The sequence below is a fragment of the Misgurnus anguillicaudatus genome, chromosome 6, assembly GCF_027580225.2.
Source record: "Misgurnus anguillicaudatus chromosome 6, ASM2758022v2, whole genome shotgun sequence".
NCBI lineage: Eukaryota > Metazoa > Chordata > Actinopteri > Cypriniformes > Cobitidae > Misgurnus > Misgurnus anguillicaudatus.
This window is the reverse complement of record NC_073342.2, coordinates 12,436,479-12,560,359: the sequence shown is the minus strand read 5'-3', so window position 1 is coordinate 12,560,359 and position 123,881 is coordinate 12,436,479. Positions and strand designations below refer to the sequence as shown.

General features: G+C 39.2%; 2 protein-coding genes, 3 long non-coding RNA genes and 1 other non-coding gene across 6 annotated transcripts; all 6 read right to left on the bottom strand.

The window, feature by feature from the left end:
- Window positions 1-17,595: 17,595 nt before the first annotated feature.
- On the bottom strand, window positions 17,596-61,576 carry LOC129434076 (uncharacterized). Its single transcript, XM_073868296.1, has 47 exons — window positions 61,447-61,576; window positions 61,288-61,350; window positions 60,574-60,609; window positions 60,174-60,435; window positions 56,267-56,381; window positions 55,882-55,969; window positions 55,670-55,752; window positions 55,375-55,585; window positions 55,162-55,287; window positions 54,942-55,059; window positions 54,726-54,864; window positions 54,528-54,644; window positions 53,237-53,306; window positions 53,009-53,143; window positions 52,732-52,899; window positions 52,529-52,623; window positions 52,311-52,440; window positions 51,970-52,219; window positions 50,143-50,183; window positions 49,908-50,011; window positions 49,584-49,735; window positions 49,283-49,421; window positions 46,837-46,947; window positions 46,503-46,682; window positions 46,181-46,420; window positions 45,891-46,047; window positions 45,423-45,554; window positions 34,040-45,310; window positions 28,524-34,007; window positions 27,651-27,808; window positions 27,368-27,542; window positions 25,393-25,628; window positions 24,541-24,724; window positions 24,024-24,198; window positions 23,737-23,921; window positions 23,096-23,165; window positions 22,683-22,801; window positions 22,555-22,586; window positions 22,175-22,322; window positions 21,616-21,708; window positions 21,422-21,462; window positions 21,179-21,298; window positions 20,877-20,975; window positions 20,668-20,787; window positions 18,502-18,541; window positions 18,167-18,284; window positions 17,596-18,051 (listed from the first exon to the last, which is right to left on the bottom strand). Exons 1-47 carry the CDS (start codon window positions 61,508-61,510, stop codon window positions 17,886-17,888), a joined length of 22,560 nt encoding a protein of 7,519 aa, XP_073724397.1. The 5' UTR covers window positions 61,511-61,576; the 3' UTR covers window positions 17,596-17,885.
- Window positions 61,577-65,637: 4,061 nt separating this feature from the next.
- On the bottom strand, window positions 65,638-68,067 carry LOC129434092 (uncharacterized). Its single transcript, XR_012370014.1, has 3 exons — window positions 67,935-68,067; window positions 67,688-67,803; window positions 65,638-66,097 (listed from the first exon to the last, which is right to left on the bottom strand). It is a non-coding gene; the product is annotated as an uncharacterized lncRNA (long non-coding RNA).
- A 1,775-nt stretch (window positions 68,068-69,842) lies between these two features.
- Window positions 69,843-72,515, bottom strand: LOC141364300 (intestinal mucin-like protein). Its single transcript, XM_073868527.1, has 4 exons — window positions 72,489-72,515; window positions 72,117-72,261; window positions 70,063-70,155; window positions 69,843-69,945 (listed from the first exon to the last, which is right to left on the bottom strand). Exons 2-4 carry the CDS (start codon window positions 72,184-72,186, stop codon window positions 69,875-69,877), a joined length of 234 nt encoding a protein of 77 aa, XP_073724628.1. The 5' UTR covers window positions 72,187-72,261; window positions 72,489-72,515; the 3' UTR covers window positions 69,843-69,874.
- Window positions 72,516-72,628: 113 nt separating this feature from the next.
- LOC141364303 (uncharacterized) lies at window positions 72,629-73,219 on the bottom strand. The gene is made up of 3 exons (XR_012370013.1): window positions 73,038-73,219; window positions 72,871-72,940; window positions 72,629-72,753 (listed from the first exon to the last, which is right to left on the bottom strand). It is a non-coding gene; the product is annotated as an uncharacterized lncRNA (long non-coding RNA).
- Window positions 73,220-79,403: 6,184 nt separating this feature from the next.
- LOC129423559 (uncharacterized) lies at window positions 79,404-81,908 on the bottom strand. Its single transcript, XR_012370010.1, has 5 exons — window positions 81,740-81,908; window positions 81,076-81,193; window positions 80,641-80,839; window positions 80,460-80,568; window positions 79,404-80,273 (listed from the first exon to the last, which is right to left on the bottom strand). It is a non-coding gene; the product is annotated as an uncharacterized protein (transcript).
- A 29,063-nt stretch (window positions 81,909-110,971) lies between these two features.
- LOC129433489 (uncharacterized) lies at window positions 110,972-112,810 on the bottom strand. Its single transcript, XR_012370012.1, has 3 exons — window positions 112,503-112,810; window positions 112,242-112,362; window positions 110,972-112,161 (listed from the first exon to the last, which is right to left on the bottom strand). It is a non-coding gene; the product is annotated as an uncharacterized lncRNA (long non-coding RNA).
- Window positions 112,811-123,881: the final 11,071 nt, after the last annotated feature.

The following is a 123,881-nucleotide window of genomic DNA, read 5'->3' as shown; positions in this document are numbered from 1 at the left end:
CAATATGTACAGCTAACAAGCCAAAGAACCCAGAAATACATTTTTATAAACTGTCGTGCCGTAAAACCAAGCCTTTAAGGAGAAAAAAGTGGATCGCCGACTACGTTTCCCCCTAGTGGACGCAGTTCTACTAATATGAGTACTATGAAAAGTTGCATGTTTCCACATTTCTGTCTGTAAACGCTAATTTTTTTTAGCTCGACAGCTTATAAAAACTTATTTCTGGGTTCTTTGGCTTGTTAGCTGTACATATTGTCACACAGCAGCTTTAAGGCATTATTCAGTTTTTTGTTATAAGCCAGAAATGATAAGGAGGCGGCCGCTCTCAATACAAAGTCAAAGGAGACGGTTGGGTTGTCCACCCCCCCCCCCGGTGGGCGTGGTTTTCAGGTTATGACGCGCTGCGCTCTGTCTCTATGCTATGCTGCCCCCCCCAAATAAAATGTATGACATAAAACATTCCAAAATTATTTTTTTAATTAAACAAAACATATTACATTTATTAATAGTAAGTAGTAGTGGTTAGTAGCCTTATGTTATAAAACTGGTGCCCCCTCTGGCACCATCTCACGCCCCCCCAGTTTGAGAACCACTGGGTTAAATTACAACCCAGTGGGTTGGGTTCGTTCCTCTTTGATGGGTTGAATATAACCCAGCATTTTATTAGAGTGTAAGTGTTATTTTTAGTTTCTCAGCATAAAAGTTTAATGTTCATTTGTTGGAGATTTAGAAGTGTGTCAATGCCGGTACTGAGATCAGTCTCTTTGTACTTGCTCATCCTATTTTGAGGATTATAAAAATCACACGTTTGACCGATCTGTATCAAACAATATTAAAGAAACTAGCTGAGTTTAATTAACAGATTCTGGGGGTTTATTAAATGTGTATATTAATTAAATTGAAATTAAGATGTACAAGTGGATGTAAGAAATACAATCAGTAACAGCAACTTATCTTTAAAGGTTTACAATGTTGCATGATATGAGTTTGCGAAATAAAATAATACAATTGGTTTCCTCAGTTGAGTTCATTGTAGTTCTTTCTGGATAAGACAGCAAACATCTGTGGCGAGCGTTTGATTGGTTAAACATGTTCCTTTCAATTTTCTGTGTAAATAAGCATTTTAAAATATGATATTTGATGTGTCATTTTCTTTTTAATATAGTAAAGTAAACTGATACAAATGGCATGTGTGTTTATAAAACATGTTCTTTAAACAACAGACTACACCTTCTGGACAGGTACGCCTTAATATAATGGTACACCTTAATATTAATTTATACAATGTTAGTATATGTAATTAGTGGGTGTGCAAACTGAACAAACATAAATTCATTATTTAATTGGTCTTTTAAATTATATTTAATTATATTGTTATGCTAACAAACCTTTAAATAATATGCACTTAAATTAGGGTCATGTTTGACTCTTTGATTTGACATTTATTCATTTTGCCTATGTTTTTTATCCAAACAAGCTTACAGGGCATTCGTGGTGTACATTTTATTGCTTTGTGTGTTCCTTGGCAATAGTGCATACCAGTTCAGTGACGAGAAGACTAGAAATTTGTCTTCATAAAATATATAAAACATTCATCATATGTCCTAAAATGGAGTTATGGTGGTCTTGATCAAAACTAAAAAAAAAACATCTGTCACAATGTGTTAAATGTGAGGAATAAGGGAGGACTCAAAAGCTGAGATTGCAGTTAGTGAACACTTTATTGTAGCTGACCATAGTATAAAATAACGGCATCAACCAAGGGCATTAAGGAACAGAAAATCTCCAGACGACTGGTAAATGGGAAACCAAATAGTCCTCTGTGCAGTGCAGAACGGAAAAGGCAGCGAGCTTCACTGGGGAGCCGGTAAAAGCTAGTAGATGCAGGCAACAGGCAGAGGCACCACACAGGTAACAGCAATGTACCACTCACGTCAGAGTTCTTTGGATGTATATGATAAAGGGTGCAGAGTAATTCCAATAGTTAATAATGATAGCTAAACTCTCAAACGGCACGAGACAAGACAAGACAAGACAAGACAAGACAAGACAAGACACAATTCTTGAGTATACGGCACAGCTCGGTATACGTGTCTGCAAGGTCTAACAATCTGACAATACGACAGGGCAAGATAGATAAAGACTAAGTTAATGAGAGAAGATGAGGGACAGGTGGAGAGAGGAGAGAATGAGAGCGTGCCGGTGTGTGTATGTGTGAGTGTGTAAGTAGAGAGAGAGAGAGAGAGAGAGAGAGAGAGAGAGAGACAAGATCATGACATCAAACACAGACTGATTCCAATTCTTTAATTTGCACTAAATAGTTTCACAAATAAATTGTTATTATAACTTCTAAGTACTGTTTTACTGTAGGCAAGTTCTATTTCCAGGATTCCCAAATATGCTGTTGTTATTGTAATGACATCTAATGCTAGTGACATTTTCCAGATTTAGAGGTAGTTGAAAACGTATTTAAAGACCGCCTACTCTCTGCCTATTGGTCTAATTTGATGTACCAGGCACAATATTTTTTCATCGGACCTGACTTGTAGCGTGAACCTACTGTGTTCGGCACATCTTCAGGATTTAATTGATAAAACTAAAGCGACTGCTCTCCGCATCTTTTAATTTTTGTCTCATTTTGCGAGCATGTGACAGTTTCGGTAACACTTTACTTGAAAAGGTGTTCATAAGACTGATATGGCACCTTCATAATCATGACATGACATGTGAGATTTTATGCACGTTTATGACAACTGTCATTAAATGTCATTCACTCAATTATGTAATTTTTAAGGTAAAGATGACATTGTTTAAGATATCTTTGCTATGACAATTTGACATAAACCAATACATTATATCTTGTCAGGACAATTTGACATTACCAAGACAACATAACTTTAAATCTGTCATAAACATGACATAACAGATTAATTAAGAAACTACCTAGCTTTATTTTTGGGGCCCAATTAACTGGGGCCCCAAAACTCCACTAGCATTTCTCGTCCAATTCCCCTGAGGTCTGACCTGTCGCATTTTCGGGTCCCCTGCGACCTTTGACCCTTGTAATGTGGAGCATCCCATTTGCCGCATAAAAATATAAGATGTACGTGTCTTTTGTTCTTTGTCCTCAACTCCGCCTCCACTCGGTTCCACTCAATTTGCCCCAAAAGACACAAACAGCTTATATTTTGAGTGGTACTCAGACACGCCGTAACTCAGGGTGAGTTAGTAGACTAACTCAGCTGGGCTGTTTAAGGTAGCGTTAGTGTTCGGGGCCCCGAAACACCACTTGTACTTGTCATGGTGCATCTGACTCCGCCTCGGATGTTTCGCGGCACCTGGCCTTCATTAAGTGCTTGATTGGCCCCAACAACACGAACAACCTATAATTTTAGGTGGCGGTCGTGATGCTTCCCGAGCCTATTTCTACTTAAAAACAATGCAGCAAAAGAGTTTCACAGGCACATGTTAATATAGAGGTCTATGAGATATGAGAAATAAAACAAAATACTTTTTTGCACCTCCCGGCCCCTCCGTATGTCGTTGGGTCATATAAGGTGGGTACATCTTGTTATTCTTTGGGTCAAAGGTAACAAAGCCTACAAAATCACAGCCGTAGGGCCAGGGGCACTGACAGATTGCCCCTCAAAATTAGACAGTCTCGTCCTGTGGCCCCGAGATCACCTCCTAAGTTCTGCCGGCCCTGGCTTTTGTTTTGGCTCTTAATTGGCTCTATATTGGCCCCATATTTTTAGGTGGGCCTGAAAGGTTGTTTGGCCCATGTCAGGGCCCAGAGTTCCGTGGCTGTTGGTGCTTCTTGTGTCGGGGAAATCCACTTGTAACTTATTAGGTGGCCAACAGAAATCCCTATATTCTAGTTATTAAAGGTGGCAGGGCCCCAAAATTTGGCACAGCGTAATGGTAAGCAGAGCATGTGAGCGAAGCTGAGCGGTGTGATGCTCCGCTAAATATTCCGCTGTTGTGCAAAAGAGCATTCAAAATAAGACACATTACAAACGCACACCTACGAGTGTGCACAATGTTCGTAGAACTTCACAAAATATACATTGGACTATCAGCATATGAAAGGCTCACACAATATAAAATTTACTTAAAGAATGTTTAGCCTATTTACAGGCATTAATGAAAGAAAAACACTTTCTAAAATTAAAATACACCATAGGCTGCGAGGAACTTCATAGCTGTTGTGCAACAGAATATTCAAAATAACACACATTAATACAAACGCACACCTACGAGTGTGAATGTGCGTAGAACTTCAGAAAATATACATTGTACCATCAGCAAAGGCACACACAATATAACATCTCTAATGATCCATTCGGTTTTAAATCTTGGATCCAATACAGCCGCTAACACAAGGTGCTTGTCAGCATAGAATCTTGTAAAATGAGAAGATATGTTATTTGACAGTGTCTCTGCAAACGCACGAATGGGCAGGGACAGGGTTTCTGGCAGACTGGACGAAAGCTGTTTAATTTCCATAACAGCTGGAAGAATTATGCCCAGGTTTCCGAGCTCTTTTTGCATAGCATTAGTAAGTTCTGCCAGAGGTGATAGCACCTCAGTCAGGGCTTGGAGTTGAAGCACGTCATTCATAGTCAGCTTAATGTTCTCAGACATGGTCATCTTATTCTGAAAGTGTGGGTCTCTTTCAAACATTTTCATTACGGATTCAATCATGCGCAGCTGACTGCTCCACCTGGTGATACATGTCGGAGTGGGACGCACACCTAGTTTATCCGCCTCCTCGGTGTTTAGCGTGCTTTTCCTCACACATTTTACAAGTTTTGCCGTTCGTGTTATAAGATTGTCCACATCAGCATGGCTGTTTATCGCATCCTTTAGGGTGAGTTGCAGTAAATGGATAGGGCATCGCATATGGAGATTGCTTTCAGTGACATGTGGTGGTCATGTTCTCCATGATCTGTGAAAAATCTGTGTGTTGACCTTCATGCTTGTCCCCTTCCTCAGGGTCCTCTTCATCGCCCTCCTCCTCTTCTACTGCACTTCCATCAAACCCTGGGAGGTTGAAAGCCTTAATCATGTTACTGGCACTGTCAGTCACCACCCTGACAACGCGTCTTTGTACACCCCAGTGTTGTAAAACACTTTCATATTTATGAAAGATATGCTCTGCTGTGTGGTGTCCTTTAAGATGCTCACAGGACAGCAACACAGTGTGACCATTGAATAGTTCATCAACGAAACTTGCCACGACACCCAGAAAGCTGTATCCTCTTCTGTTTGTCCATATGTCTAAAGTTATTGTGAAGCCATCTCCTAACTGCAACAGCTCACGAAGTCTGCCATCCATCTCAATAAGAGCATTTGGCATCAGAGTATCACGTACTGTATTGTAGCATGGGGTGGTGTACCCGGGCTGGGCAACGCTAACAAAATGACGCATACCTTCTCGTTCACCTTTTGTGAGAGGTTCATAATCCATGTATATCATCTTAAAAAAATGTATCATCTAATTCTTTCTTCCATGTAGTTGACACTGAGAATTGAGGACGCTGGGGAGCAAAAAAGTTTTTTATCTCCCTTGTGGCAGTTTTCTCTGTAAAGAGCAAATTACATTGCATTATTATTTTTTGTGCTGCATCTAAATTATATGTATGGTTCGGGTAAGATTTTTATTTTAAAGTGGTGTAATAAATTCTGTAGTGTTTTGTTCTGTATTTACGTACACTACCGGCCAAAAGATTTGGGACACTTGACTAAAATTATAACTGTGATCTTAAAAATGATTTAATCTGAAGTTGTATGGTTAAATGCTTGAAATTACTTTTGTAGGCAAAAAATACCTGTGCCAAACAGATTAATTTCTGTTATTAGAAAGCAAAAATTTTAGTTTAAAATATAATTTTTGAAATAAATGACTTACACTGAATATGGAAGAAAAAGCAGACAAAAAGAGCCCAGATTAAATATGAACTCCTTCTATACTCTTTAAAATTCATCCTAAACTGAAAATTTGAGAAGCTTCTTGAAAAAAATGACATGCTTACGGTTGTGCAATTTCGGGTGACTGCACTCTCCAGATAATAAAATATAAGAGTTTTGATTTATTTTGGATGCTTTTAGTCACCAACATGATTCTCACAGTTAAATTTGTGTTATGCCATAGTTTGGACAAGTTTATTATTATTCTGTAATATGGAAAAAATATAAATAAAGAACGAGTGAGTGTCCGAAAACTTATGGCCGGTAGTTGTGTGTTGGCTATTAGACCTAGTTTAACTGATACGGAGCTCCGGATATAATTCAAATTAACAATTTGTTTCCACGACATCCACATGTTTTACTAATTAACAATTAGTAATTTATTTATTTTAAGTAATAATAAATGTAAGAAGTAATTACGAAATATTATAATAATTCGTTCCACGTTTTAGTAAAACTATAAGGAACGAACTGTTGAATCGTGGAAACGAATTCTTAATTGATGGCCATACTTTAGACTAAAATGAATTGTTAATCTGTGTGTGTCGATAATGTAAAGATAACTTCTAAATTTGTGGCCATGATTTTGCATTATCATGATCGGATTCGGGGCTCCATTCAACATGAGAGTCTTACCTTACTTATGTATTAATTTATTATCGAATGGTGTGTGTAACTAACTAGCTCACCTTTTGATGCACTACCATGTTTGCGTAGCACATCCTCATGCTTTCTGGCTATGTGCCGCTTCAGATTCCAGTTTGAATCTTTGCTAACCCTCACCGTCTCTCCACACTCCCTTTCAATTTCTTCTCCCTGATCATTCTTAACTTTTATTTTAACTTTACATTTATATATTAGTATGGCGACTTCATTAAAACAATATTTGAACTCCATTACTTATTGCTAGCCGTTTTTGCAGATTCTCGAACTAGCAAATTACCAAAGGGCATTCTGGGATGAGCGAGCGGTGCTGAGCGTATTGAGCGAGCGGAGCGGAATTTTCGGAAATGCGCTCTGATGAAAATATTACCACACCGCTAAACTCTCCGCTCGCGCTCCGCTCACATGCTCTGATAGTAAAGGCCAGAGTTCTGCGGTTTTAGGCCCTTCCTGAGCCTGTTTTGTAGCAGGACAAATTTTTTAGAGGGGTCATAGCATGAAAATCTGACTTTTTCCATGTTTAAGTGCTATAATTGGGTCCACAGCACTTCTATTAACCTAGAAATTTTGAAAAATAACAACCCAGTAACTTTGTTTGGGTCAGGGATATTAGTGGGTTCATGGAAAAAAGTTCATCCATATAATCTGCCATTGGACACATACCATGGGCAAAGGAATCATACGCCTTTTGTGTATGTCCCAACCCTATTAAGTAACAGGTGAACATATACGGTCGTTTCTCTGCAACTTTTGGCTATTATTTGTGCAGATCACGCCTCCTAACCCCTCAGACACCCCCCCACCTCCCCCTGTACATGGACCCATTATTTGGCCATTGTTTGTATGGAAATCAGCACATGAACCGCCCTCCCCCCCCCCCCCCCATTGCAATGGACCCATTATTTGTCCATTTGCCCATAACTTGTCCTGATTTTGTTTCTGAGGAAATCCCTAAGGTTAACAGGTCCGTATATGAAGCTTCAAAAGGTGTGAAAGTCTCGCGACCGTGGCGATGACATGTTTGTAGGCTCATGAGGTGACACTGTGCGATCCGCGCAGATTCTACATCATTCGGGGTTGCAGGGACGCGCATACACAAACCCGGTAGAGAAAACCCCATTGGTTTAATGTAAAAGTGTATGCATTGTCACGCGGCCCCCGAACATCACGCTGTCCCAATACGCCCAGTGTCACATCCCACCTGTGACCCAGCTAGGGATACCGAAGGACGTGGCTGAGAACCTGACTTCCAAACCCTAACCCTAGAATTTCATTCCGGGCCCACGCGATGCGCCGTCGTCGCGTAGATTCCGGATATGTCATATGGGCACTCTCCGGCAGTCGGCCCGTCGATTTCGGCGAGCTTAAGGCTTTTTGTGCAGGCACAGACGATCACATTTTTCAACGATTTGCAGCGGGTTCGCATACAGGGTCGAAACTCTGCATGCAGGTTACCGGAGGTCCGCTAGACGGACCCCAAAGCACAGGCCGCTGTGACGTTCCTGAAAGAAAAGATTTTAAAAGGAGCGAAAACTGAGGCGTGAGGCCTATGTGGATTAGAATAGGAGAATTTGATATTTTCAGACAGCAGCCAAATAATTCAGTTCACTCCACGACACCAGGCTTTGGATATGTCGTTGGGGGTCCTCATTGAGCTAGGGCCCCGAATTTGGGGCACCCAGGCCTTTCCAGGGCCCTTTGGTGACAAAGTGATATTGCTCATTTTTTCTTTTGTCACCAGGGACCATTTCAGATGACGCTGATTCACAGGTAAAATTTCTGTTAGAAGGACTTTTGAGTTTGGATGTGTTTTTTTGAAAAGGCTATATTCAGGGCTCTATTTCTCGGCCGAGGGAGGATGTACAAATTTGAATGACAAGCCCAAGGTCTAGATGTAGTCCAACCAGTACTTTGGGGAGGGCCGGGGTGTTTTCCATACAACTAATAGGAAAATGGACAAATAACAGGTCCGCGTACCTGGAGGGGTTGTGGGTGATTTCCATGCAACTAATGGGTTAATGGACAAAAAATGGGTCTGTGTACTTTTGGGGGGCCCCGAGGGTGTTTCCACACAACTAATGGGTAAATGGACAAATAACAGGTCCGTATACCTGGGGGGGGTCGGGGTGATTCCCATACAACTAATGGGATAATGGACAAATAATGGGTCCGTGTATTTTGGGGGGGCGGGGGTGTGGCCGGACCTATGACACGCATAATTGGCAATTGGACAAATAACGGGTCCGTGGACAGGGGGTACAGTCGCCCACTTGAGTCAAGGTGGTGTATCACACAAAAAACTCTAAATCTTTGATGCCCATTTGCTCGGCCCATAGCATCAGCTCTGACGCAGCGTTGAAGTTCCATTAAAAGGGAACATCTCAGGTTACGTATGTAACCCTTGTTTCCTTGTTTGCCATACTTCTGGCGTGCCTGTACATCTGCTTCGGCATATGCCAGATAAAGTGGGCGTTCCTTGCTGACGTATTTATGCTCTCTGGCTTCCGTCTATGACGTCACGCCCAACCATTGGTCGAATTTGATATACATACTCAGATGCTGTCACGCTGTAGGCGTTCCCCATAGCGTCAGCTCTGACACAGCGTCTCATTCCCTTCTCAGGGAAGTTGAGACGCTTTCAGTGATATCACAACCCAGTAGAGTGACCATGGACAACTTCAACATTGATTGATAATATTTTTATCAATAATATTGATGTTTATAGTGGTCTGCTATTATGTGATATTAGCGATCACTTACCAGTTTTCATTGTCTGTGGCCTAAAAACTGGTAAAAATAGAGATGTTGATAAAGTTGAATATACTCAAATTCGGACGGAGAAGGAATTTTATGCTCATTTAGGAAAGATTTGAATAACCAAGATTGTAGTAAAGTTTTTGTAGAGGATGAGGTATTTCTGAATATATTTGTAACCCTTTATAATAAAAATTGTCCCTTAAAAATGAGTAAAGTGAATAAGTTGGGAAAAAAACATTGATAAGAAGCAGATTACAGAACGCCTGCAAAATGAAAAACAAACTATACTGAGATTTTATTAAATACAAGTCTAGTAATCATGAAATCAAATATAAAAGATACAAGAATAAGTTAACAAGTATAATGTGACAGGTCAAAAAAAAGATTATTATAAAAACAAATGATATGAATATAAGGCTACTATTAAAGAAACTTGGAAACTTGTTTTTATCAATGTTGGACCAAATATTGCGATAGACTTGAAAAATCAAATCATGTGGCTTGGTGTAATAGTAAGACAGGAGGTAGTAAAATCTTACAGTCAATGTTTCTTAATGAATTCACCGAAACTGATATCTTAGATATTGTGAGAAAGTGCCAAACTAAAACTTCTTGTGATGATGATGGAATAGATATGAACATTGTAAAAAAACCTGTAGATTGGATACTTCAACCTCTTACTTATATTTTCAATCTTTCCTTTAGTTCAGGTGTTTTTCCTCAAAAGACGAAGACTGAGAAGATAATAACTCATTTAACTGATGAAATTCTAGCTGCAATGAACAAAAAACCTATCTTGTAAATATATTCTTGGACTTACAGAAATCGTTTGATATTGTTCACCATAACCTATTGTTGCTAAGCTACAACACTATGTATTAAGGGGTCAGATATATAAATGGCTTGAAAGTTACAGTAATAGAATCCAATATGTTCAATTTAAAAAACATAACTCGGACTGTAAAACTACTTTGTGCGGAATTCCCTAGGGTTCTGTAGTCAGGTGGTTGTCCGAAGTTGTGTGATCGTTACAGCAAAATATAAGAATTTGTATTGACCCAAGACCACTAAACAAAGCACTTAAGCATCAACACTTCCCTTTGCCCACCATAGATGATGTTCTTCCAGATCTATCTAAAGCGAGAGTTTTCACAGTGTGTGATGTGAAGAATGGATTCTGGCATGTCAGGTTTTCAGAAGAGTCAAGTTACCTCACTACCTTTTCAACTGCATTTGGCAGGTACAGATGGATTCGAATGCCCATGGGGATCAGCCCGGCTCCAGAAGTGTTCCAACACAGGTTGACCCAGGGGTTGGAGGGGCTACCAGGAATTCGGAAAATAGCAGATGACATTCTCGTCTGTGGTGAAGGTGACAATGATGAGGCAGCTGTAAAACCCAGGCAGCTACTGGAACGTTGCAAAAAAAGAAACATCAAACTAAACTTCAACAAACTCAAACTGAGACAAAAAGAGGTGCCATACATCGGACACAGACTGACATCAGAAGGTCTAAAGATTGACCCAGAGAAGGTGAGAGCCATAGTGGAGATGCCCGGCCATCCGATTTAAAGGGGCTACAGAGAGTATTACGCATGGTGAACTATTTGTCTAAATTTTGTGTACACTTATCAGATAGCTGCGAGTCTGCGACACATTAAGACAACTGACACACAGAGATGTGGTGTGGGAGTGGACTGGTGTACAGGAAGAAGCATTCAATAAATTGAAACAAATGATTGCCTCTGCACCTGTTTTAAAGTACTATAATCCAGAAGAAGTCCTGGTCCTTCAATGTGAATCCTCTGAGACAGGCCTAGGTACAGCACTTCTACAGGTGTAACCCCTTTCTTCTGGTTCTTTAACTGTCCGACCACTCCGGAAAGGACCACACAGAGACATAGGCTGAGCTCACTTATCTCATTTACTGGAATACTGGAATATATGAAATAACACCGCACAGGAGTGAATTACAACTCATCCGGTCACATAACATCCTCCTCAACAGCTTACAATGACTCAGGACCTCAGTTTAACAATCGATAAATCAACTTCTTTCAATAATTGAGCTCTGTCTCTTTTTTCCTTTATCTCTTTGAATATAAACAGCATAACAGTACACAAACATTAGTACATCATACCTGGAATATATGAAATAACACCGCACAGGAGTGAATTACAACTCATCCGGTCACATAACTGCCAAAAATAAATATACAATGAATAAAATATACAGAAAATAAGCAATGAGAAAATACAGAGACTGAAACACAAGAAATGCCATGTGCTCCTAAAGCACTCAACAGTGAATTCAGTATAAAACTTTACATTTCCATCAACTTCATCTCTTTTGGCTTATCTACAATATGAAATACCCTTTTAGAGAACAATATTGAACCTTAGCAGAAATAAAATCATCTCTAACAACATTTTACTTGCATTTGACCGGAGAGAGATTTTAAACCTACCATCCTCCTCAACAGCTTACAATGACTGAGGGGAAAATGGCCGACACAATTCACAATTTACTTTAGTCTCCTGCAGGTGTCGCTATATCCCATCAGGTGCACTTAACACATTGTGTTCAATTAACATTTTAGAATGAATATACAAGATGAATAGACATTTTGGCACAATTCATCATAAACTAATTTTCCCCGTTACACAGGCAGGAGAACCAGTTTCTTTTTGCAGCAGAGCGCTAACAGCCACTGAAAAGGGGTTTGCGCAAATAGAAAAGGAATGCCTGGCAATCCTGTTTGGGATGGAAAAATTCCACCAGTACACCTATGGCAGGAACGTAGAAGTCCATTCTGATCACAAACCCCTTGAAACCATCACAAGAAAGCCACTTCTGGATGCGCCTAAGCGTTTGCAGAGAATTCTTTTGAGGCTCCAGCGTTATGATATTAGTGTTGTCTATGTTCCAGGTCGACTAATGCACTTAGCGGACACCCTCAGCAGAGCATACTTATCGGAGTGTGCGACAGAAGGCTCTGAAGAGACAGAAATAGAGACAATTAACATGCTACAGTACCTGGCCATATCAGAACAAAGTCTACAAAGGATACATGCAGAAACGGCTATGGATGGAACATTTCAGATGTTACAGCAAGTGATAGTCCAGGGATGGCCAGACGAGAAAACTCAGCTGAAAGAAGAGGTGAGACAGTTTTTTTCTGTAAAAGAGGAACTGAGTGTGCAACATGGTGTGATTTTTAGAGGAGAAAGAGCAGTGATACCAGCAAATCTGAGAATAGAAATCATGGAGAAAATACATGCATCACACTTAGACATTGAAAGTTGTTTACGCAGAGCAAGGGACTGTGTATACTGGCCTGGGATGAGTGCAGCCATCAAAGCATACATTGGAAAATGTGCGGTTTGTAGAGCGGTAGATGCACAACAGCAGAAAGAGACTATGTGCCCACACGATATTCCAATGAGACCATGGGCAAAAGTGGGTACATATTTGTTTTCATTTAACAACAGAGCTTACCTCATTACTGTTGACTATTTTTCCAATTTCTGGGGAGTGGTACACAAGTTGAAAGCCCATTTTGCACGTCACAGGATCCCAGAAATCTCGGATAACGGGCCACAGTACAGCTCACAAGAATTCAGACAATTCAGCATGGCATGGAAATTCAGGCAGATAACATCATCCCCTGCATATCCACAGAGCAATGGCAAAGCTGAGTCTGCAGTAAAGACAGTCAAACTAATGATGGACAAAGCAAGGAGAGCAAAGACTGATCCATATCTCGCTATTCTAGAACACCAGAACACACCATCTCAGGGATTCAGTGCCAGTCCTGCACAACGACTCATGAGCCGAAGAACCAGAACACCACTTCCAACACATGACAACCTCCTGCAGCCAGCTGTTGTTCACACAGAACAGGTATTAAAAGACAACCAACGCAAGCAGGCTTACTATTACAACAGAGAAGCAAAAGGTCTTAAAATACATCTGCTATTGCAAAGAAAACAAAGATCTAATGTTATCAAGCAGTTAAATTATTGTAGATATACCTAAATAATATTAGTGAAATACAGTTAAAGATGTGTAAGAACTGGACATTAAAGTACTAGTTGGAGACAGTGTCAGGTCTGTTATTTTGAGGATTATAAAAACACATTTTGAAGGTTAAACTACTGAATCTATCTCTGACATCATGAATCGGTCTATGAATCTCATCAATGGTGACGATCAACAAAAGAAAGCTTCATGCTGCAATGCATGCTGGGTATCATCGTAGTACTAAACTAATTTATAACTCCCAGCATGCATTTGACAACTCCCAGTTGATCATTTTATTTGAATTTGTTTGATGATTGTCACCATTGTTGAGATTTGTAGGATGAGTAATGATATCTGAATGTGTCAGCATTTTTTCTGTTTGTCTTGTCACAGTGGAATTACAAACCAGAACAATTATAATGATCAAAAATGGATCAACACAATCATATAAAGCTGTTTAATTTTATATAATCTTGACATCTTTACAAAAAGCAATCAGTTTCAACTTACCTTTGAAACACATCTTTCTTTTCCCAAGCACATGCGTTTCTACATAAACACTTACAAACACACAAAAAAGAAAGATTTAACTTAGTGAATGTCAAGAGTCAAGGACCCAACTAAATCAAACACTGATCACAATAATGATGGTTTGTTGAAATTTTTATATTTTTTCAATATTAATGGAGGGTGCAAACCTGATATTGATTCAATGCAGTTAACATTGACAAATCAACTGTTTTTAACATTGTTTCAATGGTTTGCATATGCTATCTGGGCCAGCATGATTATTTTAACGAAATGCCCAATTCTTTTCATTAAGTAATTTATTTAAACCTTTAGAGAGCCATGGCTTATTATTTGAGTAGATTTTAAATATTTTAGTTTCAATAACTGTTTCTTCACAAAATTGAATATAAGAGGTAATACAGTCAGCTTGTTCGTGAGGGTCTCTGCATAAATAAAAAAAGACATCCCAGTTTGTAGTACAAATACTCTTTTAATGTGTCTTCTTTGTCCTTACTTATAGTTTTGACCAAAACCCACGGGTCCCGTTGGGACATCATTTGAAACTGTGAAACGCTCTCATTCGGCACCCACTTTTCATTTGGAAATGAAGGTGACTACTCAAGACGTCATCAACACAACCAAACAAAGCATGAAATTTGATCAGATTTAAAGACTTTACTGCGTGCTTGGATGATAAACATTACATACACAAGTGATGAAGATCTTCAGTTATGTGTGGACAATTGTTACCACAGATTTACCTCCAAAGACAAGCTGGAAGAGGATAATATTCCTGATGTAAGGGGCATGTAAGTCATTTATTCTGATTTATATTTGCTATCATGTAATATGCTTATGCCATTCAGCCTACATATGCAACCTCAGCAGACTGCAGGCTTCGAATTGAGAAACGTTGCCATGGTTTACAAACGAGGACGTGTGTAACTTACTTGCATGGCGAGTAGTGTTAATTCTCTACATGCCGTGCAGTTTAGACAGTAATTGTTACATTTACTATCATGTATCCTTTATGGCAACTTTCAGTAAGGCTGCACTACAGGATATTTTACGTGTGTCTTGTAATATGATTCCATACGTTGCTTTATTGTTAACAACTTAAGTGACGCCATTGTTTATGCATGAGGAGACGCAAATACTCACGCACATGGATGTGTTTTTAAACAGTATACTGTACGTGCTTACAGAAACACACACATTAAAACATTGTTAAAAACAGAAACTAGACAATCAGTCAATGGACATCTGAAAACAGTAATCTGAAAACAGCTTTTCATATAACTACTCTTACAAAAAATAACCATGGTTTTATTGTGGTAAAGGTGTAGTAACCATGTTTTTTTGGTGTATTGATAACTATCAGCAAAACCAGGGGTGGCGAACGTCGGTCCTGGAGAGCCACAGTCCTGAAGAGTTTAGCTCCAGCTCTAATCAAACACACCTGAACAGGTAATCAGGGTCTAAAGAGTTACTAGAAACATTCAGGCAGGTGAGGTTCAATCAAGGTTGGAGCTAAAAACTGCAGGGCTGCGGCTCTGCAGGATCAGCATTCGGCACCCATGTAACCATGTTTTTTTTGGTTTTAACTGTAATAAAACCATGGTTAATTTTGTTCATCTGAGATGTTCTGAATTTAGTTCTGAATTTAGTCTATGTTCAATATAGTTTATCTGAATTTAGTGCTATCAGTGATATTTACAGTTATCAGTTATGTATATGTCACGGAGTGACTTTGAAAGGGCGGAACCGAAAGTGGTGGAGATTGGTTCTGCCCGGACCGAAAATCTCCAAACACCAGTCACTTCCTTCTCCTCCATGGCAACACAAATCTGGGCTTTATGAGCAACAGGTGTGGAGATGAGTGTGGTGACTTATGATTGGGCGACTTAATGAAGAGGAGACATACAAATAGATCCTCACAAACACAGGAAAGGGCGGCTGACTTGAAGCGAGCTTATTTCCGCCAAAGGTGGATGAACTCGACTGCCTTCTAAAGAGTCGGAAGGATCCGGCGTACGCACAGAAGCGAGCGGAAAGAGGACGGGCCGAAGAAGACGAACAGAAGCAGTTTATTCTAGCCGATCTGGTGAGAGGAATCGATGGTCTGGGCGAGTACACCACTGAGAAGGCGGAAGATTTTATTTGACTGGGTGAAGAAGGATTTAGGGGCACAAGTGATTGGGCTGAGTATAAACCATTTAAATGATGATCCGTGAAACAACACATGTAAATAAATGATATATCCTGAGTGATTGAAACAGGAATACTCACCGGAGGTGTCACCGAAGAAGAATTTCCAGCGATTGATAACCAACGGCAGGAGGATTACCCGGCAGCTGAAAGGAAAAGGAGACAAAGGGAGAGTGTTACCACCGCTTGTGAGTACCTTTGAGCACTTGTGTAAACAACATCACCGGAGAATAAATCATTCAGCGAGTTTGTGAGTTCTAGCATAGTATGTGAGCGGCCCCACTGTGGAAAGGAGTTGTGGGTGAGCCGAGAGCAACGAGTAAAGGAAGACGCAAGGGTGCCGCGACGGCGACATTCTTGACCCTTCACTGCATCAGTGCCCAGTGAATCCCAGGACGAATCCCTAGCCAGCCGTGGTTGTGACCTTAATTCACCTGGAGTGTGTGGAGTGCAGTGGGTCTTTGTCCCTGCCATGAGTGTGTACACTTGAAAATGTGCAGTGTTGTGCTGTGTCTGTGTCGTCAGTAACTACCCCTAGGCCGGTCCGCTCCCACCTGTGACATATGTAAGCTTATGTGTTACTTCTTCTGTGGACAATTTATGCCAACAGCTGTGCATACCTTTCTTACAGGTCTTCACCCCCTCAGCTGTTACAGTACTACACTGCACACAGCACAAAACCATGAAGTTTAAAGACACATTCACACTTTATGGACATTAAATTTATATGGCAACATGAAGTTTACGTAACAGCTCATAGCAGAGCTCTGTTGTGTATCAGTTTCGTAGCACTGCTTGAATAAAGACCTTGGAAATTAGACAAAATGTACATTTGATACTTATTATTTATATAATATATTATTTTACACTATTTTGTTATTAAACTACAAGCAAAACATTTTCTGTTTAAGTCTCCTGAAATTAATTATAGCACAACACTTCATGTTAAGGCATTAGGGATTTGGGTCTTTGACCCACCCTTGCATATTGCCTTTACACAACAAAAAGTCTTACAAAGGTTAAATCAATATATTGTTTAATGTGAATGAGTGGGTAAAATGGTTTTTACATCTCTACAAGATTCAGTACTTTTTTGTTTGTGAACAAATGTTTAGTATGTGTTCCTTGGTCTTATTTCAGCTACTTTGTTTACTAACCACGCAAAAACATAATTTACTTAAAAATACAAACATGTACATACATGTTACTCACATATTATTTTAGCAGAGTTTGTGATGAATACAGTGCTATGTATTAGCCATTAATATGTTTAAAGTAACTGACAAAAAACTGAATGTAAGAGCATGTCAAAACCTCTGGATTGGTCCCAAAATGGTCGGACTCCAGGAGTTAATCAAGTGACCGTCCTAAAATAGAAATAATGCACAATCATCTCTGCATTTAGATACACTGTTACCGAAAATGACTGAGCTGCATTGAGAAGAATGAGGAAGAAGCCAGTAGTCAATTGCTGCTAACTTTATTGTGTTTAACATTCACCTTCATTAAAATGAATTACATAATTTCATTAAACGTTACAGAAGAATCAAAAGTGTAGAAAGAAAAAAATAAGTAAATTCAGTAAGATATGTTAAAAGAGTAAAAGAGTACAGTTTACGCTATACTTAGAAAATATTTTAACCATTATCTTTACATTTGCAAATCATTTTTTAGAATTGTAACAGAGTCATGTTTAAATCTGAAATAATCAAAACAAGGTCTGATAGATAGCGAAATAATCTGTTATCCGGTCTTCATTCCCCACACTTGGTTGAAGTGCATTCACAGCTGTCAATGTGGATGTATTTGTACAAGATCTCTTTGTTATTGGGACACTTCAGCTTCACTTCTTTCATGCTAGTTTTCGTCTCCCGGCAACAAGAACAGACATGCATTATTGAGTGTTGCTCCATTGAATACCTGTGCCCAAAAAACAAGTGTAAATAAGTGATGTTTATAAGTGACTCCCAGTTTTGGTTGGCTTGCGACCTGAAGTGTACACCTTATTAAAAGATAACAAATCATGCTCTCTTACATTGACTTGGTACCACATTGGCCACTGCAGGACGTAATTTCTATAGGATCGATGGATATGCAGTTGTTTGCGCTCACTTTCTCTGTGGTGCTTACAACTGCACAGTTTTTACGATCACCTGAATAAGATAAGCAAGAGATAAGCATTGGCCCTTCTGACATTGCCTAGATTAAATTATATTTGACGATTTATCTGATATCTTATTTGGAGCAATGACATTTGTGCATTATAAAATGTCCAAACACATCTTGTCCATTAAGTAGTTCATAGTCTGCTATAAACTTGACATGATTATTATTTTTTGCCCTTTTTTTTGGTCAGAGAAAATATCTTACAGATTTTGCAGCATCCATTTGCATCCATTCTCTCAGTCCCCTGTATGAAAACAAATCCTTATAACATCAGAGCCATACAACATTTCTCATGCATTAGTGGTACACAGTTGTACATCACACAAAATATACAAAAATATCATGTTTGGCCTACATCCCTGCAAACATGCCACTGCGGGGTCCATGCTGGCTTTTTGTGGGCACAGTGTCCTACTGAAAAATCAAGCTATGACCAGCATTAGCTGGTGAGCTGGTTTTAGCTGGTCTTCTAGCTTGGTTTTAGGTGGTTTTGCTAGTGTAGGAAGCTGGTTTTGCTGGTGTAGCAAGCTGGTTTAGCTGTGTTTTGGTCACTTTTTAAGCTGGTCTAGCTGGACTTAGCTGGTCATGCTGGAAGACCAGCTGACCCACCAGCATGGCCAGCTTTGTCAGGGTGGGAGGACCAGCGTAAACCAGCTAGTGCCACCTTAAACCAGCTACTTAACATTTATTTCTTTGTTTAATATCATTTGAGTTTGTCATTAGACTCTTGTAAAGCTTCTAGGAAGCTTTTTTACCCGCTGTCATCACTCCATAAAGCAATAAAGCGCTCTTCCAGCTTACTTGCGAGTGACGTGCTTACGTTTGGGAGGAGTAAAGCGCTGATGTATGTGGTTTCATCAACCAGATGCATTTACACTTCTCTAGTTTCTTCTGAAATGCATCCCAGATCACCTCCTGGAGTGGTTTGAGCGATCGGATTTAAATCCGTCTCGAAAACGTTTCAGAGGGCATTTACACCTGGTCTTTTTACGATCAGATAGCAGAGAAAACGCATGAAGTGACCAGGTGTAAAAAGCCCCCTAGATATGGGACAGAAAATATATTTATAATATAATTTTATATAGTTCATAAATGTTACAAAAAGAGTACAGTTTACTTCTAAAAAAATAAGAATAATTGCAAATGTGACATTTTGTATTTTTTTGGTATTTCCCTTACTGTTAGACTGCCTATCCAGTAACCATTGGTGGCCACTAAATTGCCACTAGGACATGGGTGTCTAATCCTGCTACTGGAGGACCGGTGTCTCTGCAGAGTTTTGCTCCAACCCTAAAGGGGGTCACGCACCGCATGCGCAGCTCTGCTTAGCACCGCACTGAGTCACATGTGAGACAACTCTGAGGTTTTGTACACCGGAAGTGCACATTAAATAACGCAAGCCTAGTCAGATAGCGTCTACTTCGAAATGCAAAATATACGTTAGCAGCCAATGTTAATCGTTAATGATTTAGGACAAATACGATGTTATTTAATGTTAAACTATGTGAGTGGCGCTCTGTGGCTTTGACCGGTTTGCGAATACTCATAAAAACAATGTGTTCCATTTTTTTAGAAAGGTGTGGCGCTGAGCTGCACATCTGATGTGCAACCCCCTTAATCAAACACACCTGATCAAGCTAATCAAGGTCTTCCTAGGCAGACTAGATACTTTAAGGCAGGTACAGTATATTGAGGGAAGTTTCAGTTAAACTCTGCAGCACATCAGCCCTCCAGGACAGAGTTTGAACATCCCTGATGAAAGACAATGCTCTTTTCAGCCCAGTCCTCCTGATTCTGAAGTTGAGAGTGAGATAAAGGTGTGGTTGCGGAATTCAAGGCCGAGCGGGCAAAGGAAAGGAGCACTACCACTGTCTAGGGACCTCGGGGAAGAGTGACCTCTGTTAAAAATATGTTTTGGTGTTCTATCTAAAGTATTCATTGGCAAAGCTCAAAGCAATAATTTGTTATTTTTTGTTAATTTGTATTATTTTATATTTGTATAGACGGTTTCATTGGACGCACGTGATGCACATCTGGATCCGAACTTTACTTCCGGTTTCGTTTTTTTAATGGTCTGACTAGTTGCTAAACTGATCTCTTGAACAAATGCCTCGTCGAAAATAACAAATGTTTTGGTTTCCTAGGTAATCTATGTGTTTTTTTGCTTGTTATATAAATAAACTAAGTTTAAACTAAGAGCTGCCTGTGCAGGGCCAGGGCTAAGGGGCCAACATTTTGCCCATGAGCAAAATCTCAGGGGCCCTGCGCTGTCAGCCTGCTGGGGGCCCTAAGACAAGCCCTTAGTGGGCCAATAATGGGCCATCATAGGCTTGCTTGCAGGGATGCTAATGCTACAGATAGCGTACTTACCGGCACACAATCAACTGGATTAAAGGCCGGGCAATTCATTATTGACTTTTCAATCAAATACACTCCATCAACCTCACGGCAAACCACCCCTTCGCATGCAGAACTGTGTATTTCTCCAACCTAATAAAAGACAGATAGGGCAGATAAGTACTAAAAAACAAAGGACATTTTTTTGGATTGGTGAAATATAAGTTTGAAGAAAGACGCACCTTGAGAATTTGTGAAATGTTGTTTGCGTTTTTATACAAACATCCTGCTGGCTTACATTTTGCACAACACTCTCCTTCAACCTTTACCTCTTCAAAGCCCTTTGGAGTGCAAAGACAAATTCAAAGGTTCAATAGACCACTGTCAACTTGATTCTTGTAAATCCATTGAAATATCACGAATCTGTAACTCTTACATACTACTCAAACCTTTAATATTGATTAATCCTTCACTATTAGTATGTATCTAAAAGTATGGTTAGACTTTTTTAATCTCATACAACCTGATCAAAATGGGAAATTACCTCTCCACAGGGTTTACATTTTATTGGAGAACATTGCATAATATGTAGGTTAGTCTTTGGGTTCTTTTCCATTCCACATGTGCAATGATTGCATGAATCTGTGGGGATTTTAACACCAGGCTAGAGAAAAGGACAGAATAAGTAAAGTGAACCCATCACTGCAAAATTAGAAATGCTTGATTTGTGTGTTAGTATGCCAGTTGTGCATTTTGTGGTGTTGTGATGTAATGTTCTTGTACTCACCTTGTACTCATTGTCATTGTAAACACAGACATTTTTGGGCACTGATCAGAAAAAATAGAAATTAGTGATTGTTTACATATAGACAGAAAATTCTCTTACAAAAATATTCAACACTGTTAAGGTGCTTTGTGTACAATTGCTTAGACCTTAAAAAATGTGTATTAAATGTTCTAGTAAATGAATATGAAACTTACCACAGGCTGGACAGCAGCCATCCTCAGATTTAGTGCTTGCCAACTCGTATCCAATGTCACATTTCTTCATAAGACACAGCTCCATATTGCATTCTGAATTGAAAAAAGTGAACAAGCTTTTTAAAAATGATTGTTGACTGTTATGGTGCATTTTATAAAAGGTTATGACTATTTAGAGGTTGCATACTCATAATGTACTGTATGATCTGAAATAATTGCTTATGATATAGGTTGAGCATTTTAGTCTGGATGTTTGCGTTTTCATTTTCCCTGTACAGCTTAAAATTTAGCAATAAAGGCCAAAGTATGGGCCATTTTTTTTTTGCATACTGCAAGGGTCTATGTAGAATGTGTGTGACTCAATTATTGTCTTCCGTACATAGTTTACGCAAGAGTATGTAGTATGGCCTCATGAGGAACTGCAAATTGTCGCAATCCTATAGGAGCTATCTGACATATCTGAGAGTGTCTTTTGGTGCATTTGCTGAAGGTTTCTACAAAAGGGAGGCCGGGCAATTTGGGATACCACTGTATTTGTTGTCTTGTATGTATAACTCACCACATGTTGGACAGCAGTTTGTTATAGTTGTTTTGTATTGTTCGCCACAGGGCTTTATTTTTGGACACTTAACAGGTTCTTGCACAACACCAAACCTCTCCCTGGAACACCTATATGTTGTACAGTTGATGGTCCATGAATCCCCAGGCTACAGGATATGAGAGTTAGTTATTGTAATGTTAATGTGTAAAGTTATTTTTATGAATGATTATAAGCCTGTATAAATGATTATGTACTTTAAAAAAATATTGAAAACACTTTAGACATTTATTTCATGTAATTGTTATACTCTATTGTACTGAGACTGACGAATTAATCCTATTTTGTGCTACAACTCGAGAGTTAAGCTTACAATCTCAGGAATGTCATGTAAATCATACCTGTCTAGATAATCCATCGGGGCCAATGCAATCTACAAGCATGGATTTAAAACACATCAACAAAAAATATTACAACAAGATGCATTAATCTTACAAACAGGGTGAGTAAATACAGTAACATTTCTTACCGCAGTTAGCTGTACATTCATCTGACGTTGAACTAAGTAGATATGTGTTATCTGGACAGAAACAGCCTTCCATATACTTTGGATCTTGGCATTCATTGTGCACAAACATTTCGTTGTATCTAGTTTTAGGTAATAAAAAGAATTATGTTTAAAATGTGTTCAATACAGTACATTAAGGGGCATTACAGGACTACAGTGTAACCATGTATTTAAACTCTCTGAATGGTACAAAAGATGTCACTGGAAAGGTAACTTTTATACAGGTACTAATATGTACCATTTTGGTAGCTCTATGTACTTCTAATGTGTACACCAATGTGTACCTTTAAGGTACCAAAGTGTACTGTTTGAACTTTTAGGTACCTTCTTGAACCTTTATTTTTGAGAATGTAGGATTTATTTTTTAAGATTACCTTGTACTGCAGGTTTTTTCCACCTTTGGTCCACATGCCTTGTAGACTTTGTGATCGCCACACTTGTAGTCTATTATAGAAATCAACAGAAATTAAGAATTTTAATGGCCTCCTAACAAATAAAATGCAACCATGAGTGTGTTTATATAAACAAGTGTATGTTTGTTTTTAAATTAAAATGTTTGACACGATTGGCACAGTTGTATGTTTTTAGTTGGTACATTTTTGTGCTGTTAAAGCATCGCTGTATTAGGCAATGGATTTCCAGTTACCAGCATATTTTGCATGGGACTAGACTGGAAGAGTAAATATTATGTTATAATATTAGTACATTTTTAAGTTTAATTAACTTGGATTTCAAATAATTTAACTGCATTGACTAGCAATGAGTTGCTGTAATGTATGAAAGTAAAGTTAACATAACTAAAGCAAAACATAACTAAAGCATAACTAAAGTTTCTTTACTTAATGAGTGTTTTGTGGTGATGGACTGACCATTCTTTGATTTTTTTTTTTGTACAGTTAATATGCTAATATGCATGGTTTTGAATTAAGATTATTCATAAAAAAATTTTTTTTTGAATGGACATAGTGTTTATCTACAAACAAAGTAACGCATTTGGGTCTTCTTGTTTTCTTACCACAGAGTCCTTTAGGTTCAGTTGAGTTTCTCCAGTCAATACAGATAGATGCCTCACCACACGTTCGTGCATAAGCCTCCAGACTGGTACAGGCCATTGATTCACTTTTCTTGTTGCATATGTCATATTTACATGCATCATAGTAGCTTTGATAGGGCACCACTGCATGGCAACTCTTGAACAAACTGTATTAAATACAAAACAGTGGAAATGAATATATGTGAAGTATATTGTGGTTAGGTTTTAAAAATTTAAAATGAGTGATTGTGTGGTTGTCTGTGGCTTACTCGCTTTTGATGAGTTCACAGTTTTGTGCATTGCAGCTGGAGCCTTTAGATGGTGGTTGTGGAGATGTTTGACATTCTGGGCTGTCTGCCCACAGTTGTGCCATATTCCCACATGATTCGTCCGTTTGTCCATCAGGACGTCTGCAGTCATTTTTAGGGTTGTTGTCACAGACCCCTTGAATTAGCAATATCATTGAAAATTGAATATTAACCTTAAACACGTCAGACCCACCAGCGAGTCCAAAACTGCATCATCAATGTTTTTTAAATATATAAGTTGTGAAACAGAAATAAGACAATCAATTTACTCCAAAGTATGTGAGTAGATGACTTTTTTAAATTCAGGCATTCCCAATTCTGCAAAAATGTTAATTACATTGCAGAGCATAATAATATTGTGGCACAGGCAACATGGAATGAAACCCTGTCGTAGTCTCATGCACAGATAAATCGTTAAAAAATAACATTTTTGTCCCCTAATAATGATTGTGACATGAGAAATCTAATATATACTCACCACACTGTCCTTCTGTATTACCACTGAATTCAGAGAATGGAAGTTTGACCTCAAAACCATGATGATTAACTAAAATTTCTGCTTTAATTTCAGGGATGCTCAAAGTCACAGCCATTCCAGACGTGGTGATGGAGAAGTCTTCATTACTGTATGTTGGGATCTTCACATCATTATTGACATAGACCTGTGGGTAATAAGGTCTTTATGAGTAATAATAAATATATATATTTTATATTGAAATGTTCTTTTGAACTCACATCACTACATGGCATATGGATGTGTGTTTTGTGTACCCAGGATACACTGCAGGATTTTTGCAGTCCTATAAAATTATTACCTTATCACACTGTGCAACATGGGTCATTTACACTTGGGTACGACAAGCATGTAGGCTATATGATGATGACACCTATTGAATCGAAGGCTTTAGCGGCTGCAACACGTTATCAGTATGTGCTAGTGGTAAACAAATACCGGTACACAGGTTGTAGCAGCAAACACACTGTGCGTTGATCATGCTTAATTTCTGACACTGTCAGAAATCTTTGGTCACAAGACCGTATAAATGGCTGTCTTTGAACCTCTCTCACTGTGCGACATAGGACCACAGATTAAGAGCCACGATCACAGAAATCGCCACGAATGTTTTACGATGGTAATCTTTCATCTGGTACAGCAAAAAATAGTGCAGTATATCCCTTAAGTGTGTAAATATCACATCGTCACAAAGTTTTTTGAGTAAAATGTGTAGATAATGACCAAATTTTCTTTACTAGGTGAACTATTCCTTTTAGTAACTTTGCTTAACAAGTATGTTTGAACCGACTTGTCTGTATTAGTCCTGGAACTTACCTGAATATCCTCGCTGTAGCTTGTCATCTTGATATTATAGGATTTGTAGTTCACAATCACATACTCGGGGCAAGCGAAATTTTTTGCAGTGTTACAGTAATAGTTTTTAACGTGGACATTGATGTCATATTTAGGAACAATTTCTTTGACCAACACGTAGGAACAGTTTCCTTGGAAAGCATAATATGTTCCGTCAAATGTTTTGTAATGAGGGTCACCCCAGCCACTGCATTTACCTGTTGTTTCAGAAAAACAAGTTAAATAAAATATATTGCTAAAGACAGTGGTTACTATTTCGTCCCCTTGTAATTATAAGGTTCTAACTGACATTTTTGTCAAAATTGAGTTATTCACATATTCTTATTCTGTGACAACTTATTTACATTATGTGGTGATTTTTTTAAGTTGTGTACATTTTGGGATGTTTTATTAAAAAAACAAAAAACTCTAACTTGGCTTTATAAGGTTCTATCTGCATGAGCTAATCAGCACTTTGAATGCACAGAAGAGGACCAATCAAGATCAACTCTATGGGGTGGTTTTTCAGACAGGGATTAGATTAAGTCAGAACTAGACCTTAGTTTCACTGGGAAATATAACTAGTTTTAACAAACATGTCTTACTAAAAACATTACTTGTGTGCATTTTGATAGCTCTTACATTTATTTTAGTCTAGGACTAGTTTAATCCCTGTCTGAGAAACCGCCACTATATGTCGTGTCGCCGGCTTTTTCCTTGACAACAGGAAAAATCACAGACACACAATATCCGTGAGGATTATGGCACGCAACGCAAAGTTTTTAAGAAACCTTAAGATCGACACCCCAAGTTGGTTTTAGCTGGTCTTCCAGCTTGGTTTTAGATGGTATTGCCTGTGTAGCAAGCTGTTCTAGCTGTGTTTTGGTCACTTTTTAAGCTGGTCTAGCTGGACTTAGCTGGTCATGCTGGAAGCCATGCTTGACCAGCTTTGCTGGTTGGACCAGCTTAGACCAGCTACTGCCACCTTAAACCAGCTTAAACCAGCTACCAGTTTATGCTGGTCTTTACTGGATTTTTCAGTAGGGGCAGTCTTTTTTTAGGTCTTGCTGTGGAGATTGTTTTTTATAGTTAGACACCACACTAGCCAGTAGTGCTAGCTTCACAGTTCCTGATATTAAGAGGCAAGCATTAAGATAAAAAAATACAGAAAAAACGAACTAACCTATCCTACCCAAAATAGTGCTGTTACAGTAAGTTATGATAAACATGTGAAAGATCATTAAAGCAGTTACCTCAGGATTACAATTATTTTATAATGATTGTAGCCTGTAGCTGCTCAATGGTATAACATGCTAAAAATGTTTTGTCCATTTTTGTAATGAACCTTGCATATCCAGGAGGGGGGAAAGTAATGCTAGAAACAACAGTAGGAGAACGAGAAAGAGAGCACCAGGCAAACAAAATATGAAAAAAAACATAATCAGAGAATAGGAGAAAAACTGAGGCAGAAGAGGGTAGCAATGTTGTAAAGGAGCCATATAAAATCAGACTTTTAGAGATAAAAGTGCTAAAAATATAAAATGTCATAGAAAGGATTAAAATGTTGCTTTCTAACACATGTTGAAAAATTGTTACAACATTACTTTTATATTTAATGTTTAAATAATGTTTTGGCAGATAGAACCTTATAATTCTAAGGGAAAATGGTTATTTTAGAATTAGAAGGTTCTATCTACATTTGACTCCTTCCCAAAATCCACATTTAGAAATTTGAGAGGATTTTGATATTGTATTTTTAAAATATATTTAGGGTCCCTGTTATTTTCATGTTTGAAAGAAACCTCTTTCCCATATAAGTTTTCTTATACGTAATGCAAAATCTTTGAAGCTCAATATCTCAAAACTGTTCAGAACGCAGATGGAACCTTATAATTCCAAGGGGACGATTTGTATGGTAAGAAGCGTTATCATTTCTATATAAAAAAGGTAAACTTACATTGGCATTCATATTTAGAGCAGCAGCCATTGTTGTAATAGACTTTCTCAGGTGTAAGTCCATTAGCACACGTAGGTACAACGGCATCATTTGTGTCACACTGCACAGGGGTGGAGGTCACCGTCCCTTCTGTGCACGTTTTCGTTATACATTCTTCAGTCCACGATTCTCCATTCTGTTACAAACAATTCAAATAATATTGTTTGCCCCATTTTAAATTAACTTGATTTTTAATACACCAATGGAAATTGTACATAACATATTCTGATTTTTTTTAGATTACCTTTCGGTTGACATCATTACAATCATTTGGAACTGTTGAAACAGGAACTGTAGTGGTTTTATAACACGGGTTCTTCGTTACTTCAACAAAACAACTTGAGTTGCAGTAAGCAGTGTAACACCAGTCTGCTTTATCAGTTTGGTTGTATATCATAGACCCTGGTTATATATGATAGATAGCACAGAGTTAAAATTAACATACTGACTACCATTATTAATGGTAAAACATTAGTAAGGCATTTTTGATTCTGATTTGGCATAGCGTTTACACTATCTCACATCACGTAAAAAGTAAATAAGTCGATGTTCAAGTGGAGAAGGCAGAAAGGAATAAAACCTTGTATGCCAGCTTCCTATGTTCTGCCGCTGCTTAATTAGATGCAGTAGTCCTGAACCTTAGCTACACATTGTCATATTGTAAGACAACATTAAGTGTTTACATTTATGTGGCACTGCGGAGATAGAGCGTTGTATGACATCAAAGTACCGTGAGGGTGACTCGAAAGCATATTGCTTTCATGCTATTTTTAAAAACACACAGAGATTGTGTTGAAATGGATCATAAAACTCACGATTCGTATTACATTACGGTTTTTGAGGAATGGATCGGATCAATTTTCGAATCAGCAAAAAGGGGTTGGGAAAATATGATAGGAACAAATAAAGAAATTACAAGTATATATATATATATATACAAAAACAAAGTTGCACATTAAGTGAAATGTTGCTGCAGTTGGACGTGAACGCTGTGACACACAGTTTGGACAGTCAGTCACTCAAATCGGATATGCACAAAAATCTGATTTAAACTGACAGTATGACAACACTCATAGAAAAAGCACATAAAAAGAGAAATTTATATGAATGTGTTTACCTGGAAGGAATATTTCATTTGCGAATGTGCAGTAACAACTTGTTGTAATTTGTTCTTGGGGTAAAGTGGTATGAGATATTTGTTCAGTTGATTTTGTGAACACTGTAAACTTTGTTGATGTTTCTGTCACTGTAGTAGATAATGGATTTGATGTTGTAGCAGTAATGGTGGAAGTAGCAGTTTCTTTTGTTAATTGTGTAGTTGGTTGTGTTGTTCCTGTTGATGGTCCTGTAGATGTGGACACACCAGTGGTTTGTGTAGCTGTTGATGAATGTGTTGTTGGTTGTGTTGTTTCCTCTGTTAATGGTTGTGTTGTTGATTGTGCTGTTCCTGTTGATGGTCCTGCAGTTGTGGACACACCAGTGCTTTGTGTAGCTGTTGTTGGTTGTGTTGTTGATGGTCCTGTAGTTGTGGACACACTAGTAGTATGAGTAGCTGTTGATACTTTTGTTGTTTCCTCTTTTAATGGTTGTGTTGTTGATTGTGCTGTTCCTGTTGATGGTCCTGCAGTTGTGGACACACCAGTGGTTTGTGTAGCTGTTTTTGGTTGTGTTGTTGGTGGTCCTGTAGTTGTGGACACACCAGTGGTATGAGTAGCTGTTGATACTTTTGTTGTTTCCTCTTTTATTGGTTGTGTTGTTGATTGTGCTGTTCCTGTTGATGGTCCTGCAGTTGTGGACACACCAGTGCTTTGTGTAGCTGTTGTTGGTTGTGTTGTTGATGGTCCTGCAGTTGTGGACACACCAGTAGCATGAGTAGCTGTTGATACTTGTGTTGTTTCCCCTTTTATTGGTTGTGTTGTTGATTGTGCTGTTCCTGTTGATGGTCCTGCAGTTGTGGACACACCAGTGCTTTGTGTAGCTGTTGTTGGTTGTGTTGTTGATGGTCCTGTAGTTGTGGAAACACCAGTGGCATGAGTAGCTGTTGATACTTGTGTTGTTTCCCCTTTTATTGGTTGTGTTGTTGATTGTGCTGTTCCTGTTGATGGTCCTGCAGTTGTGGACACACCAGTGCTTTGTGTAGCTGTTGTTGGTTGTGTTGTTGATGGTCCTGTAGTTGTGGAAACACCAGTGGCATGAGTAGCTGTTGATGCTTGTGTTGTTTCCCCTTTTATTGGTTGTGTTGTTGATTGTGCTGTTCCTGTTGATGGTCCTGCAGTTGTGGACACACCAGTGGTTTGTGTAGCTGTTGTTGGTTGTGTTGTTGATGGTCCTGCAGTTGTGGACACACCAGTGGCATGAGTAGCTGTTGATGCTTGTGTTGTTTCCCCTTTTATTGGTTGTGTTGTTGATTGTGCTGTTCCTGTTGATGTTCCTGCAGTTGTGGACACACCAGTGCTTTGTGTAGCTGTTGTTGGTTGTGTTGTTGATGGTCCTGCAGTTGTGGACACACCAGTAGCATGAGTAGCTGTTGATACTTGTGTTGTTTCCCCTTTTATTGGTTGTGTTGTTGATTGTGCTGTTCCTGTTGATGGTCCTGCAGTTGTGGACACACCAGTGGTTTGTGTAGCTGTTGTTGGTTGTGTTGTTGATGGTCCTGTAGTTGTGGAAACCCCAGTGGCATGAGTAGCTGTTGATGCTTGTGTTGTTTCCCCTTTTATTGGTTGTGTTGTTGATTGTGCTGTTCCTGTTGATGGTCCTGCAGTTGTGGACACACCAGTGCTTTGTGTAGCTGTTGTTGGTTGTGTTGTTGATGGTCCTGCAGTTGTGGAAACACCAGTGGCATGAGTAGCTGTTGATACTTGTGTTGTTTTCCTTTTTATTGGTTGTGTTGTTGATTGTGCTGTTCCTGTTGATGGCCCTGCAGTTGTGGACACACCAGTGCTTTGTGTAGCTGTTGTTGGTTGTGTTGTTGATGGTCCTGCAGTTGTGGACACACCAGTGGCATGAGTAGCTGTTGATGCTTGTGTTGTTTCCCCTTTTTCTGGTTGTGTTGTTGATTGTGCTGTTCCTGTTGATGTTCCTGCAGTTGTGGACACACCAGTGCTTTGTGTAGCTGTTGTTGGTTGTGTTGTTGATGGTCCTGCAGTTGTGGACACACCAGTGGCATGAGCTGCGGTTGATACTTGTGTTGTTTCCCCTTTTATTGGTTGTGTTGTTGATTGTGCTGTTCCTGTTGATGGTCCTGCAGTTGTGGACACACCAGTGCTTTGTGTAGCTGTTGTTGGTTGTGTTGTTGATGGTCCTGTAGTTGTGGAAACACCAGTGGCATGAGTAGCTGTTGATGCTTGTGTTGTTTCCCCTTTTATTGGTTGTGTTGTTGATTGTGCTGTTCCTGTTGATGGTCCTGCAGTTGTGGACACACCAGTGGTTTGTGTAGCTGTTGTTGGTTGTGTTGTTGATGGTCCTGCAGTTGTGGACACACCAGTGGCATGAGTAGCTGTTGATGCTTGTGTTGTTTCCCCTTTTATTGGTTGTGTTGTTGATTGTGCTGTTCCTGTTGATGTTCCTGCAGTTGTGGACACACCAGTGCTTTGTGTAGCTGTTGTTGGTTGTGTTGTTGATGGTCCTGCAGTTGTGGACACACCAGTAGCATGAGTAGCTGTTGATACTTGTGTTGTTTCCCATTTTATTGGTTGTGTTGTTGATTGTGCTGTTCCTGTTGATGGTCCTGCAGTTGTGGACACACCAGTGGTTTGTGTAGCTGTTGTTGGTTGTGTTGTTGATGGTCCTGTAGTTGTGGAAACCCCAGTGGCATGAGTAGCTGTTGATAATTGTGTTGTTTCCCCTTTTTCTGGTTGTGTTGTTGATTGTGCTGTTCCTGTTGATGGTCCTGCAGTTGTGGACACACCAGTGCTTTGTGTAGCTGTTGTTGGTTGTGTTGTTGATGGTCCTGCAGTTGTGGAAACACCAGTGGCATGAGTAGCTGTTGATGCTTGTGTTGTTTCCCCTTTTATTGGTTGTGTTGTTGATTGTGCTGTTCCTGTTGATGGTCCTGCAGTTGTGGACACACCAGTGGTTTGTGTAGCTGTTGTTGGTTGTGTTGTTGATGGTCCTGTAGTTGTGGAAACACCAGTGGCACGAGTAGCTGTTGATGCTTGTGTTGTTTCCTCTTTTATTGGTTGTGTTGTTGATTGTGCTGTTCCTGTTGATGGTCCTGCAGTTGTGGACACACCAGTTGTTTGTGTAGCTGTAGTTGGTTGTGTTGATGATGGTCCTGCAGTTGTGGACACACCAGTGGCATGAGTAGCTGTTGATACTTGTGTTGTTTCCCCTTTTATTGGTTGTGTTGTTGACTGTGCTGTTCCTGTTGATGGTCCTGCAGTTGTGGACACACCAGTGGTTTGTGTCGTTGTTGTTGGTTGTGTTGTTGATGGTCCTGCAGTGGTGGACAAACCAGTGGCATGAGTAGCTGTTGATGAATGTGTTGTTTCCCCTTTTATTGGTTGTGTTGTTGATTGTGCTGTTCCTGTTGATGGTCCTGCAGTTGTGGACACACCAGTGGTTTGTGTAGCTGTTGTTGGTTTTGTTGTTGATGGTCCTGCAGTTGTGGACACACCAGTGCTTTGTGTAGCTGTTGTTGGTTGTGTTGTTGATGGTCCTGCAGTTGTGGAAACACCAGTGGCATGAGTAGCTGTTGATACTTGTGTTGTTTTCCTTTTTATTGGTTGTGTTGTTGATTGTGCTGTTCCTGTTGATGGCCCTGCAGTTGTGGACACACCAGTGCTTTGTGTAGCTGTTGTTGGTTGTGTTGTTGATGGTCCTGTAGTTGTGGAAACCCCAGTGGCATGAGTAGCTGTTGATGCTTGTGTTGTTTCCCCTTTTATTGGTTGTGTTGTTGATTGTGCTGTTCCTGTTGATGGTCCTGCAGTTGTGGACACACCAGTGGTTTGTGTAGCTGTTGTTGGTTGTGTTGTTGATGGTCCTGTAGTTGTGGAAACACCAGTGGCATGAGTAGCTGTTGATGCTTGTGTTGTTTCCCCTTTTATTGGTTGTGTTGTTGATTGTGCTGTTCCTGTTGATGGTCCTGCAGTTGTGGACACACCAGTGCTTTGTGTAGCTGTTGTTGGTTGTGTTGTTGATGGTCCTGCAGTTGTGGACACACCAGTGGCATGAGTAGCTGTTGATACTTGTGTTGTTTCCCCTTTTATTGGTTGTGTTGTTGATTGTGCTGTTCCTGTTGATGGTCCTGCAGTTGTGGACACACCAGTTGTTTGTGTAGCTGTAGTTGGTTGTGTTGATGATGGTCCTGCAGTTGTGGACACACCAGTGGCATGAGTAGCTGTTGATACTTGTGTTGTTTCCCCTTTCATTGGTTTAGTTGTTAATTGTGCTGTTCCTGTTGATGGTCCTGCAGTTGTGGACATACCAGTGCTTTGTGTAGCTGTTGTTGGTTGTGTTGTTGATGGTCCTGTAGTTGTGGAAACACCAGTGGCATGAGTAGCTGTTGATGCTTGTGTTGTTTCCCCTTTTATTGGTTGTGTTGTTGATTGTGCTGTTCCTGTTGATGGTCCTGCAGTTGTGGACACACCAGTTGTTTGTGTAGCTGTAGTTGGTTGTGTTGATGATGGTCCTGCAGTTGTGGACACACCAGTGGCATGAGTAGCTGTTGATACTTGTGTTGTTTCCCCTTTTATTGGTTGTGTTGTTGACTGTGCTATTCCTGTTGATGGTCCTGCAGTGGTGGACACACCAGTGCTTTGTGTAGCTGTTGTTGGTTGTGTTGTTGATGGTCCTGCAGTTGTGGACACACCAGTGGCATGAGTAGCTGTTGATACTTGTGTTGTTTCCCCTTTTATTGGTTGTGTTGTTGATTGTGCTGTTCCTGTTGATGGTCCTGCAGTTGTGGACACACCAGTGCTTTGTGTAGCTGTTGTTGGTTGTGTTGTTGATGGTCCTGCAGTTGTGGACACACCAGTAGCATGAGTAGCTGTTGATACTTGTGTTGTTTCCCCTTTTATTGGTTGTGTTGTTGATTGTGCTGTTCCTGTTGATGGTCCTGCAGTTGTGGACACACCAGTGGTTTGTGTAGCTGTTGTTGGTTGTGTTGTTGATGGTCCTGTAGTTGTGGAAACCCCAGTGGCATGAGTAGCTGTTGATGCTTGTGTTGTTTCCCCTTTTATTGGTTGTGTTGTTGATTGTGCTGTTCCTGTTGATGGTCCTGCAGTTGTGGACACACCAGTGGTTTGTGTAGCTGTTGTTGGTTGTGTTGTTGATGGTCCTGCAGTTGTGGAAACACCAGTGGCATGAGTAGCTGTTGATGCTTGTGTTGTTTCCCCTTTTATTGGTTGTGTTGTTGATTGTGCTGTTCCTGTTGATGGTCCTGCAGTTGTGGACACACCAGTGGTTTGTGTAGCTGTTGTTGGTTGTGTTGTTGATGGTCCTGTAGTTGTGGAAACACCAGTGGCATGAGTAGCTGTTGATGCTTGTGTTGTTTCCCCTTTTATTGGTTGTGTTGTTGATTGTGCTGTTCCTGTTGATGGTCCTGCAGTTGTGGACACACCAGTGGTTTGTGTAGCTGTTGTTGGTTGTGTTGTTGATGGTCCTGTAGTTGTGGAAACACCAGTGGGTAGCTTTGTGTTGTTGATGCTTGTGTTGTTTCCCCTTTTATTGGTTGTGTTGTTGATTGTGCTGTTCCTGTTGATGGTCCTGCAGTTGTGGACACACCAGTTGTTTGTGTAGCTGTAGTTGGTTGTGTTGATGATGGTCCTGCAGTTGTGGACACACCAGTGGCATGAGTAGCTGTTGATACTTGTGTTGTTTCCCCTTTTATTGGTTGTGTTGTTGACTGTGCTGTTCCTGTTGATGGTCCTGCAGTTGTGGACACACCAGTGGTTTGTGTCGTTGTTGTTGGTTGTGTTGTTGATGGTCCTGCAGTGGTGGACAAACCAGTGGCATGAGTAGCTGTTGATGCTTGTGTTGTTTCCCCTTTTATTGGTTGTGTTGTTGATTGTGCTGTTCCTGTTGATGGTCCTGCAGTTGTGGACACACCAGTGGTTTGTGTAGCTGTTGTTGGTTGTGTTGTTGATGGTCCTGTAGTTGTGGAAACCCCAGTGGCATGAGTAGCTGTTGATGCTTGTGTTGTTTCCCCTTTTATTGGTTGTGTTGTTGATTGTGCTGTTCCTGTTGATGGTCCTGCAGTTGTGGACACACCAGTGCTTTGTGTAGCTGTTGTTGGTTGTGTTGTTGATGGTCCTGTAGTTGTGGAAACACCAGTGGCATGAGTAGCTGTTGATACTTGTGTTGTTTCCCCTTTTATTGGTTGTGTTGTTGATTGTGCTGTTCCTGTTGATGGTCCTGCAGTTGTGGACACACCAGTTGTTTGTGTAGCTGTAGTTGGTTGTGTTGATGATGGTCCTGCAGTTGTGGACACACCAGTGGCATGAGTAGCTGTTGATACTTGTGTTGTTTCCCCTTTTATTGGTTGTGTTGTTGATTGTGCTGTTCCTGTTGATGGTCCTGCAGTTGTGGACACAACAGTGCTTTGTGTAGCTGTTGTTGGTTGTGTTGTTGATGGTCCTGCAGATGTGGACACACCAGTGGCATGAGTAGCTGTTGATACTTGTGTTGTTTCCCCTTTCATTGGTTGTGTTGTTGATTGTGCTGTTCCTGTTGATGGTCCTGCAGTTGTGGACACACCAGTGCTTTGTGTAGCTGTTGTTGGTTGTGTTGTTGATGGTCCTGCAGTTGTGGACACACCAGTGGCATGAGTAGCTGTTGATACTTGTGTTGTTTCCCCTTTCATTGGTTGTGTTGTTGATTGTGCTGTTCCTGTTGATGGTCCTGCAGTTGTGGACATACCAGTGCTTTGTGTAGCTGTTGTTGGTTGTGTTGTTGATGGTCCTGCAGTTGTGGACACACCAGTGGCATGAGTAGCTGTTGATACTTGTGTTGTTTCCCCTTTTATTGGTTGTGTTGTTGATTGTGCTGTTCCTGTTGATGGTCCTGCAGTTGTGGACACACCAGTTGTTTGTGTAGCTGTAGTTGGTTGTGTTGTTGATGGTCCTGCAGTTGTGGACACACCAGTGGCATGAGTAGCTGTTGATACTTGTGTTGTTTCCCCTTTTATTGGTTGTGTTGTTGATTGTGCTGTTCCTGTTGATGGTCCTGCAGTTGTGGACACACCAGTGGTTTGTGTAGCTGTTGTTGGTTGTGTTGTTGATGGTCCTGTAGTTGTGGAAACACCAGTGGCATGAGTAGCTGTTGATGCTTGTGTTGTTTCCCCTTTTATTGGTTGTGTTGTTGATTGTGCTGTTCCTGTTGATGGTCCTGCAGTTGTGGACACACCAGTGCTTTGTGTAGCTGTTGTTGGTTGTGTTGTTGATGGTCCTGCAGTTGTGGACACACCAGTGGCATGAGTAGCTGTTGATACTTGTGTTGTTTCCCCTTTTATTGGTTGTGTTGTTGATTGTGCTGTTCCTGTTGATGGTCCTGCAGTTGTGGACACACCAGTGGTTTGTGTAGCTGTTGTTGGTTGTGTTGTTAATGGTCCTGTAGTTGTGGAAACACCAGTGGCATGAGTAGCTGTTGATGCTTGTGTTGTTTCCCCTTTTATTGGTTGTGTTGTTGATTGTGCTGTTCCTGTTGATGGTCCTGCAGTTGTGGACACACCAGTTGTTTGTGTAGCTGTAGTTGGTTGTGTTGATGATGGTCCTGCAGTTGTGGACACACCAGTGGCATGAGTAGCTGTTGATAATTGTGTTGTTTCCCCTTTTATTGGTTGTGTTGTTGATTGTGCTGTTCCTGTTGATGGTCCTGCAGTTGTGGACACACCAGTGGTTTGTGTCGCTGTTGTTGGTTGTGTTGTTGATGGTCCTGCAGTTGTGGACAAACCAGTGGCATGAGTAGCTGTTGATGCTTGTGTTGTTTCCCCTTTTATTGGTTGTGTTGTTGATTGTGCTGTTCCTGTTGATGGTCCTGCAGTTGTGGACACACCAGTGCTTTGTGTAGCTGTTGTTGGTTGTGTTGTTGATGGTCCTGCAGTTGTGGACACACCAGTGGCATGAGTAGCTGTTGATACTTGTGTTGTTTCCCCTTTTATTGGTTGTGTTGTTGATTGTGCTGTTCCTGTTGATGGTCCTGCAGTTGTGGACACACCAGTGGTTTGTGTAGCTGTAGTTGGTTGTGTTGTTAATGGTCCTGTAGTTGTGGAAACACCAGTGCCATGAGTAGCTGTAGATACTTGTGTTGTTTCCCCTTTTATTGGTTGTGTTGTTGATTGTGCTGTTCCTGTTGATGGTCCTGCAGTTGTGGACACACCAGTTGTTTGTGTAGCTGTAGTTGGTTGTGTTGATGATGGTCCTGCAGTTGTGGACACACCAGTGGCATGAGTAGCTGTTGATGCTTGTGTTGTTTCCCCTTTTATTGGTTGTGTTGTTGATTGTGCTGTTCCTGTTGATGGTCCTGCAGTTGTGGACACACCAGTGCTTTGTGTAGCTGTTGTTGGTTGTGTTGTTGATGGTCCTGCAGTTGTGGACACACCAGTGGCATGAGTAGCTGTTGATACTTGTGTTGTTTCCCCTTTCATTGGTTGTGTTGTTGATTGTGCTGTTCCTGTTGATGGTCCTGCAGTTGTGGACATACCAGTGCTTTGTGTAGCTGTTGTTGGTTGTGTTGTTGATGGTCCTGTAGTTGTGGAAACACCAGTGGCATGAGTAGCTGTTGATGCTTGTGTTGTTTCCCCTTTTATTGGTTGTGTTGTTGATTGTGCTGTTCCTGTTGATGGTCCTGCAGTTGTGGACACACCAGTTGTTTGTGTAGCTGTAGTTGGTTGTGTTGATGATGGTCCTGCAGTGGTGGACAAACCAGTGGCATGAGTTGCTGTTGATGCTTGTGTTGTTTCCCCTTTTATTGGTTGTGTTGTTGATTGTGCTGTTCCTGTTGATGGTCCTGCAGTTGTGGACACACCAGTGCTTTGTGTAGCTGTTGTTGGTTGTGTTGTTGATGGTCCTGCAGTTGTGGACACACCAGTGGCATGAGTAGCTGTTGATACTTGTGTTGTTTCCCCTTTCATTGGTTGTGTTGTTGATTGTGCTGTTCCTGTTGATGGTCCTGCAGTTGTGGACATACCAGTGCTTTGTGTAGCTGTTGTTGGTTGTGTTGTTGATGGTCCTGTAGTTGTGGAAACACCAGTGGCATGAGTAGCTGTTGATGCTTGTGTTGTTTCCCCTTTTATTGGTTGTGTTGTTGATTGTGCTGTTCCTGTTGATGGTCCTGCAGTTGTGGACACACCAGTTGTTTGTGTAGCTGTAGTTGGTTGTGTTGATGATGGTCCTGCAGTTGTGGACACACCAGTGGCATGAGTAGCTGTTGATGCTTGTGTTGTTGATGGTCCTGCAGTGGTGGACAAACCAGTGGCATGAGTAGCTGTTGATGCTTGTGTTGTTTCCCCTTTTATTGGTTGTGTTGTTGATTGTGCTGTTCCTGTTGATGGTCCTGCAGTTGTGGACACACCAGTGCTTTGTGTAGCTGTTGTTGGTTGTGTTGTTGATGGTCCTGCAGTTGTGGACACACCAGTGGCATGAGTAGCTGTTGATACTTGTGTTGTTTCCCCTTTCATTGGTTGTGTTGTTGATTGTGCTGTTCCTGTTGATGGTCCTGCAGTTGTGGACACACCAGTGCTTTGTGTAGTTGTAGTTGGTTGTGTTGTTGATGGTCCTGCAGTTGTGGACACACCAGTGGCATGAGTAGCTGTTGATACTTGTGTTGTTTCCCCTTTTATTGGTTGTGTTGTTGATTGTGCTGTTCCTGTTGATGGTCCTGCAGTTGTGGACACACTAGTGGTTTGTGTAGCTGTTGTTGGTTGTGTTGTTAATGGTCCTGTAGTTGTGGAAACACCAGTGCCATGAGTAGCTGTCGATGCTTGTGTTGTTTCCCCTTTTATTGGTTGTGTTGTTGATTGTGCTGTTCCTGTTGATGGTCCTGCAGTTGTGGAGACACCAGTTGTTTGTGTAGCTGTAGTTGGTTGTGTTGATGATGGTCCTGCAGTTGTGGACACACCAGTGGCATGAGTAGCTGTTGATGCTTGTGTTGTTTCCCCTTTTATTGGTTGTGTTGTTGATTGTGCTGTTCCTGTTGATGGTCCTGCAGTTGTGGACACACCAGTGCTTTGTGTAGCTGTTGTTGGTTGTGTTGTTGATGGTCCTGCAGTTGTGGACACACCAGTGGCATGAGTAGCTGTTGATACTTGTGTTGTTTCCCCTTTCATTGGTTGTGTTGTTGATTGTGCTGTTCCTGTTGATGGTCCTGCAGTTGTGGACATACCAGTGCTTTGTGTAGCTGTTGTTGGTTGTGTTGTTGATGGTCCTGTAGTTGTGGAAACACCAGTGGCATGAGTAGCTGTTGATGCTTGTGGTGTTGATGGTCCTGCAGTGGTGGACAAACCAGTGGCATGAGTAGCTGTTGATGCTTGTGTTGTTTCCCCTTTTATTGGTTGTGTTGTTGATTGTGCTGTTCCTGTTGATGGTCCTGCAGTTGTGGACACACCAGTGCTTTGTGTAGCTGTTGTTGGTTGTGTTGTTGATGGTCCTGCAGTTGTGGACACACCAGTGGCATGAGTAGCTGTTGATACTTGTGTTGTTTCCCCTTTTATTGGTTGTGTTGTTGATTGTGCTGTTCCTGTTGATGGTCCTGCAGTTGTGGACATACCAGTGCTTTGTGTAGCTGTTGTTGGTTGTGTTGTTGATGGTCCTGTAGTTGTGGAAACACCAGTGGCATGAGTAGCTGTTGATGCTTGTGTTGTTTCCCCTTTTATTGGTTGTGTTGTTGATTGTGCTGTTCCTGTTGATGGTCCTGCAGTTGTGGACACACCAGTTGTTTGTGTAGCTGTAGTTGGTTGTGTTGATGATGGTCCTGCAGTTGTGGACACACCAGTGGCATGAGTAGCTGTTGATGCTTGTGTTGTTTCCCCTTTTATTGGTTGTGTTGTTGATTGTGCTGTTCCTGTTGATGGTCCTGCAGTTGTGGACACACCAGTGCTTTGTGTAGCTGTTGTTGGTTGTGTTGTTGATGGTCCTGCAGTTGTGGACACACCAGTGGCATGAGTAGCTGTTGATACTTGTGTTGTTTCCCCTTTTATTGGTTGTGTTGTTGATTGTGCTGTTCCTGTTGATGGTCCTGCAGTTGTGGACACACCAGTTGTTTGTGTAGCTGTAGTTGGTTGTGTTGTTGATGGTCCTGCAGTTGTGGACACACCAGTGGCATGAGTAGCTGTTGATACTTGTGTTGTTTCCACTTTTATTGGTTGTGTTGTTGATTGTGCTGTTCCTGTTGATGGTCCTGCAGTTGTGGACACACCAGTGGCATGAGTAGCTGTTGATACTTGTGTTGTTTCCACTTTTATTGGTTGTGTTGTTGATTGTGCTGTTCCTGTTGATGGTCCTGCAGTTGTGGACACACCAGTTGTTTGTGTAGCTGTAGTTGGTTGTGTTGTTGATGGTCCTGCAGTTGTGGACACACCAGTGGCATGAGTAGCTGTTGATACTTGTGTTGTTTCCCCTTTCATTGGTTGTGTTGTTGATTGTGCTGTTCCAGTTGATGGTCCTGCAGTTGTGGACACACCAGTGGTTTGTGTAGCTGTTGTTGGTTGTGTTGTTGATGGTCCTGCAGTTGTGGACACAACAGTGGCATGAGTAGCTGTTGATACTTGTGTTGTTTTCCCTTTTATTGGTTGTGTTGTTGATTGTGCTCTTCCTGTTGATGGTCCTGCAGTTGTGGACACACCAGTGGTTTGTGTAGCTGTTGTTGGTTGTGTTGTTGATGGTCCTGTAGTTGTGGAAACACCAGTGGCATGAGTTGCTGTTGATGCTTGTGTTGTTCCCCCTTGTATTGGTTGTGTTGTTGATTGTGCTGTTCCTGTTGATGGTCCTGCAGTTGTGGACACACCAGTGCTTTGTGTAGCTGTTGTTGGTTGTGTTGTTGATGGTCCTGTAGTTGTGGACACACCAGTGGCATGAGTAGCTGTTGATACTTGTGTTGTTTCCCCTTTTATTGGTTGTGTTGTTGATTGTGCTGTTCCTGTTGATGGTCCTGCAGTTGTGGACACACCAGTGGTTTGTGTAGCTGTTGTTGGTTGTGTTGTTGATGGTCCTGTAGTTGTGGAAACACCAGTGGCATGAGTAGCAGTTGATACTTGTGTTGTTCCCCCTTGTATTGGTTGTGTTGTTGATTGTGCTGTTCCTGTTGATGGTCCTGCAGTTGTGGACACACCAGTCGTTTGTGTAGCTGTTGTTGGTTGTGTTGTTGATGGTCCTGTAGTTGTGGAAACACCAGTGGCATGAGTAGCTGTTGATACTTGTGTTGTTTCCCCTTTTATTGGTTGTGTTGTTGATTGTGCTGTTCCTGTTGATGGTCCTGCAGTTGTGGACACACCAGTGGTTTGTGTAGCTGTTGTTGGTTGTGTTGTTGATGGTCCTGTAGTTGTGGAAACACCAGTGGCATGAGTTGCTGTTGATGCTTGTGTTGTTCCCCCTTGTATTGGTTGTGTTGTTGATTGTGCTGTTCCTGTTGATGGTCCTGCAGTTGTGGACACACCAGTGCTTTGTGTAGCTGTTGTTGGTTGTGTTGTTGATGGTCCTGTAGTTGTGGACACACCAGTGGCATGAGTAGCTGTTGATACTTGTGTTGTTTCCCCTTTTATTGGTTGTGTTGTTGATTGTGCTGTTCCTGTTGATGGTCCTGCAGTTGTGGACACACCAGTTGTTTGTGTAGCTGTAGTTGGTTGTGTTGTTGATGGTCCTGCAGTTGTAGACACACCAGTGGCATGAGTAGCTGTTGAAACTTGTGTTGTTTCCCCTTTCATTGGTTGTGTTGTTGATTGTGCTGTTCCTGTTGATGGTCCTGCAGTTGTGGACACACCAGTGGCATGAGTAGCTGTTGATACTTGTGTTGTTTCCCCTTTTATAGGTTGTGTTGTTGATTGTGCTGTTCCTGTTGATGGTCCTGCAGTTGTGGACACACCAGTTGTTTGTGTAGCTGTAGTTGGTTGTGTTGTTGATGGTCCTGCAGTTGTGGACACACCAGTGGCATGAGTAGCTGTTGATACTTGTGTTGTTTCCCCTTTCATTGGTTGTGTTGTTGATTGTGCTGTTCCTGTTGATGGTCCTGCAGTTGTGGACACACCAGTGCTTTGTGTAGCTGTTGTTGGTTGTGTTGTTGATGGTCCTGCAGTTGTGGACACAACAGTGGCATGAGTAGCTGTTGATACTTGTGTTGTTTCCCCTTTTATTGGTTGTGTTGTTGATTGTGCTGTTCCTGTTGATGGTCCTGCAGTTGTGGACACACCAGTGGTTTGTGTAGCTGTTGTTGGTTGTGTTGTTGATGGTCCTGTAGTTGTGGAAACACCAGTGGCATGAGTAGCTGTTGATGCTTGTGTTGTTTCCCCTTTTATTGGTTGTGTTGTTGATTGTGCTGTTCCTGTTGATGGTCCTGCAGTTGTGGACACACCAGTGCTTTGTGTAGCTGTTGTTGGTTGTGTTGTTGATGGTCCTGTAGTTGTGTACACACCAGTGGCATGAGTAGCTGTTGATACTTGTGTTGTTTCCCCTTTTATTGGTTGTGTTGTTGATTGTGCTCTTCCTGTTGATGGTCCTACAGTTGTGGACACACCAGTGGTTTGTTTAGCTGTTGTTGGTTGTGTTGTTGATGGTCCTGTAGTTGTGGAAACACCAGTGGCATGAGTAGCTGTTGATGCTTGTGTTGTTCCCCCTTGTATTGGTTGTGTTGTTGATTGTGCTGTTCCTGTTGATGGTCCTGCAGTTGTGGACACACCAGTGCTTTGTGTAGCTGTTGTTGGTTGTGTTGTTGATGGTCCTCTAGTTGTGGACACACCAGTGGCATGAGTAGCTGTTGATACTTGTGTTGTTTCCCCTTTTATTGGTTGTGTTGTTGATTGTGCTGTTCCTGTTGATGGTCCTGCAGTTGTGGACACACCAGTGCTTTGTGTAGCTGTTGTTGGTTGTGTTGTTGATGGTCCTGCAGTTGTGGACACACCAGTGGCATGAGTAGCTGTTGATACTTGTGTTGTTTCCCCTTTTATTGGTTGTGTTGTTGATTGTGCTGTTCCTGTTGATGGTCCTGCAGTTGTGGACACACCAGTTGTTTGTGTAGCTGTAGTTGGTTGTGTTGTTGATGGTCCTGCAGTTGTAGACACACCAGTGGCATGAGTAGCTGTTGATACTTGTGTTGTTTCCCCTTTTATTGGTTGTGTTGTTGATTGTGCTGTTCCTGTTGATGGTCCTGCAGTTGTGGACACACCAGTGGCATGAGTAGCTGTTGATACTTGTGTTGTTTCCCCTTTTATTGGTTGTGTTGTTGATTGTGCTGTTCCTGTTGATGGTCCTGCAGTTGTGGACACACCAGTTGTTTGTGTAGCTGTAGTTGGTTGTGTTGTTGATGGTCCTGCAGTTGTGGACACACCAGTGGCATGAGTAGCTGTTGATACTTGTGTTGTTTCCCCTTTCATTGGTTGTGTTGTTGATTGTGCTGTTCCAGTTGATGGTCCTGCAGTTGTGGTCACACCTGTGGTTTGTGTAGCTGTTGTTGGTTGTGTTGTTGATGGTCCTGCAGTTGTGGACACACCAGTGGCATGAGTAGCTGTTGATACTTGTGTTGTTTTCTCTTTTATTGGTTGTGTTGTTGATTGTGCTGTTCCTGTTGATTGTCCTGCAGTTGTGGACACACCAGTGGTTTGTGTAGCTGTTGTTGGTTGTGTTGTTGATGGTCCTGTAGTTGTGGAAACACCAGGGGCATGAGTTGCTGTTGATGCTTGTGTTGTTCCCCCTTGTATTGGTTGTGTTGTTGATTGTGCTGTTCCTGTTGATGGTCCTGCAGTTGTGGACACACCAGTGCTTTGTGTAGCTGTTGTTGGTTGTGTTGTTGATGGTCCTGTAGTTGTGGACACACCAGTGGCATGAGTAGCTGTTGATACTTGTGTTGTTTCCCCTTTTATTGGTTGTGTTGTTGATTGTGCTCTTCCTGTTGATGGTCCAACAGTTGTGGACACACCAGTGGTGTGTTTAGCTGTTGTTGGTTGTGTTGTTGATGGTCCTGTAGTTGTGGAAACACCAGTGGCATGAGTTGCTGTTGATGCTTGTGTTGTTCCCCCTTGTATTGGTTGTGTTGTTGATTGTGCTGTTCCTGTTGATGGTCCTGCAGTTGTGGACACACCAGTGCTTTGTGTAGCTGTTGTTGGTTGTGTTGTTGATGGTCCTGTAGTTGTGGACACACCAGTGGCATGAGTAGCTGTTGATGCTTGTGTTGTTTCCCCTTTTATTGGTTGTGTTGTTGATTGTGCTGTTCCTGTTGATGGTCCTGCAGTTGTGGACACACCAGTGGTTTGTGTAGCTGTTGTTGGTTGTGTTGTTGATGGTCCTGTAGTTGTGGAAACACCAGTGGCATGAGTAGCTGTTGATGCTTGTGTTGTTTCCCCTTTTATTGGTTGTGTTGTTGATTGTGCTGTTCCTGTTGATGGTCCTGCAGTTGTGGACACACCAGTGCTTTGTGTAGCTGTTGTTGGTTGTGTTGTTGATGGTCCTGCAGTTGTGGACACACCAGTGGCATGAGTAGCTGTTGATACTTGTGTTGTTTCCCCTTTTATTGGTTGTGTTGTTGATTGTGCTGTTCCTGTTGATGGTCCTGCAGTTGTGGACACACCAGTTGTTTGTGTAGCTGTAGTTGGTTGTGTTGTTGATGGTCCTGCAGTTGTGGACACACCAGTGGCATGAGTAGCTGTTGATACTTGTGTTGTTTCCCCTTTTATTGGTTGTGTTGTTGATTGTGCTGTTCCTGTTGATGGTCCTGCAGTTGTGGACACACCAGTGGTTTGTGTAGCTGTTGTTGGTTGTGTTGTTGATGGTCCTGTAGTTGTGGACACACCAGTGGCATGAGTAGCTGTTGATACTTGTGTTGTTTCCCCTTTTATTGGTTGTGTTGTTGATTGTGCTGTTCCTGTTGATGGTCCTGCAGTTGTGGACACACCAGTTGTTTGTGTAGCTGTAGTTGGTTGTGTTGTTGATGGTCCTGCAGTTGTGGACACACCAGTTGCATGAGTAGCTGTTGATACTTGTGTTGTTTCCCCTTTCATTGGTTGTGTTGTTGATTGTGCTGTTCCTGTTGATGGTCCTGCAGTTGTGGACACACCAGTGGTTTGTGTAGCTGTTGTTGGTTGTGTTGTTGATGGTCCTGCAGTTGTGGACACACCAGTGGCATGAGTAGCTGTTGATACTTGTGTTGTTTCCCCTTTAATTGGTTGTGTTGTTGATTGTGCTGTTCCTGTTGATGGTCCTGCAGTTGTGGACACACCAGTGCTTTGTGTAGCTGTTGTTGGTTGTGTTGTTGATGGTCCTGCAGTTGTGGACACACCAGTGGCATGAGTAGCTGTTGATGCTTGTGTTGTTTCCCCTTTTATTGGTTGTGTTGTTGATTGTGCTGTTCCTGTTGATGGTCCTGCAGTTGTGGACACAACAGTGGTTTGTGTACCTGTTGATGGTTGTGTTGTTCTTGTTGATGGTCCAGTAGATGTGGACATACCAGTGGTTTTAGTTGCTGTTGATGGTTGTGTTGTGGTTGATAGTTGTGTGGTTGTTGGTGTTGTTGTTGTTGTTGTTTTACTTTGGAAAGTAAATGGTTTAGCTGTTGTTATGCAAGTTTCCATATATCTAATTATTGTTGCATTTGATCCACACACAGCTTTGAAACACAAGCCGTTTCCGTCGGTGGTGTGGTACACTTCTTCTCCAATCGTAAACTCCTTCCCATCATATACACACGTTTGACACTCAATCTCTGTGACGCATTTTTGGGTTTCTTCCTTTAAAAATGGCCTGTCAGAAGGGCACTGAGGAAAACACCCTAGGCAAGTAAAAAAGGGTAGAATGATTAAACAGAAATGGTATATTACTTTACATTTTGTAACAGCCCACCGGTCAATTATTTTTTTGAGGTCCTTTAAAAAGTGTCATACCTTCTAGGAGAGGAATTTGATTGGAACAGGTCCCTTCTGGGTTTTTGCATGTTTTCATGCAGGCCGAACCACAGGTTCTGTAGTGCCACTCACAGTCTCCCACTGGGTCATTGTAGTAGTCACAGAATAAAGCTGCAAACCAGTTCAGATATTGTTGTCACAACTTTAATAGCAGACAACATAAAATGTTCTAGACTAGATTACTAGATCATATATAGAAGATTAGGTAATATACCGTATAGGAGGTTTTCTATTTAAACATGGAATTATAAAGATATGCTTGTATTTCAAAGGCACAGATCTTAATGTTTGTCTTAACTCATTATCTACCAGATACTACGCAAATTTCATATTAGAATAGTAGTTTTAAGGATTGATTTCACAAGTGTTATATTAAGTTAAGAGCTTTCCATTTTCTGAGACATACCCCTGTGTAACGAGTAGCCACAGTATTCCCATAACACTTACGACAAATATGTGGAGTCCGCCATGCAATGCAAGCCTCTTTTTTTCGACATTCAGCTGCATAAGCAGCCACTGCTGTACAGAAACAATCACAGTCTCCCCCAGAATCACATGCACAGGTGTCCCTCACACAGGCATCATAGTATGGGGCAGAGTCCACCTATAGACAAGAAAATGTTCAACTTTATAAATGTACAGAGTAGATTATTCTATTTTATTTTAGGTACTAATTCAACAATTAATTTAAATGATTCATTTTAAAAAGTTCAAAAGGTTTTGATATCTTTACATACATGTGCATGGCAATCTTTGAAGACATTGCTTGTAATGATGCTGCATTGTTTGATAGCCCAGACACTCCGGTGAGGGTTTTTCTCACAAGGGTCTATCAAACTGTCCACTTCTGGGCAGCTTGGTTTCACTTTCCAGCTACTTCCAAACACCACCGCATCAGTGACCTCTTCTCCATCATGCTTTACAAAGTCGTTATTTGCATTACCGTCAAAGTTTCCACACAGTCCACACATTTTGCCCTGTAATAGAGATCATACAGTCGTTTATGTGATTGGGTGAACATGTAAAATTTATATGCAAACCTTTGTATGTAATGCATACCTTTAAGCTAGGATGGAGTTGGAGCATCAGGGTTGTTTTGCCATCCCAAATTACGTTTAAAAGCTTTTTGATCTCAATGACAGTGTAAATCCCCACAGAATTGATTTGATATTGGTAGTCAGTTCCATTGGTTTCAATAACTTTTACTCCATCCACTTCAGATAAAACCACCTTGTATCTCTAAAGGATTTGAATAGCAAGTTGCATAAAATTGTCCACGACACAAATTAATTTAGCTTGCTGCACGTATTATCAGAAATGGTAAAAATGAAACTTGTCAATGCTCTTTAAACAATTATTTCAGAGAAACATTAAAATACTGAAGTAGCCTTACCCCAAAGAAAAGATTGATAGATTTGGAGCAAATGGAGTCGGTGGAGCCACAGGGAATGTTCTCTGTAACAATGCGTAATGAGTATTGACTCTCTCCCATGTTGCAGTAATCCTGGTGTGATTTCACAGAGAAATGATATATTAGGTCATATTCATATATTTGGACTAATATAATTGCTGTCGACACTTTACCAAGAAATAGTTTAGCAAATATATTTACAAATATATGACCCTGCCTGTGAAATTCAAAGTACTATAATCTAAATATAAGAGTAGGAGCATCAATCAATTTCAGTTGATGACATGATTTTACTCAGTCAATATTAAAGATATAAACATTATATTGTCACAGAATGTTCTTTTTCATACTTTTGTTAAAATCTTTGAATGTGACCAGTGGCTGCCAAATTTGAGAAATGACAAAAATCACTGCTAATGTGCCATTAAGTGTATGTTAACTAACTGTAATTATAGTATTAGTAGACTGTAAGGGTTAGGGTAAGGGAATAAGTTAGGTTAGTGAAATCAGTTGACATGCACCTGGAAAGATACTTATAGACTAGGGGTGGCACGGTTCATAAAAAAAAAATCCAAACCGTTTGGTTTGCTTGTCTCGGTTCGGAGCGCGTGTGTGTCGCACGGTTCGACGGTTCATGACATCCGCAATGTATGTAGCCTCGTGCCCTGTATGTGACCTCAGATAGCATGTTTCCCTTTCGGGAATCGCGCGAAACAAGAGATGACTGGTGTGGAGAGTGAGTGCTGCAGGTCATGCATTACGTGTAGAAATGGCAAGTGGGAAGGAAGTCTACCCGGAGTTGGAGGATGCGCCAGCGTCGTATAAGTTTGGTGTGTGGAAACATTTTTTATTTCATGTTACCTATGATGACAGCGGAAATAAAACAAAAGATAGAACTGCAGTCTGTGGGTTGAATGTGTTCGAACAGCCACACACGACAGCCTTCTCTCCGCCCATTTATCTAATCTGAGGTGCTGAACACAATTGTTTTACGTCTTTACTGACTTCTGCTGGTAACATACGGTGAACAGCGCTATTTTTAACCTTTCATTGATAAAACGCAAGCAGATGATTTCCGCGTAGTTTCATTTTGTTAGCGTGTGAAAGTTGCGCAATCTTATTTCATAAATTGCCCCTCAAAGTAATCAGGACAGAAGTGGACAAAAGAGATGGATTTAAATATTATAGGTGTAAACGTTATGTTTCTCTCTCGTCCACATATACTCTGTGCAGTATTTAAGCAGCCTCTCAGTGATAAATCTAAGAGCTACACTGAAGTTGGCAGTTTGATAAATGCAAGTTATCTTTGTGTGCTAAAAAGGCACATAAGTTCATGTAGATGGAAATACACAGTCTATATTTTTGCCAAATAAATAAAAAGCATGTTGAAATCATCAATGTCTTCCCTCTTGCTGTATCAAAATCTCACCTGGCTTTCCTCAGAGATGGTCCCAATAATGTGCTTAAAGTCAAATTCAGTTTGTGCATGATTACATGATATAACATTTTAATACTCTATCCTTAATTATGGATAATTAATACATTAATAAGATAATACATTTCTGGAGTGTTAAAAATTAAAAGAAAAAATAGCAACAAGAACCATACTGAACCGAGAACCGTGACCATAAAACAGTGATACGAACCGTATCCCGTTTTGATAACCGTTTTGTGAACCGTGTCACCCCTATTATAGACAGTTGAATGTCTGTTAAGGGATCATAACAATAAAGTGTAATAGTTATTAAGTCTTTCCCCGCCATTAAAAAGAAACCATTTGCAAAAAAAGTGTTCCTGACAAATTTTTATGTTAATCTGCAATACCACGATTATCCACTAGATGATGGATACCCAATTTACACTTACCCAATTTATAAAAAAACTGAAGCCAAAACGTTATTTACTCATTTTAAATTCTGTGTATGTTTTGATAATTGTTCTGAATCTGATCTCTAACAAAATTCCTTCAGAAAAATAAAATTATTTTAGCTTTTTGCTAAAAAAAAATGTTTGTACAGAAAAATACCCATATTTAAGAGTTTATAAGCAGAGAAAAAATATTGATAGGATGAATTTTTTTTCCAATTTTGTTTGTTTGTTTATTGTTTGTTTGAATGCAGAGGGTCTGTGCTTTCATTTGATATATTTGTATGCTAATATATTTTTAGAAGAAAACTTTCCTAGAAGGAATTTTGTGAAACTTTTGTGAAAACCACAAAAAAATGCTGGTGGTAAGGAATGGGTTAAGCAGACAGCCTACTATTACTGTAAAGATTGTTAGTTGATAAGTATTTGCAAAGTTACTTATAATAAGTACAATTTCTAAAGTGGACTATCGAAATAAAGTGTTACCATAAAGGATGACAATTTTAACTAGTCAATTATATATTTAATCATCATGAAACTAGAGAGAGCTGTTAAAACATACTTGTGCTAAGATGTATTCACAGCCTCCGTGGTAAAAATATTTTCTTCCATCGAAGGTCTTATAATGTCCTTCACCATAGATGGTACAGGTGCCGTAACAATCTTTACCAGTACAACTCCACATCCCTTTTGTGCATTTGCTAAAAAAAGATAAATTGTGAAAATTAAAAGTTTGTAAACCTTGCAGATTTTTAGCAAGCACATGGCAAATCTTTGCATGAATCTCTTCATGTTTGTCATATAACTTCTTTACAGTGTTTCCAGTACATTATAATCTTTGATACAATGGATGAATGGCTTACCAGGTGTTGCATTCATCTTGAATCTCATCCCCAGGTGAATAAGTTAATCCATTGTGAAAACAAGGACAGTTTTCCTTCTCTACACAGCCACCTTGACCATCGGCTAGCAGATGATCTGGGCACATACAACCTGATATACAACCTGTGCTGACCTGCAGTCAAAACCAGAAATGGTAAAACGTTTTCCTCTATATACATACACCAAACTACCATGACATCACTCAAATCATCAGTCCATCATTCATTTCCACCCATCCATCCACCAATCTACAAACCCCTTCATCCACCATTCATCTACCAACTAATCTTTTCATTTTAACTCACGCAGTTATGTGGATCTTGGTTCTGGCATGTCCTTTGACACTCTGCTCCTGTTTTTCCATGTTCACTCATCGAACATTTGACGTAGACCATTGGAGCCACACAGTCTAAAAACAAAACAGGCACATGGATGAGGTTTGTATAACTTGTACACAATATGCTAAAGTAGTGTTGTTTCAGTAATATCTTATGATTGATTTTGTCTAGTTGTGTTTTAGAGGTTGTCGTTTGAGCTCACCTTCTGGACTGTCGCAGTGTATTTTGCCGAGAGTGCAGGTGCTGGAATATGACAAAATCATTAAAATCCACCATCTGGAGTTAATACATAGTTTTTGTCAATTATGCATGTGTTAAAGTCTGCGTAAAAAGCGTGTTAAAGTCAATTGTTTTGAAACATTGTAAATGTTAGAAATGTATTGTGTGACAAAGACTACATGTGAACCATGAATTGAGGAGTTGTGACTGGAGTTACACCGTTAAACACTTTTTCGCCATTTCTGAGTTCTGGATTTTATGGGTGGGCTTAAAATTATGGTTTGATGATGCACTGTAGCACGGCCCCACCCCTAATACTATAGACGATTTCAGCAGCAGCAACATGAACAAACGTTTTTTGTTGACTAAACTCAACTTCCAGTAAACTTCAACATAGATTCAATAACAACAATGAGTCCTTTTACAGCAGTTAATAAATTACCTTAGTTCATATATAATATCTATTCTAGCGTGTATAAACTATTACACTCAGCTTACATTACTGTGTAAAATGAATGTATACAATGTTAGCTAAGAGGTCCTTCAATTCTTCCCCGGCTGCCAAACCTCTCTGCATAATTGTGATCCATGCTCGTCATCTCCCTCTGTCTTTAGCAAACCAAAACATTTTATTTTCGACACAGTTTTTGTTTTAGAGATTAGTTTAGCTACTAGCCAGACTGATAAATAAATACAAACCAAAGTTCATTTCGGTCCAGGTGCGTAACGGCGCCAACACGCGTGTGTCTGATGAAACTGTCTATATCAAATAGAGTGCATTAGCATGAGCAGTTTGTCCGCTCAATCATGAGTTCCCATCATTAACTTTAGTTACTACAGCCTACAGTTTTTTAGCTAGCTATACCTTTGTCGCGTAAATGAATAGTACCTGAATGCGATTTACAAAACATTTTGGCATTCTTATTCAAATTTCCTAAAAGCGATGATATGAAGAAGAGGTGGATTAATTTTGTGAAGAGACAGTTAAGAACAAGGTTGATAAGAATTTGACTACTATAATACAGCCCACAGGTTAAAGTGACCCCAATAATGTGATATTTAACCTCCCAGGAATGAGAATTTTAGTAGATGGTCCTTGTCAATTATACGCCCAGCACACTATTTTTAATAGAGAACCCCCCTCACAGCTCAATTTGGAGTAGCAATTTTGCTGTGAAAACTGGGAACCCTGGTTGAAAAAACCAGCAGCTTTCCTGGAAGTGGGAGTGGTTTCAGTGCTGACAGCAGACACGCCCCCAGCGATTGAGAGCAGAGAACCCTGCTTGTTTTTCCAAGGTTTTGATTATTTGCTTCCTTTACTGGTTTATCATTCAAATTTAATAACCACAGACTGTAAAAAATATGGATGTCATATCTGTGATGTCACCTATAGGTTTGTGAAGAGCTTTTTTGAAGCCAATAGTTGGCGGGGCTTGCCGTCATCTTGACATCGCGATAACTGAAAATAGGTAAAGAGGCGAGACGTGGGTGAAGCTGGAGTTGCTGGTTGCTGAAACCATGCCCGCCTAGCTCGACTCTATTGACAGGAGTGGGAGTTCACCCGTCATTCAAGGTTCCACGCTGTAAAGTCACCAAAATCACAAACATATTATTTCCTGCTGTAAAGTTGGGCATTTTAAAATGGGGGAATATCTAGTGGCCCATATATAAATTGCAGTTAAAAGCACTTCTGTATTGGCTTCATCAGAGAGATTGGAAGGTTCATTAATTTTTTCTCTGACAAACTTAGAACACATATTTAATATCGCATTACACAGACTTTAACAATATGTTAAAATATTTTCTTTACCAGTTGGCACCATCAATGTTTATTGATCCTGATGGCTGTATGACCAGGTTGTTATAGTAACAAGGACACTGGTCAGCATTCACACACTGGCCTGCATCGTTTAGGTAAGCCCCTTCTGAACAAACACAGCCATCCACAGGTGTAGACATTTTGCAGATGTAGTCGGTCTTAGAGTTAGAACGACAGGTTTTGCTACAACTGGTCACATTGTAGGAATACTCCATATTGTCTGAACACTCTGACACTTTGTCTGTACAATGAAAGGCAGAGAAGCACTTTTAAAACAGAGCAATCTTAAGAAACTAGACATTTAACCAAATGAAATTAAATCAAGTCCTCACCACAGGGGTATGAATCCAGCCATCCATGGAGAATGATCCCTCTTTCGGCACATGCATGGGCATAGGCGGAAAGGGCGGCACACATACACTTCTCAATATCAGCACACTTACAGGTGTCATAAACGCAGTTCTGCAGAAGATGATCGCAAGCGTGTTAATTATTTGACCATATACAGTAAATTAAAGAGGAAAGAGTGTTCTGTGAGGTAAAGACTTACTTGATAGTAAATGTCTGGAAATATTTCTGAATGACATGAGGAGAAGGTTCCATTTGGATCCGTCAGACGGGAACACCAGTCTTTTGCAAGTTTTTCTACATAAATAAGAAAAAGATATTTGACACATTTTCTCAAAGTTCGCACAGTCCCAAAAAAATGAGCATGGTAGGTAGTTTAAGTAAAATTTGGCATGAATTTATGACCTGTTTCCACTCTTAGACTGCAGGGGTTGTCAAATGTGTTTTCAACATCTGGACAAGCGTATGGGTTCTTTTTCCAAAAGTTAACAAAGGATGTTGGTGTTCCCTCTATAATGCCTGAATCTGTTTTAAAGTCATCTATCTGGACACCGTTATAGTTCCCACACAGACCTGAATCAAACACAGTTGTCAAAAAATTTAATCATTAACTAATCTGTCCTGGGATGGAGTAAAACTGCAATGTGTTGTAGGTCAATATGCACCAAATGACAAAACGCACCACTCATTTTGGCTTTCTCTGAGGGGCTGGCTACAATATACAACTGCATGATTGGAGACAGTTGGATCTCTAGACGAAAACTCTTTATTTCAGCGATAATGAAGGATGATGAGGGCTGCATGATGACCATTTGCTCTGTCACAGAAATTGTGTAAGAAACAAAATAGATGATATACTTAATCATGCATATTTCAGATAAAGGACATTTTCTCATATTTGATTACACACCTGTGATTATTGGAAACTTATCTGGACTGATTCCATTTAGCGTGACAGTCCCCCTTGACGAAAAAATTACCTGATTTATAAATAAAGAAAATCCATCAAATGATCACAATTGAGAAACAAGATTAATTTAATAGCATTTTCCAATATGTAGTATGTTTACAAAGCTCTTTTTGCAAACGATACCCAGTTAACATACTACATTTACTAAAACCTCCAGGAAGCATGTTGCACAGAAAACAGCATGCAGTTAGACAGAATTAGGTTATTTTTTCACTTTTGATTATTGATTATTGCCTGATACTTATAATGTATGCTACATTTAAAAATGAATAGTTCAGATGCAAAACCCTGTTTAGAACCATATTGTGCTCTGTAAAACCATAAGTGGTGCTATAGTTTTGCTATATACTGTAGCACTAAAAATGGTTCCCCTATGATTAAAAGCTTTTAGTGCTACAGTATTTAACACCAATTTTTTTAGAATGCATGCGGCAAAAACGCGAGGTGTTCGGCGCACATAAACAGCGTGCATAACGCTCACTGCTCATAATTAATAAAAAGACACCTCCCACTGCCATAAATGCGTTCTGCGTTATCCACCCCTTAGGGCGCACTTACACTTTCCAAACCGCGCATGGGCCCGTTTGACCCCCAAAGCCTGGTTTGTTTGACTAGTGTGATTGCTCTCTACCGTACCCAGGCACAGTTTAGTTAATCGAGAACCGGCTTGCATTGGTGGGCTCAAGCGCGGTTCACTTGGGCTCAGGTGCGGAACTGGCGGTGTGATCGCAAATTGCGCCAGAGCATGATTCAAAAGGACAGACGTCAATTGTGTGACCCCTCACCTTCATCTGCCTGATGCATGCAGCAAGGTTTTGTTATAGCTGAGATACACACGCAAAAAACACAGACAAACAATGGGCTCCTGTATTTAGAGAGCACTTCCTGTTTTTTTATTTCAAAACAAACGCATCATAATAATAAACGATCGGAGTGTTGTTATGCATGTGGCTGCCACATTCGGGTTGTATTCAGGTCCAATTACTCAGAAGGGACTGAAGTGGTGACACAGGTGGCGTTAAACGGCTTTTGCATCTGAGCTCTTCAAATATTCTTCTAGGCAATATTCTGTAGGGTTTTACTGTGAAGTATGCAGTAAGTGGTCATTCTGAACACAGCCACATTTGGCTGAACCTATACGCTATAAGAATGATTTTTAGTTAGTTTAGTATTTGACAAGTATGAAATTATCACATGCTAAAATTATTAAATGAGACATTTAAACACTTACAGTGGTCATTATGGTTTCTGACATGATCAGAGTAACAGAATTCAAACACATGTCTGTTCGGCTCGGATCACACTTGTCCAGATTTCCAACAACAGCGAAACTGCTGTCATTAGAGTGCTGAAATAAAAAATAATTTGTGAATTCATTGATTTATTTGGTACATGTTGAGGTGCATTTGTTGTATTGACAGTCACTGACCTTAGTGAGGATGTAGTCACAGTTGCCATTAAAGCTGAAGGTTTTTCCATCATAGGTGGTGATGTGAGAGCCTCCCATAACAGAACAGATTCCAGGACATTCCAGATCCGTGCAACTCCAGTATCCACCAGCACACTCGCTGTTATGGTACGGCAGCAATGTTATCACAATAAAATCTGTTAGATTTGTGTTGACTGATGCATGTGTGTGACTTACCATTGTTTACATGCTTGCTTGTATGACTCTCCAGTCTGGTATATTCTGCCATCATGCGTACATGGGCATTTGTTTATAGGAACACAACCACTGTTACCAATGTTATCTTCCACAGTGCCTATAAAAATAATGGGGGAATTAAACAGTTTATTTTAAACCTCCTTCATAAAGGTTTTATTGAAGAGTAAAAAAAACATAATTGTTTGAAACAAGGCCTTACCCTCAGGGCAGAAACAGCCATCTACGCAGTGATCTGTACACAGCATGGTTCCATTTGGGGCCGAGCAGGTGTTTTTGCATGGGCCAGCACACTCCATGTATACCATGTTTAGTGGACATGTCTTTGCTGCTCCACAGAACAACACATAAATAATATATCAGACACAATCTATGTGGTCATTGCGTTTCTGTATAATGTAGTAATCATACTCACGACAAAGTTGATCTGTTCTCCACATTCCTGGCCTGCCACCAGCATGCGTGCACTGTCGTGATATTTCTGTAAGCGTGTTGCAGACACACTCCTGGTCTCCAGGACATTGACACAGGTCGTCTGCGCAAACTTTCTCAAATGAACTCAGGTCCATCAAACGACGACAGTCATCAAATCCTGAACTCTTCAGATACTGCTTACATATGTCAATCTGTGGGATACAATCTGTATTAGACACCCCAGGCAAACGTAGCAGTTTTTCAATACTTCAATACTTTTACATTTGTCATTGTACCTGGTTTTTACACTGATCACTGGGGGGAAGTGGGATTTCTTCACAGGGTTCAGCTGGTATGGACACCTTCCATGTCTCTGGATCTGAGAGGTATAACACGTCATGTTAATCATACAGGTGATCTATTTGTAATGCTGACATATGAAAATGGCTTTTGTCTTTAACTAACTTTGGATAAAAGGGTTTGCCAAAAAAAAAAAACATAGATTTACCTGTTGAAATCACGTCATCAGTCGTCTTGCCATTGAAGTTTCCACAGAGTCCACATGTCTGACCTCGGTACTTCTCAGCAAGTTCAATCTGGAGAAATATAATTAAAAATTATGTTAATTAAAAAATTATGCTAAAATTTTGTTTAATATTAGCCACAAATGCACTTTTAAAAATGCTGAGTTATTTCAACGACCCAGCTTTGGGTAAAAAAGAAATGAGCCCTGACATTGGGTTAAACAATGGGTCAAATATAAGTCATTACTGAGAGCAAACATAAGAATGAAAGGTTGTGTTTATGGGTGCAATTATACACTAGAAAAAAAATGCATGAAATATTACTAAGGAACCTCAACCTCAGAAAGAAAGATTTGAAATGTAACATACCACCATAGAGTGATCTTCTTCCTCCCAAATAACAGTCACTCCATATTTGGAGACCTTAACACTCGAAGAGCTTCCCTCGATTTTAATTCCATTCTGACTCATGGGAATAGATACCCTGCAAGAAGAAATGATTAAAAATATATATTTATATAGAGATAAATAAAATAATGTAACCCTGCATTACATTATTTCTGTGATATATAGAAACAAATGCAGTGTAGTGCAAACAAATATGTAATAACATTAGAAATTATATTTATAACAAGCTTTCATGTGAATTATGCACAGTATAAGTTGTTTTTTACCAAACATATTAGTGTATAATTTTAAATAATGCATCTTTAAAAATTAGGATTAACCCTTTATATGAATCCATTAGGAAATAGTGTATTTTATGTGGTGTTTTATTTATTTATGGGTAAGGCAAATTACATTTTTGTAGTTTATGTTTGTAGTTTATGAGTAAGTGCATTCCTTAAAGCAACACTATGTAGTTTTTTTACCTTTAAATAATGTCTCTAAAATTATTTCAGTGATATAACAATTTTTAACTGAACAAATTGTACTGTTGCTGCAACCTGAGCAGCCTCCTAGCTGCTACAAGCACACTCTGGAAATGGCGGTGGAGGGTAGAGCACACAGCCCCGCCCCTCCCCCTGCCTGCAGAAGAGCGTCTGATACCAGGCACTGTTGCGCTTTTCAACCACATGGGGGAGCTGTAAGTATTTTTTTACATGGAAACTACATAGTGTTGCTTTAAGAATAATACCCATGACTTGGAAATAGTTTACGCCAAAATAAAAATTAGCCCATATTTTACTTGCCCTCTACACTTTGGGTTATTTTTGGCCCCATAATGGGTAAATATTCGACAGAACACATTGTTGGGTTAAAATTGACCCAATGCTGGGTTGTTATAACAAATGGTTGCATAACAACAACCCAGGGGTTTACACACATTTGGGTTAAAATTGACTCAATGTTTGTTAAAAATGACCCAATGCTGGGTTGTTGTTATGCAACCATTTGTTATAACAACCCAGCATTGGGTCATTTTTAACAAACATTGAGTCAATTTTAACCCAAATGTGTGTAACCCCCTAGCTTCTCTGTGAACTATGGCTTTGTGTAGTAAATGCCGCTCCACCTGAAAGCAGGTGATGCCGATTCACTGCTACCCTTACGAAAATTAGCCATGGTTTTATTGTGGTAAAAGTGTAGTTACCATGGTTTTTTGGTGTATTGATTACTATCAGCAAAACTATGGTTTTACTACACTAACCATGGTTTTTTGGTTTTAACTGTAGTAAAACCATGATTAATTTTCATAAGGGTAATCACGAAACCGGCTTTACTGATGAGATACGCATGAGAATCACAGGTGATTTATCGCCCACCCCTAAGACCTATTATACTGGACTATATAGCTCTGGGTTATATGAATGTTGCAGTACAATATCTTAAAAACTTTCATAACAGGTTGGTGTTATGTATGACAATGCTAAGCTACCTTTTAAAGTTTAAACTGGTATTGTTTTATTTACAAGTTAACTAGTGGTTTTCACTCCTTATTTGTCTTTCAGCTTATTTATTACAAATGTACATTATAATCTTCGTTCTTATGACATCTCTTTGTTTTTTGGGTCTGCACAGAGCTTGGAATGAACAATATAAGTTTAGCTCTTCTGATGCTTACTCTACAAAGTATTTCCGTCATTAAGCAGTTTTCAGGTACCCTGGTAAAAAAATTGTCTTTGTCTTTGGTATTTGTTGCGCCCTATTTGCCAGGTCACATGGTTTTGCGGAGTCATTGCTTACGCATTAGTGGTCATAGTGCAATGATTGGTTTAACTATCACTGTAAAAAATTGCGCTGTCAAATAACAGTAATCAACAGGCAGCTTGGTTGCCAGGAAGATAATGTTAATTTACGGTTGTGCCTTTGTTAATTTACAGCTCCCCTATTTTAACAGTATGATAATGTTATAATGCCCTGAAAGCAACTCATTTAATTTAGGAAACCAATTGCAGGATCCATTGAAGTTTATAAATATATATATTTATATGGTGGTGTTAGTATTATGAACTTAATTCATTTGAGTCCATCGAAAATAAATATTAGTCTTATAATGTGACAGAAACTGAGTGTTGAGGTAGCCACAGGAATCTTAAAAACATGAGCAAACTACACACACAGACATCAAGAATCAGTCTATGAATCTCAACAATGGTGACCATCAAATGAAAAGCTTCATGCTGCAATGCATGCTGGGTATCGGCATAGTACAAAGCTCATTCATGACTCCCAGCATGCATTGCAGCATGAATAAACTATGCATACGAACTGTTTTCCCATTTTCTTTTGTCACCATAGTTGAGAATCATACGCTGATTCTTGATGTCTGTGTGTGGGTTAGCTGAGGGTTAGTTTCTAGTATGCAAAAGTCTATATCTATGCAAATCGGTCAAGATATCAGATTACTGTAATAATAATAATTGTTGTAATGATTCAGATTCAAATATGTACTCAGTCATGAACACCCCTTAATATTACTAATTGTTATGATTCAGCTCCATGAATCTGGTATGACAAACTACTGATGAATAATCAGACATCCAACCACACAAGAGTCTATCATCTCTTGGTTTTCTTTGCCATAACAAACATGCATCATAAAGACACAGTTATTGCAACCAGACTGAAAACCAAATCAAGAGCCCAACTAATGAAAACAGTGATCACCATAATGGTGACTTTAAAGAAAATGCTTGTAAAGTTACACCTGTTTGTTCTCAGTGAGAACTGTTGTAGATGTATAACAGAAATAAAGTCAAAGTGGTTTATAAGTGAAGATGGTAATGGTGTTTGTGGAAATGTTTAATTCTCCTCTGGTGATATATGGAGAGATTTATTGTGTTCTGTTATTTTCAGTCTTTGTGTCTCTAAGGCCTAGTCCACACGGACACGGGTATTTTTATAACCGTGAGTTTTTTCACGCGGTTCAGCCGTTCGTCCACACGAAACTGCAGTATCAGGGCACTGAAACCGAGCATATTTGAAAACCCCGGCCAGGGTGAGCTTTTTAAGAAACCCCGGTTACAGTGGTATCGTGTAAAGAGTAAAACCGGGGGTTTTGCCTTGCGACGTCAGAGTGTGCGCTGTTATCCACTGTGTTTGACATCAAGATTGTGCGCCGCTGACTGCTTTGTTGATGATTCTGTGCAATGGCGGACGTATCTTGCTAATAATAACTGTGCTAACAGGGCTTCTAACATGTATACAGATAGATGCTCAGTTATCTCACTATATTGTGGAACACGATTTGGGTTATATCCCCGCCTGCTGGTGTGGCATACTCTTGACAGCGCTTGATAGCGTGCTTTTGCTTTATCGTGTGGATGAATATTTAATTTAAACCGAGCACATGTGGACGGGATTTTTTTATTAGGGAAAACTCCGGTTATAAATATACCTGTGTCCGTGTGGACTTGGCCTAAGTGTTTCTGCTCATCTCTTCTCTTTTTTGTTTATCTTTTCTTCAGTGATTCTGTTTATTAGAAGCAGGTGTCCATCATTAATGCCTCGGTATCTGAACTCATTGACTTGATTTCAGGTGGTTCATTAGGAAACTAATGTAGGGAATAGTGAACGAGGGTGTGATTTGGGACACATTATTTAACAGTGGACTCTCAGGGCTGTAAATTCATATTATTCTGAACACAGAGCGCATAATTTAACAGTATATTTCTGCTCTTGTTAAAAAACAGAACTACACTGTTAAATTTGGCTGTGTTTTACCAGCAATTTTTTACAGTGTAGATATTCATACAATTGTCTAAACAGAAAAGGCACAAAACAGTAAAGGAACATTTCATTTTCACCTTTCAAAATTAAAAGATAAACTCACACTTTGTCGTCCATGTAGATATTGCCTTGACTAAATTTGATGGACGTCCCCTCCAGCTCTAATTTGACTGAGGTGAAAGTAACCGAGCCATTCACAATCATTCTTTGCATTTGGATGTTAAAATCTGAGACAGGTACGTCACACATCACTGCCAGAATGTGGTTACATTTGTCAGCCATTTGAAAGAAATGACCATCAAACGTCCTGAAGTGAAAATTTCCCCATGTGCTACAGAGAGTGGTTTGATGATCCGGATTAGGTTCTGCCAATTCAAGAGAAAGCATTTATTAATGTTTGTTTGTAGAAGACACTGTTAGTAAACAAATATACACAATGTAGTTTTCGAATCACTGTAAAAACTAAAATATATATAAAAATATATATTTTCTATTTTTAATACCTGATATTGTCACCAGATTTGGCAAAGTGGGGAAGACTGAAAATAGAAGACAAAAGAAATTGTCATTTTTATTAATGATACACTCTAAAAAGTAAAAGGCGGATTCATTTTACTTCAGTTGGTAAAAATTTAAATGAAAAATTTTAGTTGGAAATGTTTTAATATAGGTATTAAAGTAATTTAAAAAATCACCTTAAATTTTTTACTTAAAGTAAGTAAATGTCAGTTAAAAAAATTTTTTTAAAAAGTTTTTAAGTGTATAAGTGTAGTATATTTTTTATAGTGTAGTATAAATGATAATAAGATTATTATTGAGTACTCTTGTTAAATAAATCAAACATATTAAGTCATTTATGTATTAGTTGGGAAGTTGAATTGTAGAAACAGTTGAAATGACCCATCAGAGTAAAAAAGGATCCAAAAGGCTAAGACCATATAAAAATCGTATTTAAAACATGAAACACAGTGAATTTGGTGGAGCATGGTGTAAGCAACACAAAAGCCCATTGGTTAAACCCACACATACTGACTAAAAAATGTAATTTATACCTTCTATACCTAAGTCACTTTAGATAGAAACATGAATTGAAAATTAGTTTTTGATGAAGCAATTTCTAATGTAAAAATAAATGCAATTTGATAAAACACTGATGTTAGTCAATAGTTTAGAATCTGTTGTAGCTTTTTTTCATTACAATGAAGTAGCCTAGTTACCCGTCGTTGGCAAAAAAACATCTGATTCTTCTGAGCTTATGTCCCCAACTTCTTTTATATATCCTTGAGACAGACAGAGATGAATTTACAGTATTTTTATGTCAGAACAGTTGAGCTATTTATGAATTGATTTGAGATCAGTTTTTGTGGTCTACTAACCTGCATATGCAGACTGCAGGCCCAGTAGCACTATGGCCCATTCCAGCATCTTCATCTGGAACATCTTCACTGACCCCGTAGAGATCCGTTCTGCTCGATCTCACCTGTTTCCAATGGCTTTTACTTTGTGATAAGTGGGTGGAACTAAAGGTGGAACTTACATTTTGCCTTGGGTCAAGTAGATGCTGGAAACCCAATAAATATTTACTTTTTTTGGTGTTTGAGATTAAACAATCTATTTAACGATGAGTAACACATTCTGTCACACAATGATGCATTTGTTATTTGTTTAAAATAAACAAGGATGTGACTCTCACACAACATGAAATTAATTTTTTCACATGACACCCAAATATAGCATCCTAAACATGCTATTGCTATTTCCTAGAAAGCATGATCAGTTTTGCTCATTTTAACAGTATATTATACTTAAAATGCCAACAAATCATAATTAATGAGACGTAAGTTACAGATTAGAATTATTTTTGAATGAAACCAAAGTGGACACATCTGGCAAAACCGTATTTGTAGATTGAATTGATCCATACATAATCCAAACACATACTGTAAAGCAACAGCACAAAATCATATTAAATATAATTTTAGCAGAATCATTTGTAATGGATTGTTTGTTATAAACCTGAATGCTTAAATTAGAGTAAACTTAATTTATAAAATGTATTATTTTTTGCTATACAATATGTTTTATTGATCAAGCACCACTTAAAAGCGTTATTTCCCTGTTCCATTTGTTTTAGCATTACACCCCAAGAAACGATCAAACCCAACCAATTTAGTTGTTATGTAATGCTATGCTGGGTTGCCTGAGTTTGTCCCTTTTTGACCCTAAACTGGGTTGAAAATATCCAAACATTTTTAGAGTCTACTCATTTTTAGTTAAAACCAAATGTTGGGTCAAATGTAAACATTTAATTTTAACCTAGCCTTTTTTGTTGAAAATAACCCAGCATGTTTTATTGTGTATGTGCATCTGTGATAAGTTGCCACAAGTTTTTTTTTCCAATGACTTAATAAATGTAAAGTGCAATTTATACAATTTACTGAATTTGACAGCGTTGGTTCAAAAAGGGTCGAGCCCAGAATAGGTTAAATCAATAGTTTCCAAACTTGGGTACGGTGCATTCCTTTGAGGCCCCCCAAAGAAAATGTATGACTTAAAACATTCCAAAAATATTTTTTTATTAAACAAAACATATTTACATTTAATAGTAGTAGTGGTTAGTAATAGTAATGGTTAGTAGCCATATTTTTCTGAGGTTTAATTACACAGAATTAATGATAAATTAATGTATTTTATAAAATGTCATAAAACTGGTGCCCCTCTGGAAAACCACTGGGTTAAATTACAACCCAGTGGGTTGGGTTCATCCCTTTCTGATGAAAATAAATCAGCATTTCTTTTTTTGTTGTATCCTGGAAGACTGTCCTCCAAAAATAACGACCTTATAGGTTGTTTATGCAAGCACCTTATTATGACATAAAGTGATGTATTAAGGGATTAGTATCCTCTAGCGGCAGTAGCTTATACAACCTGTTGTTACGTTTGAAGGTTTTGCCTTATAGACCATTTCAAAAGATGTAAACAACAGTGGTCCAGAAACACTTCCTGTTTCTGTTTTGACTGTTTTTTTATGTCACACATATATCATTATCTTTAAGATGTTTGTTTAACTTTTTGACTCAGTTCTATATGTTCTGTTAGTTGTATTTTATCCCTACATTTATTCAATGTTAAAAAAACTGAAACAGGAAGTGCTTCTGGACCAGTGTTGTTTACATCTTTTGAAATGGTCTATAGACCTTTCTCACAATAACCGGAAATACATAATCGTTGTGAAAGTGGAGTTCCTGTCAAGCGTCAACACACAAGAAAAACATAAACCCCGGCAAGTTTAAAATGGATTCAAGTGTCTACACAACTTCGTTAACGGATTTGCCAAATATTACATTTGCTGATGTGACACGACTAATGGAGGAAAACTTTTTCCATTAAGAATTTGTCCATAAATATCAAGGTAAGTAGAGAGCGAGTCTAACTGTTACTGAACTGTTAACTAAAACAACACATTATTAGCGTGTCCAATTACACATAATGTATGTATGTATAGTAGATGATATAGACTACCTTACTAAAACATTATAGTCTGCTTTGAATGAAGCATTATGGTACCAATTACCTTCAATTACTGCCTATGGTTTTCCAAGTGAATGTCTTGTGTGTAGTAACAATAACGTTAGCCGGATGCTATCATTATCAGTTAACATTTTTGTCTGATAATGTCTGTGATCGTATGTTTGTTTGTCGGGGTGAACTCGTTCCATGAAAAATGGGTAGAGACAGCATTTGGTTGCAAGCGGCGACCAGTGAGCCCTAAAATGTAGTCGCTTTTAGTGAAGTGTCTGCTGCATACATAAGTGCTTCCCTTTCTTATAGTGAAGTTAGGTCCTTCATCTCGCCGGATAGCCTGAATCCATTTCTGTCTAACTTCACCATCAACAGGGAATTAATGGAACAGATACGGCTTTTTACATTGCCTTTACTGCGGAGGAAGTTGATTTCCGCGACGATTGCGTATTTCCGGTCATAAATACGGAAGTTGTGAGAAAGGTCTATAGACCCCTCACAGTTCCAGGTCTGCCGTTAAGTTTTTTGGGGATTCCTGTCGAATCTCAAAAACAAAAAATACAACATCTGTGGCTGCAAGCAATTAAACGTGCAGACTGGGACAATGCAAAGATCAAAAATGCTTGTTGTTTGTAGTGCTCACTTCATTTCAGGTAAATCATCATTTTTTAGCCCTATTAGATTAAACTAGAAAGCCTAAATGGTATGAACAGTTTGACCCCATGCTGGGCACGCACCCGATAGTCATGGCACATGTATTTCCCACCCCCAAACAATTAAGATGTAAAAGTGGATGTAAGAAATACAAATAGTAACAGAAACTTATTTTTAAAGGTATATAATGTTACATGATATGAGTTTGCGAAAAAAAATTACGCAATTGGTTTCCTCAGATGACCAAACCTAACATGATGGGTTGTGCGGTGTTTGATATCACTGAGTTCATTGTAGTTATGGTTCTGGATAAGACAACAAACATCTGTGGCAAGCGTTTGATTGTTTAAACATGTCCCTTCCTATTTTCTGTGTACATAAAATGAGCATCGTGAAATATGATATTTGATGTGTCATTTTGTTTATAATATTGTAAAGTAAACTGATACTTCCAAGAATTACTGGTACTGTATGTGTTCTTTAAACAACAGACTACACCTTCTGGACAGGTACGCCTTAATATAATGTTACACCTTGATATTACTTTATGCTAATTTAATACATTGTTAGATGTAATTAGTGGGTGTGCAAACTAAACAAACATAAATTAATGACTAGATGATATTGAATTATAGGAAACTGTTTTCCAACAAACCTAAACACTGTAGGCAAGTCCTATTTCCAGGAATCCCAAATATGCTGTTGTAATGGCATCTGATGCTAGAGACATTTTCCAGGTTTTTTGGGGGGAGAAAGTTTTATAATTGTACCTGCTTACACATCTAACAATTACTAACATACAAATCAAACAAACCTGATTCTTTACATTCTCAGTGTTTAGTACTGATCATAGAGGCTGTATTAAGATGTGTTTTGACAGGTGACAAAGACTGGCGTAAACAGGCTAAACGTTTTGAGGTTGTCCACTTTTGACATCCAGAAGTAATCGAAAACGGTCGAAAGACCGACTACTCTCTGCCTATTGGACTAATGTGATGTACCAGGCAATTACTCTAAAATATCAATTTGAACCCATAATTTCTCACCCTAGTCACCAACAGAGCATTCCCTTTGTTTAAACAGGACAGAGCGGTTGAAAGTGGACAAAAGAGCCGGATAAAGACACCAGGTGTGGACGGGATTGTGTCTCTCTCGTCCGCTTGTGATCCATCGACCAATACACATCTTAATACCAGGTGTAAACAGCCTCATACGCATGATGTCATGATGTAAAAATATCAAAGCATTACACTTTCCTGTCTATTTAAATTATATATTTTTAAATATTTGTATTAATTATACACACAAATACCAGAGTAATTGAATTTTTATAAAAAAAAGTTTGAATAATCAAAGAGTCACTCAGGAAGATTTAAGCTGTTGCTGTTTATTTTGCTTTATTGGATTCATCATTCATTTTGCCATTCAATAAAATTATATCATTCAACTATAGAGAGGCTAAAGCAGGAAAAAGAAAAACAGTTCCCAAAATTCCCTTAGCACCCTATTAAAGTCAAACTACAAACAAAAAACTGTGTAGTGGAATTTTTCACCAAAGTAATGTTTGTTAATTATGCATTACAATTGCTTACATTAATTTTTACTAGCTTTCTTATTTAACAGGTAATGTTTAAATCAACAGTAATCAAGGCAAAAACTGAAAGACATTTTATGCGAGAAGCATTCTAGTCTATGCACTTTGTTGGTGTGCATTCACAGCTCTCAGTGTAGCTGTAGTTGTACATGATCTCGCTGTTATCGGGACACTTCAGCTTCACTTGTTTAGTGCTGGTTCTGCTCTCTCGGCAACAAGAGCAGCTGTGCATCATTTTGTTAGCCTCCATTGAATACCTGTGTGGGTTTAGAAAGAAATTGCAGTCAAATTTGTGTAAACAGATGTCATTTTATTTAGTGGTCTAACAGGAATAACCCCATAACTTTATAATCTACTGTATTAACATGTAAGTGTGTTAGAGACTACATATATGTGAAATGCAGTGGGGAACCTTCAGGGCCTTCTACGCCTTCAGAGAAGGCCTAAAAAAATTAATAAAAATATTTTTTATAATAATACTAATAAATAATAAAGTATTCAATAAAAATATGTTTTTACATGTTTAAATTTATATTTAATTTAATTTAATACATGTAATATATTTTCTCTCATCTATGTTCTAACGTTAAGCTTACTGTCAGGTTCATATCCAATCAGAATCGTCTGTCTCTATTAAGGCCCGGTAAACTGGCTCATTCATTGGTTAGGACTTCAAGAATCCCAAGGAAGGCCAAGCTATGTGTTTTGGTGTGGAGAGTGACGGGCAAATCGACCAATCACGCTTTGATTTCAAGTGGGCGGGTAAAAAACAAAGCATTGTAAGCCTTCATGAAGTCCTAATCATGCAACAAGCTGGATGCGAGCTGCCGTAAAACACCAAAGAAGAAGAAGTCCTAATCATAGACCGTCTAATGGCCCGAATCTCTGCGGTGAGAGTGGTTGAGGTAAATGGCAGAAAACGTGATTGACGTTGTGGCTAGTTTGATAGGGCTGAGGTAAAAACGAAATTACTTAAGCGGGTACTCGTGAAGAGCACAGCCGAGAGATGCGCGTGCAGCTGCGCTGCGCATATCAGACGTGAACACGAGAAAAATAATGGGTTTAATTATACTTTCACTTCCTGACAGTTTTACTTGAGGATAGTAATGACTGCAGGCGACGCCGAATTACATACAATATAATTACCTAACTATATCTCAGAGAATGCAAAAACATTCACCGGGGCTCGGGCTAGGGATTTTGGGAGCCCGCAAAATATAACAGTTATAAGCCACAAGGAGGTGCACTGAGAACGCAGGGTGCTATATTTCCCCTTATGAAAAAAGACTAACAAGCTATCCTACAGCTAGATATATATTTACAAAAAACAAAAATTAAATGCAAATTTACAGAGCAGCAGAGTCTGTATTTGTGTTTATCAGTTAGATTAAAGTAATTTTAAACTTTAAAACTGCATTTAAAGGCAAACGATGCCTATTCTGTAATTTAACTTTGTGTGCTCAGAATTTTTACACGTTCACTGTATGATTTAACGAAATACGAATAGCCTAGTATTATATTCTGAATTTTAAAAATTTATGAAAAACAAACTACTCTCAATTTATTTTGGTGTTTTTCCCCCATGCTCACTTGTCTCCATTTTCCTGTTTTTAAGAATTAAGGCGGTGTAGTAAGGAGAACCTATCCATTAAATTTGTGACTTTCATTTATTGCGCCATGCGTAATTGCGCATGGAGAGGCATTTGCACTTCATTGCATATTTTGAAGGCCCAGCTGAAGTACTCACGGTTCGCCACTGGTGAAATGAGTATGTCAAGACTAAAAGTTTTTTGGAGAACTCATACGTCTTGTTGTTTGTTATCGAACAGGTGCGTGTATGCTCTCACGTTTACTGGCTGTCACAGTGGCCACTGCAGGAAGTCACTTCTATAGGCCCAATGGAGGTGCAGCCTTGTACATGGATTTGAGTGGTATTCCTCACTCGAACAGTTACTGTGCTCACCTGACATGCAAGAAACATGTAAGCTTGTGTCATGAACAATACATCTCATGCATTGTGTTTTATGAAGTGCATGAAATAATTTTCTTATTAAAGTTAATAGCCTATAGTTAAATTATATAGTTATTTCTTACAGGTCTTGCAGCATCCATCCACGTCTGATGTCTCGGTTCCCTGCAAGGACACAAATAGAAGTTTGTTCAAACATCAGCATGACATGTTTATACCCAGGTGAGTTGCCATTTCTGTAATACCAGCGATACAAATGGCATCTGATGCACTACCACCCAATTAGTGTAAATAATTACAAATAGCCCCACCCCGTGTTTACAGTATGTCAATGATAAAGCCAGCAATGATTTGAATGCCCAGAATGGTTTAAGAAAGAGACGCAGTGTTTGTACTAATTTGGAAAAGTAAACATTGAAATGTTTTGTTTATAGATGGCTACGTATTAAAATATTTTGATATTCAAAAAGTGTACAGCTGCCGTTTAAATGGTACTTTAACTATGGAGGGTTGTTTTTAATACTTTTGCCTTCTACAAATAAAATTCATAAATTTGGTGATTGTTACTCGCCTCATGGCTCCTTAGTAGATTTTTTTGTATGTAGCCCTGCCTTAGTCAGTCAGTATTAAAGGGCACCTATTATGCAAAATCCACTTTCACAAGATGTTTGGACATAAATGTGTGTGTGCTGTGTGGTAACACAACAACCCTACGATGAAAAAAAACCTACAATCAAAAGTCCCCTTTAAACCAAATCATTATCTTGTTAATGTGATATCACACTGATAAAGCCCCATCCTCAACCACTGACTGACACTCCTGCATTACTATAGTTTCCATCCTCAGCAAGTTGTACGCTGTGCGCCATATCAAAATTGAGATACTATTGTCTCAGACTGTATTCACAACAGTAGCCTAGCCAGAAAAGAGACTCTGGGTGTGCATCTGAAAATCTGGGTGTGCAATTTTACTGTGCAAAATTATTAACCATAAGCATATAACCATGCTATAACCATAATGTTATGAGTGAGAAGGCAGAGGCAGATCCAAATGCAACAATTTATTAAACACATAAGCCAGGCAAAGGTCAATATCGGAATCAGAAATATTCAAACTGTTTTTGCGTGTTGGTTGTCACCGCTGACCCAAAGACAGACGCGATCGGCACTTGTCATATATCACAACTAATATGCAGTGTTTTCAACCAATCACATAATGTTTATTTTATGTTTCAAACATTTAAATACACATTTGTACTAGTAAAACAATACATTTGTAGTTTGTAAAATACACACTGATGTTTATGGAAGGGAAGTAGAAAAAACATCTATCAAATGTAATTTGCACACAGCGGCGGAATTATAAAGTCTAATGATACTCTATTCTTTTCCCAGTTCAGCAGCCAGTTACTTTCATGTATTTCGGGAGAAACTGGGGAATTCAGGTGCTGTAAATGCAGTTGACAGGCCTTTCTGAAGGAGAATCGGAATATCAGATAGTTGACATGGTAAGCAAGTTAGTGAATATTTTTTATATGAAAGGAAATACAAAATAAAACGAAAAGCTATTGTGGCTGTTAATTATCACATGATATTAAATATTAATAGATATATCATTAGATATGTAAAAATATTTTTTAACTTTTGCGTGAACGGGTTGATTTTAAATATCTATCTATCTATATATTTATCTATATCTATCTATCTATCTATCTATCTATCTATATATATATATATATATATATATATATATATATATATATATATATATATATATATATATATATACACGGGCACACCTAAAAATGGATGCAAAAATTTTTATAGTCTCAATAAAAAAGTTTATTAAACTTGTGCTATTGTTGTTTCCTTATAATATATATATTTTTTAATTGAGACTATAAAAAAATTGCATCCATTTTTAGGATACATTGCCTGGGATGTTAACCCCCGGCTAGAGAAAAGGAAAGTAAAAGTCAGAAACTGACACCTGAAGAATCTCTGTTTTGTTACAAGGGGTTTTCTTCATTTCACTTTCATCAGTAAGGTAAATATTACATGTCAATCAATTTAATAAATCCAGCTGTTTACTCACCTGGTACTCAGTGTTCTTATCCACACAAACATCTTTAGGCACTAATAGAAAAATACATTAAAAAATTATTTAATTTAATCATTTTTTATTTCACCAAATTGCAGACTCAAAATGTTCTCGAAATATTATACATTGTAAAACAGAAATATGAGACTTACCACAGGGTGGACAGCAGCTGTCATTGGTTTTATTTGCTGCCAGCTCATATCCAATATCACATCTTTTCTCAAAACACTTCTGAGTATCACAAACTGTATATGAAGAGTGGACAGGGTGTAATTTCAAATAATGTTTGAAAGTTTGCATTTAATTTTTTTTTAGATGTATATGAATAAATAAGCTTTCTATTTTCTAAGGGTAGGACAAAAATTGGCTAAGATTTGGCCTTTAAAGTTGTCCAAATTAGCAACGCATATTACTACTAATGATAAATACATTATTGAGATATTTATAGTAGGAAATTTACTAACCTTCATGGAACATGATCTCTACTTAAAATCCTAAAGATAATTTGATAATTTTGATAATTGATAACAATAGTTTGTCGTTTTGGCGCACATTGAAAAAATCCTTCTTTAATCAACTTGAATTTACAGTTTATTTAAACTTTCTTGACTAGTGAGTTGCTATAAATTATAAAAAATGTACAGCGCACTGTAAAAAGTGAAAGTTGGATCTCCTTAAAAAAGACTTCAATTGGTGTAAGGATTTTGTCTTGTGTATTGTGTTTTGTACTTTTATTTTGACACCCTGTTCTGTTCTGACTTTTATTTTGATATCATGTCATGCCATGCTTCTCACTTGCCCCTCCCTGTGTTTTTGTTTTTTTTGCTGGTCAAATCTGTTCACTCCGGGCTGAGTATTGTTAGCCTGCATTCTACCTGTTATCCTGTATCATGTTCTGTGTCTGCCTGTTTCTGACCCATGCCTGTTTATTTGGATATTGATTGTTTTCTGCCTGCCCTGACCTATTGCCTGCTATTTGGATCACTCTGTTGGATTGCCCTATTTGGATGTGTTTGCCTGCCCTTTGTGGATTTTACACAATAAACCTTTTTTGCACATGGTAGAAAAACAGAGCAGAGAAAACACAGAGAGATCCCAGTGCAGATGAACAGAAATATTTATTGAAATTAAATATATAATGGAGAGTCAGAAGCACGTCTGGGCACACCAAGGCAGACGGAAAAAAGGCGATGAGCACACACGCACACTGGGTCAGAGAAAGAACCACACACGTCCGGGCTCCAGCCACCCTTAAACGGACGGTGGGAGATAGGATGGAGGGCAGAACGCACAGCGAGAGAAATCCACAACTCGCCTGGGCACAACGCCACACTTGGAAGGCGAGAGGAGTGATCCTGTGGCGGGCAGAGAGAGAGAGAGAGAGAGAGAGAGAGAGAAAGAGCGTTAGTGGTGCTGAATGCTGACGAGGAGAAGCTGGACAGCTCCCGAGGCGAAGGACCGCCCTGCTGGACAGCGGCAAAGCCGCGGCGTGAATCCTCTGCACGTAGATGGAGAGATAACAGTCTTGAATGTGTAGAATGAAGCAGAGGAGAGCCGATGATCCAAGAGGCGGTAATTCAAATCTTCCGGGTAGCAGAGAGCACAGATAAATGGGGCAAATAACTATAAACAGACTAGTATAATATTACAAAAACACGACAGGACAAGACTAGAATCTAGCCATGCAAGAAACCGGCGAGAACATACAAAGACGAACTTGCAACGAGACACAAAACACGCAGGGATTAAATACCAAACCGATTGGCCATCAAAATGAGAAACAGCTGTAAAGTGCAGCACGTGAAAAAAACCGAAATCATGACACATGGATTCTACTCTCATTTGCTTTGTTTAAAGCAGCCCACGTTAGAATTGGTAATGCTTAACATATTTAAGTTTAATCAACTTAAAATTTCTTACTTTAAGTAAAAAAAATGAACGGTGAAAAAACTTTTAAAAAATTGAAGTAATTTTGGCTAAACGTTTATTTTTTACAGTGTATATTCAGGTTTGTATTATGGGTACATATCCAGATGAGCTATATTATATAGTGGCATATAAACAGCAGATTTAGGTCCAGTCCAAGCGTACAATCCAAATATATAATCATTATGGGTGTAATTTATTATTGGTGAAATGGCCACCTTTTTTAATAATGAAACGAATTTCACCACATTATGGAAGAATTTTTTTAATTGTGACTCACCGCAGGTTGGGCAGCAGTTTTCAATAACTGATTTGTACCCATTAGGACAGGTTATATTTGGACACTTCATAGGTTCTGACACAATACCAAAGCTCTCACTGGAGCATGTATACGTGGTACAGCTTGAATTCCATGTCTCTCCGGGCTACAAGAAAATAAAGTTGACTGTTATTTGTTGTGAGTTCTTAATGCTTGTATGAATAATGGAAATTGTGTTCGTTTAAATGTGAATAAGACAGAAATATGTCTTAGATTTAAAGTTAAAACTGTTTCCAGTACAAGGCTGCAGGTTCAGCCTTACAGCAATACCAGAGTAAAGTTATTAAGGCTTTGTTACACTCTTGCTTTTTCACTGGTTGCTAGACTACATACCTTTCTAGATATCCCACCAGAGTCGATGCAATCTACAGATGGAATGAAAATCAAATAAAATTATATACAGTTACAAAAATAATGCAGAATGTTGCTAAACTATAGAAAATGGGAAAATAGTTAACATTTCTTACCGCAGTAAGGTGTGCATTCATCTGTCATCGAACTAACCAGATATGCATTATTAGGACAGAAACAGCCTTCCATAACCTCTGCACGGCAGTCTTTATTATGGCATTCATCCTTTGCAATTTTATCATTGTACCTAGTTATAAGTGCACAATGGAAGCAGAGAAGTGGTGAATTTTCAGAGCATCAACTATTACAGTTTTAGCACTTTATTATACATTTAAAGAGTTACTGATGCAGTTTAGACTTTTACCATGTACTGCAGGTTTTTTCCACTTTAGGCCCACAAGCCTTGTATACCTTGTGACTGGGGCATTTGTATGCTGTTATGAAAAACATTCAGAATCAAAACATTTAGGGTCACCTCATATACAGTATGGCACTGTATTTCCAACCATACATTTGATCGTGCTGTCTAACCACATAGTCCTTTAAGATCAGCAGAATTTCTCCAGTCAACACAGACAGACTGTTGACCACACAACTTGGCGTAGGCCTCCACGCTCTGACAGCCAATAGACGTATCGTTCATGTTGCACACATCATATTTGCATGCCTGATAAAAGCCATCTGGAGGAACGAACTGATGACAGCTTTTGAACAAGCTGTGAACAAAAAACAAAACAGCAACTTAACATTTTTGACATGCTGATTTTTAGAAGTAAAGAAAAAGCGATGAAACAAATCCAAACTTAATGCCGACTAAACTTAATATCTACTTGAAGACATGTTCCCACTTCTCTGTTCAACAGCTCATCTTGGTTTGAGTCTACAGGTTGCCCCCTAATTGCTCGACTCATAGCAACCGGGGCGTTCAATTTCCCGACTCACTAGAACGGGATGCAGGGTTTTTAGAGCTACCTTTCTGAGGACAAATCCTCGCAATATGCCCCACTTCCTGACATTTTAGACATATTGGCTTGCCATCCTCTGTAAATCGTAACTGAGCTCGCTTGTTAGTTGTCTGCTTGTCCCCAGCCCCTTGCTGTTGTGCCATTAAGCCTTTAACAGCTTGTGTCAGCTCAGAAATCTGCCTACCCTGCTCAGTGACCACATCCATTACTTTGGATAAGGTGATTGGGTCATGGCCTACGGCTTTCATTTCTGCACAATGCATGCTTTTGCTAAATGAGCTATAAGCACCACTTCGACTTTTAGGGGTTCGAACCATCCCCAACTGCTCATCGTTTCCAGAGGTAAGCTTCTTCTCTTACTTCCACCATAGAAGACTCAGGTTTGTCCCTAACATAACGTTGAAGGTCTCGTCTGAGTGCAGGATCTCGGATACCCTCTACAAACTGGTCCCTTAACATTATTTTTTCATCCCCCACCGCCTCAGGTGCGCGCTTAGAAATTCGACCTAATGCTTGAGCCAGTGCATGAGAGAAATCACGAATATCCTCCCCCTCTTTCTGTTCACGACTATAAAAGTCCTGGAGGAGTTGGGCACTGCTGCGCCTATCTGTGAATGCATCCCTAAGATAAGTAAGTACATCAGTGGCTATATCTGTGTCTACAGTGCTTCGCAGTCGAACTTCATCTAAGGCAGCACCTCGCAGCAAAGATATAACAAAATCACATTCATCATCTGGTGTCAAATTTTGAGCTCTTAAAGCACGCTCAACCTCTTCTACAAACTCATCTAGTGTTCTCACATCTTTTTCAATGTCCCCTGAAAAGGGACTGATGTGACGTTCTCAGGGTACATACACATAAGTTTTATTAAGTCCCCCTTTTAAATACTCAAGTAACTCCACTGTTTTTTCATGCTTTTGACTTAGTTCTTTTAACCTCTAACGAATGTCGTCCTCTTCTCCCTCAGATTGGTCAGACATGTTCGAACGTGTAAACTAACAGAGACAGTTTGTGCCTACTTCAGAAATCCCAGGAAAGCCAGTGTCACCACTCCGTGTGCACTGTCACATTGAATTTCCCCTTTTCCACAGTCGCCGAACACTCCGTCTGGCTGCCACTGACTCCTTCTGCGCAGGATGCTCCTCTTCACCACCACCACCGTGTTTGTTTGTTTAATACCCCTGTGCCACTAACACTTAACTCACTGGCAATATTAATCAGAAATTAAAGGAGACCCCACTCCTGGTACCAAGTTTTGTTGCCAGTTTAACAAAATAAATGAATTTATACTGAATCACGTTTTAAAGTTGCTTATATTTATTTATTAGTGATGGTCAACCCTGGATCTTTTTAAGGATTCGGGTTATTCTGAGTCACTCACTAATATGATCCGGGTTGTGCGAGTCACTTGAGTCACTTGAATCACTTGGTCAAAATCTCCCAGTTCCAATCGCTAATACTAATGCAACCAAGCAACTCAGATCACGCATACAGCTAAGTTACGAGTCTATGACTCCTCTGCTTGCAAAAAGGGCTCATGTGACCTGAGGAACTTGTAAAAAAAAGCATGCATGTCCGTGGTAACATTATCAATAACAAAATTGTAAAAGTTCGGTGTGTGTGTTTAGTTTCATTTCATAACGACAAATATATCAACACCAGGTTTAAAAGATGTGAGGCTTTGTTGAATTGGGACGTGAGAGGAACGTGTCCTGTTTCAGATTGACTTACAAGATCCACGATAGGCTTCCGTTAATGCAGCCACACAGTCACTCATCCGCGCAAGAACATGATCTTGTGAGTGAGTCCCAGACAGAGCCGCTCGCCCGCTCCTGCACGGGTCCTGTGAGTGAACCACTCACGTAACTCTGAGTGACTCAGTCAACAAGAGGAGCCGTGTACGTCCGTCGGTGGCGGATCTTTACAGCAGCACTGCTGCAACAGTCCTCGTATTTAAAAATTTTTAACATTTGCAGCTTCTACACAAAACATTGTGCCAGTCAAATATTGCAATAGATTAGCCTACATGAGTCAGTGGGTTAATAACACGAGCAAGGCTCGTTTCTCCTAGTCCAGGATTCAAGCTCTATGAGTTGAGTCACTCTGTGTGTGAATCCCCGAGCCGCCGACCAACTCATTGTCGCGCGCACGCATCCCTGTGTACTTGGACTCGGAGCTGCAGAAAATTACGAGTGAGCTTTTGGCTCACTCGGTACCCCCAGTCGACATTTGGTGATGTAAATTAACTCATTGTTGCAAGTTATAGAACATATGGCAGCTTATGTAGAGTTATGTGTTGTAATTCTGTTGTAAACATTTGAAGAGCTTTGTGTTTGATCCAATTTCTCAGTTTTAAAGCAAAATCTGAGAGGACTCAACTGACTCGGGTTAATGGTCACTAAGGACTCATGGTTCTCGAGTCGAGTCTTTAGGGATCGGGTTAAATGATCCGAGTTTCAAGTGACTCGCTCATCACTATCATTTATACGTTTAACTAATTTGTATAGATTATTTTCTCAGTTGTGATCAAAAATGGAAATGAAGGATTTCACCAATTACAGATGACAATTCAATATCAACAAACTGACATCCAAGTATCACTACTCCATTTCACCCAAGGGGGGCGCTATAACTGTATATAAACACCAAACAAAGATTTCCCAATATCAAAAAGAACCAAAATAAACCATCCAAAGAAAGTATACATTTGTTTAAATCCTCTCAATAATTACAAATGTTAGGGCACACTTTTTGGGGTGAAACAATACACTGTATAAATCACACAAACACGGTAGTGGCACCCGAATCCGTATCTTTCATAACAGATCCAGAACTCATCACGTGCTTACAATACACAATCTCTGATCATCCTATGCCATAGATAATGGATTTAACCTTGGATGATTCAGATCTACAGAGCCCGTGTCTCATGCACTGCGCAAGCCTGCTGGTTCCGTATCAGACTCTAATGGCGCTTTTCCATTGCATAGTACCCCACGGTTTGGTTTGGTTTGGGTCGGGTCAGCTCACCTCACTTTGGCGTGGTTAGCTTTTCCATTGAGTTTAGTATCACTTCGCAGTGGGAGGAATTATAGGCGTGTCGTTATATTTGCGCTGCATACGGCTGTGACATCATACAAGAGAGAGCGTCCTTGTACATTCCCATTATTTATTTATCAGTCCGCCACAAAATTAAAATTGGCCACCACAAATAGATGTTTACTTTGCACATCGCGTTTATAACTACGTATGTCTCACATGACAGTTTCTGTTCAAACACCCGTGGCGTCTGTCGACGGCGCTCCGCTGAGCCTCAATGAAGTTGCATTAAAGCATAAATAATACTGACGTGCACGTCGCGAATGTGCCGCCACAAACTGCAAGTCTGGAAAAAACTGTTATGTGTTCCTGATTCACAACCTGTGGATGTTTTAATCGCTAAAAGGGTGTTTGGAAACTTAAAACAGAGCACAGATGACAACATGTTTGCTCGAGACAGCGCAAGCTAGCAGCAAGCCTTAAGCTAAAGCTAATATTTTACATAATAGGATGACGGCGCCGATGACGATTCTCTCAGACCAATCAGTGAACTACAGTGTTTACGCGTCACGTTTGGTATCAGCTCGGGCCGCTTGGAACCCCAACCGAGGTGGTACGAAAAAAAGTATCGGGTACTACGAAGTGATCCCAATGGAAAAGCTCCCAAAAGTGGGCTGACCCGACCCAAACTAAACCAAACCGTGGGGTACTATGCAATGGAAAAGCGCCATAATTGCGTCACCGCCAGCTGACGTTTTCTTAAATGGGTAGTACACCTTTTTTTTAATATTAACTGAAAAGCTTCTATTTTCAAGATATGACCGAACCCAACTTAATACAGTTTTTCTGATGCCTACAACTTTCTAGCCTGGCAAGCAAGACCTCCCCAGATAGCAAAATACACTCAGGCCAGTTCCGGTTAGATTCCGACCTGCCGGAGACTTACCCGTCGGCCCGCTTTCGTCTGATGCACTCGTGCCGGATGACAGTTTACTCACTGCCCGATTCCGGGCCGAATCAACTGGCCCAGATGCGGCAGCCGTTAGCTTGCCGACATTGCCGTAATCAACCCAGAATCGGGCCGTCACAAATACGCACTCCCCGCCGGAGCTGACGCAAATCAACCTTGCCATGTTATTAAAATCATTATGACTACTTGTATAGATGTTTCTTAAATAACCCATGTAATAACTTTAGCATTTTCTTTCATATAAACACAAAGTCAATACAAAATGTATATCTATACTAACTTTTGAATAAAATGGAAACAAAACATTTCATATTTATCCCATATTGTTGCAAATGATAAACCAAGACAAGAAAATATGAAGAGCATATTTATTTATAAAATGCACACTGCACAGGTGTAAAGAAACACACTAAAAGACTTAAAAAAATAACATTGCAGAAGTTAAAACACAGTTTTTAAATAAACATAATAAAAAAAACTGCTCGTGTAAAAAGTTCACAAATTTAAAATACGCCTTAAATGCCTTTAAAGGCAAGTTCACCTCAAAATGAAAACTTCCTAGTAATTACTCACCCCAATGTCATCAAGGTATCAATATCTTTCTTTCCTCAGTGGAAGAGAAATGAAGTTGAGAAAAATTTTTCTGGAGGTTTCTCTAATAATTGAGTTCAATGTTTTGCAGTCCAAATCAATGCAGTTTCAAAGGTCTCTGAAGAGCTTCAACAGGCTGGTGAACAATCCCAGCTGAGGATTAGGGGCTCGTTTCACTACACAGAAAAATCACCAGTGTTAAATGTACACTCCTGGTGTATATATGGGTACCACACCAGCAGTGTAGATTTAACACTGGTGATTTTGCTGTGGACAGATCGTTTTGCTAGATGAGCATCTAATCCTCAACTGGGATTGTTTACCAGCCTGTTGAAGCACTACAAAGACCTTTGAAACTGCATTGATTTGGACTGCAAAACGTTGGAGCCCATTGAAGTCCTTATTAAAAAAAAAACATTCATAAATGTTCTCAAAAAAGCAACATCTCTTCCACTGAGGAAACAAAGACATGGATATCTTGGATGGCATTGAGGTGAGTAAATTATGAAATTTTCATTTTGAGGTGAACTAATCCTTTAATTAAAAGTTAGATTTTGATTTAGCCCTTTCCTTCCTTCCTCCATCCCTGTCAGGAGCAAGTTGTAACCATCTTGTTATGTATTTTATCAGTGGACATCTTGGTATGGGCATTTGCCCTCACTGCATCTGTATATAGAAAACAATAGAAAAAAGTTATACTTTGTCATGCAATTTACATATGGATTTTTCCCTCCAACTACAGATCAGAAAAGACAATGTCACTTAAACCCTTAGAAGATAAAAATACATATTCAACATTCATTTGAAAGAAGTCTTGCATGAGAGTCAGTGTAGCAGCCTCTGTGTGCTGGATTATATATAAAAAACAACTTACTGACTACAACAGTCCTGAGGGCCAATGCACGAAATGCCACTTTTTGGTTTGCACCACTCCAGTTAATTTTTTTTTTTGTAGCCAAAGAGTTCACCAAAAGCTTTCCCAGGATACGCCACACAGCTTCTTTGGTGGAAAACCCCCCAATAATTCCAAAGTAGGTCACCTGTTTAACACACACAATAACAGAGTATTCATAAAAATATAATACATTACAAGACAAATTGTGTGAAAACTGCAAGTTCTTGAACTTACCAACTTCTTCATGTGTTCTGGCTGATCCTTAAATTGATTTTCAAGCCTTTCCAGATCAGATAAATCTGACAAAGGAAGGTTGAATGAACTGATGTCTGGAAATTCATCACTCTGTGACTGAGCACTGTTCTGTTTTTGCTGATTTTTAAGAACCATGACAAGTTGTTGCTTGATGATCTCTTGTGCTTTAAAAACAAAATACAAAAATGAGCATCATTTATGTTGAAGTTTAGCTGGACAATAATTCAATATCAATATATGTCACGGTATATATTTTTTCAAATAACGGTGATATGGCTTGTATACACATTTCAGACACTTCGATATACATTACAGCGTCCCGTGGCCGTTCGCATGTCACGTCTAAACACAAGTGTTAAACGCCGGTCAATGTGCTTCTTCCTTCAGAGCGCGTGCCGTCTTTCGCAGCTAAGCAACCATGACAACCGTGCATTGCGGAAAACGTAATGCCTGATCGGACTTAAATCACTAATCTGTGCCTCGCGTCAAATCATATTGTTATTATGCGATCAATGAATCTGGTGATCACCCAGAGAAGAGCTGTCACTCAGAATACGAGAAGGTGAAGCTTGTTTTTGTATATCGTGTGTGGTAGGATAAAGAGTCAGTTATGCTTAAATATTTACCCATTGGACAACTATCCAAAGAAAAACAATTAAAATAAAACAACTGTGTTCTTTTATGTTTAAAAGAACTGTTTTGTTTAAATTGTCAAGTTACGCTTACTTTTAGTGAAAAAGGGCCTTTAAAAATATGATAAAGTGGTGTATACTTACAAACACATGAAGAACTGCAACAGGTGCTGTCTCCATCTTGACCAACTGCACTGGTACATGGACTTAAATTATACCTAGAGGTGTTGGGACTTGTAATACCAAATGCACGTCTGGATGGAGTTCTCAGGTCGTCTACCATAGTCAGTGGTGGTGAGGGTATTTGTGGTGCTGCAACAACTTCTGAATGATCCTGAATTCGACTCGTTTTTTCCAGTCTCTTGCTGGCAAAGAAATTGTCTTCGTCACACTCACTTAAGTGGTTTCTTTTGTTCCCTCTGAACAGATAAATGAGGGATAAAATATATCCAAATAATATCCAATAGCAATGTGCCATAGCAAAACTTGCAGATTATAATGGATGAATGCAATAGATACACACAATTTACATACAAATACAAGTCCATAACGTCAGAATTGCCCTACACGGTAATATGAAAAACAACTGGGGTAAAAATACAAACCTGTTCTTTCTTCTTGTGTATGCTGGACGATCATCGTCATCATCATCCGTCTGCAAGTCAGACATCAGAGTTGCCTGTGGAAGTTTGAGCCGAGCTTCCTGAAAGGTGTCTATAAAATACATTAATATTGTTACATTTTTGTGGAGGTTAACAACAAAGTTTTCTTAATATGTTATACTACCTGTTGTATGAATAATTCGAACCTTGAAGGCAGACCAAGTACTATTAGGAGATTCTTGCAGTGTTACAGCCTTTTGGATCTTAGCCATAGATTTGTAAGTCGGCCAAGCACAGATACCATTATGCACCCATGAAGATGGCACAACTTCTACTTCATATGATTCATTGAACTCCAAAATATGGAACATTTTCAAAAAAATCTTAAAAAAAAAAAACTTAGTTCATTTTCATTATAAAACATAAGTCTTTGGATCTGTTCTACTATTTTTCCAGGACTGTTAACAGACACAATTAACCGACCATTAACCATTAACTGTTGACATCATGCTAAATTGGAATTATATTAAAATGGATGTGTCTGTAACCCATAAAATTTCCTTAAAATGATTTCAAGTTACTTTTAAGACCAACAACATATCAAGTAGTAAAACATTACCTTTGCGATTGCAATCCAACGTTGAACGGTTGTTGAACTTGTGAAACTGAATCTCTGCGTGAACGCTACACCTGTACATCTTTATCGTCCATTCAATGGCCGTCGTCCAATCAGTAGGCTACGGAAATACGTCATTGATTCATTATGCAAGATTTGAAATTTGCCGTGCATTGTTTGAGCCCAGCTAAATGTTATAGGCTCGCTATTAGTTGTAATCAAAGGCTGAATCCCAAACGGCCTGCTTCCATACTATGGAAGTAGGCGGTTTGGGATTCAGCCTAAGTTTTATCAAATTATATGACTTATCAAGTCTCAGTTCATAACCGGAACACCGGCTGGTAAAGTAAACATAGCCTAGCTAACAGTTAGCTGGCTACGATTTCAGTACAATAATATCAGAGATAATCCTTCTCAACTACAACCAATAGTACGGTAATGTTAAATCTTACTTGTGAGTAACGTTAATCCCCGAGCCCTATTTGCGATGGTCTGCCGATTTAACCAGAAATAACGTTATGCTGCCACGCAACAAAACTAGCAACGTACCTACAGTCGGTTTAAGATGGCGGCCACATTAACGTTACTATATTATATCTATGACTAAGTCCCTTTCAGAGCGTCTGCTACATAAAATACTAGAAAATAAAACCGCATTGATGCTTACCCATTTATTCTGAGATGATCCCATTTTCGCATGTCTTGCTAAATAATCCATTGTTGTTGTTTTTTCGTCCAAGCTGCAAAAACATAGTGATCACCACAGGAAGGCTATGAGGCCCCTCCCACTGATGATGTCACCCGAGCGTGCATACATGTTAAAAATAATGTAAATAATAATCTGCATGCTTCGTTACAAAAAATGTTGTTATAAATGGTTATAAATATTAAAGAAAACTGTGCAAAACGACACTATATATTATTACTTTTATAATAATATTATTATTTAAAATGATAAGTTTTACCCTAGATATTTTGTTTTGGACAAGTTCACAACATTCGACGAGTAGATAGCACATTATCAGATACGTTCAGGAATTTATGTCACTTTTAAAATATTTTTTGTTAATTTATTGCTTCTTTGAAAACCATCCTTTGAACTTAAGCCGAGTCATTTCCAGAAGTGGCCCGGATCTCTACAGACAGATACGGTAAACATGAATCGGCCCAGTGCTTTACAGTCATAACAAAACTGCATGTGCCAGAGTGAGCTGCGAGCCACACTTGGCCCGGTTAACAAATGCCGATGCTGATTCTGAGCCACAGGTACCGCGGGGCAGCCGAGCACGGGCCGATTACTACATGCTATCTGGGTCATGGTCCACGTCGCCCGAGTCAGAAATATTAGAGACTGTCCTAAAATTAGATACAATTGTTGGATCCAAATTTGAACTTTTTAAAAGTTGTTTAACAATTGCATGTTTCAGAAAGACAGTACCAACCACATCAAAAACCTCTTTAAAAAGATGAGGAGACATGACATCACAGGGAGATCCACATGGTTTTAACTGAAATAATCTCCTGAAGATAAGAAAAGGAAACCGGACTAAACTGGCTAAAAGTGGCTTTGGGATTCTAATAAACAGCAGGATCATAATTAGCAACCCTAATATTCTGCCTAATTTCCCTTATCTTCTCTACAAAAAAAAGACAAAACATCTCACACATATCAACTGTTTCAGGTAACAGAGTCTTTTAATTGAAAATAAACCACTGAGCTATGCCCGGGAGCGAAGGAAAACCACAGGGTTTAGCCTGGGAGAGAGGGGATAACCAACCGACCAACACCAGGGAGATATGTAGACAACCACTGGACCAATGCCAGGGAGAGATGATGATAACCACAGGACCAATGTCAGGGAGAGATGATAACCACCCGACCAACGCCAGGGACATATGTAGACAACCACTGGACCAATGCCAGGGAGAGATGATGATAACCACAGGACCAATTTCAGGGAGAGCTGATGATAACCACAGGACCCCAAGTAGTGAACGGCATCATCACTACGAGAATCCAGATTGAGAAACCGAAGTCAGTGGCAGCCGAGAACAGCTGCTGATGGTGAGCAACCTGTGGGGAGAGCGAACGGAGAACTGGAGCCTTAGAGCAAACACGAGAAAAAGGAAAAAAGGTAATAAAAAATAAAACAACAAACACTAAGATAGCAATAGTAGACAGGACAAGACTTGGACTAGACAAGGAAAAAAACGGGCAAGAACAATGTAACTAATACGAACTCTCAAGGAGTCAATAAACACGACAGCATTAAATAGCAAAACCGAATGGGGATTAAACAGGGATCAAGTGAGGGATGACAGATAAGATAACAAGGTGGGAGGAGAGAACCCCAAGTGACTGGCGCGCACATGCTAAACTGTCAAAACAAAGCAGAAAGTCAATATAAACACAGAAGCGACCGATCAGACCGAAGTCATGACAGATAACACCCCAAGACACAAGTGAAACAAGCCCAGCCATGTGTCTCTACAATGTTCTAAAGTAGAGATATACTGTGTTGCTGGGGTACTCTGTTCGCTAGGGAGTGAATTAGTATCCACTAGGGGTGGGCGATAAACCGGTATGATAGTAATTACCGGTATTTTGTCACGCAATTATATGGATTTTTCAAAACCGTTGATACCGGCATTATATATTTATAAATTCTATTTTTGCACTTATTAGGGTTCCCGCGGGGTGTTAAAAACTAACCTTCAGAAAGTTATATTTAAGGCATTAAAACGCCCAGAGCTTCATCCTAGGACTTCAATTTAACTTTCTGAATGTTATTTTTTTAAGACCCCGCGGGAGTTTACCCAAGTCTTAAAAGTCATACCTCCATTCCTGAGATGCGCTGTCCACAGAAACACAAAACGAAAAGCTCCGATCCCACTTCAATCCATTTTAATCATCTTTTTTTTAAGAGGATGCACATCATTGTGCACGCAAATCCTGCCAAAGACTATATTTCAGGTGTTGTGATCTGTATACAGCGAGTTTGGCGAGAAACAAGCCCGTGGCTTACCTAAGCATTACCAGGTTCTGAAACATAAAAGGACCCAAAAGCGAACAAAATCAACACTGCTTTATTGAAAATCAACTTAAACAGTCGGGCTGTCGAGTCCCAAGGCACAAAAGCGCGTCATCAGTGTTATACATTTTTAGGAGGCTTTTTTTACCTCACTGCTTCAAAGGCGTTTAACGGTGTTACTTGCTTTTCACTCAGATCTGCTCTCTACTGCGCCCTGCACGCGCTATCCACCAGACAACAACAGCGAATTGAGGACGGAAAGCAAGAAATTACCGTAATAAACCATAATTTGCCAAAACGTGCAATTTATCTTCTTTTAGGAACTATTCCTTTTTTGATAGCGCAAATGGTTGAGGAGTTACGGTTAAATGAATAGCACTTTCTGGGTCCTTTAGCGGATAACGTAAGCAACATACCAAACACATTACAAACAGCCTTTAATGGTAAATTTCGTTTTATTAATGGGGATTTATAAATTAGAGATGCTATTAAACAATACATAGTGCATATTTACGCATAAAAACGAGTGAAGTGAAGTGAAGTGTTTTTGGCACTGTGAATCTGCTGGTTAATTAAATTAAATGCAATAAATACATGTATTAATATAACTAACTTGTATTAATAAACTGCATTTATTAATGCGTTCAGGGATTAATAATAATTTAAAGTGAGGTGGCATCTCCCATCAGATGTTCATATTAACAACAAAAAGAAAATCTTGATCTTTCTATATTTATAAATCAAACAGACACAAGATATACACAGCACACAGCTTTAAAGTTGTTGGATGTAGCGTAAAACATTGTAAAAAGGCACATAGCCTACCAGCAAATGACCATACTAATTTCCATACTTTCATACTTCCCATATTAGTGACAATATGCATAAGAAGATGAGTCCACCCATCCACACAATGGCACTTTTAAAGGAAAAAATGGGAAAAGATAAAACAATCATGTCTAATGTCCAATCCCTCACTTATTAGTAACATAAGGTTAAAAATACAAATTTTGCCAGTAATTTAACTACTACAGTGTGACTCCAAAATGTTTTATCTCATATGGCAACATACCGTAATACCGTTATACCGGCTGAAGTGTGAAAAATACCTTGATATGAATTTTTGCTCATACCGCCCACCCCTAGTATCCACCATTGATTATACTCTAAGCAAAGTAATGAAACAAGTCGAAATCCTTGTCTCAATGTTCTGATGCAGGGATATTGGAGTTGCGAAATGAGAGACACATTTATGAGGGAGAAGATAAATGGTAATTCATTCCTCTGTATGTCTGTACATATGTCACTGACAAAAAACCATAAAGATTATAAAAAAATGAAGGCACCCTCAATTTATCAGTATGATTTTCCTTGGTTTGAACCCAAGATCTTTAACTCTTTCACCGCCATTGACGAGATATCTCGTCAATTAAGAGAAAACGCTTCCCCGCCAATGACGAGATTTTCCGTCTTTCCGCAATACCGCTATTATCCACCAGGTGGCGCCCTTCCGCAACTTTTTAAAACCGGAAGTATTGCCCTAAGCAGCTGCATGTCCGTGTCTGTTTTAAAGATCGCTCTGAATGGGATCTCTATGAAAAGTCTGTCACAAAAATGGAATTATCTCTGCTTTTTGCTCAAAATGTGGTGTTTTTGCAGAAACCTACCCATATTCAAGAGCTGATTACAAAAGAACCACGAAAGGTAGGATGAAACTTTTTTTTTTTGTTTGAAAGCAGAGGGTCTGTTCTTTCATTTGGTATATTGTATGTTAATATATTTGAAGAAGAACATTTTCTGGAAGGCATTAAACTGGTGAAAATCATGAAAAACGCTGGCGCTGGCTGGCAACTTTTTTAAAAAAACGCTGGCGGTGAAAGGGTTAAGCTGCTAACTCAATGCTCAACACTCTTATAAAAAAAGGTGTTGTAGAAGAATTAATATTGGCTGTAAATAACCTTTAACTTTTTTACAAAAGGTTTTTGGAATGGAAAAATATTCTTTGAACAACACTGCAAAAAACATACTTAGTATTTTTGTCTTGTTTTTAGTAGAAATATCTAAAAATTCTTAAATCAAAATGTATTTTCTTGATGAGCAAAATGACCTAAGAAAATAAGTTTAGTTTTTAGACAAAAATATACAATTTAAGTGAATTTGTGCTTAAAACAAGCAAAATTATCTGCCAATGGGGTGAGAAAATTTTGCTTGAATTAAGTGTTTTAAAAAATAAATCTGATTTCACATTTTGTTATCACCCTATTGGCAGATATTTTTGCTTGTTTTAAGCACAAATTCACTTAAATTGTATAATTTGATAAATGATGACCGATTATGAGATGGTAGAAGGCGTAAAGAGCTGTTACATCGTTGACCTACTAATAAATAAAGTATTTTTTAATTATTAATATATTGCTGTCGGTGATTCTGTAAGCATGGAGACTGCATCGTAGCCTACACTTTGAGTTAATATTTTTCGTAAACGTGTAAAATAGTGACTGTTTATATAAGATCCTCTATTGAAATTATTGGAGGCTTGGACACGGTCCGGAAACAGTATTCGTTACTTCATAACTTAATAAGCGATTGTCAGACCGCCCGCTCGCGTCTAAGGCTATGTCCACATGAAGCCGGTGCATTCCCTATCCGATCATTTTTTTTCCTTGCTCTAAAAAATTATCCGTAAACACGAAACCACTGAAACTGACTGAAAGCGGTGTAGTATATATGCCGGACCAGTATGGGGCGCTGTAATTGTGCCACGGATATACACTATACACGGAGAAGAAGACTTTGAGCATGCGCACAACCAACGTATGGTGTTGTCCATTATCGCTTGTTGGTCACCACAATTGCATAGAAGCAATAGATTTTGCTGTAATAAAGCTAGTAGGCTTTAGTAGCTTCTGTAGCACGAACACAATCACGTAGTCCGCCGTTATTGTTGTTGCTGTTACGTGTGACGCTTCCGACTTGTGATGTGATGACGTTTTCGCTTCACAAAATATATGGATTGGCTGTACAGATGAAACCGCAAGGGTGTCGGTTTCAGATTTATCCACTTTAGGACCCGTTTTCAAAAAATTGCGGATTCAGTCTCCCAAAACGCTGGATCCGTGTGGATGAAACGCCAATACGATAACAAATTTATACGTATACAGTGATACGCGTCTCCGTTTGGACAGCCCCTAAATCACACAAGAGTTTCCACTGCTTTTTTATTGATTTAATACTGCACCGCAAGAATCATATCGGAGCCACAGAAATGCAGACCTCTAGAAAGGGTCATGCCACTGGCATCCCAACCCATTGGGCATCCATAGAAAAAAAGAAAATGAAATGTGAGTCCTTATTGCTTGTTATCTGTTTTTTCCAATTTTGTTTTGAGCACAATAACGAAATTTGGAAAAACGAGTCGTTTACCATTTTTTCGTTTTGGAAACAAATATTGAATACACAAGTAGTTTTTTTTTTCATTTTTGGTTTCAATTAAAAAAATGAATAAACGAATGATACACGGATTCACCCCACTGTGTGAGAGGCAGGTGCCTTTACCAAATCAGCTTTTTTCGCTGAGAACCCTGCTGAAAAAAACAGCATCAAACCAGCATGGGATGCTGGTGCTAATGCTGGTTTAGCTGGTGCTAATGCTGGTTTGTTGCTGGTTTAGCTGGTGCTAATGCTGGTGCTGATTTGATGCTGGTTTAGCTGGTGTTCACTAGCAAACCAGCACCAAAACACAACATATGCTGGTCTTGCTGGTATGCTGTTTTTTTCAGCAGGGAAAGCAGAGCATCAATGCCCAGCCTGTGTCTGTCAAGACACGCTCACAAAGCAGGTAAGATCCAAGTGCAGTTTTATTGGTAGGTAATCAACAATTGTAATACATACGGGGAAAGGATCAAAATCCATACATAAAACAATCCAAACATGACACGAACAAAACTCAGGAAGGCAGTGTGACATTAAACAAGGACTCTGTGACTGACACTAAACAAACCAGGCTTAAATACAAATGGTGATGGAAAACAGCTGGTGACATGAGGCAGGTAATTAAACTAATGAGTCCAGGTGAAGGTGATCAGCACTGAAAACACACACACATGACAGAAAACAGTTTGCCAACTGTGACAGTACCCCCCCCCCCCCCTTAAGGAGTGGCTTCCAGACACTCCAAGCAAAAAAAGTTAAGGTGGGTGGAGGAACGGAGGTGGATCAGGGGGAGGGCATGCGGGCCAGGATCCTGTAGAGGCCAAGGATCCAGAAGCCAGGGCGCTGGCAGTGCAGGAGGCCAGAGCGCGCCGGCAGTGCAGGAGGCCAGGACGGAACAGAAAGCCCAGGCAGAGCCGCAGGCAAAACCAGAGACCAGGGCAGAATTGGGACCCTTGGTGATTCCGGCGGTGACAGGAACCTAGGCAGAGAGAAAACAGAGGCCCTCTGGGCCAGGTTAGTCATAGTTAAGAGTTCAGGGAGCTCAGGATCAGCCATCTTGGACAGGACAGAGAGACTGGGGAAATCAGGAACGGACATTTCGGACGGGACAGAGAGCCTTTGAGAGTCATACACGGTCATCGTGACCAGGGCAGAGAGTCTATGGAGCTCAGAACGACCATGTAGGCTGACCTTTCAACTGTGACAGGAAGTGCAGAGGACTCAGGTTCGGACCTTTCAGCCGTGCCAGGAAATGCAGAGGACTCAGGTTTGGACCATTCAGTCGTGTCAGGAAATGCAGAGGACTCAGGTTCTGACTTTTCAGCCGTGACAGGAAGTGCATGAGACTCAGGTTCGGACCTTTTAGAACTTCTAGAACAAAGCACTCACATACCTCATATGGGTAATATGCTATTGCCGCAATAGTTAGCCTGTCTGGAACCGAGCTGACTTAAACCACTATAATGTATGACACTTGCATTACATGCGAACGGCCCCTACGCTAATAGAACTCTGTTTTGGTCTCCCTATCTCGTCCTCGACCCCGAGGACAATGAGACAAACAGACCCAGTTCCTGTTGTTGTGAAGGTCATCGCACCACTGATCTACTGGCTGTCCTTCAATGTGATGACCAGCCGATGCCCGACCAACGACCACTGGCTAAACCAGTTTAATCTGCTTACCCGCATATATATATATATATAAATTCCTCCCAAGGGTTTTTGTCCTTCTAGGAGTTTTTCCCATTGGGTTTTCTCCTAGGGTTTTTTTTTCGTCCCAGGGAGAGTCAGCCAACTTTGGCTTAACTTAGCACTTTACTGTATATGTTACATTATTAATACGCTCGCTTGTACGGTTTAACCTTAGCCGCTATATTCTACTTCTTATATTATCTATTGATTTTCTGTGTTCTCCTCTACATCTTCTCATGCAAAGCTGCTTTGCAACAATTAACACTTGTGAAAAGCGCTATATAAATAAAATTTAATTGAATTTAATTGAATTAGCCGTGACCTGAAGTGCATGAGACTCAGGTTCGGACCTTTCATCCATGATGAGTACAGGAGACTCAAATTCATTGGCTTGAGAGACATCTTGATGAACAGAAGAGCAGAAAGCAGACCACACACGCCACAGGGCCATGGCAAACACAGGAAACGCTGAGTCCACAGAACATATCTCCGGTGCCTTCCTGAGAACAGGTGCAGGAATGATGATGGCCCTCTCGCAAACAGGTGACTGTGACACAGTGGCCATCTGGAAAGCAGGGGCACGTTTAACCACGGCAGTCTCAAAAACTGGTGCAGGCATAGCGACAGCCATCTTGGGAACAGATGCCGGCTTGGCAGCTGCCATTTTGAGAACAGGTGCAGGCATGGTCACGGCCATTTCGAAAACCGGTCCCTATACAACAGTGGCCATCTGGAAAACAGGTGCAGGTATAACAGTGGAGTCTCAAAAGCAGGTACAAACCTGTAGACAGCCCTCTTAGGAACAGATGCTGCGTTGGCGGCGGCCATTTTGGGAACAGACTCGGGTGTGGCAGCCAACTTGTGAAGTTGGCCGGATGTAACGGGCAATGCTGGCTTCCTCCTCCCCCTCCTGTGATTACGTGGATGACGCGGTGGAACTCCCACAAATTCTTATAGCTGCGGTTGTGCAGATAGCTGATAATAGCCCAGAAGTCCAGTATCTCCAGTCCGCCCATCTCCCACTGAGTTAGAGGATCGTCCAAGCAGTGATTGAGCCAGCCTTTCTGTTCCGTGATGTTAAGTCCCAAACCGGAAGCAGAAGACCAGAACAACTGAGCGAAACTCTTTATAGGTTCACCCTTCACTCTATTCCTCCGTCTTCTTCTCCACTCCTCCTCTAAGGAGGGAGGATAAACTTGAACCCTCTCACAGTTGTATTGAGGCATACTGGAGCTTATGAGAGGCATACGGGAACGCGAGATACTGCTGGATCTTTGTTTGACAGAGTCTTTCTGTCACGACACGCTCACAAAGCAGGTAAGATCCAAGTGCAGTCTTATTGGTAGGTAATCCAGAATTGTAAAACATACGGGGAAAGGGTCAAAATCCATACATAAAACAATCCAAACATGACACGAACAGAACTCAGGAAGGCAGTGTGACATTAAACAAGGTCTCAGTGAAGGACACTAAACAAACCAGGCTTAAATATAAATGGTGATGGGAAACAGCTGGTGAGTCCAAGTGAAGGTGATCAGCACTGAAAACACACACATGACAGAAACACAGTTTGCCAACTATCAGCAGTGGAACAGCTAACTTTGGGGACAGGACATGACGAACTGAATCCTGCCTGGAGGAGTTAGGAAATGTATAGTAGTTTTTGTTGGGTATATTACTGATCATACACTGTATTAATATTATACTAGGCCTATTGTTTCTACACAAGGTTATGGTGACACCTTTCGTTTTCTCAGTTGACTTTCGTTTCATAATTAAAAGAGCCCAGGTGCGATCCTGCGACTAAGCCACAATTGTTCTCGCCATGATTATTATGAGAAAAAGAGTACGTCATTTTATATTAGAGAAGTCATCCAGCTGTACTTTGCCACATTAACAATAAGTTAGTTGTGCTAGGGAAAGCCAAGACCAATCAAAGTAATAAACAGAGTACATCATTTTTAAGATTTGCGGAGACGTCCAGCTGTACTTTGCTATATTAACAATAAGGTATCTGTGCAAGCTAGGCCATGCGGTGAATGCAATTCACAAAGTTTATTGAAATGGATAACACACAATAGCAGTTTAGGTATTCACTCGGCAGCCGAAAAAGCCATTCGTGCCCGTGGGGCGAGAGTTCAGCAGACCCTGCTGGCATCGGCATGATCCGTGGTGATGATCCGTCGGCTGGAAAGCAGCCAAAATCGCAGAGGTGAAGCGGACGATTAATCCGGCAGGAGATAACTGACAGTGGGTACAGGTGACCAAAAACACTGAGGAACACAAACAGCCTGGAGCCTGGACAGACGAGACGTAGCAAAGGTAAGATAACACTACTAATAGTACTTGAATATATATACTTGGCTTGGCAAGAGTTCGATCAGACGGGTAACAGAGTACAACGAACTGACAATGAATGAGGGAGAACACAGGGAATAAATAGGAGAGATAATAAGGAACAGGTGTGACCCAGAAAGAGATAATGAATAGGGAAACAAGGAGGGAGGAGCAAAAACAGCGAGCTGTCAAAACATTGTCACATGCTCGATAAAACATCAACAAAACACACAGACAACAAAACCCAGGCAGACCGAGAGCATGACAGTGTCACTATAGAGGTGAGCATAAATTTACTTGTTTATTCTGTATAGTGCTTGTGTGGTCTGCCGAAGGTAAGCCCTGAGTGGTATTGATACTCCAGGTCTCTCCAAATTAAAACCGGAATTTAATGGGTATAATATTAATTAATTTGCTTCCATTAAGATAAAGCTAAATATTGAAATGAAAAAGCAAAAATGGTTCCAGATTCCAAACAGGTGTGTGTGTGTGTGTGTGTGTGTGTGTGTGTGTGTGTGTGTGTGTGTGTGTGTGTGTGTGTGTGTGTGTGTGTGAGAGTGCGGAAGGTGTGTCGGACCTGAGTGGTACAATGCCTTGGGGTCTTAAAAAATATTTGAGTGTTACAGCATTTTGGGGTCCTACGAGAAACCTAAGTGTTACGGCATCTTGGGGTCTTGATAAAGATCTGAGTGTTACTGTGCCTTGAGGTTTCAGGAACCTAAATGAAATTGCGCTTTAGGAAAACGTATCCGGGTTCCAAGGGTGTAAGTGAAACCATGTCTTAGGCACCCAGAGTAGAAAAAAAATGTTATGTGGGTAAGTGTAACCACGTTTTGATAACGTGTACCCAGAGACCTGATTGAAACAACGTTTTGGAGTCATAAGAGACGGCTTGAGTGAAACGGCATGTGGGGGTCTCGGAGGTCTGAGAGTAACGGCTAGGTGCTCGCCTTGGGAGCAGAGAAAGGAGGGGCTGTGTGTATGAGAAAGAGAGAGTGTGAGAGAGAAATTTTTGTGAATGAGAAGCTGCTTTGAGTGAACTATGAGAGCGTATGACAGATCTGTGTGCCTGTCAGAGATTCATTGTGTGCATATATGTGTGTGTGTAAGTAAAGAGATAAGGAGAAAGTGAGGCCTCTGTAAATATAGACTATAAATCTATTGATTTAAATTTTATCTTTAAAATCATAGCTTTTGATCGTATTTTTTCATTTTCTTTCTTTCCTTATTAGACTTAATGAAGTAATTATGGATGATAATAACTTAAATATAAGAGAAATGTATTAATAGCAGGTAGGGATGTTCATATTGACCGTTTAACCGTTAACCAAAGGTATTAATTGTCGCTGCTGATTGCACGTTCAAATGAAATAAAATATTTTGTTTTTAGCAGGTCACAGACAACTGTCAACTGTATTTTTATTTAATGACAATTTAATATTAAAATCTTATAATTTAACGGTTAATGTTCGGTTAATAAGCTGCGGTTGTCGGTCGGGAAAATTAATTGATACGAACATCCCTATAGGCAGCAGAAAGAGTGTGAAACACCAAAATTCAACTTATTTGACTCTGTGGACCCTGTACCGGGTCCAGAATTATCTTATTTTGACTTAATATAAAATATTCCTTTAATTTTTAATGGTCTGTCATGGACCCAGTACCACATATGAGATACTGTTTGAAAGCGTAGACTCTCTTCTTTCTGCAGATATGCATCACTTTAAGATATCTCTTACTGTAAGAAAGTTATTTACACTTAATTTACACTATCATCCCCCACACACAATTTTTTTATTTGATTTAATATTCACATATTTCACATTTTTTAAGTATGACAAACATGGGCAAGTCTTATATCAAATGAAAGCTCTCATTCTCAGCAATAAGTATACACTTATTTTTGTTCTATTATCAACACATATCCAACAATCGTTGAATGAATAATGACGTAAAAAATTGTCTTTTGTAAACATATGGGAAACTTGAGTGTGAACTGCCGCAGATAGCACAGATAGCCACAAATGATACATCATCTTTTATCTTAGGTCCTTCTCTAAACAACGAGTCCATTCACAGCATTTCTTTGGTTGTGTGCATAATTAATTCCTTGCTATTTATTATATGTGCAAAACAAAAAATTAATATTTATATGGAAAATGTATTTTCACACCCTTCAGTAAAATAAGAATACATTTTGAATGTGACATGCTAAAGAGTTCATTGTTTTCAGGGTGTTTACTGTCTGCTGCTGGTAACAACCAGAACTGTCTGCAGTCTGCTAGAGCACCCAGAACCAGAGTTATACACTATCAAAGACAGTGTTTACAACATAAAAAATGACAATTTGGTGTTTTATCATATGAAACACAACATAAATAACAATATTTGTCACAAACAGCAGCTTTTTATGTAACTTCAAAGGGTTTTCTGCAAAATGATATAAAGATATTGTATTTATTCCACTGTATGTGGTTATGGGAGCACTTCAAATATTTTTAGGCGGAAATTAAATACAAAAAGGGTATTATTCCTCCCATCAGTTGGAGTAAAATAACTTTTGCATTTATTATGATAGAGAAAAAAATCCCTTTTCCTCTGTAAGCTGGCAATTGCTGGAATCAAACAAAACTGTCTGCAGGTTTCGTTACCACTCAGGGCCAGAGTTATACACTTTAAAATACAGACTTTAGAAAAAAAAACATCAAAAGCGCCTGTTTTTTTTGTGTTTATTAGAGGACTGACAACACATACAATCATGTTTAGCACTTTCAACAGTGTTTTATGTCATTTCAAAGGGTTTCCTGTAAAATGATACCAAACTTTTGTATGTGCACCTCTGCATGTGGGTATGGGAAGCTTTTGAAATTGGGTAGTCCAAATTCAGGCGGAAATCCCCAAAATAGCCTCAGAGTGTACTTCTGGAAAGAAATTTTGCAAATATTTAGCAGTAATATAATATGAATTAATAGACTGGTATTTGACACAATTAGTGGAAGTACAAAAATGACCAGAAGTAGAGAAAAAGTGGCCATAGATAACCTGGCAAGTAATAAGTAGAATCCTTTGTGGAATGTCAGTGTTGATAGAATATTTAGACGAGGTTTGCCCATACAATCTTCAGAGATCAAGTAGGCCACGTTCACCTGAAACTATTTTGGAAATATTATTGTTGAGTGTGAAGCTGTCTATTTATTCATTGGTCACCCCTTATTTTGTATTGGGGAATATACAATAATTATAAAATAATAGTAAACAATAATAAACAATATTAAAAATAAATAAATAAATAAAAAGTATCTTTGATAAGGGACATTTGATGTAACAGTGTGTGAGGACATGGAAGCAATTGTAAAAATTACAAACCCTAAGAGTAAAACATAAGTAAAGATGAGAAAATAATAATAATAATGTTTTTTAAATTATAAATAGTTAATAAAGATATTCTAAAAGAAGATGATAAAAAGTTGCAGACAAAGAAAAAAGGCCTCCTCTAGGGATGAGGGATCTGAGAATCAATTACCAATAATTACAGGTGACATACAATTTGAGGACAGAATAGAGGTAGAGCAAGACCAACCGCAGGCTAGAGTAAAACCTCTTTTACAAACCCCTATACTCGCCAAAAAGACAGATGATTCCACAGGCCCCCCCCCCAAAAAAAAAAACAAAGACAGCAAATCAAGACCACAACCCAGTTCTTAACATATCAGCTGATGCAGCCAAAGCATTAGAACAGATAAGAATACCCCCTGAGATACATAAGGCATATGATAGTCTAGCCACAGATCTACATCAGATAACACCTCTAGAAGTAGGCAGAACAGAAAGGCCTAAGTTAAGGATGGACAAATTTAGGGATGGTATTTTAGAAGAAAAAATTATACAACACCAGCAGGAAGTGTAGAGTATGGACCAGGCAGGCTGGAGAGACCAGGGCCCGGTTCCCCGATAACGTTCACTCTTAGCGCGCTAAGAAGACTGAAAAAGATATATCTTACCAAAGTTGTTTGTGTTCCTAAGTTACCGGTGTTGTGTGGAAGTCTGTTCCCCCTATGTTTCCCTTTAGTGTTTTTATAGCGCTTTTATCACATTATACGTTTATTCTTTATATACAATGAACGTTTTAATGGCTACTGAGATGTGTGTGTGTGTGTGTGTGTGTGTGTGTGTGTGTGTGTGTGTGTGTGTGTGTGTGTGTGTGCATTTATGTAATGTATCTTGATTGTTCTTGATTGTAAATTATTTTTACAGTATTACAGTATGAATCATATTATATGTATAATTTATTATGTATGGAAACATAACAGTTTTAAAACAAACAGTAGAGAATAAAGTGGAAAAAAGACAGGTTAAAAGATATAAAACTGTTAAATAAGAAATATTTAATAAATTGTATAATAGAATACATGACATTACTGCTTTTAGTATAACAAATTCAAATCTTTAATATTTCTAAATAAATTATAAATGTAAACGCTATAAACATAGAGGAAACAGACTTCAATGGGGAACAAACTTCAACACCGGCGCCGTCCTTGATTCATTCTGATACCAAATAGAGTCAACTGCATAAATAGCCCTGTATACATTGCAAACATATTTTATTAGAAGTCTTAAAATGTCCATAACATAAAATCATTGTCAGCATACCATTGTTTGACTGATTTCTAAAGACTGCGGCGATAGCGTTTTGCGCTCAAACAACGCTAAGAGAGAGCTTACGAATGGTCCAGACCAACCTTACGAAAGTGTGACTTACAGAAGATATACTTATCGTACGGACGTTTTGGGAATCGTGCCATAGAGTTAAGAGAGAGGTTAAGGAATAGGTTAAGAACTACTTAGTGATAAGAACGTTTTGGGGAACCGGGCCCAGACCAGTAAAAAGCTACAAACAAGAGGAAAATTCAAGCAAGCAGACTGTATCTCAAGGATGGAAAGAGAGAATGCAAGGATTTAAAATTTGAGATGCAGATGCTGGGTAAACACTTGAAAAGTATAGCAAGCTGCATGGATTTATTGCTAAGAGACAATGTTTATGTTGAAGAACCCAGAAATACGTCAATGTGCCGGATTTTGATAAAGGGACAACAAGGACAATATATACCCTGGGCCACCCAGGATATTCATGGACTAGCTGCGTGTCTTCCAGAAATACATGAAGGAGCCGGAAAATGGATATGAATTTTTGAGCAAAAGACAGCAGGGTGTGTCTTAGCCATAGGAGATATCAAGGCCCTGTTGTCCCTGTAAAAGATACAAACTGTCCACAATGACAACCTCATGTGCAACTCTCCATCTCAGCCACATTCACGATCTACGACAACCCCTACTCCAGTTACGAGGCAATCCAGTCCAAGTTTTCCGAATACACAACCACTCTCTGAATCCATGCAACGCGAGATAGCCCATTAACCCCAGAGGAACGCAATCGCCTCCGAACTAACAACTTTCTACTGTGGTAGCTCTGTATACACTGGACACGCTAAAAGAAAACGCAGCTCAGATTTGGTAAGTGTTAACCAATTATCCCTGCCATATAATGACGCTTGTACTGTTAAAGTCCTAATTATCACTGACCCAGATCATTTTACTTTCACAGCCATGATAGATGGCTGCACTTAATCTTATTCATAAAGATGTCATCAAACTCCACAAATTTCCCGTACAACTCTGCCATGTCACGGTATGTTTGACAGAACCAAATCGCAAGACACAGAGGTATCAAAAATAGGAATTTATTATAACAGAAAACACAAATAAACAACCCACGAGGGGGCAAAACAACATACCCAGGATAATAAAAACACTAAACTGGGTAACAATGAAACAATAAGTAGATAAAACACAAATACACTGGATAACTAGACTAAACAGACAAAGTACTCGCACTGATCTAACAAGGCATGAAACAAGGTATGGAAACACACATGAAAAATCAATGAACAGACACAGACTAACAAACACAAGGACCTTAAATAGGGGAGAACTAATGAAGACAACAGGTGACATGGATTAAAGCAACACTATATAGTTTTTTTACCTTTAAATAATGTCTCTAAAATTATTTCAGTGATAGAACAACTTTTAACTGGACAAATTGTACTGTTGCTGCAACCTGAGCAGCCTCCTAGCTGCTACAAGCACACTCTGAAAGTGGCGGTGGAGGGTAGGAAACACAGCCCCGCCCCTCCCCCTGCCTGCAGAAGAGTGTCTAATACCAGGCACTGTTGCACTTTTCAACCACATGGGGGAGCTGTAAGTCATTTTTACATGGAAACTACATAGTGTTGCTTTAAATAATGAGGGTGACAAGGGAGCGAGGTAAAAGTGACAAGACACCGGGAATACGTGGTCTAGTAAAACCAATACTCAGACCACGTGATCCCACACAGAACATGGGCATGTCGTGATTCTGCCACAAGACTAGATTAAACACAGGATAAGCTGGCAGAACCATGACATAACCCCCCCCCTCCCTTAAGGAGCGTATACCAGACGCTCCCCAGGGGAACACTAAACACGGGACAATACCGACTGCATACAAGACATGACTAGATTGAACATAACAAATAACAACAATGGTAAACAATGCAGGATAACAAGAGGGGGAAAACACAGGGGAATGTCCAGACAGGGTGGGACTGGGAGTATACGGGGTCTTGGGTGAGGTCTGTGGATGAAAATACAGGCAGACTTGATAGAGGCCCAGGCAGACGAACCAGACGACAATGCAGGGGAGTAAACTGCTGATGGAGCCGGTGAGACAGAGGACGCTGCGACCAGCAACGGAGACGAGACGGGGACCATGACTGGAGGCGCTGCTGCAACAGCGGAGACGAGACGGGGACCATGACTGGAGGCGCTGCTGCAACAGCGGAGACGAAAAAGGGAAAGCTGCATCCGGCAGCGAAGACAAGACAGGGAACGCTCCATCTGGCAGCAAAAACGAGACAGGAAGCATAGCAGTGGGCTGGAAAGCCAAGCCAAGGGACTCTGCAGCGGGCTGTGACAAAGGCTGCGCCGGCTGTGGCAGAGGCTGTACTGGCTGTGGGAGAGGCTGCACTGGCTGTGGCAACAACCCCCTCCTCTTCTTCTTCCTCCTCGGTCGAGGCGCAGAAGCTGCGGCAGGAGAGGTGAGGACTGTAGCAGGCGCAGCAAACTCCGATGAGGACCCTTCAGACGGTGAATCCCACGAAACCCTCCTCTACCGTTTTCCGTGAAGGGAGACAGGTGGAGTGAGGCTTTCTGATGTAGGATAGGAGGGCCTTGAATTGTTTAAGACCACCACAACCCCCATGACCATATCCTCCATAATAGGGAAAAGCAGGCTGGAATGAGAAGCTCTGGTAGCGGCCGCCATCTGGCGATTAGGAGCACGAACAGACATGGCGACTCCTCTAGAGGAGGGTGTTCTGCAGATCGCCAACTTGGATCCTCGAAAACTGTCATAGTCTCTTATAAGGTTCGTGTGTCTGCTGGGTTCAGAGGGCCTGTTCATTCTGTCATGATACGTTTGACAGAACCCAATCGCAAGACACGGAGGTATCAAAAATAGGAATTTATTATAACAGAAAACACAAATAAACAACCCACGAGGGGGCAACACAACATAACTAGGATAATAAAAACACTAAACTGGGTAACAATGAAACAATAACTAGATAAAACACAGAAACACTGGAAAACTAGACTAAAGAGACAAAGTACTCACACTGATCTAACAAGGCATGGAACAAGTTAAGGAAACAACAATGAACGGGCACAGACTAACAAACACAAGGACCTGAAATAGGGGAGAACTAATGAAGACAACAGGTGACATGGATTAAACAATGAGGGTGACAAGGAAGAGAGTTAAAAGTGACAAGACACCGGGAACACGTGGTCTAGTAAAACCAATACTCAGACCACGTGATCCCACACAGAACATGGGCATGTCATGATTCTGCCACAAGACTAGATTTAACACAGGATAAGCTGGCAGAACCATGACATGCAAACCCCCACTCCAGATCAGTGCCATAGACAACACACCAATCGGAAAGGACATTACACATCAAACACTACCTCTCATTCTCCAAGTAGGGTTGTTTCACCGTGAGACGATATCTTTCTACGTTGTCAAGTCTCCCTGTCATTATATAATTATTGGACACCCTTGGCTATCTGTTCATGATCCTAAAGTTTCATGAAAATCTGGAGAAATCACGCAATGGTCAAAATTCTGTCACACTCACTGTATCAATAACCCCATCTCTAAACCCTGTTTAACTACCAGCATTGAAAGTCCTACTGTTTCACCAGTCAGCATACCTTTCTGCTATCAAGCATTCATTGAAGTGTTTAGTAAAACCAAGGCCACCATTTTACCGCCTCACAGACCCTGGGACTGTACCATCGACCTGTTGCCCCATGCTATGCCCCCCAAGTGTAAGGTCTACCCCCTATCTCAACCTAAAAATAAGCCATGGAAGATTACATCTCTGAAGCTCTCGAGCATAACTTCATCCATCCATCTACCTCACCAGCAGTGGTGGGTTTCTTCTTTGTGGAGAAGAAGGACAGAGGATTATGTCCATGCGTCGTTTACAGAGTTTGAATCAAATCACCATTAAATTTCCTAACCCCTTACCTCTGGTCCCAGCACCACTTGAACAACTATGAGAAGCACAAATTTACACCAAGCTTGATCTCCGAAGAGCATATAACCTTGTTCGCATCAAGGAAGGTGATGAATGGAAGACTGCATTCCACACCACTAGGGGGCACTTTGAATAGCAAGTCATGCCATATGGATTATCCAACTCACCAGCTGTATTTTAGTCATTCATTAATTAAATATTCAGAGACTTGCTACATAAGTGTGTTATTGCATACATTGATGACATTCTCATTTTTTCCAACACCCCAGAAGAACATCAAATCCATGTTAAGGATGTACTGTCCAGGCTATTGCGTCATCAACTCTATGTCAAGGCAGAGAAATGTGAATTTAACGTCAACAGAACCTCCTTCCTGGGTTACAACATCAGTCACCAAGGAGTAGAAATGAATGATACAAAGGTAAAAGCTGTCTCTGAATGGTCTTTACCTCACACTATCAAAGGACTTTAACGTTTTCTTGGATTTGCAAACTTCTACAGAAGGTTCATTTGTAACTATAGCATCGTTGCAGCCCCTCTCAGGTCATTGATGTTAAAGGGTAAACCCGTCAAGTTGAAGTGGACTGACCAAGCCACACAAGCCTTTGAACACCTCAAGACATGCTTCACCACAGCTCCCATTCTTAAACACCCCGATCCCAATCGACCCTTCATCATCGAAGTAGACACATCTGACACCGGAATTGGGCCATACTCTCCCAACGCCATGGTCAACCAGGTAAACTATACCCTTGTGCTTACTTCTCACGCAAACTCACTGACGTCGAACGGAACTATGATGTAGGCAACAATGAACTCTTATCTATTAAAGCTGAAGAGTGGAGACATTGGCTGCAGGGAGCCCTGCATCCATTCCAGATTATCACAGACCACAAAAATCTTGAATATATAAGAAGTGCCAAGAGATTGAACCCAAGACAAGCACGATGATCTTAGTTTTTTACCCAATTTCAGTTAACTGTCACATATAGGCAAGGCAAGGCAAGGCAAGTTTATCTGTATAGCACATTTCATACACAGAGGTAATTCAAAGTGCTTTACATAGAAATGAGAAAACAATATATAAAAGAGAAAAAAGAAAATGTAAAAATAATAGATACACAATAAAATCACAATAAAAACAAAGATACATGAGAATTTAGAATAACATTTAAAGAAAATAAATGTGATTTTAATAAAAACACTTTAAAATGTTAAAAAGAATAAAACAGAAGTAAAAGTGACTTGAGTTAAAAGTGCAGTCAGTGTGAAGCAGCACAGTGCTCATTCAGTAAATGCAGAGTTAAACAGATGTGTTTTTAATCTAGATTTAAAAGTGTTTACTGTTGAAGCACATCTGATCTCTTCTGGAAGTTGATTCCAGCTACAGGTGGCATAATAACTAAATGCTGATGCACCTTGTTTGGAATGAACCCTTGGTACTGTATTTCTAACTGACCTGATCCTAATGATCCGAGTAATCTGTTAGGTTTATATTGGTTTAGCTTATCTGTAATGTATTTGGGTCCTAAACCATGAAGTGATTTATAAATGAGTAACAATACTTTAAAATCTATTCTAAATGTAACAGGAAGCCAGTGTAAGGACCTGAGGACTGAAGTGATGTGCTCAGATTTTTTGGTTCTGGTCAGAATTCTGGCAGCAGTGTTTTGTATGAGCTGCAGCTGTCTAATGGTCTTTTTGGGGATCCCCGTAAGAAGTCCATTGCAGTAATCCACCCTGCTGGTGATGAAAGCATGAACAAGTTTCTCTAAGTCCCGTCTTGATACAAAACAGCTAATTCTGGCAATATTTCTGAGATGGTAGTAAGCTGATTTGCTTATTGCTTTCACGTGACTACTGAAATTAAGGTCAGACTCTAAAATAACACCAAGATTTCTGACTTTATTTTGTGTCTTTAGACCCCTAGAGTCAAGGTATGTGTTAACTTTGAGAGTTTCATCTTTATTTCCAAATACAATGACTTCAGTTTTGTCTTTGTTTAACTGGAGGAAGTTTTGACGCATCCAACAGTTAATTAAATATAGACCTAGAACCAAGAACAGTAAAGCTGATGCCCTATCACGCTAGCACGACACATCCCACGCCTGAACCCAGCTTGTCCCCTTCCATCATTATAGCTCCTGTTACTTGGGATATTATGGAAGAAATACAACACGAACTAGAGAATAAACCCACACCACCTGAGTATCCCCCCAACAAGCAATACATACCACAGAACCTCAGACCATGAGTCATCCAACAGGTCATCCAACTTCACTCTGCTCAGGACACCCCAGCATATCCAGAACCCTCAACCTCATCAGGAACTCGTTTTGGTGGCCTACTATGCTCAAAGATGTCACTATCTATGTTAAAGCTTGTCCAGTATGTGCACAGTCAAAAACCCCTAAGGAACTGCCACCAGGTCTACTGCAACCCCTGTCCATCCATACCTCAACACCCTTGGTCACATAGTATTGACTTTATCACAGATCTTCCTCCCTCAGAGGGGTTCACCAACAATGACATTGTCTATGATAGAGGAACCCAGTTCACCTCCCAGGTATGGAAAGCCTTCTGCAGACAGTTGGATATCAACGTCAGTCTCACCCCAGGATATCACCCCTAATTGAACGGACAAATAGAAAGTCTCAACCAAGAGATTGGACGTTACCTTCGCTCATACTGCAGCCAAAAACAACACCGGTGGGTCAAATTCCTACCCTGGGCAGAGTATGCCCGAAACTCCATTCAACACTCTTCTACAGGTTTAACCCCATTTTACTGTCTCCTTGGCTATCAACCCCCCATGTTTCCATGGTCAGAAGATCCATCCTCAGTACCAGCTGTTGACAACGTCGGCCCAGTCTTCTCTATCAACCTGGTCAATGCGTCTGGCTCTCCACCAGGGACTTCAAGTTGCGGCTACCAAGCAAGAAACTCAGCCCCAGGTACGTTAGTCCTTTCAAGATCTTAAGACAGATTAATGAAGTTATGTACAAACTTGAACTACATGTTAATTATTGCATCTCTCCATCTTTCCATGTGTCACTCCCCAAACCTTTCCAACCGGATGCCAAACCCCAACACTGAGAGCTTGGAGCCACCTCCACCCTTGGACATTGCTGGATCACGGCAGGGGGCCGGCTCCAATACTTGGTGGATTGGGAGGGGTATGGACCGGAAGAGAGTTCTTGGGGCAGATGACATTCTGGATCCTGCCCTCATTGAAGAGTTCCATAGTTCCATGACCTCGAGGACATCCTTGTAAAGCGGCAGGAGTCGCTTCTAGGAGGGGGTATTCTGTAACACAATGCCAGCAGAGGGAGCCCTCACCCGAATACTGACTGTGCTCCTACCTCTGCCTCTCTGGTTACTTTCTGGTTGCTTCCTATAAAGTCTTTACACACACACACTCCTGTGCGAAGTATTGCCAGTTTTACCTGCCTTACAAGCGTTATTCTATTCTTCATCTGCCTTGTTGCTATGACTATTGCTTGCTCAAGTGTTTTTATATTTTCATATTTGGGTTCCTTTAGTATGTACAGGGTGCAATAATCTTTTTTCCCTTCCTTTAAGCTAATATACTCACTTAAACAAACAAGAATGGTGCCATTCGTCATTTTAATGCTTTGCTTTTGCTATTGGGGATCACTTTTCTTTGTCATCCAACTTTCAAACCTGTAAAAACGGCTGATTAATGGTGCAGTGGATAAGACACACACCTTTGGTGTGAGAGATCCGGGTTCGAATCCACTGTGACACACCATTGTGTCCCTAATCAAGGCATGGGTCAGCAGGTTGAGGAAGACCCCTAGTTGCTCCAGAGGCGTTCAACCTCTGACATATATAGCAATTGTAAGTTGCTTTGGATAAAAGCGTCAGCTAAATGAATAAATGTAAATTTATAAATGATGTGCAACAAGCTGCCTTTTTTCACCAAAGTAAATGACATTGAAGCCTGTGATATCATGCATGATTATGTGGTTAGAGATGGTGTCCTAATGTGTAAATGCCCATTGGGCAGTGGACTTTCTAATGAAGGTGTCTTGCAGGTTGTAGTACCATCGTCACTGCGCAAAATGGTGTAGACAACTGCCCATAATGATGCTGTTACATGGAAGAATGAGGAATCCAAGAGGCAGAGATCACAGGGATAACAGTCTTTAATGAGAATAAATAACAAAGGCAGTCTGTCGTTAAAGCACACAGTACTGGGTAAAACCAAACAGAAACTCCCTGGAAGCTGGCTTGAAGCGCAGAGGTAGATAACTCAGGCACGCAGGGTAACCCTCAGCGTCACATGCAGCGGGACACGATTAGTACAGTGAGGAGGCAAGACTGGACAGGACAAGACAAGACAAGATCTGGTGAGTACTTCTCTGACTAGACACGTCTGTACATGCAGAGTACACAGGAGACATTTGCAATGTAATAATCCAACAAAGAGACGGCCAAAACATCCACCAGATAAACGCTAAGGGCAGAGTGGAAACAGGTGTTAAAGCAAATCAGCGCAAGTGCAAATTGCAATGACAAACAGGTGAGAGGGGAGAGAGAGAGAAAACCAGACTCATGACAGATGCAGGTCATGTGGGAGTTAAAAAGGCACATCACAAAATTCTGCATTACTGTTGTAGACATAGCTAGATGTTCGGTAAACTAAGTGAATGAATTAACATGATCCTGTTTGCTGCTCCTGTGTTCTTAGAGTTTTTGACTGTGTAAAAGAGACTTAAAGTCCAGCACTTGAGTTGAATCAAACTTCAGCAGGACGTGTGATTCGGACTTGGGAACATGATTCTGATTTCTTCTCTTTTTGTTTACTTTCTTTTTGTTTTCTTTTCTTTTTGTATCTGAAGCATGGCAAGTGAACCATCATACTGGATGTGGAAACGTAAATCCAGGGCAAGAGTTTAGGAGCAATTGGATTCCATTCAGTCTGAATCTGATGTTCTGGATGGAGATAATGTAATTGATGAAGATGGAGTCATTGATAAAGATGGAGTCATTTAAGGTTTATCATGTGATGTTGAAGAGATAGATTTAGAGGCAATTTTGTCTGATGAGTCTTTCTGTGATTCTGATTTTAAGAGTTCAACAAAGATGAATTGGCAACATGGGCACTCAAAGAAAATGTGTCCCAACAGTGCTTTGAACAAATTATTGCAAATTCTTCAGTGCTATCACCCATCACTGCCATTAGATGCTCATACTCTTTTAAAGACCACACAATCTGAAGTAATGGCTGTCCAAGAGAAGGCTGACGGGATATATAACTACTTTGGGATCCTGCCGTCAATGAGATCGTCCATAGAGGCATATTGCAATAACTTGACCAGTGAAATGTGCTTTAAACTTCAGATCAATGTCGATGGCTTGCCATTGTTTAGAAGTTAATCAACTCAATTTTGGCCAATACTTAGGTTTGTCCAAAACCTCCCCAACCATAAACCATTTGTGATTGCCCTTTTTGCTGGAAATGGAAAACCTGAACTTTATAAGTACATGGAGGATTTTGTTGAGGACATCAACAATTTGGAGAAGGGCTTCCCTTGTCTCTTAAGTTGGAGGCCATGGTTTGTGATGCACCAGCATGTGCGTTCTTAAAGTGTGTTAAAGGCCACGCTGTTTATTTGGGGTGTGAAAAGTGCACCCAAGAAGGTGAATACTTGAATAACCATGTGGTTTTCCCCATCACTGATGCACCTCTTAGACGAGATGAGGACTTCATTGACATGGCTGATCACCTTGGGTCCTCACCCCTGCTTGCCACCCCTTTAGGCTTGGTCAGTGGTTTCCCTCTGGACTTATGCACTTTGTCTGCTTGGGAGTCATAAGGCATCTAGTTTACCTCTGGTTTAAAGGTCCATTGTCATGTAGGTTTTCAAGTAGACTGGTGAATATGCTCTTTGAACAATTAGAGAATGTAAGGAGATACACACCAGTAGAATTTAACCGGCGGCCAAGAACACTGAAAGAGATAGACAGGTGGAAGCCGTCCAAGTTCCAGAAGCTCCTGCTTTACGCTAGGCCTGTGCTTCTGAAGTCCTTTCTGAATGCAGCAGTTTACAAGCACTTCCTGCTTTTTATGTGGGAATATTGATCCTGTCTAGCAAAAAGCTGTTTGCCACCTACACAGACTATGCGAACAACATCCTTCTTCTCTTTGTGCAGCACTTCAGGAAGATGTATGGTGATACCTAGATTTCTTACAATGTACACAATCTTTTGCACCTTGCCAAAGATGCCAAGGCTTATGGAACACTGGATTGTTTCTGTCCGTTTAAGTTTGAGAATTTCATAAAGACTCTAAAGAAATGGTTTGAAAGCCACAATCTCCCTGCTCCCATGTAGTGAAGCGAATCCTCAAGAGGGGTACCACCCCACGGGTGGTAGGCTTTGGCCTGAGAAGGAAACATGTAAATGGACCACTGCCAGAGTACCCTGAACCCTCAACAGTGTTTGTATGTGTGTATTTGATGGACAGTCTGTCAGACTCGACACAGCTGTGTAACGTTGGACAAGTAGAGGAGAAGCTTTATTTAATTCCTCATGGACAACAGTTTGTCCCCGTTCCATGTGCACTGATTCCAGTTTAAATCATTATAACATGTTGCCATGGGTCAGCAGGTTGTCTTTGAGTGACCCAAATGTGATTTTGACCTTTATTGTACTATTAATTTTGCACCAGGAAAGCCTTAACCTTATAATGGCCTTTAATAAAGGAGCGAGTGGACCGGTTACAAGGGAATGTTTACAGGTAGGCCAGGGCAATGTAGTGGAAAATCTATCTTTATATATTACAAGGCAACAAATTAGATGCATGCAATACTGTATTTCAAATCAAACTGCACAAAGATAAATAATAAACATAATATTCATAATCTTACTTTATTTTCTGTTGATGTCCTTACATCGCTGTCTCTGACTGGTTTTGTCTGTTGTTTTCCAAGATTTAACAGTATCTATCAAAGTCAAAAATCAAATCAAATACACAGATTTGTTTACTGTTTAACCTGTTAGGTTGGTTAAATGAAATAAATTTAACTCACATCATTCTTCATAAAGACTGCAGGAACCACATCCACTTTTAAAGCTGATAATGTGGTTCATGATTTCTGCAAACAAAACAAAAACATGAGTGATTTTTACTTTAAGAAAGGTAAAATAAAGGGCAAACAACAAAAGACAAACTGTATGACTCCTATGAATTAAATAAGTTTTAAAAATCTTGTAAAATACAAAGTACTCTCTACTGCAGAAATCTTTATATAGAATAGTAAACAATCTTACGTTATATTAGTTGAATCTGGAATGCGTGTCTTTCTGGTACATTAAAAAACAGTGTTTCAAGATTTTCACTAAGAAACAATAGTAAAAAAGAGTCACTTTGCTATCAGTTATGATTTCCAACAAATGTTGATTTGTTGTTTTATAACCAAAACTTCTCGTCTTGAGTTTGCTTCTTGTGGGCTTAATTTATTTTTCAAAGATTCAAACATCTTACTCATTCTTTTAAAAGATATTTGTCTTATGTTAATTCGCTTACTGTTTACTAACCATAATAGATCATGGCAAATAAATACTAGCACTTCTAGCATAAAACATAATTTCCATCATTTGTATAGGTTCAGATTGAAAAAGAAAAGTATCTTTACTTACCTTGCTTTAAAGCTCTTCACAAGACAATCAAAAGGTATTGCGTTGTATTCAGCATTTTGAATTCCTGTGCGACTTTCGGCGTCTCTAAAGCCCAAGATACACGGCACGATTATTGGCTGTCCCAGACGAAAGATTGCCATCGTGAAACAATCGTCGCGATTTCTGTGATCAGGGCTCTTCGTCGTGTGAGAGAGGTTCAAAGACTGCCGTTTTCCCGGTCTTGTGTCCAAAGATGCCCTATCAGAAATTCAGCATGATCAACGCACAGTGTGTTTGCTGCTAGTAAGTCCCAAGTATTTTTTTTCTTGGGCAAGTCACAGGCTATGTCAAGTCAAGTCCTGTAGTAGGTCAAGTCCAAGTCAAGTCACCTTATTATTGTAATTTTACCTGCAGAATCTGATCTTAATAAAGTAAAAAGACAAGATATACAGAAAGTAACTATCAGTAAATTACAATAATTTGGATTTGCATTGTAAATACAGTAAATGTTAAGTAAAATACATCATGGAATCACACAAAATTGTAACTTAATAAATTATTTATTTTTCACTTCTGCCAACCATGTTTGAAATGTTTGAAATTTTCAACATTGAGTCCATAAAACAAATAACAGCTTAACATCCAACAGACTCCTCTCTGAACACCTCCCCCTCTCTCTCTTTTCTCGGTGCATGCTGGGAGTTTGGGGAAGGTGAGCGTCTCACGGGTGAGAGGAGCATGTTTTCTGGGGGTAGTTTCTCTACTTTCCGTTTATTTATTTATTTATTTATTTATTTTTTTTTGAGTTAATGTATATAGGTTTAATCAAAATCTTTTAAAGTTTTGGGAAGAACAATCACTAGGTGAACTTTTTTGATGTCGTGGCGGAGGGCTGAGATGGAAGTTTCCTCTCTGTCGCTCCGCCATGGAGTCAGGTGTGTACCTGATACCGGAGCGACGGTCGTAGACGTGCTATTAGCGATTGGAGAACAGATAGGATTTGGAAATATTGTGTCCGCATCAAAAATGAACAAAGCCGTGGTGGTTTTTCTAAAGGATCAAACTTTTGTGAGTAAACTCATTGTGAGCGGCGTTTGGGTAAGTGGAGCTTTTGTTATCGTTTCACCTTTAGTATCGCAGTCGATAAGAGTGAACATTTCAAATTGTCCACCTTGTATACCCAATACATGCATTGAAAATGAACTGCAGAGTTTCGGGAAAATTGTAAGTGGAATCACCTTAATTCCACTTGGATGTAAAAAATGAGGCATTGAAACGTGTTGTCTTTTAGGCGACAAGTATTTATGGTTTTAGAATCACCGACGCTCGATATTTCGTTTCGGAAAAAAACATGAAGACAAATCGTACATGATTTATGCGAGCACCAACCATTTGAAATGTTTTGAATGTGGTAATATCGGACATAAAAAACTGCAATGCCCGCCTAAAACAAAAACAGCAGCAAATGAAGTTGAACAGGTGGTTGCCGAAAGTGAAGTGGACAATGTAGATCAGGGGTCTCAAACTCAAACTGGCTTGGGGCCATTTTTAAGACAGACAGTTCATCGGGGGGCCGCAGAGTTTTTTTAACGTTCAAAAAAGTACAATGTTTCTGTAAATGTCATGTTTAATTTCTATTATTTAATGAATAATAATACTTGAAAATATATAAGCAATGGTTTTATCTTTTTAATATACATTATTTTATAAAAGTAGCCTAAGTAAATCTTTTCTTAATCTTATCTTAACTAAGACCTATTAAAACCTTGCACTAAACTAACAAATTTAATTCCTGTATACATTTATAAACTATTATAAAAATTACCACCAGTAAGTGTTTCTGTTTTGATTTATTTTGGATTGTTTTCAGTCATAGTATTGACTTCATTATGTTCTTTATTATTTCAGTTTTCATAAATGTTCTATTATATGTGGGAAAATATTAATAATTGAAAGTGATCCCATAACTTTTGAATTAGTCCATGTTATATAAGATATATTGGACAGAAAAAATAATAGTACTGCTCTATGTGTAATTGAATAGAAAGCTACATAATAATATATTATACTTCATTATATATAGCAGTATACATACCGGTACTTTTATCTTCTTTACATTTCTCCTCATCTTTTCTCTTTTCTTAACCTGGGCACTTTGATGGCTCTTTTCTAATCTGTAGTTTAAAATGTGTTGCATTACATCTAGCGCTCTGCCTCCATATGCGGTGTTTCCATTAGATGCTGTGACGTGAGGTGAACTAAGCCCACCGCAGCTCGATCTTTTCTGAGTAACAGCTGATATCCACCCGGAAGTAACAAATCTTCCCTAGACAAACACTACAACGTCCCGACCAGATTAACTGATCGCATGGTGACAATGGTATGATTGTCGCGAGGTTCAATTGAGGAATTAAAATCCGATCACGCATTCAGTGATCCTCGACATCACGGAGCGTGCGGTTCATGGCTGCGTAGCAACCGGTGACGCGACCCACGCCCCGGAGCGCAACTTCCGCTCTCGAGCACGTTGGAAAGTAATGTTTTGACTCGTTTTAACGCGTTGTTAGACGCGACATGTGAACAACACTTGAACGTTTAAATAAAAAATCAAACGAATATAAAAAAAGTGAATAAAAATCTTTCTGCGGGCCAGATTATTTTATATTTTTGAAAGTTGACGCGGGCCGCAGAGAGGGGGAGGGCGGGCCGCAAATGGCCCGCGGGCCGGGAGTTTGAGACCACTGATGTAGATAAAAGTAAAGAGACAGATTCAAACAATGAAATTGACGTGGAGCAGGGTGCAAACAATACTTCGAATAATCAGAAACAAAGTGATCCTACTGAAGATTTAAAACAGAAGGGATTGAGTGAAATGGAAAGAAGAAAAAATTGTGATGGAGAGAATAAAAGGAGGAAAAGTGAAGAGGCAGGAACTAGTGAAGTGAAGAAATGTCATTTTGAGGGTTCTGATGAAGCTGATGTAGATATAGATGAAAACCAAGTCGATAATATATCTCTCTCTCTCAAATTTCTGAAAGTACAGATATGACTGAAGCTGATCATGATTGTCTTTCTGAAATGTCAGACATTCCCTCTAATTATGATGAGAAATAGCTACACAGCAAAATCACTGGTGTTAAAATAACACCCACGGTGTCAAATTTAACACCGGCAAAGTGTGTATATGTGTCCACACTACACTGTGTTAATTTAGTCAAAAGTGTAGTGTTAATTTAACAACACCCATTATATGTTAATTCAACACTCAATATTGTTAAATTTTACACTTTGTTCAACACTATTCATTGTTGTTTCCACACTACACTGGTGTTGGCACACAAATACAGTGTTAAAAATTAACACTCCTAATTTAAGGTCAACACCAGTGTAATGTCAATTCAACAATGTTAAGTGTTAAAATACTGATTAATAGCCACTTTTGTTGCTAATGGGTTGTTTCTATAAAAGACAAATGACAAGAAATATTGCAAAACCTCTTTTTATTAATGTACATCACATTTAATATTTTCATTGATACACACAACACTTTGCATTTAACACTGCTTATTTAAATACCTCAGCTACAATAGAAACAGAATACAGTATGGAATAATGAAAGTTATCTTACACCACAGCGCAGTGACATGAAAACCGCATAATATAAGGTCTTTAATATATCAAATGAGAGTTAAAAAAATTAGCCACCCTACTAAAAACTTGAATATTAAAATACATGCAATTACCTTACTGGCAAGCAGAAATGCTTATCCTTCACAATACTAAAGATTTTTCCATAACAAAAAAGACATTTCAATTCAAAAGACGTTTCATTTTTCTTAAATACGTTCCAACCTGGTATTTAGTTCTGTAGTTGTTTTACTCATGATGTACAGTAGTGAAAGGCTGCATCAGTGGTCTTCATCATGCAGGGAATGGCTTTTTGGTCCAGAATGATGCAAAAACTCTGGAAGCAACTTCTGTTCCCAACGCAGAGCAGGCAGGGCTGTGCTGATTCATCCCCCTCAAAGCATGGATTGATGCTCATCACCTAAATGTTTTAAAAGAGTGTATTTGATGAATGTATTTGATGTGCATTTATGAACTTGTATGCATTTACATGGGGTGAACAATGCAAGCAAACTAACTGCTGAATAAATAACTAAAACAAAATACCAAAAAAACTTATACAGCACAGTCAGTAGCTTCAGTTGCACATTGACCCTCTCCAGTCTTTCTTCCTTTTACAAATGAAGGCAAGATGTGAATGAGCCAGGGAAGAGCTGCCACATCACTGTCCCGTCCTAGCAAAACCGAATTTAAACACCATGAGTATACAGTTAAACTTTAAAACCGTAAAAGTAGCAAACCCATGTACACTTACCATATTTAAACTCCTGTTGACCAGACAGAGGGTCATCCATATCTTCATCAGGATGTAGTCTGCAATTATCCTTTAATTGGTGTATGTTGGCTATTTTGCAATACATCACCTCAGCATATTTCTGCAGATTTTCAAAGACAAAAAGAGTCAAGAAAACACCAAAAAGGATGCAGTTTTCACCGTTATTTGAATCAAAATCATCTCAGTATAATAAATCATGTTAGAGACAGTGTACAGTACTAATGTACTGTTTATACTCACATAACTAGTTGGTAAGCTCTTATCCTCCAAACTGGGTTAAGGAATAACAGTTCAGAATTCATGGGTATGCCGTATTCAAATATAGTCTGGTAGGGTCCTATCACAAAAAATGACAATAAAGACTCTGAAAACTCAACATTCTTTTTATATTAAAAACAGCACTCAAGACAATATGAATCTTCATTTATACATTTTCAAAATAGTAATCAATTTGATTGCTATTTAATATGACATCAATAGCAAAACGATGTATGAGAAGATTATATATTTTTATTAAAGTTGGCAGCAGGTCATGTGACTTTCTTGCCAGATTAATAACCATAATATGTACAAAACTACATATACCAAAAAGATTGGTTAACTGTTCAGTTATGTCAAATAAAATGATTTACATGTATAAATATATAAACTTACCTTCTGAAATGAATTTATATAAGTAGCAGTCGTTTCTCATTGGAAGTCATCCATGTCAGGTCTTATTTAATAAACTTCCATTAAAAACAGCATCTCTTCTGAATGATGTGAAGCACTCAGTGTGTACTTTCACCAAACTAGCATCTATAATGACAGAAAAACAAATGTTCGCCATACACGTTTTACACTTTCGTATGTATTTGCCATTTGCATCTGTCTGACATCTAGCGCCACGAAAAGCTTACAACACACAATGCATCCAATCCTGCAATGTGTGCATACAAATGATGATATATAGTGAGGTTTTGGTAAAATGAATTGTTGGTTTGGTGATATTTTCCCTGTTTGCATACATCTTGGAAAAACAGATGACCATGCGGTTGCGGTTTTCTCCGTGTTTTTTAGTAATTTGAATAATTAACCGATATCCGTGCACTCACGTGCATGTAAACGACCTCGTTAACGCACGGTATCTAGCCTATATGATTACCTCATAACGAGTATCATATGGTGAATAAATGAGCTTTCATTTAACTTAATTTCATACCTTCAATTTGTAGTGCATGTCGCGTTTTATCATGGTTCAATTCTTTCGTTCATATCTCCTGTTAATATCCTTGGTTAAAACTTTTAGCTAGCAGTTTAACTTTATACTAAACTAAAAAGGGAACAACGTAACACAAGCTCTGATTAAACTGAACCAAATAACGAACAAAGGGGAAATAAAATGGGAAAAAAAATCTTATTGAGGTTTTTTTGGCATATGGCTGCGTAGAGTCAGACAGAGAAATAACAGTTTAATTTAGCTAAACCATGTAAATATTATTAAACTTATTTACCTCATCTCTTCAGTCCTCCTTTGAAAGAAAATGGCGGTAAAATCTCTGACAGGATATGTTTAGTGGAGGCGTGGCTTGATTTACACCGCTCAGTGTGAAATCTGGTAACACCCTTGTTTTACACTGACACTGTCGTGGATATAACACTGGCCTAGCAATGGCAGTGTTATTTTATTACCAGATAGTGTTAAAACAGCATCAACACTGTGTATTTAACACCATCCCTGAAAATTTAACACTGGTGATTTTGCTGTGTATATACGCTAAAAGAGATTAATGATTTCCTTGATGTAACCTTTGGAAGAAAAGCTGAAGTTAAGGAATTTTTTCCTGATGTTAAAAAGTTTTTTGCTTCTGTGATTAAGATACAAAGGACTGTTAGTTATGAGGAGTTAAGTAGAAGAAAAAGATTTCGATTGAAAAAAATTGTTACAAATCTGAGTAAAGAAAATATGTGTGAGAAACCTATATAGATTAATAAAGGAACAACGAGGGGTGAACTATCTGTCTCTTTTTGTCTTATCTTTCCTTTCTCTTTCCTTTCTGTCCTTTTTCTTCATGGAGAGCTTTATGATAGGATCCATTAACATCAATGGGGGAAGAGATGGCAGGAAAAGAGCAAGTCTAAATGAATACAAAATAAAAAAATTGATGTAACATTTGTACAAGAAACACATACAGTTGTGTTCAAAATTATTCAACCCCAACTGAAATTGATTGTTTTGGCCGGTTTGACATTGATTTTGATCATTCAGTCATCCTGCTTACAATTACATCAAAGAGGCATGTGTAGGTCAGACAAATATAACATAACATTTATAATGAAATAACCACAAATGTCTTTTCTGTGCTCACATCATTATCAGTTTTATTCAACCCCCAAGTGACATTCAATCTTAGTACTTAGTACAACATCCTTTTACAGTTAAAACAGCTTTTAAACGTGAAGCATAGCTTGACACAAGTGTCTTGCAGCGATCTACGGGTATCTTCGACCATTCATCATGGGCAAAAGCCTCCAGTTCAGTCACATTCTTAGGCTTGCGCACTGCAACTGCTTTCTTTAAGTCCCACCAGAGGTTCTCAATCGGATTTAAGTCTGGTGACTGCGATGGCCACTTCAAAATGTTCCAGCCTTTTTTCTGCAACCATGCTCTAGTGGATTTGGAGGTATGCTTGGGATCATTGTCCTGTTGAAAGGTCCAACGTCTCCCAAGCCTCAGGTTTGTGACGGATTGCAACACATTGTCATCCAATATCTCCTGGTACTGAAGAGAATTCATGGTACCTTGCACACGCTGAAGTTTCCCTGTACCTGCAGAAGCAAAACAGCCCCAAAGCATGATTGACCCCCCCACCATGCTTCACAGTAGGCAAGGTGTTCTTTTCTTCATAGGCCTTGTTTTTCCTCCTCCAAACATAGCATTGATCCATGGGCCCAAACAGTTCTAATTTTGTTTCATCAGTCCACAGAACACTATCCCAAAACTTCTGTGGTTTGTCCACATGACTTTTGGCATACTGCAGTCGACTCTTCTTATTCTTTGGAAACAGCAAGGGGGTGCTGAAGAAGTTTTATTTTAATCCCAATCTACATTTATATGATGAATATGAGTTTACCATTATAATCACACCATTATAATCACATGCAATTTGTTTTCCATGAAGTTATGCATTATGCCATGAAGTTATGCATTATGTCATGTGTTATGCTGTATGCGGATCAGGAGTTTGTTTGCCATGGGATTGCTATTGGACCAGCTGGGTGTATTCGGGTTTCAGGGTAGTTTAGAGAGCCATCTGGACAGGCAGGCACAAAGGATTTTAGTATTAGCAAAGAGCCAAGGGTCAAATAGGTCAAGGAAAGGAGACACTGGTCTGGTCTGGGGACTGTCATGTGATTCTTCAAGTTACAAGCCTGAACAGAAACATATTGGTAAAGCATATGGAGGGGAGGGACAAAGACCATATATATTTACCAAGCCTGGCTGAGAGCTTCAGACTGGTTTTGAAGATTCCTCCCAGGCCGGCCTGACTGGTCCTGGGAGGTTTAATCAGGCAGGCTCGGCTTCTTATTTTGTCCGGAAAATAAAAGTCTATCTCTTGAAATCAGAACCTAAGACTGAAGATTGTTTCATTTGAGGAAAAGGAAAACCACAACATTTGGTGCCGAAACCCGGGATAGAAAAGAGCTGGACAGTCACACCACCTGAGCGAATCTCACGAGCAACACAAATAACGGATGGCCATATACAAGGTAAGCACTTTTTCGCTTATTAATTGTGTTGTTTGCCAGAAATTGCTCCAGGTGGTGAGAAATTTAAGCTCTTCTAAATTTAAGAACCATATAGGTGAACTGGGTTTTGATTTCAAGGGTACAATCTAATTAAGGCATGCATGCATGACTCTGTGTTAATTACTTTGGCTTTGATGATCAAGGTGAATTGAAACAGATTTTAAGTGAAGAGAACGCGTAAGAGTTTCCTGTATCTGTCGGTGTAAGTGTATGATACAGAAGTCTATACAAGTGGACGGAGGTGTATTGTATAGAGTTCAATTTTGTGTGGGTGTAAGTGTAGCAAAATTGACGGTATACCATGTAAAAGTGGTATATTTTATTGTTTTAGTTAACGACCATGTTGTAGGAGGTGTAATGGTCATTCGATTTGGGTATATTAGGTGATATCAAGAGGTGGCATACAAGGTTTTATGTATGAAAATATATGTACTCTGTGTGTTTGAATTTTGAGTGTGTATGCAGCTGAAAAATGTTTGACAGTGAGAGAAATGTGAACGTGCATCTGGCAGGCCGGGAGAAAGTTTCCCTTAGGCAGTCTCTGCGGGCTGTTAAGGGGGGTATATCCTGTGAGTATAGGGTAAATTACTGTGTTAGAGTGTGGAAGAATGAGCCCTAAAAAATAAATAAATAAATGCTAATTGGTTATTACTGAAAAATGGTTGGGTTAACAATTTGGTTTATAGGTTATCAAACATACATTTGAAAATTAAGGTCTGGTAAAAACAATTGACACCAGATGGGACAGCAAAAGGAGCACAGAACCTGAGACCACAGCTGGCTTTCTCTATGGACAATGCAATCAGGTGGCCACCTAAAGAGATGAGCAGATTTGCTTGTTAAAAGATTGTATTGTTCACCTGAGATGGCTCGGGGTGGTCAAATCTCCAATGCTCTTCCAAATTTAAGAATAAAAAGGGGAAATTAAAGATTACTAGATTAAATGATAAGAATAAAGGGTTTCATTTCCAAAAGGAATGTGTGCTAGGACAGATGATGGTTTGTTGTGTGAATGAGTTTCATTGTTTTATTTTTGTCGTTGAGTGGCTTGGATAAAGAGTTAATGTTAAGTTGAGAAAATGCCTAAGAAGTTTCGCGAACCTGAGTGTTACCGTGTCGGGGCAGACACGTTGGGGTTCGGAGAGAAGAGTTATTAAAGGCCTGCAGGTCAGGTACGGTCTATGTGTTATTTGTTTTGTTGTTTTGGAAGGCCCGGGCTGATAAGAGATATTGTTTTTGTTTTATTTGTCATGTCGGATTGGTAAATTGTGTAAGTGAATCTTTTCCATGTCGACTGAAGTGTAGTGGTTGTGTTGTTTTAATTAGCATGGTACTTTAGGTAAAGTACAGTTTTATTTTGTTTAATTGTATGTGTTTCTGTGTGTGTATGTGTCTGTGCTAGCTAGCCTGAGTCTGTGAGAGCAAGTCTGAAATAAGAAAAGGTGGGGGCCGAGTGAGCAGTGGGTGTGTCTTTCTTCTGTGCCTCTGCAGAGGCCACAGAGAGGTGTTGTGTTACACTAAGTGGAGTGAAGGATTGTTTAAAACTGTGGAAAGGGAATACAGTTTGAAAGTAGATATAAGTATATATGTATGAATATGATTACGATAGAATAAGAGACAGTTATAAATGCTGGGTACTAAAGATGATATTTGATGATATTGTGGAGTTATTGTAGCTAAAAGTATTAATTATTATAGTTACTTCTAGAATCTGAATAATTCATTTAAATGATTGATTAAAATAAATAAGTGTGCTCAAAAGGAAAAGTATAGCTTGACCAAAAAAGGACAAAGTGGATAATGGGGTTTGACATTATTTGAAAGAATCTTGTTTTAAAGACAGACTGAGAATCTGATTAACTATTTGGGAGAATATATAAATTGGATAAATAAAAACAATAAGTTTGTGAAGGGGTTAAGATGAGAAATAATTATAAAATATAAGGTTTGTTATATTGCAAGAAAAGATCATGGCAGTCACATTAATGGAAAAATAAGGATTAAACAACTGTTGTGTGGAGAATTAGAAAATAGAATAATTGGATGTTCAAATGAGGAAACATTTGATGTGGCATTGTGTGAGGAGAAGTACAACTAAATAAAAATATAAACTAATGAAAGATAAGAGGAGATAATTAACAGACAAAGAAATGATCAAAGGGAGAAAGAGAGAGAGAGAGAGAGAGAGAGAGAGAGAGAGAGAAAGGGAGGGGGAAAGCCATAGCTCAAGGGAATTGTGAGATTAAAATCTAGCAGGAAGACAGAAGTAAAGCCTTGAAAAGAAAAAACAACAAATTAGAGAAAAAAGTAGAGACCAAGTTATTAAAGGTGGAAATAAAGAGAAAAATAAAAAGGACAGGAAAATTATTAAAAGGTGAATGACACAGATAAATTATACAAAGATAAATTATTACAAAATGAAGAGGAGTCTTCATCTGATGATGGAAGGTGGTCACAAAATAAATTTTATTTTAAATCAAAAGGCAATATTTTGCATGGGTCAAGCTAAAACCTTGTGGGCTGATCATTCTGATCCTTTGACATTCAAGAAAGTGAACAAAAGCTGGCGATGAAAAGACAATGGCAAAAACTGTGTGACATCAAAGTGTTGGAGTTGCAAAGAGAGTAGTAACTCATAAACTGGACTGAGAACACATCCTACAGGAATGGGACTAAAACTGAGCTCAAGCAGTGATGGGGGCACTGCACAATGTTCTGAAACATGTTCAGAAAAAAGACTGAGTGGAGTCCAGAAAGACCCACAGAGACAATAATGTTCTTGGAGGCAAGAAAAACTGGACTATACTTTTTCATTTTCATACGAGCCTTTGAGTGAAAGAGGGGAAAGAGTACAGCCGTTCAATGTTTAGCAAAGGACCTTATAACTGTAGGGACACATACAATCTTTAGGTGAAAATCAGCTAGACAAATTTAAAGGCTGATCAAGAATTTATGTTGTTAGGTGTGACTACCTTTTCTGAAATCAAATCAAACTCCTATTAATCTGACAGGAAGAAATGCATAATGAAAATTGGGGGGTTTGAATTTGGTATTCTACAGAGGAAGTTAGAACTCCAATGATGGTACTAAGCTAAAAAGCAAATATAAATGGCATCGAACAGCTATGGCAGAAAGGAAAATAAAATAGATAAAAGAAATAAATTGAAAAAAAACACCATAGGATACTATAATAGGTAAACAAGAAAAAGCTGTGAGAATAGAAAAAAAGAAATAACAAATTATTGTAACAAACATACAATTTAAGGAAATAAATCTAAATTGTATCTAGTCACGATTTAAGAGCAATTAATGACAAGAAAAGATTGATGATCCAAAAAATTACATACTTTGCTTACAAGTGTTTCTCCATTTGATAAACATTTTTACTGTGAATTAGGATTTGCATAAGAAGTAGATACTTGCATTTACGTATTTAATTATAAGGGAAAATATTATACAGGTTTAGAATGGAGGAACTACTATTCCAACATGCGGAAAGTTAATTTGGTTGATTAATGCTAAAAAGTTGATAAAATGATTGGTTGTTATTGAGTTATAGGGACACAGGAGAACAGTTGATTTTGCCAGCAGGGGCAAACAGATGGGGAAGCTAAAAAGGGCCTCAGAGTGTCAGGAGATCTTTTTAAATTGTATAAGAAGTGAAGAAATCTCAGTCATAAATATTATTATCATAGATGTACATGAGGCGAATAAGTGGAATGAAAATGAATTATTTGATTCATGAGAAGAATAAAGATTTTGAGTTGAGATAAAAAGGGAAAAACTGATGTGACGGGTAAGAGAGAAGAAAAATTTGACTATCATCTATAATCACAAAGGATGGTAGATAAAATGGTATAGAAAAGGAATAATCATCAAAGCCATACTTAACAAAATGTGTGAAAATACTAATCGTAACAGAATTGATGTTTTACTTTGTATTAGTGAGCATGTAAACTAACAACCGTACACCTTTAACACTGCATGAAATATTCGCCGATAGACCTATGTGTATTGTAAAAACATCTGGAATTAAGTGTTATATGAACAAACTAATTGTCTATGTATTGAGTTATTTGTGTACAGAAAAAGCTGAAAGGAGTTGAGGAGGACATGAGACAACATGACTTGATGAGTGCGAGATGATCTAGCTTATCTGAGGTTCGAGAGGTCGGAGGAGCCCAAACACGGCCACAGGTGGCCCAACTGAAGGATGAGACCAGCCCCAGAAATGTCCAAGTAGGAGGAGCAGCCAATGTAGCAGAGCTCGTAGGAAGGAGAGAAGGAGAAAGAATGCCAATGATATGAAAGAAGAAACATCAAAACCAAATCAAAGTTAAAGCAATTCGAGTATACCGACGGATGGAGAGCAAAGTTTTGAGCACCGAGAGGAAAAAGTGAAAAAGAGAAATTGTCAAAAGAAATTGAATTTAAAAAAAACCGAAGCCGATTACTACAGAAGTTTGCATTGCTACAGTCAATTAAATTTCATGGCGATGGACTTTTGCCTTAAACGAGGCCCAGTGAAATATCTGCAATAATTTCAAAGGAACAGACTCTGAAAGAAAGACTGAAAACATAAAGACATTGAACAGAGAACTTAAGGTGGACATTTTATGGGAAACATCCCAAAGATAACAATGATACAAATGGGGAATATTTACAGTTAAGGAAATATATTTGCAAAACCAGATTTCAATAATGCAATAACATTTTCAAGTCCACATACTTTGGGGTGATACATTCAACAAGAATTCTTATGGATTACGAGAAAAAGTTTAAGGTCAATTTATCTGGATAATATTTAGGTCTTTTGGGAAATTCTGAGTTTAAAAATACATCTGGTAGGCCACAATTTGGAAATTTGGGTCAATGGACGTAAATAACAAAACACTAAAAATAAAAAAGGAAGGATAGATATTTCAGAATGGTACAGCAAAAATTCTGAATGGTACAGTGAGATTACAATCAAGAAAATATAAGCCTTATGGAATTATAGACTTAAGGAAATTAAATAGGAAATGTTTTATAACAAGAATTTTGAATGAATCAACTAAGAAACCTCTAGATCTATTATGAAGACATCAAAAACATATAACTTAAGGTGTAAAAGTGAGAAGAGAAATGCTATTAGAAGAATAATATAATCAAATCAGAGCAACATATACAATGAAGGTATTGGAAGATCAAATAATATCGATTGGAGAATTATTTTGGATTGGTAGAAAAAGAAAATGCTTGACCTCATTAGGAGGGAGAGAAAAAGTACTTAAATATGATGGAGACAAGAAATCACTACAAAAGAAGGGTATTTAGAATCCTTACAAAAGGATGAACACAACAATTAATCATCAATTATATGTAGATTCTGTTGATCAACCAAATGGATACCAAATTAGATTAAGGCATGGGATTAAGCTAAATAAGGAATTTAATAAAGTTTTGTCAGAATAAGAATACAGAATAAATAAATTATGTACAGTACTACAATCAAAAAGTAGATTATTAAGTTTATAAATAAGGCATTAATTAACTTAGGATAACAACTAGATGCAGCCATTAGAAAGTACATGATAACACATACTGAATCAATTAAAAAGGTTAGTGGGTAAATGAGGCATAGATGTCTGGTTAGAGAACCAAATGGAAGTTAAAATATTAGGATGATGGAAAATTTACTTGAAATCAACAAGAATGTTATCAGGACTTACGTTACAAGACAGTAATGAATTTACAAATAGTAAATGAGAATTCAAGCACCTCTGATGAAGATGGAAAAAATTTCATTTAAATTGTTATCAAGAATTATTATGCATGCTTTACCATTTACTAGTTTTATTTGAATTAATTACATTTATGTGTGTATTATGCAATCTTTACTTAGTTTATTATGGGTTATTTACATTTACTTGTTTTATTTGAATATTTTACTTTAAGCTGTGTTGCAATCTTTACTTAGTATATTAGTGGTTCACATTTTATTATGTTATTTGAGTTAATCTACATTTATTTGTGTTTTATTATGCCATCTTTCCCTAGTTTTATTATGGGTTATTTTATTTACTTTGTTTATTTGAATCAACTTACATTTATACTTGTTTATTATACTTAATTTTTACTTTTTATGCTTCAATTCAGTATCAATTAGTTATATTTACTCGTTTTGAATTTGAACATTAATCTTTAACATTTATTTTGTGTTTATTATGCATACTTTACTTTTGTTTTTATTTTTTATTTATTTTTTTTTTTTTTACTTGGATTCATTAATGTTGACTTTACATTTACGATGTTTTATCATATACTCTACATAGCTAAAATGATAACTGTAAGCGCAAAACCAATTGCGCACAAACTGTTTAGGGCTTAAGTACTTTTACTTTTACATTCAAGTCAAAATGAGAATGGAAAGATGTTTGTCTTATGGTCCATAGTTCGAAGTGCAGTGGCATAATTTAGTAATTGGTAAGGTACAGTGGCTTTCTTTAGCCACAAGATATTAATAATTGAAACGCTGAATTATGAAACTGCACTCCGGATTAAAATAAACAGGAAAGGTGAGGCTAAATTAAGCCTCAGAGCGGGGATTATGAAGAAGTTTTATTTTAATCCCAATCTACATTTATATGATGAATATGAGTTTACCATTATAATCACACCATTATAATCACATGCAATTTGTTTTCCATGAAGTTATGCATTATGCCATGAAGTTATGCATTATGTCATGTGTTATGCTGTATGCGGATCAGGAGTTTGTTTGCCATGGGATTGCTATTGGACCAGCTGGGTGTATTCGGGTTTCAGGGTAGTTTAGAGAGCCATCTGGACAGGCAGGCACAAAGGATTTTAGTATTAGCAAAGAGCCAAGGGTCAAATAGGTCAAGGAAAGGAGACACTGGTCTGGTCTGGGGACTGTCATGTGATTCTTCAAGTTACAAGCCTGAACAGAAACATATTGGTAAAGCATATGGAGGGGAGGGACAAAGACCATATATATTTACCAAGCCTGGCTGAGAGCTTCAGACTGGTTTTGAAGATTCCTCCCAGGCCGGCCTGACTGGTCCTGGGAGGTTTAATCAGGCAGGCTCGGCTTCTTATTTTGTCCGGAAAATAAAAGTCTATCTCTTGAAATCAGAACCTAAGACTGAAGATTGTTTTATTTGAGGAAAAGGAAAACCACAACAGTGCGCCTGGGAGTTCTGGCATGGAGGCCTTCAGTATGCAGGGTGCGCCGTATTGTCTGAGCAGAAACTTCAGTACCCACATCTGACAAATCTTTTCTCAGTTCCTCAGCAGTCACACGGGGACTTTTTTCCACTCTACGCTTCAGATAGCGCACAGCAGTCGCAGTTAGCATCTTTTTTCTGCCACGACCAGGAAGCGTTTCAACAGTGCCCTTTGCCTTTAATTTGCGAATGATGCTTCCTATGGTGTCTCTTGGTATGTTTAACATCTTTGCAATCTTTTTATAGCCATTGCCCTTCCTGTGAAGATTAATCACCTCTTCTCTTGTCTTCCTGGACCATTCTTTTGACTTCACCATGTTTGTAACCACACCAGTAAATGTTTAGAAGGAGTTGAGTATCACAGTCATTTTAAAGCTGCCTAATTGGTGCTTATTAGGCTTTATTGCTGTTCCCTGACATCCATAGGTGTTTTCAATACCTGATTGAAAACACTTCAATGAACCTCTGTTCTTCAGAGTGGTAGTTCTTTAAGGGGTTGAATAATTGTGTCAATGAAGAATTCACAAAAGAAACATTTACTACTATATTACAAAACCAATTGATGTCATTTTAGTTGCATATGGTTCTTTAAGAAGTCATT

Coding starts and splice junctions, on each gene's coding strand:
- LOC141364300 (XM_073868527.1), bottom strand. CDS start 72,186: ATGAAGTGTCCAAATATAACCTGTCCTAATGGGTACAAATCAGTTATT. Junction 70,156..72,116: donor AAACTGCTGCCCAACCTGCG/GTGAGTCACAAT, acceptor CTTCATATACAG/TTTGTGATACTCAGAAGTGT. Junction 69,946..70,062: donor CAGCTGCTGTCCACCCTGTG/GTAAGTCTCATA, acceptor TTTTTCTATTAG/TGCCTAAAGATGTTTGTGTG.
- LOC129434076 (XM_073868296.1), bottom strand. CDS start 61,510: ATGTTCCAGATGAAGATGCTGGAATGGGCCATAGTGCTACTGGGCCTG. Junction 52,220..52,310: donor GCTGGATTCATACCCCTGTG/GTGAGGACTTGA, acceptor TTCATTGTACAG/ACAAAGTGTCAGAGTGTTCA. Junction 46,048..46,180: donor TCAAAGATTGCCATGCACAT/GTATGTAAAGAT, acceptor TCTTGTCTATAG/GTGGACTCTGCCCCATACTA.